Here is a 144,179-nt window from a genome sequence, read left to right as displayed (position 1 = left end):
GCAGCTGTGAAATGAAAATTAAAATAGGGTGGGAGAAGGAAGGGAAAAGCCAGTGTTCAAGTGCTGAATCTGGGAGAGTGAAGGAAGAGGAAGACCAGATGGGAATTGGGTCTGTCCTCCCCTCTCTGGATGGGAAACAACATCTCACAAATGCTGTATAGAAGGGCAGTGGTGTGGAAGGGCTTTTTGATTAAGAGTGGTGAGGCACTGAAGCAAACTGCTCAGGGAGGTGGTGGAATCACTGTTCCTGGAGGTGTTCAAGAGTGGACGTGAGACTGAGGAACATGGGTTAGTGGGTATGGTAGGATGGGTTGACAGTTGGACTTGATGGTCTTAGTGGTCTTTTCCAACCTTAATGATTCTATGATTCAAGGTCAGGCTGGATGGGCTCTGAGTACCTGATGGAGCCCTACTCATTGCAGGGGAGTTGGATCAGGTGACCTTTAAAGTTCTCTTCCAACTCGAAGGATTCTATGATTCTATAATTAGTGACAGTTAATCGGTCCATTAGTAATACAGGTCAGAATTGTCTAAGAGGGAAGATTTGTTCTTCTCTGAGAACTAAAACCCTTCCCCAGCTGCAGACCCACCACTAGCTGTGTGTGTGTGTTTGTGGGAGGAGGACAAAGAGGATATTTTGGTCCTGAATGCCAGATGTTGCGGCACCACAATGGTTCTGAGCGCCCGCATCCTCCTGGGTGCTGAGTTGGGTCCCTGGGAGATGGGGACTCAGGGCTCCACGGCATTTCCAGTGCAGATGTAATTAAAGCCTTCCCTGCCTGCCACGGAGCATATGGGACATGTTAGCAGAGTAATTAAATTTTGTGAAGTGAGTCTTTGCAGGAGAGCTGGAGGGTGGGTCTGTGAGAGGCAGCGGAGAGGCAATGTGTGCACCCGTCATTGGGAGGGAGCACTGCCCCTGGTCCTAACATCTCCTTCTGCTAAGAGCTGGGGAAATAATTAAGTGGCATCTCATTTGCATTATATATTGGGTTTGTACATCTGAAAAGATACTGAGGAAGTTGATCAGACTGCACAGGCATACTAGATGCAAAAGAACGGTATTTGTATGTGTGTAGGAACTTCATCTTCTATTTTTTCTCACTTAGAGTGAGAAAAGGCTTGATTTTTGGAAGAAGGTAAAAGTGTTAAATCAGTTCAAACAAAATTTCTTCCATAGTTGAATGAGTTATTTGCAGCTGTACCAGTTACAACGTCATCTTATTTTGTTTCTCCTCAAAACCAAGATTCTCCTCGAATCTCAACATACGGGTCATACTGTTTTGCCTCTCAATATCTCTTGTGTTCACCTATCACATCTTGTATTCCCCCAGCACTGTGTTTGTGTCTCTCTTACAAAAGAACTGATTCTCATAACCTCCTAGTTTCATGCAGTGAGGACTGCTGAGGTTATTAATATAGGTGATGGGTCTCTCTCTTCCTGAGGACGTATATCTACAATGACCCACTCTTTTCTCTGTTCAAGATGCTGTGGGAGCAAACTGCAGACTGGGAAGGCTGGAAAGCGATGACAGACCACCAACCTCTCTGAAATGGCTCTGAAATGGCTTTTATTTTGGGCAGTGGTGATGGAAGGGGGGTTTTCACCAACAGCTTCTGTGTTGTTGGGCCACGTTGTTTGCTATTCAGAGTGAGCACGTGGCAGCTTCCAAATAGTACAAGCAGCTGTGTTTGAAGAAGTGCTCTCTAATTACACTCTTGCTTGACGAACATGACAGCCCATTGTGTTGGCCCCAGCCAGCTGCTGGTATCCTGATGTCCCTTGCAATCCAAAATGGGCACTGGGGCACACGCTCCTTTGGCAACCCCTTCTGCTCCACAGGGCACTGACCACGTACATGCTCTTGGATGCCCAGAAGGAAACGTGCCACTCAAACAAGGGCTTATAAAACCTAGTGCTGAATGTGTCACTAATAGGCAGTTTTGCTTCTTTTTCAGATCGTAGACTCATAGAATCATTAAGACTGAAGAAGACCATTGAGGTCATCCCGTCCAACTGTCAACCCATTCCCACCATGCCCACTAACCATGTGCCTCATATCTCTGAGGTTCTTGAGCACCTCAATGGGTGGTGACTCTACCCCCACGCCCATGCAGCCTGTTCCAATGTATCACCACTCTTTTTGTTTAGGAGGAGCAAACACAGTTGGATACACAGAGGCTTTTCTGGATGAGGAAATCTGGAGCTCCCGCACCTTGCTTGTACAAAGCTGAGGTTCATCATTTCCCCTGGAGCCACTCTGAAGCCCTGCTTCTTCTGCAGAGTGTGAGTACTGGCATTTCTGTAAGTCCTGTGAGTTGTGAAACACAGCTGAGAAATGCAAGGGAAGGGAGAGCGAGTTGAGCTGGGACTTTGGGTTTGGAAGTCCTTTGGAAGTGCAGGCTCCTCAGAACTGCTGAGATGGGGAAAAATAGATCCAAGACAGGAATGTTTTCCTGGTGCAATAGAGTAAATGCTCTACCATGATGCCTACAGTACTCAGAATCACCGCAGCTAGGCCAGACAAATAAACTCGCAACATATTGGTAAATCCCTTCTTTTACCCTCTTCTGAAAATGCTGACAAGGGAGGAGCAGGGCTCCAAGTGCATGAGTGATGCTGAAAAATGGAGTCACAACCACTCCTTCCTAAAGAAACTCTGCTTGGCTTTCTATTTGGTTCGCATTTGCCTCTGCATCTGCACCACTCCTTTTCTGGAGATCACTCACTTTGGCCGGAGGGGCAGCTGTGACTGACAGCGAATCTCCTTGCAATCCCCCCCATTTCTCCCCCTGTCAAAACATTTTTTCATTGAGGATGAGAGATGCACATCTTAAAAATACTCCTGAGCAAAAAAAGCATTAGCAGTTTTTCGTGGTGGAAAGTTCAGGAGGTTTCAGTGTTCTTTTCCCTTCATTTCTAATTAGAAGTTATAGACTGGAGACTCCCCACAAGTCATTAAAGCTCCTACGTTTAGCATCAGTTCTTCCAAAATATGGTGCTTCCCAAACGGTTTGCTCATCTTTTGGAAATGTTTCCCTGGGTAGTTTCCCTTGCCTCTCCTGGCAGCTGCTCCTTTATCTAATTGCTCATCTTTTGCTCATCTCAGCTGGCTGAGTTATGGTTTGAGGTTGTCAGTTTTGTATGTATGCAGTGATGGTGGATGCTTTGGAGTTAGGAGCTGGAGCAGAGATCCAAATCTCAGGTGTTTTCCCAAACCTTCTGGTCCCCAGAGACTCTCTGGGTCAGCATGCATGTGTATCCTTGGCAATCCAGGGTACAAAAGAGGCCAGAAACCACACAACAACCACCTTGCCTGGCAGCCTGCTGGATTTTCCATGTCTGTGGTGGGAGCACAGTGTTTTTTCGGCCAGCTTGTGCCTTGTATGCCACACTCAGATGAGCTCTGGTAAATCCAGTTGTGTGTTGGGGACTGGGTTTTCAAGGAGGCTGTAAGTGCAGAAAGGAGCAGTGATTTGTGGTGGCTAGAATGTTGTTCTTGCTGCCTCTCTGCAATGAGTATACTTGGGAAAGAAGGTGAGGGCTCTTCATGAGGGAATGACACTGTCCCCTGCCTTCCCTGTGCCCAGCTCTGTCCGAATTTAGGACCTCAGAAGCACACAGTAGGTGATACATCTGTGCTTCTCAAGTTGGGGCTGAGATGGTGCTGCTCGAGGTGCCCATACCTACAGAGCTTCCCGTTTCCCTTTGCTCTGCTCATAAGGCAGAAACTTTATTTGCAGTTCGCTTTGCAGCATCTCAGCCTGGAAACTGCAGCAGTGACAGGGAGGAAGAGAAGAGAAGAAATATGTAACTAGGTCAGTCTGCTCCACATTACAGCTTCATCCTTTACCCGGGGAGGAGCTGTGGTCTTTGCCCGCCTCTCGCTGTTCCCATTCAGTCACTTGATGGGGTTTCTAGCTACTTTGAGCCTACAACCTTCAGATCAAGATTTTTCTTTTAAACTTGGCTCCCACGTTCGACTCTGCTTCTTTCAACCTGTGTTCAGAGGCTCACAGTGGAAGAAACCTTTTGCTGTATTTAATTGTAAAAGTTCCTTCCCTATAAAACTCCTGGCAAATGGGGCTGGCTCAGTGGTTAGTGCTTTGCTCTCCTCCTTGCAGGGGCAGAGTTCAGCTGCTCAGTGCCTGACTGCCTGTTCCTTTGCCCAAGAAGGAGTTTTTAATCACAGTAGGATGGGATGGTTTGGCTTATTCACAGCAAGGCTGCAAAGCCGATTGCTATTATGTCTCTTGTTCAAATATGGCCTGGATTGTTAATGAAGCTTTAACTGTTTTGTGGCTGGTGTGTGATGAGTTGTTGGGCCAGTGGCTGCACATATCTGTGCAGTCAGCATCAGCTGCTTTCCTGCTCCCTGTTTTGCACCACCTCTCTCCACGTTTATGCTGATGCTCAGACACCAAAGTGTGCATGGGGCATTGTCCCCTCTTCTTTTGCCTCTTCATTCTGAAGCTGGAGAGATAAAGCTGCTCAACAAGGCTGCCTTAATTGGCAGGTATTATTAATAACAGTATGAAAGGTGTGACATTTCTATCTACTAGTAAGCAGCGTGTGAACTACGGGGAGGTGCTGCACTACACACTCTGTGATCCTGCCCTCTGGCAAGGAGCACCAGGAGGGTGGGAGGTGAGGCCACACGCAAAGCTGCGTGCACTCAAACCTGCACAGAGAAGCCTTCTCTTTTACTGGGATTGAATCTAAGAGCAAAGGGAGGTGAAGACTGTCATAAGCTGCCAGGAATCATCTGCCCAAAGAAACTGTGGATGTCCCATCCCTGGAGGTGTTTGAGGCCAGGCTGGATGGGACCCTGGGCAGCCTGAGCTGGTACCTGATCTAGTGATTGCCAATGGCAACCTCCTGCCATGGCAGGAGAATTGGGACTAAATAATCTTTGAGGTCCCTTCCAACCCAAATAGTTACAAGAGGTAATGGTTTTAAGTTGTGCTAGGTGAGGTTCAGGTTGGTAATAGGAACAATTCCTTCTCAGAAAGAGGGGTGATGCATTGGCACAGGCTGCACAGGGAGTGATGGAGTCACCGTCCCTGGAGGTGTTCAAGAACTGCGGAGATGTGGCACTGATGTGGTTGTGGGCATGGTGGGGTGGGTTGGTGATTGGACTTTGTGATCTCAGAGGTCTTTTCCAACCTTAATGACTCTGTGATTCTGATATCTGGATGAGGGGTCTGCTTCTCGAGTATTAGTGAGCATTTTAGAACCAAAACTGATTTTATTTTTATTTTTTGGTTCTTAATGAATCTTGTACTACTCAGGCTCAGACAGTATTTGCAAACCATGGGGAGAAAAAGATTTAAAAACAACAACAACAGAAGAGCATTAGAGGAAAATAATCTCATCAGCCCCAACTCTCCAGCAGCGCTGGAGACAGGAAAATGATGCCTTTTTATTAGCCTTATTGTCTTTAATTAAAGCATTCAGCAGAACCCTCTGATAATGGACTGCAACTGAGGTCGGCAGCATTTGTAATAACACAATACAGGGTTCAATTAAGTTGTACTTTTGTAGCTTTTCATCTCCACTTTAAACAAGCTGGTGATATATGCAGAATGATTACCTTTCTGAGCTGGGTAAAAAGAGGGGGGGCAGAGGGGCTTGGGAGAACAAATCACTTGTTGCTGTATAACTGATGCTATACAAATAATCCGTTTCCCCACCTTGCTCTCATGCATTCAGCCTGCTTGTAGGGTACCCCATCACTGCCATCCAGCCAGGCTGGTTGTAATTTGGCTGCTATACTGCAGCCATTAGAAGAGGTTTTTGTATACCACATCTTTGTGTGATTATGGGGATCTGCAGCAGGTTTCCTAGATCTGAGCCTTTAAAAAAATGCGTTTCTGATGGTTGCAGTACCTAAAGAACTCCAAACAAACAGGGGGATCAGAGGCAGCGGAAGAAAAGATCAGAGGTCTGGATATAACCATTTGAGCTGAAAGACTGTGGATGATTGACATGCAGTTGATATTTGCTGCTCCTTCTTTTCCCTGCTCTTTTGAATTATTGGCCATAAAACACCCTGCAGTCTCACTCTTGCTGTGTCAGAGAGAGAGAGAGAGAGAGAAGCCAAGAAAGGACCCACATGGCTAACACTTAACTTTATCTTCTCCATTAAGTAATGCTAAATTAGAATGGAATCGCTCTGGTAATACAGGTGACAGCTATATGAAGACCAAATGAATTCCCTATGATCAGCACCATTAAAAAGAACACGTTGGCAGAATTCATGATGACGGGACACTTACTGTGTGTGTAACTCATGGATGTGTGGAGGAAACCCGTGGTAAATCCAGCCAGTGCTTTATGTCAGGCTTTAAAAAAAAAAAAAAAAAAAAGTGGCTTTTAGAGCTTCTGTTCAGATCCTCATCTCTCCAGCCCTGATGTAAATGGGCTTTCCTTGCAGGGCTGGTGGTAATCTCTCTGAATTTATGGCATGAGAAGGGGCTGTGGAGAAGGTAGAGCTGAGGTCCCCATCCTAGTGCTTGCTATCATGCTGTGGCACCCCACAATGGCACACACAAAGGCATCAGCCTCTGTGTACAGACAAAAATTGCAGTGAGGCAATTACCTTCTGCCTCCTCACAGCACGGTTTTACCTGAATACTGTTCATTCCATGTGTTTTTACTGTCTCTCGTGTAGTGCAGCTATGCACTGTCAAACAGCTGTTCAGCTCTACCCTAGAAAAATAGCTTCAATAAAGTGCATTTCCCATACAGGTCATATATTGGTTAATTCATCCTTTTGGGAGAACTTCCAGACAGGAAATGTGGAGGCAGAGAATGCTGTCCCAGCTGAGCACAACTTCTAAATTAAACCCAGTCCCAGCTCCCACTACCTGCCATTGTTACTTAGGTGGAAAGGGAAAGCAGAGGGCTGAGATTTGCTGTGGTTACGTCTGGCTGCTGTGTCACTGCTCCATCTCACAGGACAGCTTCATCCGAGGGTGAACTGAGGGCTGCACAGTACATTCCCACCTCTGTGATAGAACAACCAGATTTAGAATCACAGAATGGTTTGAGTTGGAAAGGACCTTTAAATGCCATCCAGTCCAACTCCCCTGCAATGCACAGGGCAGCTCCATCAGGTCCTCAGAGTCCATCCAGCCTGACCTTGGCTGTCTGCAGGGATGGGGCATCCAACCCATCTCTGGGCAGTCTGTGCCAGTGCCTTACTGCCCATATTGTAAAAAACTTTCTTCCTTATATCCTCTTTAGTTTGAAACCATTCCCTCCTGTTTTCCTTCGTTTGGCCACACCTATGGCACACAGTGCCACACCTATGCCATATTGTATCCAAGTATGTGGAGGGGTACTCTGATGCACTGGGCTCCCTTCATTCAAGACGTTAAAATGTTGGGAAGGAAAAGCGTGTTGAAGCTACCTACAAGCTGAACTGGCTCTGACAGGTTTAGTAGAGAGACAAGGCACAAAAGAGGCTGCCTCTGGTCATACCCCTCAGATCATGTACTCCACCAAATCAGTTTGGGTTTTTGGATGTCATTTGGTATGGTCGTTGCAGAAGCCACTTCTGTGAAGTCTCGGCTTACCCTGTGCTCCACATGGTGTTGCTATTATTGCACCCTGACTGCCTCTGAGACAATTTCTTGCCTATTAAAATGCAGTTATGGCCTAGAAAGTGATAGTGTAAGAATGGCTTATCAGTGCTCTGTAGCTATTTGCTCTAATCATCCGTACCAAAGGCCCGAGAATGCTCCCAGAGAAGCCAATAAGGCTTTTTCCATTGACTTCAAAGGCAGCAGAGAGCAATTTAGCTGCTGCCACCAGACAAAGCAGATTAGGCTACAGCTGGTACTTCCACAGCTAACTTGGCTCTGAAATCCTGACAATCTAAATGTATTTTTGCTACATGGAATACTTAAAAATAGACAAGATAAAGTAGTAGGGAAAACAGATTGCTGGGAATGTTTCTTTCCTGCTAGGAGAAATGGACTAGCTGAACCTAGCAGGGCTTTTCCATCTCAAGTGTGTGTGAGTCTATGATTTTTGTCAGCAAACTAAGCACTTCTGAGCCAGAGGCAGCACAGAAAGCCGTTAAAAGCAATTTAGAGGTGCTGGTATCGTAATTTTTCACTCCAAGAGGAACTTCTATTTTTGCATATGTTGTAGGGCTCAGAAAGATTCCCCTGAATCCGGTGAGATGCGGCGCCGTGCCTGCATGGAGACAATCCTTGGACACAAACAGTAAGTCATAATAATGCACGTGTTTTGATGGGGCTGTTCCTCCCATCTGCCTCCTGGGAGGAGGATATTGAGTGTGCGACGTTGGCGAAGATCAAAGAGGCTCCTATAGCTAATAAATCACCAATAATGGGTGACTTTGCCTGCCCACACATAAGGAGGGCAGCAATGTTTAGTGAATCAATGTCTCAATACTCTAAACTATCCTCGGAATAGTTCCTTCGAAGGCATGCAAGACAGGGGTCTTTTTCGATTTAGCCTTCAGTAACATGGAGAATGCGGTTCGAGATGAATGGCTTCCCACGCACCAGCAATCATAGTAAAACCCTGTCTGTCACCCTCACAGACTGCATCAGAACTTGGCCAGGAACTCTGATCTTTGGAAAGGAGAAGTTAAAGGAAATGGAAGAGTAATAAATGAGAGTTAAAGCCAAGCCCCTCAGACTATATATAAAGATAGTTTACTCATCCCAACTCCACTCCCAGAGGAAAGCAAGGGCTGTGTAAATGGTACAGGGGAGGGATGCACAAGCTGAATGAATAACTTTTGCTGAAATGGAGCCAGCACAGGGCAGCCTGCCTAAGAAGCAGATCCCTAGCGGGGCTGGGGCAGAGACAGATCTCTGCATAGAGAATGCCTTGCCTGGAACTTGGAGATAGCCCATAATTTCAGCAAGAAGTGCCTGGCTGGTGAGCCCAGCACCCAAGCTGGGACCTCTTTGGTCCTAGAGAAAGACCGAGCTCCCTGAAGCACTCAGCGTGGGCTCAGTACAAACCTGAGTGTCTCATTAGGCAGGTTTTCCACCCTGGAGGAGAAGCTCTGCCTGCGCTGACCTTAATGTGAAATTAAAGCCATTTAAGCAGGTAACAGCCAGACAGCTGGGTGCAACCATGCGATGGAGGCGTTTGTCTCTATTTGCAGACAAGCTGTGTATGTGCTTCCACTCTGCTCAACTTTTGCTGCTTGTTTATTTAGCTAATAAGAGCCAGCAATCTGCCTTGCACAGCCGTGCAGACAGCAGAGCAGAGCATGCCCGAAGACAGGCTTTTGTTAAACACTTGTTGGCCTTATGGCAATAGCTGTGGCTCACCTGCTGCAGGAGGGAGCTGCAGGGAAGGCAATTGCTTTTGCTCACTTGGGGCATGTCCTGTCCCTCTCCATCAGTCTGTGAACAGAACTGATGCACTCCCATTCCTGGGGTGGAATTACACCATTACCAAGAGTCTCTGTAGTGTGCCACCAGTTTCCTGCATCTCACGTCTATTTTGATACTGATGGCAGCTGGACCAGTGTTGTCATAAGGTCCGTGCCTCCGTCCCTCCAGAGACAGACAGGAGGAGGCAGCTAAGCGTCTCCGCCCATGTCAGTGCTTCAGAAAAGGAGACTGAATTTAATCACAGAAGAGTGCAGTGGGGACAGCTGCTGCAAAACTTCAGCTTCATCCATCTCTACAAGGGGACTAATGTTGCATTTCAGGAAAATGTGGTGCCACTGCCTCATCTTCTGCTTCTGCACCTGGCAGTCCTTCCTGAATTTTTAAGCATTAGTCTCAGTGCTTCCTGCTCTTACCAACCAGCCTTGGGTATCCCAGGTGCTACTTGGGAGGGAAACACAGCTGCTGCCTTCGTGAGTTATCCATCTTCTCCTTTTGTGATAAAGATGCTGATCTCTAGAAATGCCTGTCCTGCATTGCTTTGTGCTACAGGCATGGTGGTCATGGGGTTGATGGTTGGACTTGATGATCTTAGAGGTCTTTTCCAAACTTAATGATTCTATGAACTCATTTCAGGGGGCCATCAAACAGACAAGAGATGCTCACCTCTGATTCTGGACCCATATCACAGACAGAAGCTAGAGGACTCCAGCTGTACTTCCTCATCACACTGTAAGCCATTCTCATTGCAACGCCTCCATTGCCAACATCTTCCAGCATGAATGTTGAATGTGTGAATTGCTGTCCTGGATATATAATTCTTAGCACTCTCACAGTGATGAAAGACTTGCAGAAACAAGTTTTCTAAGGCTTCTGCCTTCTTTTTTCCCATTCCTTCAGCTTCTTGCCATGCTGCTTTGAGCACCTTCCCACAGTGTGAAGGGGTTTGGTGGCAAAGGAAAGAGCACAGAGAGGGAAGTTCCTTGGGAGCTCTCTGAAATTAAATGGGGAAGTCAGCAGTGAACATTTCCCCACGGGCCCTGACCTTGCTGGAGCTTGCTGGAGGCAGCAGAGGTCTACTTGAAAGTGTTATCTACAGCTTTTAGGTAAGGTCCCAGTTTCCTAAAGGATGCGTTAAGGACCACACACCCATTGTGCTAGGCGCTTTGTAAGCACAGAACAAGAACCATGCACCCACATACACACATTGCTGCTTGCATGGTTACACACTAAATGGGATGTTTTGGGGTCTTAAATTTAGCTGTCTATTATGCATTCACAGGTCTGCTGGAGCACAAAGGAGCAAATGCTTCCTCATTTATCCTACGCTTAGCTGCTAATTAGGAGCTTTTAGGACATACAGTTTGAGGTGTTACCAATTAGCTCAATTGTGGACCCAGTGTGGAGCTGTTATTTGTTTGTCACAGTCATTTAAAACCAAAAAGCAAATACCAGCGTCTCCTCTCTCCCCTGCGCTTTTGCATAGCTGTGCGATGAAATAATAATAATTTCATTGTCTACTTTTCAAAACTCTACTTTTAAAACAGGTTGTAAAAAGCCCCCACGTGGCTTATTTTGCCTAATTATTAAAAGTCAGGCTTTAAATTCGAGAAGAAAGGCTATATTAAAAAAAAAAAAAAAAAAAGGCACGAAAAGGAAAAATAACTAAAGAAAGCAGATGAATGAGTGGAATATGCTAGAGGTATTCTTCTATTGTTTACCATCCGGTGTTTTGAAGGGAGCTATGGGAGCTAAGTGCTTGAAGACCACATGACTTCAGAGGGGCTTCACACCATTTCACTGTGGCTCTGTTGAAGAATGAATGTCAAACAAAACAAAATAACCAACTAACATTAGATGCAGAGAAATAGAAGAAAATTGAAGAACTTTTTTTGAAAAAAAAAAAAAAGGACGAAAGGAAGAGAAAGGAAGGAAGGAAGGAAGGAAGAGAAAGGAAGAGAAAGGAAGAGAAAGGAAGGGAGGAAGGGAGGAAGGAAGGAAAAGTTCTACTTTGGGAGTTTGTTTTCTGTTTTCCCAGGAAGCTACCTACCTCACGGCATGAGAGACTTGCTTGTGCTGTACTCTCTTGTAGGAGCCAGCTCCACCTTGATGCAGCCTGGACCCACTGTGGACAGGAGATTGAAGGACTGCATGGACAGAAGCTGAGCTGGTGGACATGGGGAGAAGGAGGAAGAGCAAACTGTAGCATCTCAAGTGTGGGGCAGAGGACCTATGCTGGAACTGTGAAGCTGTCAACAACTAGAACAGTCTCTACAGGTTTGTCTTCCTCCTCACTCTTCTTCTCTTGAGATTTTGTCCTTTAACTTGGTAACATGAGATATAAAGGAAATAAATGAAGGCACAGATGCACGTGGTCCATGTGCCCTCCTGTCAGGTGGTGGTTAACCCACTGAGCAGGCGCGCTCAGCTTTCAACAGTTTCGTTCACATGTTACATCTAATTGGGAGAATCCTGGGTTTTGTCATTGATGATTTTAGCAAGATGGTCTTCTGAGACATCAAAGAAGTCCAGCTGGTAACCCATATGGAGAAATATATATATATATATATTCTATAAACATACTATCCCTAGAAAGCTCTTGTACACACTATGTGTGAGCTCACTCTGTACACCTACTCTTCACTATAGCCCGATTTTAGACATTGCATGACAGTCCCACTGATACCTGTCAGTATTTCTATTTGGAGTTGACTTGGAGTTTCCTGCAAGGTAGCTGGTGCTCTTGTGGAGAGGAAAACTTTTCCCTGATTGTTCCATAAGTCTTTTCACCCATAGCTGCTTCAGTGATTGCTGATTTTTGCTATGAGTGGAGGATCAGATTCACCCTTCTCTGTTTTCTTGTTGGAAAATGCAAATCAGGTACTTGGAGATTATTATTTCCATGGGCTTCCTTGGTCAGTGGCAATATTGGCAAATCCAAGATTCAGCGTTGCGTTGGTCGGAGATGCAGCTTTAACACAATTTAATTGCCAGCAAAGATACAGCACATACAGGTGAAAGGGGATAATTTATAAAAGCTTCAGATCCCCATTTTTTGGGGTACTTATATCCTCAGAAACACAGGGAAGTGGATCTCTCTTTTTTTTTTCCTTTCACTTCTGCTCTGATAGGCTCAGTGCTGGACACTGGGAAACATCTGATCCTCAGCTGAGGTGCAGCTACAGCTGTGGGCACGGGCATTTCAGCTCAACCAGGAGTGGTGAGAGGATGGCAAAACTGTATTTTAATCCTTCTTCAAGGTTGTTCATGCGGAGAGACATGTATGTGCAGATAGCACCATGTAACTGTGCATCTGGGTCTCAGACTGTGCTAATCCCAGGCATGTACTGATGTGCTCCAGGCTGAGATTGCTGCCATCTGAAGGCAGGTGCCCCCAGCCCATGAGAGATGCTGTTACAGTGCCAGCTGGGTACTCTCCTTGATAAAACTTCATCCCCTCACTTCCTACATTCATTCACTTGTCAAGAGCAGAGACTCGTTTTAACACTGTGGATTCTAAATTTTCTCTGATGCAATTATTGTTTGACACCGCAGCCCTTCCAAGAACCTTACATAAAGAAAGAGAAAGAATTAAATATGAGAAAAGTCTAAAAATAAAACTATTAAAAGGAGACAGAAGCTGTTTTGTGAGCAGCAGGAATGATGTGGTGCCTCTGGGAGAGGATGTGCTGAGCCAAAGGAGATGTTCTGCTTTCAGGCAGTGCCTTTCATTATATTTCAGTGAAGTTCTGTGCTTTTCTGAAGTTCTTAGGTGCAGCGCTTTTAGAAATGAGCCTGTTCTTCCTCTTTGCTCTTGCAAAAACCGCGACTTTCATACCATTTCCCAAGCCAATCTTCCTTTACAGATTGTGCAGCCAAAATTTCTCTTCTCTAATTAACCCAGAATGGTTTTTGAAGAAGTTTTAGCCACAGAGAACATCGAATTTAGCTCTTAGCCTGGAGCCAAGCTCTAGGCTAAAGAACACATGTCATTTTAGGAATTCATGCAGACACACCTTGACATCTGGGATGTGATAGGTTGCCTGCGCGCTTCCCTGCTGAGCCAGTGTGCAGTGGTGGGCAGCGCTGATGCTGCAGGTGAAGCATCAGGTGTTCTGCCATTCGTTCCAACGCCTTGTCCAAGCTAGACAAGTAATTGCAGCTGATTTCTCTGACACATGCAAGCCTCTTCTGCTGGTGTTTGTCTATGTGATAACTTAATTGCTTCATTTCTTTTTCGGGTTGCTTCTGTGCAGCATACTGTAGCGTTTTCTAAATATGTCCCATAAGAAAATCGCCTTCTCTGGTTTCCAATGGAATGTTCCTTTGTAGTGCTAAAAGACAGCCAAAAATACGGAACGCACAGCGTTTTCCAGCGTGATTTCAAAATGTCCGTAACGGAATGTGGTTCACAGGTATCTGGTGAAATTCAGGTATGGAGTTTTAAGGGATCTTCAGAGATCATCTGCCTTGAACTAGAACCAACCAGGCTTCCAATTCGTTAAAAGCCTCTGGTGCTGGTTGTTCAATCCGTTGTAAGGACCTCTCCCACAGGCAGATACAACAGCTCCTGAACCTTGTTACCTGCAAATAGGTGTCTAGCTTAAGCTAATCAAATGAACTTTGTTCCTTTGCTTCTGTTCCAGAAAGCATGATTTTCACCCTCTTTAGATGCCCTAGATGGGATGAAGCCCTCTTTGAATGTTTTTCTCTCTGCAATGGCTGTAGAAAAAGTCTGGCAGATGGCACTTGGCAAGACTAGATGAATATGCACTGAATGTCTCATTTGCATTGGGTCCCTTTTTGTCTTCATGGTTTGGGCACCCAACATCTGAGATACCAATTTCACATCCCTGTGATCCTCAGTGTGTTCTTGAGCTTTCTTTTCTGCACAGCTGTGACTCATTTCTCTGTGCTGTATTTGATGATGTTTGGAACAGTGACAGGGAGAGATGAGTCTGTGATGGTTTCTTTCTCAATATCTTGTCTGGGCTAAATAAAGGTAAAACCTTGATGAGCTACACAAGCATCCTGTCCAGAATACATATTGGAATGACAGTCTAGGAAGGTGATGGCTTTGAAATGCTAAACCATCAACATTTACAATGGAAGCCCATTCAGAACCAAAGAAGAAGCAATGATGTGAAGCTGAAGTGTTTTGAGTCCTCAAGATTAATTTATTTTAGAGATCCTATCTGTTGTCCAAAAGATATTTTTGGAAAATGCTGAGAGGGTAATTTAAAGTAACGATAGCTTGTGGAAAATAGCAAACAGGTGGAAGATCATTCCTGAACAGGAGAAAGTAATGCATTATTTGCTATCACTTACTGCCATGGAACTTAATCAACAAAGAAAATGTGCTTTCCCTCTGGGGTAAATATCCTTCACGAGGCCATTGGTTTTTAATCCTGCCTGTGTGCCCACAGAACCAGGTCTTTGCTTCTTCTGGCTAAATGCAGCTATATGCAAGGTTCATGGAAAAGCTTTCCTCTTGAGCTATAGAGCCATCAAGCAGTGGGGCATCATGTCACATTCTGCAGAGAACAAACTTCCACCTGTAAGCCTATAACGTGCATCTCTGAGTCCTTCTGAAGGAAAGCCAGCTGCATGTCAATTGAGGCGGCTTGGTTTCCTGAACTGCCTCTTCAGAGGCAGCAGAAATAGGATGAGTGAGCTTCTGTGCTTGCTTGCTTCTTTATTCTGAAAGCTACTGGGGACCAGCTGCACGGTAACATTAACCTGTTCCACTGTTCTTTTTGTCAGTGAGCTCCAGCTACTTTCCAAATGTGGTACAAGCTTGCAGTTATGTGTGACAGCGTCTTTAGATGCACTCTATTTTTAAAGTTCAGAGAGCTTCCTTATTAAGTGCTACGTGTACTCAGCATATGAGTGATAAGCAGCAAGCCTGTTGGGCAAGGAGAAGCCAAGCTGTTGCGTCTCACTCCATCTAAATGACCCTGGTGGGGCTGCTCTGAGCCAAACATGCCATCATTTTGTGCTCCTGATGGTTGATGCCTATGCACCAAACTGCTCTTATAGCAAGAGAGGGCACAGAAAAAACATGGAGGAGAACCTCGTCCTACTGCTTCTCTCTGCCAGCCAGTTTCTAAAGTGAGGATGCAGAGATCATTTTCACCCCCGCATTAGTAAAGCAGAGAAGTTTTGTCTTGAAATCTCTTACAAAGTGCCACTTTTAGCCTGCCTTGCTCATGACTGCATGGCTTTGGATTTTTGTCTTTTTCTTAACTACCTATCAGCCACCCTCCAGCTGCAGTAATAACGTGTGGGATGGCAGTTGCCTCCAGTGGCTGTTTAAATTAAACACAGATCTACTGAATAGACACTGAGTGTCAAGAGATCTCTTCTGGGAAGTGAGAGGAGGATCTGCTTCCCTGTTAGCATTGCCAATGTGTTTCTGAACCTAAGGACAACACCTTTCTGACTTCAGAATGTGTCCATAATCATCTTCCTTAAGCAGCCTGTGTGCCTGCTGTCTCCTGGCTGAGGGTTATAGGCTGTGATTATGCATTATATTTAGAATCTTCTAAAATTTTGATCAGCCTTGGAGACTCAGCTTCAGTTCTTAAATGAGTGCAACAGGGCTGTTAGGCAGGCACTGGGGGCTGCTTCAAGCCAGAGGCTACAGTGAGCTAGGGGAAGCAAAGGGGATGTGGCTAGGGGAGAGATATCCCTGGAGAAAGTGACCCTACTGCTTTATTCAGCGCTCAGGATGCCAGTTCAGGCAGCATTTCCCAGATGGACCCATGGGATTACAGTCAGTGTTAACTTCAAAGCTGGGTACTATGGGAATATGAGGAGTGCAGGTCATGGATGTCCTTGAGGGCAGCTCCTTTCTCCCCATGCTGTGAAGAGCAGATGTGGTATAAAAGCTTCCTCTAGGAGAGGGCATGATTAATCTTTGCTTCTTAGAGGATGACAAATATATTATATTCGCCGACATGCACACGCATTCTCTTCGTCTGACGGGTGACCCCTATCTTAATGCCAAGCGTGCGAGGTCCAGCTCTGTAAACGAAGAGGAGAGCTTTGCAAGCTCATTAATGCTTTGAAGTCGCTCATTAGGAGCAGATTCCTCTGGAGCTGGCAAGCGTAACACCCTTTGTGAGCACAACTTCATTTGATATTAATGCGGGTGCTGCAGCTGGAGGCGTACAGAGATGCTGAGCTGCCGTTCTGCACACATAGACCAGCGTAGTGGGCTGCTGTGGCTGTAATAGGAAGGGTAAAGGGAAGCAGGGAATGTTTCTGTCCTCTCTTGGCACCTCAAGAGGTGACATTTCCTCTTGGCAGGGTTTTTATGTGTGGTAGATTAACCCAGTCCTCTGCTGAGCTGCAGCATCCTGCATTGGGCCTTCCCAGTCCTTCCCATAGTGAAGGATGCTCCAGTATGTCTTCAGCAGAGGGGATGCTCTGATGAATAGGTTTCTCTGAGTGGGCATCATGGGAAGCACGGCAGTGCATGGAGGCCAGGCCATTTGGGGATCTTCTGGGAGGGGACAAGACTGGGAATGGGTTGCAGAATCCCAGTAAAGCAGTGGCAGCCCTGTGTAGAGATGCTGGCCTGGGAAGTGTGAGAGTGGCTGAAATAAGAGATGTAAAACATCAGGTTGCTGTGGCTTAAAGGCTAAAGACTTAGTGCATGTAGCTGTTTTGAGGCTGTGAGTTTGAATCTCATGTGAGTCAACAGAGAGCTTTTTTTTTTTTTCTTTTAAAACAAAACAAAAGCTAGACAAAATAGAAGCTGTACCTCACCCCAAAGGAGAAAGAAGGACTCATCTCCCCACTGTCTCTTCTGACCAAATGCCCCCAAAAATCTGAACTACAGAGGGAGTAAGGATCAGGACCCAAGGTGGAAGGATGGTGCTAGAACTGCTTGGCATCTGCAATGAGCGCTGGTGGGCTGGCAGAGCTGCTCGTGTGCCTCTGGGCACCAGCAGGGTCAGGATGACAACCTCCAAAGATACCTGTGCTCCTGGCACAATGGTCTGGCATAGCACGTGGGCTCCATTCTGTTCTCCATGGCCCGTGAGAACTGTTAACTCCTGGTTTGGCTGGGGTGGATAAATGGTCTGAGCAGATGCTATTTGGTGGTGGATCACCAGGATGTGAGGGAAAATCTGTGAAAGTTTGGAAAATGCATGAGATCAGAAAACGTTTTTTTGGTGTGGTATAAGTAAAGGGAGTCAGGCAGCTTTTCTTTCTGTGCCTTGCCAGATTTGCTGGAGACCTTAAAGGAAGTGGTGAGGAGAGGAAGATGTTGCTGATCCCGGGAAGAGCCTTGAGTTGGGACTTTGGTGGCTTGGTGAGGTGAGTGTCCTTGAGGAGAGGACCTGGCTGGCCAGGGGACAGCAGGCAGCCCACCAGGATGGCCGAGTGGTGAAGGCGTTGGACTTAAGATCCAATGGGCGCATGCCCGCGTGGGTTCGAACCCCACTTCTGGTAGGAGCCTCCTTTTTCTTTCAGGCCACAAACCCCATCCTGGCCTTTAGACCATCTGTTTGGAGCAGGGATGGGAGCTGTCAGCCAAGATATTGTGGGACCAACACTATTGGACACCCCAGTATGAACACTCTGGTGGGACTGAGGGACTTCATCATCCAGGCTGGATGTGGAGAGAGATGTGAAGCAGTCCCTCTAGCACACGGTTACGTCTCTTATCCTTTGTGCAGGGAGTGTTGGGATCGTCATGGGCTTGAATCCCACATGCCACCAGAATAGAGACTTGTTTTTTCCAAGACAGAAGTAGAAAAACCTGACTATCCTGTGGAAGATAAAAAAAGATGTTGAGCTTTACACAGTTCAGGCAAGTCACAAGTGGGAATATGTGCAAAGAAGTGGGTTTGGGTTTTGGGTTTCATGCTGGCTTCTCCTGCCAACTCTGCTCTGTGACCCCATGCTCGTGGCTTGGATCACTCCAAGCACCATTTGGCACTTTTTGGAGGGATCTAGCAGCGTCAGCAGTCCCTGGAGCAGGTCTAGAGGGCTCACAGTATGGCACAAGGATGTTCCTGGTTAAGTTGGGGAAATGCAGCAGAAACTGAGAGCTGCTCCTGTGCTAGCATGCCTTGGCACCCACAAACACGCATGAGATTTCTTCATTCCCTTCCTCTAGTGTATTGATGGGCAGAACACATTTCCCTTTGAAAAGATTTAGCCCACCGGACCCATGGAGATGCTGTCAGACTTTCATTTGGCTGCTTTGCTCTAACCCCGAGGCCAAACGGAAATGTCCTACTGCTGGGACATGATTTGAAGTGATGGTGTTAATTTGGTTAATTAGGATTCCTGGGTAGCGTGCGTGTCTTGTAAATCAGCTTACCATTGTAGTATCTCCGCAAAGAGTTATTTGCTGGTGCATGAGGTTATGTATGAATTTACGATTATGATGTAGGACCATTAATTTCATGTTTGTGGCAGATGATGCAGCTCAATTAAAAGTTGCATGTTAAGATCCTTGGCTCTCTCTGATATATAGGAATCGGCTGGTGGCCTGCAGGATTACAAGGCCTGTAACTGTGGCCATATAACAAATGGGGCAGGACCCAGAGGAGAGGACATGGGAGGAATTACTGCTCCTCTCCCACTTGATTAGTTCTGGGAGTGAAATGTTTTGTGTATCTGCCAGTTTGCGACTAACCTCGGTCATTAAGTGATGCAAAGAATGACAAATACATCTCTGGGAGCACACCATGGGGTCTGAGCAGCACTGTGGGTCTTTTGCCTCTGATGACTTGGAGTCAGACTCCTGTTTAGTCCATGTGTCAAAGGCATTTACTGCCCTTCACTGAGTTCAAAGCCCAAATCACCTCGTTTAAACTTCCCTGTTGATCCATATTCTTACAAATCTTGTGGTTTTTCTACTCTAAGGGTATGAGCTCTGCTCTGCTCTTGATCCACAGAGGGTATCTATCTACTTTGCAAAACTATTGGGCAGAAAAAGTGTTGTCTGCAGGCACCCAGATCTGAATTAATAGCCTTTGGATGGCACAGCTCTGCACACAGGACTGGGTGAACATCTGAGGCCACGTGTTGATTCAGCTCAGGACTGAGGTCAAATGGCAGAGCCATGTAAGAGAGCCGAGCAGGAGAATCTGAGCCTGGAGCAGCAAGGAGGACACAGCGATCAGGGCATGTTAGGGCTGTGGTGGACTGCTAAATAAGGAACATGGCTCATTGGGTATGGTGGTGTGGTGGGTTGATAATTGGACTGGATGAGCTTAGTGGTCTATTCCAACCTTTATGATTCTATAAGTAGCCTTTCACCAGGCCACAGCTTTCCTTCTTCTCATAAAGTCCTGTAACCTCCAAGTATGTGACAAAGTTAAAGGAGCAGCTTGTCCTTAATATTTATTAAGATGGTTACTGCTGATTAAATACCAATAGTTTATTGAAATACATTTATTATAGATTAACCGTGCAGTATGACATCTGTTATGTTGTGGTTAAAAGTAAACCTCAGTAAAAGGTTTTTAATAATGAATTTGTATTGAAGTAGTGTATAATAAGTATCTTTAGCAATCTCACTCTCTATTTCACAAGACAGTTTTATGTTCAATAAATACCTCGAGATTATTAAAAACATATTTATCAAAGATTAACAGTGTTAAAATAGATACAAATCTAAGCTGCTAAGCTCAATAAGTGTGCCTATAATAATCAATTCCCATATTAAAACACAATAATAGCCCTGTTTAAATGAAATGGGTTTTTGGGATCTTTGTAAGTGCCATCTTTTGCTGTGTGCTCCTGCTTGCAGATCTCAGATTAGATTATGGAACGTTTGTACTTAAAATAAATCAAAGTAAAAGCAAACCAGTCCAGGCAGTTTCAGGAACGAGGAACCAGAGCTTCAAAGAATGTAGGTCAGTGCCAGACCACAGGCATCACAGCAGCCTGTCTGGCTTGCCCCAGCTCTACATCCTGAAGAAATCCCCATACCCAGTCCAAATTACAGCCATGACACTTCCTGCAGCCCCACCACTTCCAGGATCGGGAGTGTGGAGCAGCAACTCTCAAAGTCTCCAACATCATAGATGCACCCACTCTGTTTTGGTGAAACAGACTGCCTGTCTTGTATCCTGTTATTATCTAGTGCTTGGAGGCAGAGTGCTAAAATGAGCTCACTATTTAGGGAGGTAAACAAAATGTTATTGTTTTACTGTTGTTATGCTACTGCTATAATTGCCGGCTGGTGGGTAACGAGAGCTTCAGCCTGTGCTGTGCTGCAGCTGCTGGGAGCAGCACCCCAGGTGCTCACTTTTTGTGTTGTGGGCGCCTCTTGGAGCATTTGGTGGTCGGTGTGGGTTTGTTACCTTTATACCTGTGATGTATTGGTGGGGAAATTTGCCTCTTGTGATGGTAGAATCTCAGAAAACAGCCCGACGGACAGACATCCCTCATTGCTACTCAGCAATTCTCAAATACTTGGTGCTTTACTGTCTCCCACTTGCCTGTTGACTCCCTCCTTTTTCAGTATGCGTTTGAATGATAGATTCAGACACTGTCTTACCTCTATGGAGTCAGCTTCTTTTCCCAAGTAACAGTAATAGAACAAAAGGTAATGGCCTCAAATTGGTCAGGGGAGTTTCAAGTTGGGTATGAAGAAAAAATTATTCTCAGAAAGGGTGATGATGTAGTGGTACAGGCTGCCCAAGGAGCAGTGGAGTCACTGTTCCTGGAGGTGTCTGAGAACCTTGGAGATGTAAGCACTGAAAGATGTGGTTAGTAGGCATGATGGGGGTGGGCTGGGGTTGGACTTGATGATCCTGGAGTCTTTTCCAACCTTAATTATTCTATGGTTCTGCAGTTTAGATGCTATCAAACAGTTCTAGAGGATAAGATGTGTGCACAGGCTGCCAAGGAAGACTTTCTAAGACAGGTCAGGGTCAGGACATGGTGAAGGTAGCTGAATGGCCTTGGGGAGATGGGAGAACACATTGGAGAGATGGTGACAGAGAAGAAGTAGGGAATTTCTGGCCTGAATTTGTCTCCCTGCTCGCGTGTTGAGTATATGTATCTCCTAGTATATGAATCCAACGAATCCTATCTTTGCTTGTATCTCCATTAGGTGTTGCAAATCTATGGCTTTGGGAGATGTCTTTGTCTCAGGACCTGGTCCATACAACAAAAAAGAGCTTTCCGTGCTTAGCTGGGTGAGGATAATTCCTCAGTGGTTTGCAGTGCTGGCTCTACTGGGTGCTGTGGAGATCTGTTGTATTTTATGTAGAATTTCCTCTTTATGTGATACCCATTTCCACGAGTCCCTGACTTCACTTTTCATCCCACCTCGGGAAGCATGACCTGCAGAACTTACAGGCTTTGTGGGTATCTAATGCTCCTCTGTGGACATTCCAGAAGTTATACTTGTTTATACCCTGAGTGAGTTTGTCTTCCATATGTGTGTCTCAGCCCATCCACCCTGAGGAGGATGCTTAGCTGGTAGAAGGGAGTTTTCCATCTTAGCACAGAGCTGCAATTACAGGGGTGACCAGAGAGAAAAGACAAATGGGCACGCACCACTGCCTTTAATAGAAGGCAGTGATTCTTCTGGGCTCCGGAGTAATACGGGAGATCTGGTTTTAATAAATTAACAGTCTACAAGTAACAATCTCAAGCAATTAAACTCTGGAATGAAGGCAAGTACCATGAAATGTATTCTGGAGCTGACAGAGAGTGGAAAAGACAATCTCCAAGCAGTGCAGAAGGCAAAACTAAAATAAAAATGCCCCAGAGAGAATGGGTGAGGTCTGCTCCTGTCTTGTTTCTATTGTGCATGTATTTGGGCATCTCATCTTGCTCCCCATCACCTCTCCTTCCTCGGCTGGACTCTGGGACATGATTTGGAGCCTCACTGGGGTCATCCTAGTCTCCAGATCTCCCTCATCTTCAAACTTGCAATTGTAGGCAAGGGAGTGCTCATGGTTAGGAGGGTATGGCTGATGGAAGAGATGGGAAGTGTCTGGGAGCTTGAGAATGGCTAAAAGATGAGGAGGGGAACAAATACAAAATAAAACAGCTAAGCCTCCCTGTCTTACATTAATAGGCTGTATGGAATCCGCTTTGCCATAGAATTCAATTTATTTCCATTTAAAGGCTGTTCTTCTCAATCAATGCAGCTAATAAATAGCTGCTGATGGCCATGACCCCCAGGCTGAGGGAAGAATTTATCTTCTGAGCCAATTAAAGGAATTGAACAATTCCTTTTAATAACGCTATGGGATTTTATATTAAAAAAAAATGGAGACAGAAAGAAATCCTCCTTCCAAGCCTTGCAGAAAAGAGTCAGGTGGGCTCTAGGAGAGTTTCATGCTTTAACTTGCCTTGTGAAGCTTGTAGGGGAACTATAGCATTCCTTGTGAATGCAAAGGAATGCATTTTTAAAAATGATATTAAAAAAAAAAAAATAAACAGCAAAAAAAAGTAAAGGCAAATTATGTTCCTTTCTTTCCAGGGCTGTAAAGAGTTTGGAGTGAACAGTGAAGTTCTGCAATGTGGTGGGTGATATAAATGTGTCAGGTCAGCCATGATGACTCTTGCATGGAAAATGAGGATTTATCTGCATGTTCTGTGGGTGTGAGGGCAGTGGGACCCAAAGCATCAGAGCCTTTGGCCTCCGGTGCATCCTCATTCTTGGGGGGAAGGTGAAACTAGGCTTTCCATTTCTTCTTTTCTGTGATTCACATGACTTTATTTTAGTGGTGAAAATCCAAATTGACCTCCTTTCTTGTGGAAGGATGGGAAGCATCCTATGGGCTTTGTGGGTTCCTAAATCTGGCACTGGAGCTACGGCGTGGTTGAGAGAGTGGATGTACCTCGGAAGACAGACAGGTGTAAATGAGGTGGTGAGGAAAGCTGAACAGATACCTAGTCAGTTTTTACAAAGCTACATAACCCCAAATGGCAGCAGGTCTTCTCCACTCCATCACTCTCCTGTCAGTGAAATCTCACGACTCCTGTTGGCATCAGGTGAGAACATCTGTCAAACACACAAGTCTCCTTCAAACACTGCTGCGCTTTAGGGAAGTCTCTTATCTCCATTTTACAGATGTCAAGCAGAGGCACAGAGAGGTTAATTGACTTGCCCGAAGTCAACACGGGAGGTCTAGAAGTGACACTAGATCCCTCAAATCCCTGTCTTCTGGCTTAATCATAAGACCATCCATCTATTCTCTTTTCTCTTAGGATTCTCAAGCACATGCACTTGAGTGGGCAAAGTGCAGGTAGAGCCTGGGCATTCCTGGTGATGGTTTCTCAACTCTGTTTCCCAAGTGTACATCAATTTCAACCTTGAAAGGTGAGAGTTTTTTGTTGCTTTTTGTTTGTTTATTTATTTATTTATTTTTGAAGTGAGACAAATTTGCCTGAGTGTGAGGATGAGCATTCACTCATGGGGAGGCATTTCAGAGTTATTGATGCCAAAGGACTTCTCTATGAGGTTTAGGTATAGATAAGACACTTTCTTTTGGGTTCTAATGAACCTCTCCTATCAAACTGAACTTGAACCCGCAGGTAAAAAACAAACAGCAACCTCTATTTTTAAATAGTCACCTGGTAATAGAACCACACAGGATATTTGAGATCTGTCCTTGACAACAGTTCCCCTATCTCTGCAAGCAAGTCTGTCTGTGAAAGGCCATTGAGATGTGTGGCAAGGTGTAACCATTTCCATCACAATGTCTCTTGTTTCAAAAGTGTGAATGGGAGAAGCTGAGTCCTGAGTGAGCTGCTGATGAACGTGGGAACAAGCACTGCTGTCCCCCTGAGACTGGGAAGGAAATCACAACTGTAAGTCTGCCTGTTACAATTTGCAGGCTTTCTGCAACATCTCTGTTCCTTCTTCTTGCTCTCTCTTTTTCATTTTTTATTAATTACCTGGTGACAATTTTCCCAGAGGATTGTTTCCCATTAATTATTAGGAAAGCTACAGGGGGAAAGTTGAACTGATGGAGATCTCCCTTTGAGAACATCGAGTGGCAGGATTTTCTGTTGCCTGCATGAGTATCTTTTTGACAGTCACCTTGCACAGGGGGCTAAATGATCTATCTGGGACGCAAAATAAGTTTTGTGTTGCAGTGAAACAAGCTGAGTAAGGAAACTAAGTGTTGGTTTGTTGGCTCTGAAGACTAAGACACTGCTTGGATAGAATTGATCAATGTGCTTTGTACATGATATATTATCATGTACCATGTGTAGGAGAAGTCACAGACAGAAAATAGTGTCAATAAGGACCATGCTGCATTTGCATCACTGTTTTCTGTTGCTGGAAATGTAGATGGCAAGAGAAGGAGTAATGCTGGCTGAAATCTCAGGTCCAGATGGTGACTGTCCCCAATACAGATGAATAATGAAGGTGGAGGAAGAGCATCTGCTCCTCCTCTCAGTCTGAAGCCATAGGTTTTATAATTGTGTCTTTTACAGTCCCCATAGCGTAGTAAGATTCCTGGGAATTCCTTGAAAGAAATTCAGGTGTTAACACTGACTGACTCCTTGGTCTAGCATGTCTGTTTGAACACTTTTGGCATTCAATTTCTATTTGAAAGAAAGTAAGTTGATATTTTGATGATACTGATCTGTAGACCTTCTTCTGAGGATTACTGTAAGTTACTGAACACCATTTCCTAGGATATATGGTACTTCAATACTTCTGTGTAATCAGAATGGTGTCTTCTATCCATGAACTTACTTTTGCAGTAAGCCAGGAAGAGCCAGGATTTCCATCAGAAAATCCTGGCTAGGTTTGCTGGGAAAGGAATGGGGTGAACATAGCCCCAGAGCTGAAAACAAGTATCTGAGCCTGAAGTTAAGGACCTTAAGTTGCATTAAAGAGTGGTAGCTGCCTTTCCACGCCAAGCCCTATTCTCCAGACAGGATGACTTTCTGCACAAGACAGCACTGCTCCAACCTGTTACAAGTGCATCCACAATTACCCCTGCTGAAGGGCTCTGTTCAGGTGTAGTGCTTTATTACACGTCAACTCCCATGCTGTTTTACAACATGGTTTCTATGGTTACCCACCACCCCCTGTAACCCACAGAGCCCATAAAGAGACAGGACTGCAATTCACAGTGGCAGGAGCTGTCATGTGCAGAGATGGGTGAGTACCAATGAAGACCCATGGTCAGGTCCTGGCTGTGAGATTTGCTGCCCTGGGAGCTGCTCTTTGTGTTGGGAAGCATTGGGGTCGCAGGTGGGTGACGGTGGGAGGCCTTGTCATACCTCAGGTAATTGTCATGCTGCTCCCAACTGCCCTACTTCTTAACCCCATGTCAACAACTGACACTTACCTGCCAACTCTTGGAGTTCATTGCATGGGTGGGACTGGGAGAAGTGACTAGGAACTGCTGGCTCAAAGTGAAAGCCAAATGTTTCCAGGAATTAAGATACAAACGTGGTGTCTTATTGGATTTGGCCCCAATAGCTTTTCCTTTCCAGGATAATAGGTTGGATGCATCTGTATTTCATGTTCTGGGGTGGCTTGTTTTCATGATAAGAGTATGTTCTGACAGATTTTTAAGGAAGGACCGTGGAGCTGATTTGGATAACATGACCACTATGGAAAATGAAATTTTATGGGCATAATTATTTAACAGAACACTTCCTGGTGCTTAGCTGTCTGTCTAGTTGGACCAGACCATTCCCACAAATCAGTTACTGTCATTTGATATTTGCTTGCTGTTAACCTGCCAAATAGTTGTATGTGCAGGGATGCTATCCAAAATAGTTAAGAGAGCCTGTAAAAATAAGAGATTTGGAAGGTTTCAAGGTGAAGCAGATTAAAACCTTATTTCCCTGAGGAGAAAATCGATGTCGGTTGTAAAAACAATTTTAAAAAATCAAGCTTCCTCCACCCAAAATAAGTCATCCTAAACCATAAACGTTGTGCTTTCAGGGAACACCCTTTCCCTCCAACTATATCAGAAATTAACTATTTTGACAAGTTATATTCCACCGGTTCCAGGTGAGGTGGATGAAGGGCCCTTGAGGTGTCAGTAGATAACAAACTGGAGATCGGTCTGAAATAGTATATTACTGCAAATAATGTCATCTGCCTCCATGGAGGCAAAATATTCCACGGGAAGGGAACAGTCCTTTCCTACGTGGTTTGAATTCATCCTCAGAACAAACCATGCGCTTGTTCCCAGCCACCAACGCACGACCAGCTAATGAGACCTGGGAGGAAGCTAAAAGGAGAGTGACCAGACCACCCTTTCTGCCTTCTGATCGCTAAATGATCAGATGTTTGGAAAAACTGATTTCTGTGGGAAGCCTCAGACGGCTAAACGAGGCTAGGAGATGACAACGCGTACTTCTGTGCGCGGAAAAAAGCCTAAAAATATCTGAAGGGTGTAAACATGAAGGAGAGAGCTGCAGTATCAAAGGGACAGCACACGGTACAGGGCTCAGAGCTGGCAGCTTTCACTGCTGTGTGGATCAGCGGATGGGGGATAACTGAGAGGCAGAGCTGCCTTATAATGGCTGTATTTCACTTAAGATTGTTGCTTTGTGTCTCGAGTTGTCATGCCCTGTTCCCTCCAAAGATGGGCATCGGGAGCTGTCCCACTGAAACACTGCAGACAAAACTAAGCTACAAAATATTTCCCCCATGCTTAATTGTGGTGACCTCCAAAACTGTGAGATGAATGGGAGCCCACTGAGAGCAAGGGGACTTTGCCCATGGGGCTGAACATCACCTGCCAAATGCCATTTGTCCTTGCAGTCGCTCCTGTCCTTCTCAAGTAATAAGATGCCATATGGATCATCATTACCTGACCCAAAGAAATTGTTATATATTTCCTATAGCTCTCTCTAGATATATGGTTGGATTCTCAGCTGATGGGAAGCAACGCTGATTCATAGCAGCTGAAGACAGAGCCCCTTGTGTTTTGTCTTGTCTTCTCATCTCATTGAACTTCCCAAGGATCTAAATGAATGTAGGGGAAATATGACCTTGGCTCACTGAATTGTTTTGGGGGCTAATGTGCTGAGAGATTTATGGGCAAAGAGATTTCTTTTTCTTTTTTTTTTTTTTCTCTTCCTTTTTCTTTAATAAAAAAATGCTTTCATTCAGCAGCTTTGATGGAAAGCCTGCGAGAACCCATGATAAGTATGTAACCGGAACAGACTCATATTAGATATCACTGTTACAAATCTATTAGTCCCACACATTAGAGCATGTGCTGGACCTGATGAGCTACACTAGTGGGAACATGAGTCATTTTCTGAAATAGATGTAGCTTGCAAATCTTTTAGACTGTTATCCAATTCCTTTTCTTTCAGTTTAATTAGGATATAAAACATGGCCTTAAGAGCTCACAAGAGTGGAAAAAACTCCATGTAAGAGATAGGGAGCCAGCTGTGAGTGTCTCCCAGCTGTTCCGCTGCTGATTCTGCTGGCTGCTGCCCACCAGGTGGTTTTGCTGTGCCCTCAAGGGCCAGGTCTCTTGAAACAATGCAAGACAGGACAGGGCTACTCTTGCTCGTGAGAGGGTAATGTGCACAAAGCTGGTTGGACTTGGGCTTCCTTTGCATTCTTGCTCAGCCGAACCTTCACTGGGAGATGCTGGGTTCCCTTCCTGGGCTGCATTGCTTTGCTGGGGCACTCAGCACCTGCAGGGACTTGGCCAGCACCCAGCATCACTCCTGACTTGGGGAGGGGTCTGCAGGGTAACACAGCAACAGCAGAGAGCAGCAACGAGACAAATCAGCGGTGGTTCTTTTCCAGCCACATATGCAAAGCACCTATAATGAGCGGAGATGAGCCCCTGAGATCTGTGATGCTGCTGATGAATTAATATAAAATCAAACTGTACACTTTAAAGACAAGAGCATCCAGCCCTTCTCATAATCAATGCAGGACATGTTTCATCCAGAGCAGATCTGCTATCATTGGAGCTCTTTCTGTTCTTGAATTCATCTGTTCTGTACGTTTGAGGACTGGTGCAATTAGCATTTGGCTTTGCACAATTCAGAACCTAATTCCTATGAATTTCCATGTCTCCCTTTTTTTTTGTTTTGATTCTTGTTTGTCCGTTTGGTAGTTTGTTTGGTAACATATTTCCTGATTGAAATAAAAATAGCAGAGATGGGCATTTACTTTCTTCCTGGACAGATTCCTTTGGATAAGGATTTATTTCTTTTTTAAAGAAGGACACCTGGTTTCCTCATAAATGAGTGTTGGCAGGTTGAGGGGGGAGCGGGGAGGGAGGGGAGAAATGCATCTGTTTAGGACAAATGCAACACCATAGGAAAGCTTGATAATATGATCCAAGATTGGCCCGATTGCCTGATGCTTTAAACATATGGCACGCTCCTATATATATTATGCATGGAAACTAGCTGCATGCACATAGCAGCCGTTCTGCAATGTTTTACATACAGCCTGCCAAACCCTTAACTTCCCTGTTCTTATTCAAACACAGCTCTCAGTGAAGACAATGAGCTTTTATCTAAGAGGCTCACAGCGTTATGCACGCTCCATCCCTTCTCTATTAATTTCATCTCATCCGGATCAGGATTTTGTCCTTATGCACTGAGCCCTGACCTTCCTGCTCCCGAGGGCTTCTGTAGATGGAAACGTGTGGCGCTGTGGCAATGGAGGAAGTGCTGCTGGGCAGGAAAATGAGCCTCATCTGCAGCAATGTCAGTGGCTCTGATGTAATGCTCATGTACATCCATGTGTTAGCTCTGGCTCTTGTTATGTACTCAGCATAGTCTAGGATTGCTACGAGAGTTTTCCAGATCCACAGGGGCAAGGTGAGCACTGGGATCTAGTATGGAATGTGCTAAGAGCTGAGGAGAAACTGCCCTACTTTCTACCTCGCCTTTGTCTGGCTGAGCTTTCTTTATTGTGAGGGAAAACTGCACTTCTGAGTGGAACTTTTTACATCATCTGTGCAAGGAGGACATGTACATTCATTAAGCATTCGGTATTTTTTGTGTGTGTCTGAGGAAGGGCAATGAAGCTGTGAGGGGTCTGGAGCAGAGCACAAGTCTTAAGGGGACTGGCTGAGTGAACTGGGGTGGTTCAGCCTGGAGAAGAGGATGCTCAGGAGAGACCTTGCTGCTTTCTACAGCTGCCTAAAAGGAGGTTGTGGAAGGCTAGAGGTTGGACTCTTTTCTCAGGCAACAGTGATAGGAGGAGAGGTAATGGATTTAAGTTGCCCCAGTGGGTGTTCAAGTTGGATAATTAGGAAACATTTATTCTCTATAAGAGTGGTAAGGCACTGGCACAGGCTGCCCAGTGAGGTGGTGGTGTCACCATCCTTGGAGGTTTTGAAGAACCATGTGAATGTGGCACTGAGGGATGTGGTGGATGGTGGGCACGGTGGAGGTGGGTTGACAGTTTGACTGAATTATCTTGGAATTTTTTCCAAGATTCTGTGATTCTATGATTTTTGTACGGCTGGCAAGAAATTGGGCTGGGGAGTGCTTTTGTGTGTATGCCTTGGTTGCCATTAGTGCTGTGCTTGGATTTCACAAGGGGATGCATTTTTGGAGAAGAGGGAAACATATCCTTTTTTTCTTGAATTTTCTTGAAGGGCTGAACCAGGTGTTAATGTTACCAAGTAGCACAGTGTCATCATGTGTTTCCTTACTATGCTGATGTTTTTGCCCTTTTCTGGGGTCTTTTTACAACTGATATTTCTAATGCCTCTTCAAGTGGTGACAATTTCAAAATGCAAAGAGCAGACTTTTTTGAATCAAGAAAAGAAGGTGCTTCAAATTGTTCGGTCCTGTAGTGATTCAGAGCTTCATTGCCAACCTAGATACCACCTGCCTGCCAAAAAGGCTTTGAGGCATCCAGAAACAATGTAGAGAGTTTTGCACAACTTCTTCTACCATTATTTCTGCAAAAGAAAATTTCCAGCAGTGTATCGGTTTTGACAGGCGTAATTATGCCTAACACAGTGTCAAAACTTCACAGTTTTGAAGAACTTACTGTCAGTCTGATCCCTGTCCACCCACATCTCCATTGAGAGGGTCTGAAACTGGTCAACGCTTCTTTTCAGTTGTCATTAGTTGGTAGCTAGCATGAATTCTAGGGATTTGATTAAAAAGAATATCCTCCTTCTTTTGTCATCTTGAACACTGAGTAAGGAAAAGTGTTTTTGCTGTCTTTGAATTTCATTTTCTCCTCTACATAAAATATTACCTAAATTTCCTGAGCTCTGTCAGATACTAGGGGAATTCCTGTCCTCTTCTTCCCTTAAATACACTCTGTGGCCTTGCAGCAGTAACACCAAAATCCTACACAATTAGACTCTAAAGGGTGATCCAAATTCAGGTTTAATCTTGGGCAAAAAGAAGCCTTTAGATCAAAAATCCCACTACTGTGCGAAGCAAAGGCTCTGAATACACTGCAATGCAATGATCATTAGAGAGGCAGAAGATCTAAAGTTTAACACTCACCCAGATGAGTGATGGATAAACATGGTTTCCCCCCCCCAAAAAAAAAAAAAGAAAAAAAGAAGCACTTTCTCATGCTCTTTAATCCATCCAGAATTAACAACTGGGTGCTGACTGAGACACAGCTTGATTGGGAAGAGATGAAGGGACAGAGTGGAAGCTTAACGCACAGCCAGCTCAAAATGAATGTGTTTAATGCTGCCTATCTCAGAAGCTTTGAAGAAAAAGGCTTCATGTCCTCAGTGACTCCCTGCAGCAACTTTTTGGCATTAAAGTTCGCGTAAGAGAATTATGAGTTCCCATTATCACGTATGGAGATGGGATCCATTGTGCTGATTCCAGCACTGTAGAGGTTTAACATTTGCCATGCTTCGTTCTGCACATACACTGTGATGTGTCCTTTTCAAGTCACAGCCGACTACATTGAAATCTTGACTGACGCTGCTTATCTGATAGGGGCCGCTTCTTTGCTGGCTGCTCTTTAGAGTGATAAATGTCAGGAGTTTGGGAGTTTGCTTGTATCTGAGCATTCCATCTGAAACTTTGGGCAGGTAATTATCCTGAGACCATGGGACTTTGTCATGAAATCCACTGCTGTGCTTGTATAAGGAACAAGTCAGCCAAGGGTCATGGATTCGCAGTATCCAGGAATCAGGAAGCCTCCACAAAGATAAGGAAAGAAGGATAAAATCTGAACAAAGATTTTCCCCTACTGAAAATGAAAGCAGACCTCTTCTGACATCGTGAAGTTGTCTACGCTGGTCACCTGGGAAGGCCATGAATTTGGACTGACCCAGTGGCCTCCAGATTTGAGACTTCAGTCAACCGAGCAAAGCAACTAACCCTTGCAGACCAGTGTCACAGCTGGAGCAATGTGATAAACCTCCTACGAGAGGGAACTGAGACATAGGGCAGCCAGTGGGTGCTCAGCAGAAAACTTTCTTTCCCCATAAACTCTTAACACTTTTTTTTTTTTTTTTTTTTGTCCTGTTGAAGTCTGCAATGAGTTGGAATTGGAGGTTTCTTCTGCTCCATTCCTTCCTGGTTCTTGCTTTTCTTTTCCAGGCTTACTTGGTTCTTTCCCTCCAGCATTTACCAGCTGAAAACTGAAAATAGGGTTCACTGAAATCCATCACATTTTGGCTAGAATCATTCTCAGTGCTGATGAGCTCTGACAAATTAGTGTTGACAGTGTGGGGAGGGAGAGGAGCAGGGATCGTCTTGACTCCCTTTTGCCCAGTATGGGGCTGTTCCCTCCAGTGTGTCCCACAGATTAAATAACTAAGGTCTCTGGCCGGAATTAATGTCAGTTTTCTTTTCTGGAAAAGCTGTCCAAGCCAATCTCAGTGAGTTTGTTGGCTTCCATACAACACAGGAGGAGGTCAGGAAAGTGCTTGCATTTTGGCCAGCTGTGACAGTGACCACAAGAGGCTGCCTGGATCCTGCTGATGCTGGTTGCAAAGTCTGGGGTAATAGGGCTGGGGTTGCTGTGGAGTGGCACTGAGAAGACAGAGAAGCTCTGGCAGCTTCCCCCACTGCCCTGGAGCTCACTGCAGTGCGCCATTTGGAGGCACAGGGTGAGGAAGGCTCTCTCTGTGTTCACGCGCCTGAGTCAGTTCATTTAGGAGCTGGAGGGTAACAATTGCTTTATCTGGTTGTCTTTTTGTTGTTGCTTGTGCCTTTGTTTGCTTCCCCCTCCTTTTCCCTTAACATACCCTTTGAGCTGTTCTTTAATTGAAGTAAACGGAGCAGCTGCTATGGTGTGTGTTGTTTTTCCCATTTTCCCCTGTGAGTCACACATTTCCTTCCTTAATGTCTCTATCTTCGTTGGTCTGTACTAATGAAGCTCCACATCTCAGCTGCTGAATGCTCAAGCTTGTCTGCCTGGAATTTTCTAACTCATTTCAATTCATTTCTCACTTTCTCCTTTCCCTCTTGCTGCCTTTCTCCCGCTCCCATTCCATAGTTCTTTCTCTCTCTCCCTGTCTTTTCCTCTTCCTCAATCCCTTCCTGCATGTGTGTCCCCAGCCACAGCTCCCCATCCCCTGCCACTACGTGCAGGGGCAGAACCGTGCAAGTGAGCTCTGCCCTTGTTGTGCCTCTTTCCCTGCAGCCCCCTCCTGCCTGCTGCCCTCTGTATTGCCCCTTTCACTCAGGTTCTTTTCTCCTGCACTGTTTTTCAGAGCAATCCACAAAGCACTTTCAAATCCATGGCCCCTCCTGACCCCATCTACTCCTGATCTCTGGCAGCAGCCTGTGCTTCAGAGGAAAGTGACTTTGTCCTCTGCTCCTGCCCCTGCACATCAGAGATGCTCATGTTCTGCACAAGACTCAACCCAGGGCTGAAACCAGAGGTGCACAGGCCATGGGAGTGCAGGCGCATAGGGTGCTGCACATCACTGAGTACAAATGATGCATGTGCTGGGAGATGCAGCATCATCACAGGTGCCATGGTGAGGAAAGGCTCCTACAGCTCTGGGCTGCAGAGGGGCTGGAGGAGCTCTTCCTGGAAGCTAGGAAACACCAGAAAAGTATGTTGTCCCTTTTGTCCCTCTCTGCTCCATAGGGAAAGGAAATAAGGCTGTATAGCCCCATGCCTGAGACTCAGTGGACAAAGCTATTTCTTGGTTGTGTGTTTTGCACAGGATTCAACCCGAAGTGCACAGTCAAGAGCAAGCAATGGGATAGACAAATTGCAACAACTCCTCTCTGCTTTGCTTTACTTATGAGGGTCGTTTTTTCTACAGCTCTACTTACTCCAAGAATAGTAACGTGGGCAGTGGGAAGCAGTGTGTGGTGTGAGCTGTATGCCATGGAGGGCTGAGGCACAGGGAGGAGAAGACGTGAACCAAAAGGCTCTGCCCTGAATAAAGTCAGGTATGTCCTAGAGCACCCCTCCTCAGTGCTTGCCTCTGCTGAAATGAACTGAATTGCAGGTCTGCTGATCAGGGGTTGCAGTGCTAGTCCTGCTCCTTTTTTCATTATTATTAATTTTTGGTGGTTATTAGTAGGCATTTCCTGCCTTCATTTTAGCTCTATGTCCTGCTGATCTCCGTTGCATTTATATCCTTGCTCAGACAGAATAGAGGGAATGTTGCTTCTTTTCTTAAAAAGTTGGGTAGCCGAGGAATAAAGAAGCAAGGATACAATCAGAAACTTGGAGTCAGAGCGTATCACATCACCTGTAATGTGTCAGCAACCCCTTAAATCCGTTATGGAGAAGAGCCTGTAACCAGTCAGCACTGCATTCTCAGTAGTGATCCTCAGCATCGTCAGGAAATCCAAAGAGACCTCTGAGAATTTCTGTTTTAGATAGAAGCCCTCACTAAAATCCCACTATCATAGCTAGATCAATGCCCTTCCCAGCTTTCCCTTTCTCTCTTCCAACCTTCAGCCATATTTTCACATAGGGATAAGCAGAACTGAGTCCTTGAGATTTGGTTGCAGGAATCTGATCCCAGACCTCGAGTTTTGCAAGTTAATTCCACCCTTATCAGTAGACATCTGCTTCCCCCAGGAAGAAAATCAGGGTTAAAATCATTTTGGAATCACCACTGAACAAAGAAATGCAAATATTTTCAAGGAAGGAAAATCACCTTGCTAGAGATCAGATGGTTTACATGCTCCTAGGCAAACCAGAGGAAGAAGTCAGAATACGAGCACTGGATGGCTGAAGGAATTTTGCTCTTGCTTTAAATTTTGTCATATTGCTTTCACTTGAAAATGCAGGTTCAAAGGAAAATAAATAACATAACGAAGCAAAACACACCAGTTCTTTCCTCTTTGGCTTCAGGGCCTCCTGTTGAGGTTTCTTCATCACCATAGAGATAATATTGCTTGTTAGACCAAAGACTAGTAGTTGGAATTCAAGTGGACAAAAAGACCTAAACAAACCCATTATAAATCCCCAATTACTTTCAAACTGTCAGGCTTATTAAAAAATGTAAATATCCTTCTCATTCTTGCAGAGAGTGTATAAAAATGCATGAGGCTAAAAGTCAGCTGAGCTGAAAGGAGCCGATTTGTGAAATAACTTTGCTGAGAAAATGGCAGTTGTTGTTCTTGGAGGGTAGAAGGAGGACAACATTCACCTGCTTGAGCCACCGATTGCACCCAATTCTTGGCACGCTGCTGGTGCTACCCTGTTCTACTGGCTTAATACATCTTTTAAGATAGTTTAATACATCTTTTTAGGCTGATGCTCAGCTCTTTGCAAGAGACAGGGAATTTCTACCAGAGGATAAGACTCATAGCCCAAATACAAGCCCTACACTTTTTGGTATTTGTTACTCACTTTGGTTGAACCTTTTTTTTTTTTTTTTGGTGCGTTTCTTCTGTTTTCTCCTCTCTTCACTCTTCTGTGAATAGAAAGGAGATTTCTTTTGATTTCAAATTTGGCCCTTCTCCATCCACAAAGGTTCTTCTCTTTAATGCAATACAGTAATACCTGTTTTCTCACCCTGACCTACTCCTGAGTTCAGTAATGACTTGCCCAGATGCTGAGATGTTCCACTCTCGAGCTGATGCTAGCCCAGTAAGAAGGTAAGGTCAGTTCTGGAGGGAAGTAGAGTATCCTCAGTTTTCATCAACATGAATTCTACTGAGGACCTTCTTCCCCATTCTGTCCCTTCTACAGCAACCAAGGAAGGGCAGTTAGGCACTAGAACAGGCTCCCCAGGGAAGTGATCATGGCACAGAGTTTGATGGAGTTCAAGAAGCATCTGGATAATGCTCTCAGACATATGATCTGAACTTTGTGTGGTCCTGTGTGGAGTTGGAAGTTGGGTTCAATGGTCTAAATTGGTTCCTTCCAACTTGGAATACCCTATGATTCTGTGGAGGACAGTCCACAGGAGGGAAAATTATCTCTAGAGCTTTCTTCTTTTGTTGCTAATTTTGTAGATATCAAGTCATGCACTTGAGATGACAGGGTGCTCAAGAACAAGCTCTGGCCTGCAAAGGGCTTATCAGCTAATAAAAAGTCAGAAAGAGCATGTGAGAGATATGGTGGTCCAACATATCAGCTGTCATGTCCAGATTTAGTTGGCATCATATTGAAGGAGAAAACAAGAAAAGATTTGTAGGTGGAATAATAAATTGGGCTGGTAGAGAGCTTCTCATGTGCAGAAGGTAGCAAAGAGAAAGCATGGATGTGTTTGTGTGGAAGAAGGATGCTGGAATGTGCTGGATCTTGGTATGTACTGCTGCATTGATGCAACACTGGTGGCCAGGGAAGGGGAAGGAAGGGTGGGCCTTCAAAGGAAGACAAGGAATTTAAATGTTCAATTACAGCATTGCTACGTGTATAGCAGCACATGACGTGGGATTGCTGTATTTTATCCAATTACCCATGTGTAACTCAGAGCTATTTACAAAAAGAGAGGAAACTGTTAGCTGTTTGACTAAGGAAGGAAAACTGAAGCAATAATCTAAAAAAAAAACATAGTTGCTGTTCATCTCAGTCATCAGCAAGGACTGCTTTAAAATTCTGCTATCTTAAAATCTTACTAGAAAATTCACAGAGACAGCTGAATTTGGCACTTCTGTTAGAAAAAGAAAACAAAACAGAGTAATCCTTTTTTTCCCATTTTGCAGATGCTTTGGCACTATTCATATTTCTGTCTGGATGCTTTCAAGAATGCAGTATTTTAGTTTTAGAACATCTGAAGGAACCCCCAGGGCCTTGGCAGCAGCACCTTCCCAGAACTCCTGGTTGAAGCATGAGCGTGGTGGAAGGCACAGAGGTGAAATGCAACCTTCATGTGAGCTTCTGCTCCACACCACCTTCACTTCCAGCAATCAGCCTGTGATGGAGGAACCTACAATACCCCAGTGATCGTCCTCCTGACTGGTAATCCTGCAGGGATTGCCATGGTCAGCATAGCTGGGATGTTCTCTGCCTTGAGATTTTAGATGATGGATTTTCAGAGTGAAAGGGCAAGAGCTGACTCCATATTAATGCCAAACTTTAAATGTTTTGACTATACAACTGAAACACCATTACCTATTCCCCACAGAGCTCCACTCTTTCTTTCTCTCTCCTCCACTTCTCCTCTCCACACTGTAGCCTTTTGTATGTCTCAGGCATTAATCCCTCGCTGCCGGGGTGTGTAAATTAAAGAATAATAGAGCTGCAGAGGCATAAGCTTGCAATGATGGGGAATGTGTTTGTCTGCTAAGAAGCGATTTCAGCGAAAATTAACTCAATTTCATCTGAAATAGTGAAGACCGGCATAAGCTGGCAGATCCCCGAGGATGGTAAAATTACTTCGTCAAAGCTCTGCTTGCTTAAATTAACCAAGCAAGCACTCCAGGTTATTGGCAAGATGCAGCTAGTAACTAGGTTTTAATAAACAAAAATAGCTTTCTGGATAAATAAGGAAAGTGCAAAGTGTCTTATGTATTCTGTTGATGTTTTCATCTGTATGACCTCGACAGCAAGACCTTCACATTCCTGCAGGCGCATTCTTTGATTCCCTGTGTCCAACTGGTCTCTCTTCTGAGTCTTAGCAAACAACCTGAAAGTGCTTCTGGAGACGATGTAAGATTAGCTTTTATTCCAGCATCTAACAGGCTGTTTGCAATACCTAGGTGAGAGAACAGCAACACCTTTTAGGGTTATTTCTGTGTTTTTCAAAGTTGGAAGATGACTATTCTTGATTTAAATTGCTTCACCTCAAAATATAATGCAGTGTCAGGACAAGAGTTAGTCTACACTGTCACTGATACAGCAGATTCCCCAGCTGAATACATTGCTGCCAATTGGCAAGTCAGGATGTGAGCTCCCTCCTCCTGCTAGGAGTAAAGGTCCAAGGGAAGTGAAAATTTCATTGTCAGAAAGATTGATTCAAGGAGCAGCTCAGAGAGCTTGTTAATCACTTGAGAATATGCTGTAAGTTCTTTTGGTGGTTGTACTGTCGTGTTTGGTTTTATTTTTTTGGTTTTCTTTTGTTTGTTTGTTTTGACTTGGTGTGGGTTTTTTTGCTATTAATAGCTTTTCTTAGGACTGTGTTTTACAGAAGCATTGTGCTGTTGGAGGTTATGATCACTAGGAGGGGTCTTCTGTAAAATGCATGTTGGGCTTATTGCTCTGTCTCTAGTCTACAAGCATCAGGACAGATTTTTTTTTTTTTCTTCTGGATTCCGTTCCTCTCGGTACAGTGATTTGGGTTTTGGGAATAGTATTCATCAGAATATCAGAAATATCCAACCCCCAAAGCAGGAGGGTTGGAACAGGATGATCTTTGAGGTCCTTTCCAACCCAAGCCATTCTGTGATTCCATATAATTCAATGATCCTATGATCATGTAATTGGTTAGGAGCGTAAAAGGCTTAAAAACCTATTTGTTGGAAAAGAGTATGAAAAATCTCCTCAGAACTGCAAAAATACATCACTGTTTTGACTTTCTTAGGCTCCTGCCCCTCCATCAATATTCCATAAGCACTTGATATTCGAAAGCTACCCTTTGTCTGAATATAGAATCATAGAATCAGAATGGCTAGTGTTGGAAGGTACCTCGAAGACCATCTAGTTCCAGCACCCCTGCCATGGGCAGGGTTACCACCCATTAGATCAGTCTGCCCAGGATAGATTGCTCTGTAATGTTCTAACCAATGGGTGATTATTGTCAGTGGGTGATATGTCTGTTCTTGGCCACAGGCTCCCATTGAATGGGATCATTAATGGTTGGTTGAAAGAAAGGAGAGCTGCAGAACTGTCAGACCAGCCAAACCAGAGGATGAGATGAGACCCAAGCATACCTGATTTATCCCCTCCCCACTACACTCCCCTGGCTACTTATTTCCCCCCTCCCTTTCTACCATAAATCTCAGTATCTGCAGAAGGGAAAGCAGCTGTCTACAAGATTTGCTGAGCCATCCACTCATTAAAATGTTCCACTGGCAAATAAATACTTTCTCTTACTGTTGCATATTTACAGTTTGGAGATTTCTTGTATAGAACAATCCGAGGTTATACTTTTTAGCTTTGCTAGTTACAAATGTTGGGAGAAGACATCTGGCTAATGACCTTGGTTACTGCCATGAACCATAGTGACCTGTTTTGGGAGACAGCTGGCAGCCCCTCAACAACAACAACAACAACAACAAAATAGCAAAACAAAGGATAAAAAATACAGGACCTGCTCCATGCAAAATCACCTCTCTTTGATAGGACTGATTGCAGAAGTGACAAGAAACTTGTCATTAAATCCAGCAAATGCATTTGGAGCAATGAATAAACTGCCTGGAGCAGAAGTGTCCCATGGGTACAAACGTGCCCTGCTGAGACATTTCATCACAGCCCTCCTCTATCGGGCCGTCAGTCACTTTTATTTCTTTTCACTGCTAGTGCAGTGGCCGTGGTCAGAAAGGTGCTGGCTTTAAAACAACAGTGTCAAAACTGGTGAGGAAAATAAGAGAAGCCCACACTATCACCAGCCAGGCTGGCCCCTTTGCAGAGCTGCTATCTGCTCCCTGCACACTGCACCTGCATTGTGTCTGCTCCATAGGCTGATAAGACCCCACTCATCTATTGTCAGCCCCACTGAGCCAATCTAGCTCCATTTGAGCGAGCTGGATTTTGTTCTGCATCGTGTATCAGTGACAACTTCCAGCTATGGCCTTGCTTTAAAAACCTCACTGGTGAGGGTGCATGGAGCTTGAGGAGTGAGGCGTATCTCTAAGCACAAATGGAATTCAAAGCAACTGGAAAACAGGCTTTGAAAATGGAGGGAATATGCTGTGGAGGCTGTTAGAAGGGACAGGATAAACGTGGGACATCAGGATCACTGCAGCTGACGCTGCTGTACAGGGCTGTACCTGGAGGAGGAGAGTCACTGGATACAAAACACAGTGGTACGCCTGCTATAAAAGCAGCAGAAAGGGTGATCTGTGGTTGTGGCACAGCAGTGACACTGAGTGGCTGGAGTGTAGTGTAAGCGATCTTGGCTTGGAGCTCCATTTCTGCTGGATTTCTCCAGGGCTCTTGGCTGGAGAGGAGATTTTGCAGGGGTGTATTGAAGGAAGCCAAGAGAGTGGGGAGGTTGGGGGACTCATGCTGAGCCCTTCTCAGCCCTTTGGAAAGTCTCCTGTGGTGTGGCAGTGTCTGAGGCAGGAAACAGAAGAGATTTCTGGTGGGATATTAAGAAAAACTTCTCTGAAGGAGTGGGTGGGCACTGGCACAGGCTGCCCAGGGAGGTGGTGGAATCATTCCTGGAAGTGTTCAAGAGCCATGCAAGATGTGGCACTGAGGGACGTGGTTAGTGGGCAATACTGATGGGAGGTGGACGGTTGCACTAGATGGTCTTAGTGGTCTTTTCTAACCTAGATGATTCTAAGACTTACCTCCTGAGTTTCAAATAGATGGTCTCTAACTAAGCAGAGCTGCAGGCCAGGCCTCGAAGAACTACAGTAATTTGGACAGTAAATAAGATGGAGCCTTCAACTACATTTTTATTAATGAGATGACACATTTTAAAATCAAATTACTTTGATACTCTTGGCTCAGGGAAGTCAAGATGCAGGGGAAAGCCAATCACATAATATGAAACAGCTCACACAGTAGTTTTTGTGTATTTCATCTTTAATGAACCTGCCATTTTATGAGTCAGCACTGATGGGAAATGTGATGGTCTCATTTCAGGAATTCTCCTTACGCTTCAGGTCTCTGCCTGCCAAGATGTCATCGCCTTGCTCTTTGCTCTCGGACTGCCATGGTTCCCTCCAGCCCTTTTAGGCTTTCCTGCTTGAAGATTAACCCTACAGTCTCATGCTGGACAACTTAATTCAGCTGAGGAGAAACAGCAGTACATGACAGATAAGAAAGTAATTGCACCCTGAGGAAGCATGAGGAGTGCCTGCGTCATATACACTTGCTTTACAAAACAGCAGCTACTTATTCAAAGGAAGTGGCCTTTGGAATCACAAGCAGAGTACATGGAAAAGACATAGTTGCAGGAACCTCATTAGATTTCTAACATGGCTAAGCAGGGCAGGTTCTATCCTCGTTTTCTGCCATTAGAGATGGTGGAAAAACAGATCGTGTATCTCTTTGTTTTCCCGTGCTAAATATTTTGTGGCCAGATCACAGGAGGAGGGCAGAGAGATGGAAAATTCATGGTGAGAAGCCTGAGAGGAAGAGACAGGAGAGTTGGGATTAGGCAGTTTAGGGTGAGGAGGAGATGGTAGTTCCAAGATGGGGATGAGACTCATCTAGATTTGTTTTTCCCAGAGATAGAAAGAAATCACACACTTTTTTTTCCTTTTCTTTTTTTTTTTTTTTTTTTTTTCTGAGGGTCTTAATGATGTTTAGCCTTCAAGCTTCACAAAATGTCACCCATCAGGTGCCCCAGAGATCAGAGGCACCCACCTAGCAGCTTGTGCTGCTGTCCCTCAGCTTTGCTGTGAGAGGGGCAAATGCATGGAAGGATTACGGACATCCAGAAAAGAAGAGCAGACAAAACCATGGAAAAAAAATCATCAAGATTTATTAACCAAGAGATCCCTCCCTTCAAGTGGGAAAATACCAGGCAGAGCACAGAGCACAGCAGCCTCCATTCCCTCACCCTTTTTGTGCCCTTTCCTTGCTGCTGTTACAACGGGACAGCAGGCTGGATGGATGCTTGACTTTGCTCACTGCAAATGTTCTTCTCCTCTTTGAACCTCAAAGGTAAAAATAGTTAGAGATCTCTGACTTGATTCAAGTGTCTTTCAGATGGGAAAAGCTTTCAATTGCTTCCAGCCTGGGGCCAGAGCAGTACCAGTGACCATGAAATGGAAGGCTCTGCATCCTGTATTAACCAGTCACAGCAGTCTTGTTCTCTCTTCTTTGCCTCGCCTTGCCTTTGCTTTTTTCATCCTCTAATGAAGCACAAGTATCCGGAAGGAATGCATGCTAGGGGTGACAGGGAAATGTCCTTCTGATCTCTCCTCTTGAAGGAAGATTTGGAACATTTTAATAAAGTGGATTAAGAACTTGGACACAAAAAATAACCTGTTTCCCCATGATGGGTGCTTTAATCTTCTCCCTGAGCTGCTGACAAAAGCTTTCCTTAAAGAAGCCTCCTGAGCACAAAAGGGAGAATAAAAGAATGGGAGAATAGACAAAGAGCTGCAAGATGTTTAAAGGCACCCCCAAAAAATGAAGCTGCTTGGGTGCTAATTGTATTCACTATTCCCAGAGCCTGTTTTCCTCTTACACTTCCGATTTTGGATCAATGCTAGAGACTGCAAAACTAACCCAAGGAAGGAAAAAGCCTTTGATTAGACAATCTGAGTGATAAAGAAACGTATTGAACAGAAAGCACTGTCAATGAGCTACTCAATGCAACAATTAGAAGGTGAAACTTTTTCTTTCCCTTTCTAAGCAAGACACACCGATGCTCTGCTGAAAGGAGGTGGGTGGGAGGAATTTTTCTTGTTTTGGTGCCCAATCCAATTGTCTCCTGGACCTTTTTCATTCACATCACCCAATGCAGACTATCTGACATTTGAAGGGACACTCCTGGTGTTTCCAGTAACAAGCTTTCTGTGACAATAAATGAATAAAGAGGTGAAGAAAAATGTTATCTGTGCAGCTGTCCCTGGAATGTTTCTGTTTGAAGAGTCTTTCCAACACTGATGGTCATACAGCTGAAGTTTTGCTCTGATGGGGAATCCCACTGTTCCATGAGCATGACGTGAGAATAAAACCTGAGTTGGTTGGTTCAAAGTGCCAATATGGTAAGTTCATTTATTTTTTTCCTGTCTTTGTGGCCAGATTACTATTATAAAACTGAATATTTTAAATAATAAAAATAATTTCTCCCTCCCCAGATAAGGTGTTTTCAAGCATGGGAGTATCTAAATCAGGCATTTGGTCTGATTTTTGACTGGTCCTGTGCGGAGCCAGGAGTTGGACTCATGACCCTTACTCTCTTCCAACTTGGGATATTTTATGATTATATGATAAATGTGGGGTGGTTCAATAGGTGACTCTGAGCTACTCCATGGGAACCAGTGGCCGGGGAAAAGAGAACACAGTTAACATCCCTTTGGAATGATTGTCAAATTACATCCTCTGTGAGTCTATGCAGACTCTTGACTGCCCCAGTCCTGCAGCACTGACAACAGCGTCAGTCTCTTGGACTTCATTTTGAGCTGATTTTCTTCAAGAACATGGTTTCTCTTTCAGCCTGGACTGTACCTACTCCAATCCAGGACAGACCCTGATCTGCTTTTGCTGTGGTTCTGCAGAGGCAAAAGATACCACCCTAGGCTCTCTTGAAACATAGGTAAGAAGGTAAGAGTGAACCAAATCTTATGCCCACCAGGCAGCCACAGATATCAAAACAGCATGAGTCCCAAGGGTAGCTTATTTATTCCTTGACTTAAGCTTGTCTTTGCTGCCTAGATCTCACAGTAAGAGAGGAACTGAAGAGTTTCTGCACCTCTCCCCCTTGCAGTTTCAGGTGTGTCTACAGCCATTTACAGCCAGAGGTCACAGTTGCTGGGTTCACATTTCATCTGTGTCTACTTTTGTAAGATGAACTCTCTCATTTTTGCCCCCTCACCTCTAAGAGGCTGAAGTCATCCTCTACAGTCCCCAAGAGCATTTTGTTTTCTGGTTCTCTCTGTAAGCATCAGTTGCCTGCAAAGAGCTGGGGCAAGTTCTTTGGGTTATGGTTAAGCTCCATTGCTCTCTCATGCCCTACCATGCAAAAATTCACACAGACTTGTCCATGCTGCTGCTTTCCTTCTTCTGCTGCATAAAAGGGGAAAGAAAACCAAACAAAGCGGAGATAAAACCCCAGCATGTTGTACAGATTAGAAGCAAAAGAAAAAATAGGGACATGGAGAAGAGGGCTGGTAGGGAGAGCCCTCAGCTGACCCTGCAAGGGGCTCCCTATTCACATCTTTCACTACATCTTCTTCCCTCCAATAAAAACTGCTAATCCTGAGCATCACCCAGTATCACTGCGCTTCATTCCTGTATGTTGCCCATAGTCTCCCTTTAGTCCATGAGTTCTCTATGGGGCAGCCAACCCACACCTTCCTCCCACAGCACCCTAGTTTGGTGCCCATAGCACATATTCACAAACTATTCATTATCTTTTTTTTAAAATACTATTTCCTCTTTTCTATACACCCTTGCTACTACCCTGCCTCTCCCCATCCTTCTTTCTGTGCACCATCTTGCCCAAGATTGTCCTTTTGGAGAGGGAGGGCCCTATTTTTTTTCTGATTTGTGGAAAAAGAATGAGTACAGGAGCTCTGTGAGTTTTGTTTTCAAGCACACATTTTGTTTTGATAAACTGCGTTGTTTTGTCTATAGAAAAGTATTAACTGCTTACATCTATTTTCTCAAAGACCGCACATGAATATTAAAAGGGATTTATTCCTACAATGGCTTCGGGCAGTTGAGTAATCCATTATAGGCTGTCATATCACACTGTGGTAATGTAAAAAGCTGGGAGTTCCTCCAATAATATTTATTAGCAATACAGGCACATTTTCACTTTACAGGTTTTTTTCTCCCTTCATGTGATAAGTTCACATATAAAAATATTCATTAGTTTCTTTAAGCTGTTGCTTGATTTTAATTATGACGGTGATAATGATGATTTAAAAGAGTAACTGAATTTCACGCAAGTGATAGTGACCTGGTTTATTACATTTATTTCAATATATACTGGGATGCTTAATTTAAGGCCCGCAGGCCACCTGGACAGTTCATTTGGCTTTTATTTCCCTCCCTCCCTCCTTGGTGTTTCATGTGGGTACAGCAGCACAGGAGCACTATGAATGTACTACTGCAGTGCCCACAGTCCTGCTTTGGGCACGGAGCAGAGGGGGTTAGGAAGGTGGGAAAAGGCTTATCTCCTTCACCAAACTCATAACCTCATCATGTGTCCCTTCAACACTTGTCCTTGCAAGTCAGCTGATATGTAGCCATTTTGGTTGCTTTTTGTTTGACTTTTTTCCACAGATTCTGACCTCTTTCGATGTTAGCTGGAGTTTTTGATTGCATGTAAGACTTCGAAGGTGTTGTCTGTTCTTCACATGGGGTTGGAGCTCAGCAGCCGTTTCTGTTCTCAGCTCCAAGACCCAGCAGAACCTCCCGCTGTGTTACTCACTTGATGAGTGAACTCCCATCAAGGTGCTAACCCTTGAGATGAGCTCTCTGAATAGCTTCATTATTTCCCTGTGGAGTCAGCCAGGAATCAAGCAAGGACACCAAGTGCAGTGACGCTGATGCTCATTCTACTGGGACCGAAGCCAAGAGCAGCTCCTTATTCCACAGAAGTTGTTGAGTTGAGTTGTTGAGTGTTGCTGAAGGATGACAAATAGTGGTCAACAGTGCACTGACCTTCCTCTGAAATCATGATCCCAAGGCAAAGAGCTCCATTTATCCAGAGCGCACTAGTGCCAGTTGGTTATTCTGCATCGCCTTCAATCAAATCTTGCTAGAAGAGCACCTCCTAGTGATTTTGCTGCCTTGGATGGATGCAGGCATGCAGAGAAAACACTTGCCTTTGTCTCACAAGATGTGAGCAGAGCCTGACCTGCTGATGAATACATCCTCAAGATAGAGTGTGTAAGAAGTCCACATTATTCTATTTGACAGGCTGTACAGGCTGTCATGACTTTGAAAGTACCCTATGGGATGAAAGGTTTTCTCCAGAAAATCTTGGCTGAGAGGTGTTAAAAGGCAGATGGGTAATCTAAAATAGCTTTGGCAAGTATAAGCAAGGTGATTGCATGTAGGGCTGGTTAGTCCCCATGGATCACCTAGGGCTTTGTAATTCCTGCAGAGTTCTGCAAGAAGAGAAGATTTTTACTGTGTGTGTGGAGTGAGGATGCAGAGGCCAAAGAATGGGGGAAAAGAAGTTTAGGAGCATCACTACTGTCCTCTACTTTACCCCCAATTGATTTCACCCGTTTCCTTCAATTCACAGCTTTCTTTTTCATTTACCTCCAGGTGTAAAACCTCTCCTCTCCCCTCTGTTGTCACTTCCCTGTTTTGTGGGTAAAAATCTGTGTTCTGAGGTGCTAGAACAAGTCAGCTTTTGTTTATGCATGGCCACATGCGGGATCAATATCTGCAGGTGTGTGAATTGTGCATGCATGTGGATGCAGGTGGTCCGTGATGTGCACGGATGGGAGCATGCACTAAAACAGCAGGGCTTGCCTCCATGCTCCCTTTGTAACTCATTCTTCAGCCAAAACTCCCTGACCTATACTTGTGACATAATGATAATCTCCACAAGAGCCTATTACGATTATATAAATAAACCCTTTCAACATTATTACACTGCACAGAGGAGAAACAGAAAGTGATGAACCATAGAGGACTAGGGGGAAGAAATAGTTGTGCAAACAGTCAAAGATATCTAACTGATCATAAAGGGAGTAATGATCCTAAATTGTCTGCAAACAAGCAGGATATTCTTTAAGATACCTTATTTGTTAATATTAATCAGGAAGATGATTTCCCAGCTAGTCTCTGGATAGAGTTCTCTTGACGAAGCATGTTATAGGCCAAATGGTAGTGTTCAGACTTGCAGATCACAGCCAGGCTTAACTTTTCTTACTAGGTGGATACCAAGAACTACTCAGAGCTGGTGGTCAAGGCATCGGTTTCCCTGCCTTTTAAAAAGTACTTATTTGCCAGAATGCCTTGGCTTTGGATTAACTGTTTTAACTCAGTATTGAAGTGTGACCAGCTTGCGTGGACTGGATGGTATGGAAAAGACTTTTTTCCACAGGTTGTCTTTGAAATCCATGCTCTGTTCTCTGGTTGAGGTCCTACAGTGGGGCCTATCTGTGGGCTTTTTGAAGATCAGGGCTGTGTAACACATCAGAGAGTGCTTGGGAGAGGCAGGAGAGAAGTGGACAGCTTCCATGTATCCTCTCTCTTCAAAGTGAAATGAAATTCTGCCTCCCAGAAGGAGTCTGTTACCAGCTCCCCTGATTCTGATGCCCTCCATGTGCTCTCTGTTATTTGCACTGGCCTCCAGTGCCTGCTGTGTGAAGCTCTGTGCCATGTTTTGCTGCTTTGTGGCCAGCAACAATGAGTGACCAAGGCCAGCCGGTCCTGCTTCCTGCCCCTGCCACTGAGCTGCTTCTGGAATCTAAGTGGAATCAGTATACAACAGCGCACAGCTTTATTAAACACATCTATTCTCTCTGGATGGCTGCAGAAGGCTTCATTCTCCCTCCCTATATGTAAGACTTGGCATGGATTTTTTTATTCTTTCCTCACCCCACTAATGTGGCACTCACTGTGGTTCTCCTGAAGTTCCAGACCGAGATATAAGGTGTTTGTTTGGTAACATGGTATAATCCTGACTTGAACTGGCCAAAACAGCAGCTCAGCTGCTTGCCCCACACCAGCACGCTTGTCCTCAGCAGCAGGCATTTTCCCCAGGACTAGTTGGAAAACCAAGACCTCGTGCCTGGATGCCATGGTAGATGCAAACCTGGAGGCATTAGGTTGCAAGAGAAGCAGCCGAGTGAGAAAGCTGTTCCCTGAGCCAGCCACAAAGGGCTCATTAGCCAGCAGCTATTTAGGCAGTGGCACTGCAGCAACTCTCTGCTGGAAAAAGCTGATTTGTGGCGGTTTCCTCTCCACACCAAGTGTGCACTGATCAGGAATATAAATACCGTTAATCCCCAGCGTTAATACCAGCAGCTTTGATCATCTTTCCCCATTATCACTCCCTTGCTGTTAATAAAAGTGATAACCATGGGGGAGAAGGGAATGGGGACTGGACTAATCAGTTTGCAGTTGGCGATGCTGTAAGTAAACTGTCAGGTCTGGAGATTAGGGATCTGAGGAAACCCTGGGGAGATGGTGTTAAATAAACACTTTTGTTCATGCAGGTTGGGAAAACGAGACACCCAAGGCAACCTGGCCTCAGTGACAGTGCCTCTGGACATCAAGGGGGAGCTCAGGAACAAATTTCTGCAAGGAACTTTCTACAACTTTCTAAGGTATGCTTTTCTTCCTGTTTTCCAACCAGTTACAGTGATTTACGGGCTCCTGCTCCTTCTTCGTCCTCCTTCTCTGGAAGAGGCTGACCAGGGAATTTCTGGATACCCCATCCCTGGAGGTGTTCAAGGCCAGGTAGCATGGAGACAACCTGATTTAGTGTCTGATTTAGAGATTGGCAACCCTGCCCATTGCAGGGGAGTTGGAACTAGATTATCTTTAATGTCCCTTTCAATCCAAGCCATTCTATGATTCTATGATTCTCTCACTAGTTACTTAGTGGCTGGCCTGATGTCTCACCTATGAAAATTATCCACAAGCTTTGGAAAGATTTTTCTTGGGTGAAGAGCAGAGAGAGTATATTTCCCTGCACAGTTCCTTGCTGATAGCTAAGACAAACTGGGCAGAACAGATCAAGATTGATAGTATTTGCTTGTGATGGTTTCCTGATGGCATTTTGTGGAAGAATGGAGGGATAACTAATTTGCTCACTAGAACCCTAGTTTACCTTCGAAAAACGTAATTGAGTCTATTGCCTTCATATTCAAAAGATAAATGTGCCTTGAGAATGGCCAATTGGGTCTGATTGTGTCTGCAGAGTCTGAGAATAAAGAAAAGCATGTGCATCACTAGCGCATAAGTTACAAACTCTCTTGATATGCACTTAGGTGGCCCCATTATTAACCAGCACTGCAGAACTTAAAGGGCAGGGATGCCCCTAACGTGAAAGCACAAAAGGATCTATTGGAAATAGCTGGTCTGGTCTGGAGGAGGGAATAACACACGTGGTAAATCTGGATATAGAATCATAGAATCATTAAGGTTGGAAAAGACTACTAAGATCATCCAGTGCAACCATCAACCAATTATCACTGTGCACAGAGCAGAACCTGGGGGGGTACCAACAACTTTTGTTTTGGGACTGATTGTTGTTGACAGCAAAGCTGGGAGAGGAAACCAGGAGCGCTTAAACTCTGTAAGAGGAGCAGAGTGGGGAGGCATAGCTCTTGCTTTTTGCACTGGCTGCTTGGGCTGATAACAGCCAGTGGAAGCAGGGCTGAGTACAAGACAGACAGTGGCTCTGTTCTGTAATTGCAGTGTGAGGCTGTGAATAAACAGTGTCCCACAAGTGGGGGAAGCCTTTCCTGTGCCCATCTATCAGAGCAACACCCACAGTTGGATCAAGGCACCAGCTGGAGCCCAGTGCTCCCATTCCTGTCTGCCACTTGCTCAGCCCCATCCACCAAGAGCCCTTCCCCACTGTATTATTTTCACAGTTTCTTATTTTGTAGTGGCATCCAGCCCAGAGCTTTCACAGGAAAGGGCAAATGGTCGGGGACTCATTTTAACAGCAAAAGGGAACTTGCAAGAGCTTCACAAACTTCTGGATGGGGCCAGAAGGTCTATTTTTCTGTGGCAGCTGGTCAGAGATAGCGAGAGCAAGATTCGCCTGAACCTTTGATAATTAAACTCTCAGCTGCCGAAGAGCTGGCTGCCTGGCTGCCAGATAAATGCTGTTTCCCTCGAATTAGTGTGGAGCCAAAGTGACATCCAATGGCTGGTTAGGCTCATCAAACTGGCTGTTCTCTACAGCTATCCCAAGGGATAGAGCCCAGGCGGCCATTTGCCAATGGAAAAAGGCAAGTACAAATGCCGGGCACGTATCATCCTGCTGAATTTATCACATCTGCAGTTCAGGTACTTTTAGACTTCCTGATGTCATAATACTCCTTTATACAAGAGCTTTCAGGGAAAGCTCCCAAATATGCATTAGACGGAGATGTAATAAGACAGGTCCTGTATATTAAACAGCTACTGCCAGCTCAAATTGAGTCCCAAATTTAGGGTTGAAATGAATGAACTATTACAAAGCCTGACAACATCAGAAATATTCTTGCGCTATTTATTTTTTGGACAGGAGTTGGAAGAAAAATGGTGGGGGTGTCATTTCTGTAGGGGAAGGGTAGTGCCACCTGCAGGGCCCTCAGACAGGGCTGGGAAGTGACAATCCGAGAGCCAAGCACTGATAAACTTGTGCCTAATGGTGAGCCTCATCCCCCAAGTAGAGAGAAATTGAAAATGCAAACAATGAGGTAGAAAGAGTGGAGAACAAATTGGATTTCAAAAATTCTTCCTGTTTCAGTCATCTCAGGTACTGCTGGATTTCAAATCCCAGAAGTGTGGTGGTGGTTTTTAAGCTGACAGTGTTCCCTGTGCTCCAGCTGAATGTGTCAGGACAGAGAATTATTATTACAAAGGCACAGAAGGAAAGGATGCAGTTTGTTAGGTGCCAAGCAGTGTCCCTGCCTGCTAAGAAACAGCAATGCTAAGACAGAATAAAGAGCAATGTTAAAACAAGGCTAAAGTGCTGCCTTGCCAAAGGTGACACTAGGAAACAGATATAAACACCAGCAGTGTACTGGGAGGGCAGCAGAGCTTTATTGTTCTTGGTTAGCCATTTTTTTTTTTAAATACATAATTTCCCTGAGCAAATGCAGGGTGACTGACTTCTTCCTTCTGTAGAATGTTTCCTTGCTCAATCCTAATCCTGTATATCTTGAAAGTCTCTGACATGGGTGAACAGGTGAGAATTGTGGTGAGAGCTAGGGAGCTGAGCTGTGTGTGGCTTGGCTCAGCTCTGCACTGGTGCTGAGCAATGAAGCAGGCTGGGTGGGCTGCCTGGAGATGGTTCCTCTCTGTAGTTATTGAACACCTACTCACCAGGGTTGAGTGATTACCTGGCATTTAATTATTAAGTATCAGTAAATCAGCTGGAAGTGTGCCTGCCTGATGCCTGGTGGATGTGAGTGGTGAGGGCTGTGCTCAGAGCCCACACACTGAGCAAGAAGGCTGTGCATTGGGCAGATTATAAAGGCTACTTGTGTTGACTTTGTGCTTGAGAAAGAGGAGATAAATGCCCTCAGTCCCAGCAATTCAGCACAAAAACATCTATTTCAGTGCAACCACCAAACACCTCAGCGCTGGGAACATATATTTTTCTGCAAATCAAAATGTGTTCTTTCAAAACCATATGTCACTGATGGATCAGCCTGATTAGCTGGGCTTTCTTTTGTGAAGGTCAAGCTGCAGGTAAGCGCTTTCATTTGTGTTTGTTGCTTTTGAAGCTGGGGAAGAGTTTCATTCCTAGCAGTTATCTGCTTGGCCACCAGCATGGAGCGTCACAGCTCATGGCAGCTCCATGAGAGGTTGAAGGTGTGATAACACCTTGGCTGATCTGCCTTAACATTTATGTTTAGTAGAGCCAGCTCTTTCCTTGCAGCAGGGAGAACTTGTTTGTCTGACCCTACCGGGGACTAGAATGTAACTAACGTTGAGTAAATCAAGTGACTCTTCTACACAGAAAGAGAGCCTCCTGAGATCCCACTAGCAGGACTCACAACTGCGGCCAACAAAGGTATAGGTTTTCACTAGTGAAAGTGTTTTTCCTAGTGAAGGACTTTGAAAGAGTTCCTAGTTGAAGTGCTGAGGGTAAGGTAATCTGGCAGGGTTCTTAGAGGAGAAAAATGCCATCTGCTGCCACTCTAACATACACCAGGATCTTAAAAATGGCTGTTTCTTGGTTCCTATACCTTGCTTAACTCAGGTAGGTTCTTGGGATAGCAAAGGCACTGCAAATCAAAGATATTACCAGTAGCATTGGCATAATAGTTGCTGTGTGCTGCTGTACCCACACTTGCCCACTTAGACAGCCCTCTCCTAGAGCAGTCAGCACCAAATACTGGAAAAACAGCACTTGGTTATTGATAACCACCATTGATTTCCAATGAACCCACTCATCGGATAACTACCTTCTGAACAGAGCGGAGGTCTGCCTTCCTCTGTGGCTGGGAAGATACCACATTGAGTAGTTAGCACATGAAGGGCAGCATCAGAATCTGAACTCTGTCTCTGGGAGATCCTGTGACAGCAAGAACTGCACCATATTCCATCACTCTGTAGTTGCCCTGGTATGGAAGAGCTTATGCTTACACCTATCACCCTTTATCACTCTTTCCTGGAGAGCTGAATTTTCTCTTGGTGAATGTACCAAAGCTCTGTGGAAATACAAGAACTCCAAGGGCTGTACTGATGTACTTCAGGCAAGTTGTAGACACAGTTTTCTATGTTGTGCTCTGGGGATATTTTTTGCTCTGTACCTCTACTGTGGCCTCCAAGCAAATTCAGTTTGGAACTCATCACTGCAGAGATCTGTTAGTTATATCCCTGGGTTGAAAGCTGCTGATGGTATCATTTTTGAGGGTAACTGCCCCAGAATGTGGCATGCAGGTGTGGGAAATCTGAGTGATGCCCTTCCTCTCTTTTCAGTCCTCTTCCAAGCGGATGATGGCTTTGCTTCTCCAGGATGCAAAGACACTGGCCTGATTGCTCTGGAAAAACTTTCAGCCAAGGTAAAGCACAAAATTCCCTGGAAGAGCCTGACTCAAGGGCTGTTCCCTTGGTAACCATCACCTTGTTGTTATGTTGTTATTCAAAGACAATTTCTAAACTTTAAGAGAATATAACAAGGAGCTGTTATGGGGCAGAAGGAGCCCCTGAACAGGGAAATGAGTTTCCTCTGCTCATGTGCAGAGCAAGGTTTCAGGCAGAGAGGTGCCAGGCAAGAGGCAGATTGCTATTCCCTTCCCTGGGGACTATGAGCTTGTTGTGGGGAGATATGAGAATGATAAAGTCCTTTCTCCCTTTCTTCCCAATCCCTTTCCTTCAGAGGCTGGTTGGAGGATAATGTCCAGGTTGGGCTGGCTCCCCAACACCTCTTGTTAAGCTCTCAGGGGAAGGTCACTTGTTCCCCTTTGAGTTCTTCAGTGAAACACTGTTCTCTGCCCTCCTTTGGCTTCACAGAATTGTAGAATCATGGGATCATAGGGGTTGGAAGGGATGTCTGGAGATCATCAAGTCCAGCTCCCCTTCTTATAGAGAATTGTTTCAATGTGGTGGTTTCCTGCTCTGCTCCCCACGCAGGGCAGCAGACGGAGACTATGCCTCACATGTGGATTGGTGTGGGCTCTCAGACATGGGGCTGTAGAGCAGTAGTATTTTTTTACTTTCCACTCTGTAGGCTTTGGCAATCAAGATTGACTTTGGAGACTGACTTTGCTTCTTGAACTGTTCTGGACCTGTTTCTTCCCAGCCTTTGATTGGATACACCATTTTTGTGATATACCACAGCAATCCAGCAGCAATTCCACGCTTACACATCTCCTCTAAGAAGACAATAATTCTCATGGAGGTAATTTCTTGTGTCATTTTGGGAATACATGGGAAGTTCCATCTTCCTTAGTTTTCTTGCGTCAACAGAGAGCAGAAAGCAGGCCAACAAAACTGAGTAAATTCATTTTCACAGAAAGATCCTATGGCCTCTAAACATGATCCCACCCAGTCAGAGTGTAGGATGGGTATCTCCCACATGTTGCAAAGAATGAGTGCAGTGGGAACTTTTTGTCTAGATGGCTGTCTGAAGTCTTCCAGTTGTCATTACAGTATAAATACAGCAACCTACAGTTGCCAGTTACTACTGCCTTGTATCCTACATGAATATTAAAAGCACATGCCTGCACAAACCTCTACCACTGCAGATATACAATACATATAAAATATATTCCTGTATTTATTCATAGTTACATGCTCATTTATCAAAGAGGCAATCTCTGTTGACGTCAATATAATAAAGGGTCTCTCACAGCAGTACTGCCAGGAGCCCTTTTCCTCCAGAGACTGTAATGCTGTCATGAATATGACAACGAGTCAACATGGGATAATGCTGCATCAGAGGGCAATAATTCTGGGGAGATGAAGGGCTCTGGAAGTGCAGGTTAAGGGACATAGGAAGTAATACAAGTGCAGTAACTTCCATTTCTATTTTTGGAGGAGGGTATGAGCCTTTGAATTGAGGAAAGTGGTAAATCAGTGCTCTGGTTGGTATCCTTCATGCATCACATGGAGTCGGTGTGACTGTGTGAGTTAACTGAGCACTAACTACTTCATGCATTTAAAGGAGATCCCTGCTTCATTGGGAGCCTTTCTTTGTTCTGAAGCCGTTGTAGTGCCATGGGTGATTTATGGTTTTGTGTGGAAAACACAGAGGATGCCTGCATTCCCGTGTCCGTGAGGAGGCCTGCCTCCATTCGTCACTGGAGCTCACCACTTGGAAGTCTGCTTGGATGATTATCTCCATCTGACAGTGAGGTATTGGCTGTGGTTTGGAATTACTTCTCTGTGTTTGTGCTGCAGTCATAATCATGAGGTCTTGACAATTTCTTTTTGATTCCTGTGATTTTGGCCAAGCGCTAGGTCTTTGTGAAAATGCTTACAGATCTTGATGCTTCATAAATATGAATGGGAATGACAACTTGGATCAGGGTTATAGAATGTACACTGTCCCTCTTGCTCTTCCCCAGAGCTGCTGTATGGGGCAGGAAACTGATCAGGTCTCCCTTTTCTCAACTCCGGCAGTGCTCATACTGCCTTGGTGGAACAAAACTATTTCTCAGAAGTTTTTGGTGGTTTTTGAAGCTGGAGGATGTGAGGACTTGGTCATGGGGGTTTTTAAACTCTCATACCTTTGTGAGATGGGACAGTGCTGCTTTATCCCCACATTTACAGAGGGAGAAGTGAGACCCAGTGATGCAACACATCAAAGGCTTCACAAGGCATGTGGGACAGAGAGCAGATTTTGACCTAGTTTTCTGTAGGTCATTACTTCTTGCTAGCTGGATGCTTGCAAGACCCAGTTTTGCTTTCCTGATTGCTTCATGACACAGAAAGTAATTTGGGTAACAGTTACTATGGTACCATCCTATGAGGCTGGCATGAATTATGGACTTCAGCTGACAGAAGACCATCTTGGAACTGCTGTCACCTGGCAAAGGCTAGGAAAGCCTGCTCACTGCAGGCATGCCCCAGAGATGGAAGGTGTTTTACCCCTTCCCCATCATGGTGATAAGTACATCACATCCTGGCAGGGCAGCAGCTTCCCAGGGAACATTGGCGCCAGACAGCCTTGCAGAGCAAACGGCACGTGGTCTCAGGGAATGCTTTCAAACAGCCGTCTGGCAGAAGAGGATTCATCCAGATGAGCCTGAGAATTTATATGCACAGCTGATATTGCTGGAAAGCAGAACTGGCATGGGAATAGCTTACGAAGTGGGAATGCAGGGGAATCTTCAGCAAAAGCTTTTATCTCCCAAACAATTCAAGCAGCTTGGGTGAAGCATAAAAGAGGTGCGTGCTCTGAAGCAGGGAAGGGAAATAGGACTGCTTCTGCATCTATTTATATACCTGAAAAGCTACCCTAATGATAAATAATTGCAAATAATAATCACAATATCAAAAACAGGAAGGGCAAAGAAAGAGCAGCTCCCTCCCTCCCCCTTCTCCAGTGCTGGTGTTTGAGATGTCATCCAGATATGAAATCTGAGCCTGTTTCTAGTGGAAGGAGAATGGCAGTCAGTGTATCTTTATCACAATCTCTTTCATGCTCCAATGAGCTCCTTACCCTGTGCAGCAGCAGCAGCACAGACAGAGATGCCAACCTGTCTCTGAGCAAACGGAGAGATTTGGGCTGAAGCCTCAGCTGACTCAAAAAAAGACCCCTGGGTGTTTTTCCAGAGTTGACTGAGGGTTGTTTTCCTTCTCTCTCCTGCCTTGTGCTAAGGTTTGAGATGGCCCATGACTTCCTCTGGCCTGAAGGTCACTTTTGTGCATGGAAGAGTTATCAGGTTCATCATCTCCTGCAGATTATAATGCACTTTATCCTATTTATTTTTTCATGCAATCTCAGCACTACAGCCTGAGCAGGGAAGGGAAGACTGAAAGCACAGTTTGCTTTTAACAGTGGAGAAACAGTGTCATGGTCTGGCAGGGCACTGCAGGGACGCTCTGGTTCAATAACGATTTTGGAAGATGCTGTGTTGACGTGCTGATCCACCTTACTCTGTTTCTCTGAGGCAAGGAAATATCCAGTCATTCTCCAGTAGCATTAAAACCTAATTCTGCCTACGTCACAGGAATATCACATTAGAAACCCTCAAGAAACCCTTGTTGAACCACTCTCAGAAGGGAGCTTTACACCTTGTGATCACGAGCTTCATTTGTCTTCTTTACATGGTTGAGACAAGAGACCTGGAGAAAGGCACTTAAATGAGTTGGGTTTTTAGATTGGTGCTCTGAGGCTCTGCACTGGTCTTGATGACGGAAAGCTCTTCTAGCACAGCAGTCCCCCTCACTTTGAGAGAGGATGAGTGAGATGCTTCAAGGGCAAAGAGCATTCAACCATGAGAAGCAATAAAATCTGAGAGAGAGCTGCAACCAGACCTTGATTCACCAAGGCACCAGAGACCAGGCTTCAACTCCCAAGAGGTCTCCAGCAACAACAAGCATCCAAAGGGCAGGCATCACTTGATCACATGAGCCTCACTTTCGCATCATAGTTGCTGTCTGCCTCAGCAGAAGAATTTTGTTTCATTTAATCAGTTTTAAACTCCTACTCTTTTTTTTTTTTTTTCTTCTTTTTTTCTTTGAGAAACTGGAATCAGTAAGAACTATGAAGAAGAAAACTTCAGAACTGATGGTAAATGTCATGGTCCCAGATAATGTGCTGTATGTCCTCCAGTGTGGAAAGATTCCCTGTGAGCACAGTGCTGAATGAGAGCTGGGATGCACGTGTATGACCCTGAGTCCTTTTGCTTGATCTTTCTATATTTTTCCACATCACTGATTAGTTAACAACTTGAGATATAGGATAGATTAATAATAAACTTTTGAGGATTCTTCATTAGGTTTTGTGCTGTCGTGTTCAAGAAACACATTGATGTGATACTTAGGGTGACATTGGTGGTAGGTGGACAGTTGGACTGGATGATGCTAGAGGTCTTTTCCAACCTTAATGATTCTATGATTCTTTCATTCTATGACTTTTGCCCCCAAATCTTTCCTGCAATCCCCATGTTCCAGGCTCTGAGCACAGTCTTATGGCTCCATGCAGGAGCTTTTCTGCACAGAATTTTCATTTTGGCTGACTCGATACAGAGGCAGAGCAGCAGGAAAGCAGCACTAAAGGAGAATTGGTTGACAAGGAGGAGGATGTGGAAGCAGATGAGGAGCACTTGGGACTTTGGATGAAAAGTAGTTCATCCCTTCTCAGCCCATTAATAAGTTAATAACTTATCAGAGATTAACTTAACACCTTGAGGCACAGAAGACATTGCCTTGTTCTCACATTAGACTGGCTCTATTGTAATTCCTTTATCTTACCTTTCTTTTTTCCCCCCTCAGCTATTGCATACTCATCTGGGGCCACACTAATATAACAGCATAAGATTCAATTACAAAAGACTACAATAAGAGTGCAAAATTCTCTTCCTGACATGCTGAATCACTGCTCAGAAGCATTAATTATTGAGTGGCTAGCGGAATATTTTTTTCAAGTTGCAGTAGAAAAAAGAGTGAACCCTATGGCACCTCCTATGCAGGGAGCAGCTCCTACTTAGGATGTTTCTGGCTTTGCTGATTCTTGAGGCCAGTCAGAAGGAATGGGGACAGGAGAAGGAAAGGGGGAGATGAGGGAAAGCAGCACCAAGCTGGCACAGTCCTCTCCTGGGGAAGGAGCAGACGGGATGTTTGGCTTCTTTTATTTCCCTTGGTCTATGCACAAGGGTTTTTATTACAAAGAAGAGGAGGGAGCCCATGTGGGGAAAAGATACAGGTCTAGCCACCGGGTCTCTACTCTGCTTGGGAAGGGGATATTCTTATCAGCCCGTTTGATGTCTTCCTGAGAGCCTCAGCATTGTGCCCAGCACTCAGCCATCCCGATCCCTATCACCAGAGCTGCCAGTACCTCGAGCTTATCTCCTTGTTACAGGAGTCTCATCTCTGGAGTACCCATGCACATTTTACATGGTATCAAGAGAAAGAACAAAGTAGCCTATCCTTTCATTGGCAGCTTCAGGGGATGTGGGGTTTGAGGGGACCATGGAAATGCAGCTTCTCTCTCTTATCTGGCAAGGTGCTTGCAGACTGGGGCTTTGAGTCAGAGCAATGGGAGACGCTTACGTTGCTGCTTTCTATTCTGTGAACCCAAGGATGTGTAAGGATCCAGATGGGTTAACATCCCTTCTTTTATCCACATTAAGTCATGGAATTTAACCTCCTCTAAATTCTCAGCTATAGATGGATTAGATAAACTGGAACTAATGAAATATATTTGCTGCACAGATCCAAATTCAGCTCCCAGCATCCTTGGAACAAATCTGAAGAAACAGCCATGCTCAGGGCACGGGCTTGCCCAGGATATCTCTGCAGACAGGAAGGGTTGGGCTGTTATTTCAGCTGGAGCCGCTCCTGGCTTGCAGATGCCACTATGGACTTACATGGAGATGACAAAGACCAGATGCTATTCCCTCATCTTTCTGTCATGCCTCTCTGTTTCTATATTTAAATGCATGTATTCTGAGGGGAGGAAGACTTGGCTTCAGGACTTGTGCACAATCCTCCTGCCCCACATGGTTTTGCTCTTGTGCTGACACACAGTGACAAAATAAACATCGTGTGAGTGAAGAGGATGACATCAGGATTACAAGCAGTGTTAAAGGAGACAGAGCTGCCTCTCACAGATGGTATTTGCATGTGTAACACAGGCTCCAAGGACTCCTATTGCCTCCCTCCTCAACTAGCATTGTCTGTTCAGCTCTGAATACATGACTCCATTTATCAGCTCTATGGACATGGTGAGGGTTTCCTGCAGTCCTCTAGGGATGAGGAAGTTTGACTGAGGCTGCAAAAAGAGCTGGAGATGGAATCAGACCAGTAAGCAACTGCAACGTGGTGCACAACTTCATCCTACCCTCAAATGTCACATCTGGCCATTTGTGGAGGTGGCATATGGGGTGGATCCAGTATCTGGTTCCACAGAACTGGGCTCAGAGCTGCAGGAGCCAAGGACATCCTTGGGGTTTAACCAGAGAGGATAATGCAGGTGTATTTGGTTGGTAATGGGGAAGGTCATAGAAGCTGAAGATCAGGGTAGAGCTGCTCTTTCACAGACACAGTGATATTATAATGGCTTTAATTGGGCTGTAACATGACATTGCATTAGAAAAGCAATATATGCTTTTCTGTGATCTAGAGAATTTGATTTAAAAATCATATAAACTGTGTGTTGGTGAGAGATGGTATGACATGCTCACTGCAGAGGCAGTGCAAAGAGAGCTTCACCCTCACCTGGATGAAATGATGAGGTTAGTAAAACCTTGTAACTTTATCTCTCCTACATACCTCTGCTGAGACATACATAACACAATGTCATTTTATTTTATTTTACTTTATTTATTTATCCTTCTCTACTTCATTTTCTTTCTTTTAGTCACTTTATTTTATTCTATTTATTTTATTTACTTTTGTTACATGCAGTCTGTAAGCTTACATTATGTAAGACCTAGCAAGTATCATTTGATGGTTGTTTCCCTTTGCTCCTTGGGAGACGAATGATGTTTTATCTGGTGATTGAAAATGAAAGGCACTGCATCTCATTTCTTATTCCTTGTGGCACTCATTTTGGCATTCTATGGAACTGTGGTTCTGAATGGAGATTGCTCTGATGTCCTTATCCATTCCCCCAGTATCAGACTCAGAAATCTGCAAGGTGTGACCATTAGTACAGCAAACCCACTGTCTCTCCAGGATAAACTCCAGGATAAACATTGCCTTCTCCCAGGACATGGGGAAATGGCCACAAGTTGTATCAGAGGAGGTTTAGATTAGACATGAGGAAGAGCTATTTCTCTCAGAGTGGTCAGGCACTGGAATGGCTGCCCAGGGAGGTGGTGGAGTCGCCGTCCCTGGCAGTGTTCAAGAGGTGTCTGGATGAAGTGCTGCGTGATGTGGTTTAGTGCTTGTGGTGGCAATGGTGATGAGGAGATGGCTGGACTAGATGATCTTATAGGTCATTTCCAACCTTGAATTCTGTGATTCTATGATTCTATAAAGTCACTCAAAGTACTGAAGTCCCTCAGCTCTTCTTTTCTCCTCCTTTTCTTCCTTCCCTTTCCAGTCTTGGTCTCTCTCCTCTGAATGATGTTGCAAGACTTTGTGTTTAATTAAGACACATTGTCCAACCAATTTGGAAGCAGAAAATAGCAGGATATGTTTTACAAATAGGAACAATTCTTGTTCATTATCCCTTAATTGAGGCAACAAAAAGGTGCTGGAAAACATCCATCAGATGCACATTCATATACATCATCAGAGAGGATTGGATTTAGGAACTCACAAAAGCAACATCGAATGTTCCAATCAAGAGTTATACAGACAACAGGAAAACAAAAAATTGGAGACACAAATACATCAGAATTAGCACAATCACAGATTACATGTTTCTGGAAAACACATTCCCTGGCTCTTCTCCAGGATTTTCTTATTTCATACTCCTTTTCTTTCGTTCCTATTTGTGGTACAGAAGTCACTGTTGCTGGCCTATCCTTTGCCAGTCCATGCAGCTTCTCATGAGGAGGAAGGTATCGTTCTGGGGGGCATTGCAGGAGTGGCTGGGACAACGTGATCGCCAAGTTGGAAGCTTTCACCCCAGTTTGAACACAGGGCACTCTAAGGATGACACATTGTTCGTCTTTTCCACCCTCATTCTTTCACACACTGAAGTTTGGTCTCTCTGCTAAATCACTCTTCTTGTGCAGAGGAGATAAATAACAGGAGAGAACCTGCTGAGGGAGACATTTTGAGCCTGGAAGGCCAGGAAATCTCTTTACCCACTTAACTATGCATTTTAAAGCTTGCTTGGCCTCTTCTGAGCTCATTTACACTCTAACACCGGGGCCCCCACAGAGTCAATCTTTATTCCCACTGGTCTGTTAGACTCACATTCTTTGGCTTGTCATTTTTAAAAGGTGCTTGAGTTTTAAATGAGGGACAGAATATGCCACAGACCTTTACGATACCTGCTGAAGTGTATGTGCACCTCTGTGCTTCCTGGAAGGGAGGACATCATCAGGAAAAATGGCATCACACCTCATCAGACTGTAGTAATAGACCAAAACATGATAGGATGCTGTTAAAAATTCTCATGATTGGTACCCACAGCTGTCGAGCTAATTATTCTTGCTGTCTTGTCATAGATAGTTATATGGTCTCCAGGGTACCTCAGCATTTCACAATCTCTAATAGAGTTCTCTTCACACACTCCTGAGAGACACCTCTCTGCTCTTACCTTCCCTCTCCTTCATTCCACTGGGATGACTGAGGCTCAGCAGCCTATTCCAATGCTGCACTCTGCAGTGCTTTCCCTTGAGCAGCACACGTGTCACCAGCTTTATCTAGCTCAGTGTCAGATGTGGAATTTAAGCTACCATCATTTATGGAAGGTGATGGGAAGCAGCAGAAGGGATGTCTGAAAGGTAGGGGACTCCCTGGAGGGGAATCTTGTGTGGTCTAAGTCCCCTGATGTCTAGAGGACATGAGTCCCATCAGAACTATCCCATGGGTCGTGCTCTGGGACTGCAGACTACAGTGAGAGCAACACGTCCCTATACTTCATGAAACCATGGATGGTTTGAAAGAACCTATTCTTGCAAGAACACACCTCTACTCTGTGCTGTGAGACCTCATCTGGAGTACTACATCCAGATGTGGAGTCCTCACTGCAGGAGAGACATGGACCTGCTGGAGTGTGTCCACAGGAGGGCCACACAAATGATCCAAGGGATGGAGTACCTCCCCTGCGAGGACAGTCTGAGAGAGTTGGGGCTGTTCAGCCTAGAGAAGAGAAGGCTCTGGAAACCTGTGAGCAGCCTTTCGATATCTAAAGGGGAGCTATTAAGAAAAAAGGGGACAGGCTCTTCAGTAAGGTCTGTTGTGATAGTACAGGGGGAAATGGTTTCAAGCTAAAAGAGAGATTTAGACTGGATATCAGGAAGGTTTTTACAGTAAGTGTGGTGAGGCATTGGTACAGGCTGCCCAGAGAAAAGTGGTGGTGCCCCATTCCTGGAGACACCTGAGGTCAGGCTGGACGGGCTCTGAGCATCTGATGGAGCTGTGGGTGCCCCTGTTCATTGCAGGGGAGTTGGATCAGATGGCCTTTAAGGGTCCTTCCCAACTCAAACCATTCTACGATTCTCTGATTTTTTTGAACCTGAACCCCAGCCTGAGGAAGTTTTGGAGACATTGCTTGAACTCGGGTGAGGTTTTCATAGAATTATAGAATCGCTAAGTTTGGAAAAGACCTCTAAGATCATATAAGTCCAACTGCCCCAGGGAGGTTGGGGCAGCAGACTGGCTCTGTGCCTTGTTTAGGCTGGGAGCTCCCCAGAGCAGCTCTGTCTTTGCCTTCAGTGAAAAATTCCCCCATGATTTTCCCTTGCACTTCCTCCAGCAGCTGCTGTGACTTTCCTCTGTTGTCCCCGCAAGCCCTCCCTGCCTTGTTTTGAAATCCCCACTGCCTACCATGGAAAGTGTTTGCATTGTAGCTGGCATTTGTTGATTTTCTTTAGGTGGCTTAGGGCTGCAGGCATTCCTCATTACTTTTTTATTAACCAATCTGAATACTCATTTAGCCTTACTAAGCGTGTGCTGGTTTTTAATTCTTCCTTCAGAAGCATCTGTGCAGATCTGTTCCTTGGTCCTCAGTAACAACATAGGATCCCATGCAGCAAGGAGGAGGCAAGAGATGACAGCTCACCACACAAGACCAATCTGGGTGACAAAGCAAAGTCCTCTCTTTGCCTTCCTGTGCAGCAGGACTGCCAGAAGTTACAGCAGTGCAATACTCAGCAGGATGATAAGGTATGTTGCGTCGGACAAACAACTTTCCAAAATACTTTCCAAAATTAATAATGCAAAGTGGCAAGACGATAGATAATAAAAATAGCTGAAATGGTCGAGGGAAGGCAGTTGATGAAGATTAAATTGTCATTCAACTATAAGGTTAACAGGAGGTAGGAAAAAGAATGATTATAACCATTATGCGTAAAAACCAAGAGACTGGCAGAGAAACGTTGTGTTCTGACATCCAACTCCCATGCACTGCCTTGGACCTATTTTTCAAGTGCGCTGAGTACCCAGAACTACTCAAGGCAGGATGTAATTTTTTCCCTTCTGGCTCAGATGCCAAGCTGAAGGAAGGAGGTAGGGACGCTGGGTGGGAAGAGATCTGGTTCTGTCATTTCTCAGGTTGCAAGGCCTGATGAAAAAGCCATATCCAAGGAATGGATAATTATCATAGAATCATAGAATGCCTGGATTTGGAAAGGACCTCAAAGATCCTTTAGTTCAACTCCCCTCGTGTGGACAGGGTCACCAACCACTAAATAAGGCACTACATCAGGTTGCCGAGGGTCCCCTCCAACCTGGTCTCAAGCACCTCCAATAGAACCAGCTGCTGGGCAGAGAGGGAAGCAGATGTCCTTCCATCCTCCCTGGGATGGTCTGGGAGCATTGCTGGGGTGATGAAGGAAGGAGCTCAAACACCACAGCTGCCTGAGCTGTGTCTACTGGATAAATATGAATACTTGGTCTCTAGGCCTATTAGTCCGGCAGTTTGCTCAAGCACTAAATCCACTCGCACTCAAAAAAGGTACATTCTGCTGCTTTTTCAAGTGTCTTGAATTCTATTGTGTACAAATTTACAAATTAACTGCTTGAGTGTTGACTAACGCTGCAGCCTGCCGTCAAGGTAAGAGCCCATTTATTTATAGGCTCTTCAAGGACAAGAAGATGCTGTGTTTGTACAATCTTCCAGTAGGTGCACTGTGCACAGCCTAACAAACAGTTCCCTACCTCATCCATGTTTTGGAAGAGGACAAGACGTAATATCATAGAATCCTTAAGATTGGAAAAGATCTTTAAGATCACCTAGTCCAATTGTCCACCTACCATCAATATTGCTCACTAAGCCACGTCCCTCAGTGCCACATCTCCATGGCTCTTGAGCACTTCCAGGGATGATGACTCCCCCACCTCTCTAGGCAACCTTGTACCAGTACCCCACCTCTCTTTTTGAGAAGAAATTCTTCCTAGTTTCCAAGCCATTATGAGACCCTCAAGGAAAACACACAGCTTAGTCAATGCCAGCTGGCAGGAAGGCCATGCTATGCCATCAACTTCTGATGATGGCAGAGCTGCAAATGTATAATGCTGTGTGTTTGCAGTCCATAGAATCGCAGAATCATTAATGTTGGAAAAGATCGCTAAGACTATCTAGTCCAACTGTCTGCTGGGACTGTGATCCCTGGATGGTAGGAACTCTCTTTTTCTATTTCCTGGTGATGTTTACTTCAAAGGTGCTTGACCATATGGATAGCCCTAGTAACAAGAGCCCCACAGAAGAATTAATGCGACTCTGATGTGTTTATCCTGAGATCTCGTGGTACCTGACAAAGGAAAGGCATCATCAATTCTTTTTTTTTTATATGGGGGCAAAAAGAGGCGAAATTATTTACTAATCCATGCTCCTGCAGTGAATCAGTGATAGAGCAAGGACCCAGACCTTTCCAGCTGTGCTTTGAGGCTACCTGAAATGCCCACTGGAGCAGTCCTAAAACACTGACCCTTTGAGAGTGTGTCCTGCCCTTGCTGCTTCATGCGGCAGATTTTAGCCTTGCAAAGAACAGCTCACCTTTGCCTTGACCAGGACTGGGGCAGGCAACAAGCAGAGAGATGATGCTTTAGAGAACACTAGTTTAAGTCTGTGGCCAGATGGGTAGAAGAGCACACAGAAAGGGCATGCATAAAATGGAAAGGAGAGACTATGAAATGTTTGGTGGATGTAGGCTTGATAGCCAGTTATTTAACTGGATGTAGAGGAGCATGTATCACCAATCCTTTGGCCACTGGAGCTGATCAGGGATATCTGGACTTGTGTGGGGTACAATACAAAGTCTTAAGGAGATGGGAAGTGTTTTGCATTGGCTGGCAAGGATGCACCTGCATGGGGACAGCAGTGTTGCAGGTGTTCCCTTCCCAGAGCTCTGCTGGGACCTCAGCAGCCCAGCGGCACTGTGTACCTGCATTACTTGCCCCAGATAGTCAGCCACTGCCAATATTTAATTATACAGGGGAAGATATCACTTAGGCTGAGATGTCTTGGCTTCATTAAGGAAGCTGCAGAACTCATCATGCTCTCCCCTCAGGCTCTGTGAAGGAAAATCCTGCTGATGGAGGCTGCCGAGTCTGGAGGGGCTGGGAAGCTGCTGAGCCCAGGTTAGCAGGGGATTTCAAGTCAGGTACACCGGCGTCTGGGCGTTAGAGCAGCAGTGTAACTGAGTTCCCTGGCTGTTTAGATAGTGCTGTGAGCTGATTGCAAAATGCCTTTTGTGCAATGCGAGGCCCTCACTCTGCACCTCCACATATTTCATTCGTGGGGATGAGATAGCAATGAGGTGGTCATTCATTAGCAGTAAATAATCTCTCCCTATCTGAGGTAAGGGTTGTCATGGAATTGCTCTTTCATTTTATAGGGTTCTCTGTGATAAATTTATCTTGTAAAAGGTGATTAAGACACTTTGTTACATTTTAATGTGTCTGTAAGTCTACCTCTAATATCAGCGCTCACTTTGGATCTCTCTGGAAATAGTTAACTATCCCATGTTGTGCAACAAGACAAAGTGTGAGCCACACTTTGCACCACAGTGAGCCAACCAGAAAGCTCCATCCTGTGCTGACAAACCCTGAAGATGGCTAATTCCTATTTTCTGTTTTGCTTAGTCCAGAACTTCTCTATCCAGTGACACACAGAAACAGAGGTGCCCTGGTTTGGGAAGGCAGGCAATTATTTCCTGCCTGAAGGGAAAAAGTTCATGCTACGCTGTGCTTTGTGTTTTCTGCAGAGCAGCTCTGATAGCTCCCAGGCTTTCTCAGCTGTTTGTCAGTCACAGGCTCTCTTCATGGACTATATAAGGAGCCCAAGTACCTCATTAAGAAGGTTTCAATAGCTCTCTGCAGCTACGTACATGGCAATACATAGTGTAAAACCTAAATTAGGTGCTGTTAAAGACTCACAGGAAGGTGTCCAGTGCTTAAGCATTCTGTCTACACAGGAGGGAATGTCTGATCCCAGAAAAGACTCCAGCCACATCACCTCATCTGCCTTTCTCTTCTTTCTTAGCCACTACCCAGAATCTGATTTTTTTTGTGTATGTGACTGGGCACTGGGATGTCACCAGGTAATGCAGACTATTACTTCCTTCCTTCCTCTCACCTAGCATTTCTATTACTTTAATTTGTACAGCTTCAGGCTCTTTTCACCTATTTTAGTCTTCAGAAGACATATTGGTAAAACTTTTTACATAGTTTATTGAGACATTGTGCATCTCTTCTATCCATTTCTGTTACTCTGTGGGTACACGGAGACTGAAAATGGTACCATGGATCGTAGAATCAAATAATCAGAGAATCATTAAGGTTGAAAAATATCACTAATATCACCCAGTCCAACCCCAACCCCCACCATGCCCCTAACCATGCCCCTCTGTGCCACGTCTCCACAGTTGTTGATTCCACTACTCCATGGGCAGCCTGTGCCAGTGCCTCACCACTCTTTCTGAGAAGGAGTTGTTCCTAATATCCAACCTGAACATCCCCTGGCATAATTTGAGACCATTCCCTCTCATCCTATTGCTGTTTACCCTGGATACTTTGAAAGTTGACTGCTTGGAGGGAAAGCCTCTCCCACCCTGCCACATACAGACCTAGATGAAAGTGGTGATCCCTAATAAAGGCAGATAAAATGTTGCCTGATGGTTTTTGGGTGAGAATTAAATGCTCGCTGGCCTGTGTGTCAGTCTCTGGGATGTGCACTTTGCTGCTCTCCAGGAAGAGCAGGGCATTTGGCACAATCCCAGAGAGTGCCCTTCTGCTCTGGTTACAGCCCGTAAGCATCAAATGCTCTCATTCATTTATCGGTGGGTGATAAACAGCCTGGGAAATGCTGCTTCAGTCAGGTCACATTCTTGCTCTTTTATGAATGTGACATCTCTAAAAGTGTATCTGCTAATGTCATGAGAGCCAGAGGAAATCCCAGCCTGGTCCCTTGGTGCTTTCCTGAAAACAGCTGGGTGCAGAATGCACACAGGTTGCTACTTACGTGGCTATTTCTGCAGAAGATGGATGATTTAAACATCAAGGAAAAATCCACCCAATCTAGGATTTCTGCCCTTTAAATATGAGTGTAATGCGTTTGTGATTGCAGCAATGGGATTTCTTGCCTTGAGTTTGTGATCACAGCCACAATGCTGGCTATGCTGCCATATATATCTGCCTTTGGGATGGGAAGGGGAGTCACACAGAAACAGAATGGGCAGAAATTAGCCTGATTCAGGTAAGCAAAATGCTTTTTCGCTTGATCTCCACACCCAGGCTGCCTCCCCTTCAAGGCCAACATCCCTCTAAAAGATCTTCCAATAAAGGAGAAACCTCCATGCCAGTGCTGCATTTAAGGCACTGTTTGCTCCTGGGTGACCTGAGCCTTTTTCTCACCTTGTTTTCAGGAACCTGCAGTCCGGAAGAGAAGCAGCCCTGACATCCCTGTGTTCCTGCTGCTCAGTGACGTGGTTGTGTATGGGATGCAATCAGTGCTGTGCAGCTGCTCCTACATTAGTGTGCATCGGAGGCACTCGATGGGTATGTGCATGATCAAATATGGAGTGATGAGAAGCCTGCTTGTCCCACCTGGGAGGGCACATGCTCCCTTGTGCAGGCTGACCTTGGGGAGGGCTGCTTTTGAGATTCCCATGCAGCTGCTGTTTTGCATTGCAAGCCATATGGCCGGCACCATAAATGCTGTCTCTAATTGTAGCTCTCAACCTGCCAACGTCCAAAGCAGGGAGAAGTGTTGGGACAGAGGGTGGGGGCGGGGGAAAAAAACAAGCATTTGCTTGAAAATGAACCAGGAATCAGGAAAGGGTGAGAAAGGAAGCCCTGGGAGACAGCAAGATTCATTACTTATGTGCAAATCGCCTTTTCTGACCTCAGGTGCCTGACTCAGCTTTTTCCACGTCAATATTTTACAATAGTAAAAGTGAGAATGTACCAGGTGTGGAAAATGAGGGCAAATTTGAGTCTAAAAAAGCAGGGACGTTCCTGCTAATGAAGTACTGTGGAGAATCTGTTCCTAATCAAACCACTAATAGTAACTTTGTTCCTATAATCTGCCTTTTTTTTCAGTAAAGTGGGGTTACATGTTACAGGGATTTGGGGGGATCTGGAGCAGGACTGGATAGGGATTTAAAACAGATTGCTTGGTTCTATTATAACATAATATGAGGAAAAAGGTGGTCCTGGCCCTATCCCTTCCTGCCTAGGTATTGTGTCCATCTATCCTCAGGCAAAGCTGATGCAAAATAACTACCAGGACAAAATGGAGATGCTTTTCACCAGTTCTGTATAGAATTTAATGGGCAAGATTCGAGGCAAAGCATTGCTATGCAGAGGTTATTTAGTCTGTCTTTCCCAAGGGGAAGAAGCATGTGAGCAGCTTCTCTAATCAAACGGAGGCATAAGGATGTCTGTGATAGATTTGGTGCTGCATTCAAAGCTCCGTAAGTGGGTGGTGCTCAGGGAGCAGCCAACTGTGTTCAGTTTTGGGCCCCTCACTACAGGGAAGAAACTGGGGCCCTGAAGTGTATTCAGAGAAGGGCAACAGAACTGCAAAGGGTCTGGAGCATAAGTCTTATGGGGACTGACTGAGGGAACTGGGATGTTCAGTCTGGAGGCTCAGAGAAGATTTATTGCTCTCCACAACAGCCTGAAAGGAGGTTGTGGTGAGGTGGGGGTCAGGCACTGCTCCCAGTTAACAGTGAGAGGATGAGAGGTGATGGCCTCAAGTTGTGCCAGGGGAGGTTCAAGTTGGATATTAGGAAAAAATTATTCTCTGAATGAGTGGTGAGACACTGGCACAGGCTGCCCAGGGAGATGGTAAAGTCACCCCTAGAGGTGTCTGAGAAATGTGGTGATTAGGGATGTGGACAGTGGGCATGGAGGGGATAGGCTGACTGCTGTACTAGATGATCTTAGAGGTGTTTTCCAACCATAATGACTCTGTGATTCTATGATTGAGGTTCTCTAGCAGCCTCTTTCTGTCAGAGGGACAGCTGAGCTTGAGCAGCAAAGGTTTTGGTTCAGCAAAGTCTGGGGAGCACACATCCACAGCCACTGCTGTGCTGCCCGCCTTCTCTAGAGTAACGTGAGGGCAGCATCTCCTTCTACCACTCCAAAAAGAAAGCTCAGAATAAAGCCAGGGTAACCTAAAAGGGGGTGGTTGAGAGACTGTCCTGGTACTCTTTCGTGAGTCACTCATCCCTTCCCAATACACCCAAAGAGAGGGTCTGTCCTGGTTATCAACTTTGCTCCCAGAACTCATTAGCTCAAAGGAAAAAACACGTTTCAGTTCCTTCTTAGAGAACTTTAATTAAAAATCATGGAGAAAAACCCATCAGGAAAGAGAGAAACAAGAAAATAGGTAGACATCTCCACCTCTAATTTATGTGAGTTTAAAACCAGTTCCAAGATTGGCTTAATTACCTGGGAACAATGTATTTCTGCAGGATTGCAGATCAGCTCGTTAGCGATACACTTTTTTTTTACTTCCAGTTGAAAATGATAATACATCCCTCACTCAAAACATTGTCTCCCAATCACCATGGTTACTGCCAGGTTTTCCACAAGGACCCAGCATATTCATCTGTCAAATATGCTAATGGAGAACGGACCCTGTCACACAAAGGAGCAGGCTATTCAAACATACACTTGGCAAATAATTGTACATGTCAAAAGAATGATGCTTGTTATTTGCCTAATATTATCCCCCAGAAGTGGGAAATAGTTCAGCTCTCAATGCAAAATGGCTTGCCCTTATCAAATAGGCAATTTGCTGATAATTTAGACTATTAGAGATCTTGGGGTGGGGAGACAAAAGGGGGGGGTGGGTGGTGAATGTAAGTGGTCTTTTATAATTGCACTGAAAGCAGAATGGGGCATTAAGTGCCCCGGAGGTGCAGTAACGAGGAGCGTCTCGGGAAGCACTGCCGGCCGAGCAGAGGGGCTGCTCACGGCCTCCCCTCTCACCTCCACCAGGTAGCTGCCGGCGGGTGGTTAATTATAATTTAGAATGAACACTTTTATCGACTGCAGGCTTTTTTTTTTTTTTTCCTTATTGCTGTTTATCTTCATGATGGGCCAGTTTCCAATTTGTCTATTTCAGTAATTAAGCCAAAGAAAAATGTTACTGTAGGATTCTTCCAAGTTTCTGAGCTCCTGATGTTAACAGCTGGAGTTGTCGAGATTGTGCAGAAATTTCTGTGGCTGAGGCAGCGGCCTTTTCTCTGCTTTGGGGCACATAAATGCTCATTCCTCATGCTCTTCTACACCTCCTTCCTCGCCTCCATCTGCTCACAGCCCTTCTTCCAGCTTTCTGCCTGTCCCCAACACAGCTTTACCCAAATCCTGTGTAAATCCAGAGTGTTCTTGTTTAGATTTGGCTGAGCCATACTTAAGACTTTTATCTACAATATCCCTGCTGTTCTTCCCCTCTTTGGCTGTGCCCAAGCCCCCAAGGTGATGACCCTGTGACTCTGGCCCCAAGTTCTCTTGCATGGATGGGTACTGAGCAGGGATGGGACCACAAACCTCACATCACTCGTGCTATACAGAGGAAGGAGGAACATCTTAGAGCCCTGTTCCCTCAAACTGAAGAACCAATTAATGTCTCTGGACATGTATGAGGCTTTCAGCCTAAGTTGTAAAAGTGGCAAATACACAGACATCTCTGTTTCTTTGAATAGGATGGACAAATCTTCTCTCAGCATCGTCTCAAGACTGCTGGGCCTTTGCTGTTTATTCCTCGCGTGGTTTTGTATGGAATCATAGAATCATTACCATTGGAAAAGACCATAAAGGTAATCTAATACAACCATCAACCCATCACCACCATACCACTAAACTGTGAAATAGGAACCATAGTATCAGGAGAGGACACAGAATGTATCTCCTTTTTTTCCAGCCTCACCTTTTTCCTTTCTCCCTACCAATTCTCAACATGAATGGGCCACCTAACATAGTTCTCAGCCAGGTTAGATCCCATCTCTTACAAGTAGAAGATCGCTTCTCTTAATGCTATGGTTCCCTCCAGCCTGCCTGGGTCTGCGAAGGCTGGGATGGTGCAGCACAGTCGTGCTCTCCTTATGTGCCATTATTTGCCAGATGTGACTGAGGTACAGTCTTCCTGGATCTTGATTTCTGTCTGCTGAGCCTCCTGGTGCTCTCAGCAATGCAGTTTATTTGCCTTGGGGTGGATGGGAAGGTCTCCCTTTGAGCTGTGAAATCATCTTCTGTTGGCCCTGGTGAAGTCAGACCCTGAAATACACATGGGGAAGGCAAGGAAATGGTAGTGTGGAAACTGAGCGTAGGGGGTGATTAGTAAATGTTGGGACAGGAACCAAGAGGGGTCACATTTTGCTACCCTATGTGCTTGTAGCACTAAACACTAATTTTATGATGAGCAGAAGGAAGAGAGGGGAAAAAAAAAAGACAACTAGCAAGTGACCTAATCAGCTATTAAAATATTTCCAAGCAGTGAAATTAATACAATTCCCAACTCATAACTTATTTGTCTCTGTACAAAATTAACATAGATAAATAAATTAAAAAAAATAACCTCACCCAAACTGCTTCATAATAAAATGTGATCATAGCAATAATAAGATGCTTCAGTGCATGAATTTAGTTGCATTAATTCACCCCCAGGTGTAATTGACAGCTCTCAGCCTTCAGCTTTCTGCTGAACAGCCTACTGCGGCTGAATTATTATACCTGGCACTTCAGACTCTTCCACATCTCATTGCCTAATTGTCTTCTCTTCTAGTAGGCGAGTGTTAAACTCAGACATTAAAGGATCTCTGCCAATTACCTGAAGCTCAACATTTGATCTGCCTGAAAATCTCAGCGGTCCAGGGGAGGCTGCTCCTCCGCCTGCATCCTGAGCACTGCTCTGTCCTTCTGAGGGTGGTGTAAAGCAAGAGTAACTCTACTTCTGGTTGTAAGGGCATAAACAGAGGGGAAAATTGAGGGAATTCGGGGAACAAATGTGTTCACTCTATCCTTTCAACATCAATGCTAGCACTGGTACAGTAGCGGCTGCTAATTACATAGGATTTATAGAAAAATGTATTGCACTCTTTGTTTTCTCTCTGCTGGATTTACAGATGCCATTTGACTGTTGCTTCTGTGCAATACTTTGTAAAAGCAGCAGCTTTTCTGGGATTACCTCCCCACTGTATTGCTTCTGGTGCCTGCAGCTCAGTGATGTGTTTCAATCTGCGGTCACTGCAAAGCCCACGTAGCACAGTGGTGCTTTGGAGACTCTTGTTTGCAAACCAATCAGTTAAATTAAGAAGCTTGATTCTCAGTACTGTGTGATGACATCTCCAATTTAGCTGGTGCCCCAGTGAGGAAGTAAACAAACAATAAAAGTGTCACTATTCCTTCTAGTTCCATTAGACAAACAAGAAGTTTATTCAGCATTTTGGCAAATGAAAATTTAAGCAAACTGTCAAGGGAGACATTTTCCACATCAAATGTTTTCTGAAAGGGGATTATAACAAGAAAGAGCTATCACCCACCATGTCATTATAAACAAAGGCTCCTGTGAACCCCTTTTATTAAAGATTAGCAGCACTGATTACAGACTTTCCAGGCTGAGCCAAAGGCAAATTAGAATATCTTTTGCTTTGGGATAACTTATGCTACCTTCTTGGGCACTGAGATGATTACAAACTCCCGAGAGCAGAATACCTTCACCTATGGCCATCCATTGTCTGCTGTTTAGAAGCAGCCTGGCGATCTGTCTGGACCTATTTGCTGCCTGAGATCAACGCTTCATTCTGCCTTCTGCCATACAGTTCCAGGTGAGATCAGTCAGTCATGCAATTGGGAATCCCAGATTTTGGGCATTTCTCATGGATAACCTTTAAGGCTACTTCAGAAAGCATTTCCAAGCCAAGCGTTAATGAGCTCTGTTCCAGCAGGGACAGAATGGGAAGCTAATGTGGTGCTTAGCTAGCCATGTAAATTCAGCCTTTAGTTCCATGTAGTACCTGTGGGCTTGGTGCAGACTTGGAGACCCAAGAGGCTGGTTGGAAAGGCTGGTAAACATCCAATTCCTACTCTCAACTGTAATTCCTATGACACCCTTGCAGTCCTGCTGGATTGAACGCGTACCCATCTCATCTGCTGACTCCTCCTGCCTCAGAGCCTATCAGACCTCCAGCTTTAGACCTATGCGCATTCCTACAAGCAGGTGGACGCTGCTGAGTTGGCCTCCAGTCCCCTGGATGCATCCCGATCCCAGGACACTGCACTAACAGGCCAGTACTTCTGTCCCACCTTGGTATGCAGGAAGCTGCTCTCCCAGACTTTTTTTTTCTTTTTTTTCTTTTAAGCTAAAAAAAGCTCATCAGGGAATGAGCCCCACCACTTGCACAGTCACAGCATCAGTCTTTGTTTATGTACTGAACTGATGAGCAATTAACTTGGAGAAGATACATTATATGCGGAGCACAAGCCTCTTAATGTGCTTTCTATTAAGGCTGCCTAACACTTCCTATTATTAGACCCCACTTTCTGTCACTTACAACTTTTCCAAATTCTAACCATTTAGGCTGAAATCTTCCCTCCCGAGTGTTGCCTCAGGCTGGCCTGATCATATTTTGTGAGGAAAGCTTATATATGCCTTAGGGAAATCCCCAGGATGGTTGTGCAATCTGTGCTAATGGCTCTGAATGACACTCAGTGAGAAGGGACATGGGTGAGGCCATAGACAAAACTAATGCAAACAAGGCCATGTAATTAGACGGAGATGGAGCTAAGCTAAAGGCAGAGAGGTCTTGTAGAGAGGCCTCTATGATTTCCCACTGCATGCTCTTTGTTCATAATAACTGGAAGAGTGATCCTTCATTGCCTGGTCATGCCTGGTTACATTTTCCTGGACGCAAATTACAATACAGCTTGTCTGACCTCGGTGTCATCATCCCCAGCAAATTGCAGCTGGTTCTCACGTTTTTATTATGGAACACACAGCCATCCAGGGGAGTTATTCTCCCTCTGCTTTTCATCACGTGCACTTTCTCCTGCTCCTGAAGTGGCTGAATGCTTTCATAGTTGTGTGACTGGGAAAAGTGCCATGGGTTAAAGCAACAAAAGGTGTGAGCCTTGTAGGAAAAGGGCAAAGGATGGGGCTGTGAATATCCATAAGGGCCATGGATAATGCTGAGCAGCAGAAATTTTGGTAGTGATTTTGTTCATACTTAGTGAGAGCGGCAGTGAGGCAAGAGGTTTTAGTGAGCTCCCAGCCACCACAGCTTGGATACTTGCTGCAAAATGTAGAGCAGAATGATCCCTGTTGAGCTGCTTTGTCTTCATGTCTTACCCTTCCAGAGATATGTGGAGGGAGGGACCTCTTCCTTCAGACAGCAGTCCTCCGGATAGCCGTCTCTGGGTTGTCTCTGATGGCTTAGTTTCATCAAGATTCCATTGTGCTCCAGCACAGGTGGTATGACAAGCTGCGACCCCATTCCCAGAGGTCTCCCCACAATCTTATTATCTGAGATCCCAGTCCTGAAAATGGACAAGCTTATAAAGCAGCAAATCCCAGGGCCTCTTTTGTCACTGTGGGAAGAGCTGCCTGCACAGAGGATGAGAGCAGGGAAAGCCATGTTGCTTTAAACAAATATGAAATCAGATGCACTGAGGAATAAAAAAAAAAAAAAAAAAAAAAAAAAAAAAAAAAGCTAAACTATGCCAGCAGAGAGTTGGTACAGCAGCATCTCTGTTCCCTATGTATGGCACAGCCTGTTAATGCCTCCCGTATTGGTCTCATCCCTCCCCCAAACTAGACAAGAAGCAAACCCATTATCTGAAGGGCATTTGTCTAAAACTCCTCTTTTGTGCCTTGGCTATCTAGGGCCTGCAGCTGTCACTTCCCATTCTTCCTGTAATTGCTCCCACTACAGCTAATAATGCATTTATCAAGAAGGCTTTATTTATTTATTTTTCATTCTCCCATTATTATTATTATTATTATTATTATTATTATTATTAAGGTATAAAATAGGTCTTTTCCCACTGCTCCAGCAGAAAAACTGGTGAAAAGCAGTGGCTGTCCTGCTCTCCTGCCTCAGAGTATTGGTTTCTCAATATATCGATCCCCCAGAGTAGCCTCTGCAGTGTCAGGTTTTCACCCCTGATAGCTCCTAAAGTGAAGCTCTCACAATTGGACAAAAAGCAATCCAAAAAGCAATTTGCTTTCCCAATAATTCGGTTTCTCCAAAGGCGTGTGGTAGAAGGTATTTGTGCATTGCAAGGAGTGAGGAGTCAGCCTTCCCCAGGGGTTTCCTGCAGTGGAGCTGGGGTCAGAGGGCTTTGAATCCCCAGCCCAGGGCTGCCATGGTGGCTGTAGGTTCAAGGTGTGTCTTCCCAGGACAAGAGGGATTTGGATATCTTAAAGAGAGCAGCTGTTGAGATGTAGCTCTGCAGGCTCAACTTGGATAACATTCATCATTCCTACTTCTCTTTCCTCTTCTATCTACCAGGCCTTTCTGGATGACAAGCTTTGGAAATACCTCTTTTTGGTGGTACACCAAGTCCATGTGCACCTTATGGAAGAGCTGTTGAGATTTTCACTTTATCAATCAAGCGTGCTGTTTTATTTAATTAGCTTCCTTCCTAGTCAATTTGTGGCTATCTTTTCCTGCTTGTTGTAGGAGTGATGGGAAAGAAGCTAAGTCAATCAGTGAACCTACGTGTTCTCCCAAGGCTCTGTTCATCTCCCTCATTTAAATCAACAGAACCTCTCCCCCAAAAGAAGAAACTTAGCTGTCTCCCATTTCTGTCTGCAGTCTGTCTCCTTTTAAACCATGGGGGTATTTCATATATTCCTCAGCTTTTGGCTGCTATTTGTGAATTAATGGGGTGAAGCGATTTCCCTGAACTTATCAGAAAATCCATGTAAGACAGCAGAGAAGAACAGGATCTGGTCCATCAGGTTTACAAATATGGAGTCATGGCTCTCTAGGACACTTCTGATCTCATGGTCAGGCACTGGCACAGGCTGCTCAGAAAGGTGGGGGAGTTACTATTCCTGGAGTTGTTCAAGAAATGTGGAGATGTGGTATGTAAGGGCATGGTTTAGTAGGAAATATTGGTAGTCAGTGCGTGGTTGGACTGGATGACCTTAGAGGTCTTTTCCAACCTTAATGTTTCTATGAACTCAGGTGCTGACTAGAACAAACAAGTGGTCCAGACCCTGGATGCTTTAATAGCCATCTCTTAAGAAAGAGATCTTCTCCCCACTGTCCCATGAATGCATTGATCATTGCTTAGAAATTCAGCCTTTCATTCTGGTGAGCCTCATCCACGTTGTTCAGCAGAGATGCCGCTTGTTTGTCCTACATTTGTGTAATGCAGCATCTTGTCTGTCCTAGGGGAAAGCAAAGAGCAGAGACAGAAGCTAAAGTTGTATGTTTGCTGTATGGCTAAATGGCTGTGGAGTGTACAAGTTGTAATGGCTGAAAGCATGTCTTTACTGATGTAACAGAGAGCACATGGCTCGCTAAAAGGGAAAGATGATGGTTTCCCTGTGCAGTGTTGTTTGATTATCTTCCCTCTCCCCAAGCATAGACAACGTTGTTGTACTTGTTGGTGTTGATTTAAGTCAGTTTAATTTATCTGCTCCCCCTGCAGCCACCACAGTCTTGTAAGGCTAGCTCTTGGATAATTTTTTAAAGAAAAATAATTTTTTTGGACTATTCTAAGTTTTGTAAAATCCCACTGGAAAGAGAAATTTAATGTGAAACTTATTCCCCTTTCATAGTAATAATCGAGGGTTTCACTGTAAGTATTTTCTGTTGAATTGCAGGAATGGATCAGCCAAATAATTTTACAGCTTTGTGCACGTTGATGAATGGGTTCAACTCTAAGATACCTGAAGAGTTTCCCTTAATGTAGAAAAAAATGACCTAAGTTTAGACATACATCCAGATCCTTTAGAGAGGAATAATAAGCTTCTCAAAATGTTTTGTTTCTGATTGAGTAGAACATTACATTTAAACCAGAATGAATTGTGGGTGGAATTCCAATAAATTTGAAGCAATGATTTGCCCTGACAGTCCTTGTTTTATGAAAACAACGGATGATATCTTTAATTTAGAGTCTGTGACTCTGAGACTCTTGAAAGGCAATAAGTTTACATATGTGAAGTGTTAAGCAAAGACTTTTGCCACACCCCACCGGCATTCCTGGTGCACAGTGATGCTTTATGTACCATAGACTGTGTGTTTAAAAAAGGAGTTTAATCCAAGTTCTCTCTGTGTGATACTGCTATCCTGAGGGACGGTCTGTAAGCAGAAACCATAGTTTAAGAAGACAAAAGGGAGGAAATCTTTATGCCCTGTTTTACTCTGATGCTTCTCACTCCCCATTGGAAAGGGAACCTGTCTGAGCACGATGAGCTCTGGAGGCTTCCATGGATATGCAACGCAGGCAGGATTTTGAGTCCCAGTACTCCAGTACTGAGTGGAGAGCAGTGAGAGAGGACGTGTTCAGAGTGGTTTGTGGAATGCTGAAGTTGACAGAACCATTGTGGGCCTGATGCTGAAGAACCTCCCCCATGAGGAGTTTGCAATCAGACAGCTCTCCGTCTCATCTTTATTCAGTTACTTTATTTTCAGGAGCACCAGTTTCACTCTGAAGTGTAACAAAGCAAAAGAAGTGCTTAATCAGAAGCCTTTTGTCACAGGCCATTTAGATCCTAAAAGACAGATTACAGGGAGAGCAATCCTTAAAACCAGAACAGAACAGAGATCTCTAATTGCCCAGGATCCATTTGTGCAGTTGGTGATGTGCTGCTGAGCTGCCTTTCTCAATCAGGATGGGTCTATTGCCTTCCTTTTTGCCTCATTTTCTACAGCTGTAAAGCAGATAATCTCTCACTTGCCTTTGCATCTACCCTAACTGGGGCTGTGTCTCTTTCACACACTGGGTGAAGTGTGATCACAGCTAAGCGATGGCCATTAAACCCTATCAAATTAGGATTAGCAAGGATGACTTCCCACATTAGATCAATTTAAGTTATTGGCTTGTAGAAGGAAAGTGTGATTCTTTCCTCTGTTAGCTGGAGCATGGTTTTCTTGTGACAGCATGGGGTATGATTGTAGTTCTCCCCTTAAAGTCATCAATTCTGCTTTGTACCTCTATTGCACCCGCTGCCTTCAAAACTGAGCTTTTCCTTTCAGCCTAGGCTGAGATAATCTAGCTGCAGTTAATGCACAGAAAGGCAGCAGGGAGGTCTTGGGGAAGGCAGTTCTTCATCAGAAAGTTGTACAAATAACAGAGCAGACTAAGGTACATTTTGCTGAGGAGTGTTATGGCAGCAGCCCAAAGGTTTTCTGCATTCATGTTTAGAGAGAACTGAGCACTGATGATGAGTTCCAGTGGTGTGTGGCTGAGCACAGGGAGAAGAATCACATCTCTCTTACATGCTGTTGCCCCTTTGGTCCTGGGAGAGCCTTCCTGCCCCTTCCACTCCTATTTTTCTTGGATTCACAGGATCCTCAAAGATAAATACCACCCCACAGGTGAACCTGTTCTGATCCAAAGCAAATCAGGTCCCCACCAAAGCTGGTGCAGACATCACATTCCAGGTTAGGCATTTAAACACCTCATGAAAAGTCAGCACCTTGCATCCTGGACTTGATCCTACCAGGTCTCCAGTTCCTCACATCAGCTTCAGTTTAGTACATTTAATAGGCTGTGGAAGGGGCAGCAGCACTGAATTTAACTCCAAATGGCACTAATGGTAGCTGTTCCAGCTGTTTCCAGGAAGAGGGTGGCATACAGCAGCCAATGCTGGAGAATGAGGTGTATTTTCTCGTCCATGGCTGCTGCTTAATACAAATCTAATTAAATACTAGTTGAATATTAAAAAAAAAAAAAAAAAAAAAAAGCACCAAAAAACAAGATACCTGTATAAGATTAAGAAGATACTCACTGAACTTTCCTAGCCAGACCACAGCTTCTACAAACCTATTACAAGGCTGTTAAACCTCACTAAATGTGTTTGCAATAACTACTTGCTGTTTCATTATGGAGCAATAACTCTCCTTATTGAGGCTAAATTAAATCCTTATTTGAGACACTTCATTTAAGGTGTTATTGGAAAACCCACCTTGGAAGAAGCAGAACCAACCTTTGCTTTATAGCTTACAAGATTATATTATACACATATGTATAAATGTCTAATTTCAGGGCATTACACCTCAATGGCTGCAGCTCACAGCTGTAGTCTCCAAAGTCAGACTTAAGGCATAGACTGAGGCTTTTCGTCATACTGAGACCTCCAGAACTTCTGTAGCTCTCTCCTTCCCCACTGACACCCCTTGTCTTTGCAGGTGTTACTGTGTGGGGAACCAGCATCCCTCTTAAACTTCCTTCTACAAAAGCATCCAGCCCTGAACTCTGGAGATCTCCCCAGGTGTGTTCAATTGCCGTGTTTAGGCTGAGGTGAGTTAATAATTTTCTGAAAGCTGGCATGAAATCAGTCCAAACACCTTGTTCCATTGTGAATAGGTAGAGAGAAAGCATAAAAGAGTTGATTTGCAGATTGGAGTATGATCATGCGGGACCCTTCTGGTAGCCCACGATGATGTGATTGGTTCAGCTAGGAGGCAAAAGACCAGCTATGTGCTTCATGACCAGTAGAAGTTACGGCGAAGGTCTTTGCTCAGGGAGCTATAGTGCCACCTCACATATGTCATGCACATATAAAAGTCAAGACCGTGATCCAGGATTTAAAAAATATCAATAATATTGATCAGCACTGACTGGGAGCATTTACTTGTAGAACTCAGAGAGCTTTCTAGAGTGGTAGCTCTCTCCCCCTTTACAACTGAGGCAATTGCAATGCCATTTCTAAGCTGTAATAGAGTGAGTGGTGGAGAGGTGATGATAGCTACCTCTGCTAAATCCTAGCTCAGTCCTCTTTGCTTGTTAAAGAAAAAGAGATACCTTGTAGTGAATGTTTTCAACAACAAACCTTTGAAAACTCAGCATCCAGCAATGAAACTGTGTATGTAGAAATCACAATGGAAGGGGATGGGCTGGCCCAAAAGATAACAGAATATTTTTAGATCCTTCTGCAGGTGATGGCCTAATGCCTTTCAGCTGCCCCTTGAAACAATGGTTCACTTCATCTATTACCATTGCCAAGGACACTACTTGCTCCCCTGGTGTAACTCCCTGGCTCTTTGAGGCGAAACAACTTGGGCTGAGGAACCACAGAAGCCAGTCTCTGTTCTGCCCTAGAAATGCTCTGGTGAAGAAATGTGAGAAAACCAACAGATCTGGGACTTCTGCAAGCTCATAATGCAGGGCACGTGCCTCTTGATAAGGAAATTATATTTCTAAAACAAAGCATTTCCAGAAGGAAGGGGTGAAAACTCTTCCATTCTCTGTCCCTTCCTCCCATTGAGGTAATCTATACTGCTAACAGACACGTAATAAACACAACCCATCTGGGTCCTTTAGAGCTGGAGACATTCACATCCTTGTCAGACTCTAGACTCAGCATCTTGGGTCTATTTCTAACACAAAGCAGAGAATTTTGCCTAAAAGCTATTGCTGGTTCTTGGAGAGGAAAGACATTTTGAATCTTGACAGTCCTGGGGCTGGGCTAACATCATTATACCAGTGTTTTCTCCTCCCAGAGTCCTTTCAAACTCAAGAGTCTGTGTTTATACAGTTCTTAGCCCAAAGGGGGCTCATTCTGTGTTGGCCCTTTGGCACTGCAACAATAAACAGGATTAATAACTGTAGTCAGCAGGGCTCAGTACCTGTTAGAATTTCCCATGGACTATCCAGAAGGTGCTGTTCTTACAAGCATCTTGGCAGTGAATTATTTATGGGCAGCATAAGGATCGCAGTGCTTGCCAGTTTATTAGATTTATAACTAGCTGTGTTAGGTCCATTGTGTGTGTGTCTGTGCATGTATGAGCATGTACTTGTTCAGCTGTTTCTCTTCAGTCCCCTGTTAGTTAGGGAAGATCTGCTCACATGCATTTCCAATATAAACACATCACTTTGTGACTCAGATGTGAGAAAATCCAGGAGAGGCATAGGATTGTTACACAAGAAGGAAAAGCTTCTTTAGGTGCCTTAACTACAGATGCAAACATTCATCCAAGCACAGGTTGAAAAACTGAGACCCAAGATTATTTGAAGAGTGAGAAAGTTTGGTTTTCTTCTGAGTTTCGCAGCTTCTTAGAGCTGTGCTTGTGTGGTTTTTATATGGAGACGTGAACTTGAACCTCCTTTTGTGGCAGATGTATTGTTTTGATGCCCAAGGAACTCCAGATGGGCAGTCTGCTGGTTGGGTACTGCGATGGATTTTAAACACAATTCTCTCTTCAAACCCATGGAGAGGAGCACTTGCCTTCCAGCTAATGTGTGCTATTCCAGTTCCAACAGAACTCTGAGTAGATGTTATTAACAGCTCATCTTTTCCTGTTCTCTCTGATACATCTGTGCTATGATGTTGCCAATAGAGTCATCACTGCATCTGAAGGTGCTGGATTAGAGCCATGAAACTCTACAACACCTCCTTCTGAAGAGGCACAGGTGACTGTATTGCTATCAACAGAGGTGACAGGAGCAAAGACCTTTCTTCATGCAAATGATCCAAGCAAGGAAGCAAAACCTCTTATAGCTGGAGAAGAACTGGCTGAAAGCAGAATGTTTTGCAAAGTTTTCTGAGAGTCCTCATCAACTCTGCTGTAGAGAGAACCTCTTTGAGCTGTTCAGTAAATTGGATGGTTTAAATAATATATGGACTGTCTTTCTGGATTCATGAGAACTGCTGTGAGAAGCATTGACTTGTTCAGACTGCAATAGTCTTCTTTCTTTTGCTTTAAAAAGTTAACTTCACTAGGCATCAAAATCTCACATCTGACTTTGGAATCTGTGTCTGGTGAGACCTGAGCTGGCTGGTGTGCATTTCACAGCTCTGTTTTTGTGTTGTCTTGCTTGAGTTCCCAAATGCACTTTTTCTAAAGGTTATTTAAAAAAATCTCAGAGCAGAAAAAGGAAAAAGGCATTCTCCTTATAAAAATGACCCGGTCCACCAATTTCTTATTCCTGACCAAGTTCAGATACCTACCTCCAGCCTCTGGACTCCTACGTTTATTGCTATTTGAACTCAGTTGTGTATAAAGTCTGAAGCTCAACAGCTCAGTGGACTGTATTCTTATGTATTCATTCCATGACTCCATCCATCTCTAAGTGCCGAAAGATGCTTTCAGAGAGTTGATCCATATTACCATGCTAAAGTCTAGTGGGATGTGAGCAAGACCAGGATAAAAATGTTATTAGGGGCAATGTCTTCATTTTTCACTCCCCAAGATTACCTCAGTGAGATCTATGCCTTTAAGCCCTATCTCCATAGTTGAACCAGGGGTGAATAACTACAGCATCAGAAACATCATGGAAGAAGAGCTGCCCATGCAAGGATTCAATAGGAGCCTTGAGCCAGTCAGCATTGCTTTCAGTGTCTAAAAACAGTTTACTCATGCTAGGATCCCTCTACAGTCAATGGGGAGAAGTATGCTCTTAGGATTGTGATTCGTGTGATCTACTTTAGGCATCTACTTTGAAATTGGATGAATTGCACCTCTGGTTCCATTGACTGTATATTGATGAGATGTCTGTCTACTGTAAGAAAGGAGCTTTGGGTGACTAGCTTTGACTTAGAGGCCTGAATTTAATCAGATTAATCCACCTTGTATCTCTATATGTACACAGTTCTCTCTTGTTACCAAATAGACATGACAGACATGCAGAGAAAGCTGTTTTGGGCTTTTTTTTTTTTTTTTTTCTCTTTGGGACTCTGCAAAAAAAATCAGAAAGTATTCAAAAAGAGCAGCAATGTTAGGTAGGGATAACTTTTATCTGAAGCTGGGTAGTGAATAGTATTTGATCCTCCTCAACAAATTTGCAGGAATCAAGGGCAGTAAGGGTGATTTTGTGCCTAAAAATAAATATATCTTGGTGAAGTGAGCTTTCCTGGAGTCTTCTGGCAATTTGTGACAGAAAGGAAAAAGGTCCTCCCTCCCCTACTGAGATATTCTTCCTTGAAAGCTTTGAACAATTACTGCATTTTGCCTTTTCCACCGCAGCATGGATGCTTTCTTCTTTTTAGCAGTTTGTCTATGAGCATTTTAGCTTCAGTTTAATAAGAGAGGATTGATGCTTACACTCTCTGTACAGGTTGTACAGGGCAATGTTTCTGCTTGTCATAGTAGGAACATTATTGAAAAAGACACTAAAGACATGTGGATGGGGGAATAATAATAAAAAGCAACATGTTTTCTTTCTCTACTACAAAACAAGACAAAACAAAAAAGAAACAATGATTCCCCATTCACCTCCCCCCCAAAAAACGAAAAGGCAACCCACATCCTAAAACCAAAAGCAGGTGCAAAGAGAGGTTAACAAATCTTGATGATGTAAAATTGTCACTATGAAAATGGAAATTTACCAAAACAAAATGATAACACATTCTGTACAACCCTCCCTTTGGGAGTAAAAAGAAAATCTCACCTATTTGCCTCACAGCTCTGGCAAAAGTGACCTGGCTTCAACCAAAATCTACAAAAAAGTGCCTTCATCCACTTCTTTATTTCAAGTACTCACCTCCCCAGAAGATGTTTTGAGAAGGGCTGTACAATGACCAAAAAATAAGGAAGTAAATTTCTAAGAATGCTGTCACAGAACTGTTTCTCTTATCATAAGATGTCTGCACTGCAAGTGCACACTAAGGACCACTCTGGGAGCCTGACATCAAGACAGCATTCCCTTACAGGACCATGGTTATGCCTTCCATACACCACGGGATTTCTTCCCAACAGTTTGAACTCACACTGATGCTTCTTTAGACCCATACTTCTACCTCCATCCTTTCAAATTGAACCTCTAATAGTGTCTCTCTTATTGTCCTCTATAGATGTCTTTATGTAGTGAAAGCTGGTATCAACAACCTGTCCATTCATTATGTATCAATGGTGGGAAATCCAGGAGAGAACATGTGAGTTTTTCTCCATTGAACGGATGGACTTGGGCTTGGCTTTGCTCCCTCAGAGGTCAGTAGAAATTATCATGCTATGGATGGAAAAAGCAATAGCTTCAGGCCATGTCAACACAGATAGCCTTTCTGGAACTCTGAACAGCATCCCAAGCCTCTTTATGTCAACACAGAAAAGCCTCAAAGCTGAAGATTGTTGATTATGTTCCTGGAAACTGGGATTCTTTACTCAGGAGTTGTTTCTCTTTCTAGTACTCTGAAGACAGAAAAGGTAGCCAGGTTCCATGTCAGGAACACAAAAATCCCTCAGTCATCCTTCTCTCATGCAGAAGTCAATTCTGGATGAAATCTACTTTTTTTGCTTCTCCCTGTCACTACATAGGTTCAATGGGTCTTCTCAGATTGGTCTCAGTGTGCCAGGCCATGAAAGGCTGGGAGTAAAAATGTGCTCAATAGCAGCTTTATACCAGCAGAATCCTATGTTGTGCTGCAAAAGCATAGGGCCTGCTTTTTAGTGACTTGCTTCTTTGCATCTATTTTTTGCATTTGATCTCTTCTACTTTGAAAAATACCAGCTGCAAAATATACCAGGTCTGACTGCGTAGTGAAATGAGTGGATGGCTGCAGAGATGGATTGCTAGTGCCAGAAAATTGCCTGATAAGATGGGTAACTACCAGATAAGATGGAAGGCTTGGACACAGATCTGTGGATCTCTGATGCAGAAGTTCAGCTCTTTCATTTCAAGGTATGCCTGTGTAGATGAACCCAGTCAAAAAGAGGTTGTATTTCCAAAAGGACCTTTGCGAGTGTGACTTCTTCTGCCTACATGAATTACTTTGCATCAGTCAGCTTTGATCTTCTAAACCACTCCTCAAGGCAATGGACAACTCCCTTCAAGGTTTTTCTGCAGATTATTAAATGTAATGTACCTATAATTTCAATATCACATCCTGCTCAGAACTCATTAGAGCTCAAAACTGGCATAAGTAGCAGTGAAATCCTTGTTCTCATCTTAAAACAGCCAGAAGAATTAAATGATGTAGATGTAAGCTTAGCTTCTAGCAAAGCAAAAGTAAACTGTGGAGAACAGGTTACTTGCAGGGGAAAGGGACCACAGAGATATGGAAGGGCACTCATCCATATTTGCTGAAGGACGAGTTGATGTCCAAGGACAGCCTCCCATGCTTGTTATTCCATTGCCAATCCTCAATGGCTCCATTGTCTTTGTGGCATTTTTCCTGATTGATACCTCTTGTCATTGACATGAGAATCTGCTCCCTTTACACTTTATGAGAAGCCAGGTAAAATAATTCCACCATGCCTTCCTTTTTATGAAAATGGAGCAAAGCATGGCACACAGACATTCAATCTCCCACCGGAGATAAAGCGCCTTCATTTACTAGCTCAGAAAATCAATACCTGTGATTTGATATGAGCATTTATTTTCACTTAACTCCTTTCTATCACTGAGCCATTGGGGGAGGGCAGGAGAGCTTCATTTATTGCAGCGGGATTTGCAGTGAATGCTACCCAGTCAATTGCATTTCACCGCGTTCACACATTCATCTGTCTTGCTGATATCCGTCTTATGTTTCTCTACCTTTCCCAGTGGGATCGAGGAAGGGTTGTGTCCAGAGACATTGAAAACTATGGTCCAGGGTCTAATAATTTGGATGGTGGCATTGCTGCCCTGCGGCTTTTTTATTGTAAGCCTATGTGCGTGACTAGAAGGCAGCTTTCTGAGCTGGTGAAGGGCAGGATAGCTCTTGGGAGCTAGAGGGTTGATTCTGGAGCTGAGGAGTGTGGTGTCCCCATGAGACACAAATATTTAACTTAAGGGGAAAGGCAGGAAATTCTACATGGGATCTGCACTGGAGAAAGGGAAAAGAAAGAGAAGAGAATCTGAATGAAACCACTTCCTTGCAAGGATAGGGTTGACTGTCAATGACGTGCTGGATGTGGCAGCACTTGGCTGAAGAGGGCTGTAGAAACTTCGTGCCCCGTGGGGACAGCCCCCTTCAAAATATTAATGGGACCAAGTGGTTTTGCAAGTTGTCTGGGGTCAACTTAGGTATTAAGAAAAATTTCTTCTCAGAAAGAGCAGTGACGCATTGGTACAGGCTGCACGGGGAAGTGGTGGAGTCACCATCCCTGGTGGTGTTGAAGAAGATGTCACACTGAGTGACATGGTGTATAGCAGTCACAGGCATGCAATGATGGTTGGACTCAACGATCTTATTTGTCTTTCCAACCTTAATGATTGTATGATTCTATCTTCAAATACTGGAAGAGTTCTCCCAGGGGTGTAGTCACATTGCTATGGGGGGATGATAACTAATGTTAGCTGCTGCTCCCAGTGATGGTGTGGAGGCCTGTGGGTGGGTGAAGAAATAAATAATAAACAAAAAGTCAGCTTGTCAGTGTGTGAGGATGGAAATGAAGAGCACTGACCAGTGATGACCTTTTGTTTACATTTCCCTTCGAAAGGGAGAAATAATTGCAGTTTCTATGTGATGTTGCCTTCAAATTACACCCTCTCTCCCTGCTGTATTCAAGACTAGCCAGTGATGACATTAGAGTCTTGAATCAAACTAAATGGTTACTATGGTGTCAGGCTGAAATTATGAATCTCAGAGCCCGCCAGCTTGGAGAGGCAGCAGTAGCGGACACATAATTAAAACTGGAGGAGAGAATAGAAGCCACATTGTATTTGAATAGCAGCAAGATTGCACTTCCGAGGAGCAGTTACAAAAAAAAAAAAAAAAAAAAAAAAAAAAAAGTGCTTAGCAATGCAGCTAAATGCATAATCAGGGACCAGGAACAATGCACTGTGCTGGTATTTCACTGCTGGTTTTCCTTTGGTACCTCCAGATCACAGCCCTCTCCAGCATCACCTTCACAGTGAAAAAGACACAAACCCAACGGCTCAACACTTGCAAGGCAGAGCAATGCTGCAGCCTCGTGTGCCCTTCGACTCACTCACTTTCCCTTGGCCAGGCCTCAAGCAGAGCAGTGATTGAAGAGAGGTGGAGGTAGGAGCGGGGTGCTGGGAAGCACGACGGATCTGGTAATTTCAGCGGTCATTAGTGGAGCTCATTGTGAGTTTGATAGATCTGTGCTGCTTTGTTACAGTTAAGTGGACTGATTGTGGAACACAGAAACGTTTTTAGTGACATGACAGCTAATTTAGTAAGGGGGGAGTGGTGGGAAAAGAACACGCATTATTCCATAATTATATCTTGCTCTGTTCCAGCCCCATGACTGACTCCCCTGAGAACATAACTCTGGTTTCTCTGACACCCCGAACAAGAGCGAGATGTCAGGATTCTTCCTTTGGGCTGCTGCGTGGTGAGTCCCAACCTGCCTGTGGTCTTTCATGTGCTACCCCACTCCTGTACCTGCTGAATGCCAGCACCAGTGCTGTTCAGCCAGCCATCACACTGCCTAAACAGCAGGAAGAAGAATCCTTCATACAGTGCAATAGATTTTGTTCTCACCTCTGTTGCATGTCAGACACTGCTCATTCTTCCACCCCTGGGGAGATGGGATTGTCCAAAGTGGGTTAGAGGAAGATTTGGGAGGGGAGAGAAATGAGCTATGTTATTTATACCTGGAGCATTCCTGCCAGACCTGTTTCCCTCCAGGAAACACTTTGAGTTGTTACCAAGTGGCAGAAATATATTTAATGGGTGATAAAAAGTCAGACTAGGTTATGTCATTAACTATAGACAGAAGTATCTCAGCACAAGTTGGTGCTGAAGGTTATCATCCATGTCATTTACCATGTACAGATGCTCTGAAGAAGATTTATGAACTCACTTTTTAGATAAAATGTGGGCCAAGCTGGGAGCCTTGTTTAGCAAAATGTTTACATATGTTCTTGGTACTTAGGTCCTATGGAAGTCAGGACATCAAGACCTTAATGGTGTTACAATAGAGAGGAGTAGAAAAAACGGGCAGAAATTATTATTTTTTTTAATCACGAGGCTCAAAATGCCTGAGCTGATTGCTGCTGTCAGGGATGGATCAGTGAAAGAACAGACAATGTTTCCACCCTCTCCCAGTCCTGGCTCCACCTATGCAGATAATTAAAGGCTAACAGAGCTGGATCCCAGTACTGTAGAAGAAAAATATCACATCTTTTTAATTGACCGCTTGTAATATAAAGAGATCTAGGCATGGTTGGTGGGCAGTACAAGAGTTGCCTTCCATCTTTCTTCTTTCAGATCTTGCAGTCTGCATTTCAGGAGAGAGAAGGAAAAATAATTGAAATGCAAAGCAGAAGGGTTGGGAGTTGGCAGGAAAGCCAGAGAGGCGGTCCTGTGAGCTCTGCATTGGGAAAAGTCCTCTAATGCAGCTGCTATAGTGGGCTATTTTTAATGTGCTCTGGCTGTATTTGCACTTTCAATTGCTGTCATTAGGAAAGAGATACCAACTCTTGTAATTATTACATCAACATGGTTCATTGGAGGTAGCCACCTCCCTGTTTTGAACACCTGCTGGATGCCTTGCCATGTTCTGGAAGTCAGGTGGATCTGCTCCAATGACTAGTCAGGTCGTGGTATTGGGACTTGTACATTCCTCCTGTATCTTCAGCTTTGGATGGAGATCTTTATGGCCCAAGGACCAAAGCAATTGAACAAGCCAGGCTGAAGCCTCTTCAGGCAGGAGCTGAGGGATGTTTCTTGATCACATGGAACTTCTCTTTGCAAATCTGACCTTCATGTCAGCCTGTACCTGGCACAGGTAATCTCTCCCAAGAGGAATGCTAAACTGAAGAAGATGGGCCTCTGTGTCCTGTGAGAGTCTCATAAAGAGGGAACTAAGAGAGCTCTGTCTCTGGAAATACACAGGGATCTGTGGTAAGAGTCCCCACTTTTGGGCACCCTTGGATAGAGACAGACTGTAGAATGCTGTTTGACCTTCCTTTTTTGATGGATGCAGATCTTCAGAAAGGAAATATCAAACTAGGGGTTGTCTAGATTTAACAGCCAACATGAAGACTCCTTGGCAAACTTAGGAGGTGCAATTTCTTGCAGTTATGGGTTTCACAAGAATTTTAGATTTTTAAAGAAAGGGAGAAAAACATCTCTCTAGAAAGACATAGGTTAATCCCAACTTGAAGTGGAGGGGATTTTAACAAGTTCTTTCCTATTTCTTCTTCAGATTAGAAAAAAAATTAATAAATTCTCTTCTTGTCAATGATAGCCTATTTTCATCTTCATGGGCAGATAAAAAGTTTTCAGGCCTCAGTTGCTTCCTTTTACAGCAAAGCATGAATTATATTATTAAGAAAAATACTCAGAAAATAGAAATATTTGGCCAACTTTGTTAAGCTTTAATTAAAATTAATATTACACCCTACTGGAGCCAGAAATCTGAAGCATCGCATGTAACTGAATATATTTAACCAATTAACTAAGTCAAACAAGGCTGTCTAAACTTAATCACAGATCTCTCCATTCCCCTATTACGTCAAGTGCTGCTAATGCTGTTATACTTTTGACAAGTGGCCCCTGGTCACTGAGCAAATCAATAATGTATTTGAGCTAGAGGAGAGAGGAGGAAGGAGCTGAGCACATTTGCATTCCTGTAGTGCCTTTAGTTGATGATCTCGAAGAGCTGTGTGAACTTCCAATCTGTTAAACTTCCAGCAGTGTGGGGAAACAGAACCGGGTAGTCAAATTCCTCACCTTTGCAGATGACCCAACAGGATGTAGGGAATAAGTTCTAGAACAGGGCTTCTGGCACAGGTCACAAGGCCCTCCTATGCAAGAACATTGGTTTATGGCAAACCTCTTGTTGCCTGTGCTCCCCATAAGACACACCTGTCCTATTTCCCACCTTACTTGTGACTCCCATGGGACACTGAGCTCCATTTCCTTCCACGGAGTTATGTTCTCTACAACTTCAGCACTGAAGTCTGTCTCCAAGGTTGCTTGGACCAAACTTTGTCTGCTTTGGATTCATCTACATGATCATCCTGTCATTGTCTTATAGTTCCATAGTTCTTTTGTACTTGTGACCCTCTCCCAAGCACTTTCCAAGCTCTCTGTTGTGTAGGATGTGTTATGATCCACTCAGGCTGACATAAAGGTGCAATACAACTTGGTTGTACTGGTCTCTCTTGGTAGAGAATAAAGCCTCCCAAAAATTTTGGGACTAGTGAAGTTTTAAATCTCTGAAAGAATTAACATTTAATTTTAGAGTGCTCTGCAATAACAGCTGATCTCTTTGCTGGTTGCCTACTATTGATATTCATCCTGAATTTTCTGATTATTAGAACAGAAGTGTAGGGATATATTTATAATATCCCTTGTACAATAAATAGAATAAGTATTTATACAGTGACAAGACTTGACTGTTTATCCTGAAATTTGAAAGACCTTTCCAAACACTAAAGCAATAACTCAGGTGTGCAGAGCAAACATTTTAGACCCACTGTAAAGGAGGAAATTGAGACCATGAAAAATCCATGTGTGATTTGCCTGATGTGACATACTGGATGTGGGGCTGAACTGAGCAAAAAGCTTGTGGGATTCTTTCTCTAAGTCCTAGATACTTTTCCTGTAAATTTAAAAAAAATTTTACTCCTCCTTCTCATGGGAGAAATACATCTACAAAATGGTTTTCCGATAATGGGCCATTTGGTTTCATCACACTCTGATTAACAGATCTTTGCATCTCCAGAGAGGAATGGACTGGTGACAGTGATGCTACATCACCTCTTCTGAATGCAGGAGCTCAGTTCCGTGTTTGGCAGCTCTAGGATGAACCAGTGGAGTTTCCTTGACCTCAACGGGGATCGATTCCATTTGGAGCTTGTAGCAACTGATGTCCAGGGGAGCCCAAGTCCCACCCATCACATGGCAACAGGAAGGTAAAGAGTGACAATTGTGCTCAAAGTGAACAGATAGTTAGAGGAATGAAAGGCAAAGATGACTCATCTCCCAGAAAGCAGTATAGTCAAAGGAAGAAAGTTACTATAATGGTAGATAAAACCGTTGTACATGAAAGGAAACTTTTGACTACGCTGATGCTGTGAAGTTGTGTTTAGAGGCTTGAAGGTATGGAAAGGGGGTAGAAATTACTAATAAGAAAAGAAAGATGAGGGGATTTCTGTTATTAAAAAGGAAAGAGGCTCTGAGTGGAGGTGGAAAGACTGGTGAAGGCAAGCACTCCATGAGTTCTTGAATTTTCAGGGTAGGGAGTTGGAGCAACTTTGTCACAGCGCCGAAAATCCCAGATTCCCTTGGGCAACACCTTTTGTGCTCTGCCTCTGCAGGGAGTTGGGTTTATGAGATAATGATGTTATTTCAGCACAAACTCTTTCATTCTTGCAGTGAATTAAAAGAAGAAAAAGAAAAAGGGGGAGGGGACAGGCTGTGGGGGAGAAACCGATGTTATTTACTCCTCTGCAACTGACATTAAAGGCTCCTTTAAGGGCCAGTGGGTTATTAACATCCTGTCGCCTGCCACAATGATATGCTGTGACATATTGTCACTGCATTCCAGCGAAGCCTTAAACATTAATTGGGAAGTAAGATGAGTGAAGCGGCTTTAATGAGATACCTTGTTGTAACTTCTAACTTTACACATTATTTACAGTGATTCCGCTAATGGTTCCATCCATCAGGGAGAGGGATTGGGGAGGAGAGCAGGGGAAGCAGGGGGTGAAGAAAAAAAAGATAGGTATCAGAAGTGGAATGAGAAAGGCTGAGAGCAAGGTGGGAGGTGTGGAACAGAGGGAGAAGCACCGTCCCTGGGGTGTTCATCCCCCAGCTTTACATTCCTTCTGTCATTTTTCATCATACAGCCATTTTTGCAGCATGAAGACAGGGAGGGAGGTTATTCCCGAGTACAGTCCCACCAATCAGCCTGGTTCTGAGCCCTCAGTGTTGCTATCTAAACCCATTACTAGTGCCAAAGCAACCTGTCACAGCCTCTTAAACTGCCCTAGGTTCCATCCCATGACATGGATATGCCAGGTGAGCCCAGACCAATGTGACATCCCACTGCCCCTTCACAGCAGAAATGAGCCACAAGAGGTTTGCAAAGCAGATACACTGGTCACCTGCCCAGGTGACAGGTAGAGCTACCACGCAGTAGGGATTGTGGCAAATACAGATTTAGAAGGGAAGATGTGAGTAGACTGCATTCTACCTGCAGGTTCTGCCTGGTGTGATATCCAAATTTGCAGTTAGTTGGTAGAACAGGAGTTCCATGGCAGCACAGCCCACCCCATCAGCTCTGCCCACCTCTGTAAGACCAGCATGGCCCTGAGATCAATTGGACAGCAGTGATTGCCACCGTCTGTGCTCTAAATTGTAGCCCTAAGCCTACAGCATGAAGAATGCTGCACTGGCACCCCCAGAGCTGCAGACCTCTGGGAAGGGCTGTGAGACCAGGTTAGATCCTATTACCGTGATGTTTGTCCTTCTCTCAGCACCAGGGTCAAAGCTGAGCAAATGAATCCAGTTTCCATGTTCCCTTTATCCCTTAAAAGAGTCAGCTGGGTTTGAGAATTGGCTGTGTAGAAGGGAGAAGGATTTGGCCCTGTTTGAATTAGGAGCAAAATAAAAAATCCTGGAGCAAGAGAAGATCATAATTATAATAATATGGCCTGGCAGAAAAGTGCCCAGAGCACCAGGCATGTCATTCCTAGCTGGAAGGCATTTGCCCTGGATTACAGACTACATGGCTTCAGGATGCTCTGTGTGCTGGCAGGTTTATGCTCCCTGTTCTGTTTTCCATTAAATCATTTCTATCCTTGTGAAACAGCAAAGCCCCACAGAAGCACATGCAATCACAGCTAATGGATTCCAGTTTTATTTCTAGATTTAAAGTATACTCCTTTTTGGGCTGAAATGGAGCAGGCAAAGAGACAATTAATTGCAAGTATGGGTGTATAAAAAGCACCTGGGGATAGATCAGCTGGGGGAAACACATGGAGCTCAACTGCACATGCGTGTGCTGACAGCCCCCTTTCCTATGAAAATTTGAAATTCTGAACTCCACTCCCTGCTACCTGTCAGGGTTGGCGTGCCTTTAATTATAATGTCTGCATGCTTCTTTAGGCACCATTTAATTCTCTCTGACAGCCGCCCATTTAAAAAGAAAGGCAAACACTCAGAACTTAGTGGCAGATCGGAGCCAGGCGAGGGATGTGCTAATTGCCAGATGTTGTTCATTTGACTCTGATCCATTACCAAAATTAAAGAAGAAAGAAATGGAAATAGGAAAAAGAAAAAAAAATCCCACCCCTCCTCCTTACATAGCTGTCTGTAGGTCGGAGTCACTGCTGTTAGCTAACTTTCTCTAACAGAGCACATTGGGGTGTTTCTGCGTTATCAGCCTCACAGGCCAAGTCACTTTATGCAATGGACTGCGGAGCATCTCTCCTGGGGTCCGGTGTTCAGCAGCTTCGAGGCTAGCAAGGAAATATTTCCCCACAGTGCAACCATCTGTAGTCTCTCTCTGACATTTCCAGTAGCTAATCTGCTTTATCAGAGATGAAAAATTTCCATAGCTGGTGGCTCAAGAGAACAGAAGTCAGAAACTCAGCCGAGATTTAAAGTAACTCTTGACTTGGATGGTTACTAACACCCGGGGCATCTCTTGCGCTACTTACTTGGGGAAAGAGGATTGCTTTGTGCCAAGGTAAGGGAAACAAGGTCAAGTATGAAGATCAGAAAGGTTGTGGATGCCCATCCCTGGGAGGTTGGATGGGCCCCTGGTCAACCTATCCGGTGCCTGATTTAGTAATTGACAACCTTCCCCAAAGCTACAGGGTTGGAACTTGGTGATCTTTGAGGCCCCTTCCAACCCAAGTGATTGTATGATTCTAAGACTGCTCCTAAGGCCCATCTGAAATGTATTTGAGCATCGCCTAGTAGGTTCCCTAATACATTTTGCCTCTGTTAATCCCAAGGGGAGTTTCATTTATTCACCAGTGATTCCTAGCGACCCAGAAATAAACCAGGAAGGGGTCCCTGCAGGATAGAATGTGGCCTACTGCAGGAAAGAATGCATGACTTTATTTTGAGCCACCTTCCTTGCCTCCAAGGCAAGGTTTTCCTGATACATTTGAAGAATTACATATGTGCCTAAAATATGCAATTAAGCTCATGGCTCACATATATTCATTGAGCCCAAAAGAGACCAGAGCATCTATAAATATTGAAGCTTTCTCTTTTTTTTTTTTTTTTTTTTTTTTTTTTTTTTTTGAATTACTCATTCCTTTATAACTAAAAAGTAGGACAGATGAGCTGTGAAGGAGGTAACAAGGCAAAATTAGTTTTCTGTCATTTGTGGCTGCTCTAATCCACATGAAAAAGGTTCTGAACAGCAGTGTTTAGGTCCTCCTCCCTCAGTGGGGTAAATGCTGGGAATCATTAAACAGGCAACCTGGCTGTGCCTAAATCCTTCATCTGTCACAGGGATTTGTTTTAGAAAGCTCTACTCTTGCATGAGATATATTTGGATTTGGAACACAAAGAGTATCTTCATTTAATAGCTCTCCATTCTTATCAAGTTGGCCTTCCTTGGGGCTGTACTTTTAGTTCTCTGGGAGTTTATTCTCATAACAGGCTCATCTATCCCTTTGTCAGATATTCTTTTAAAATGGCCCCTGTGTAATAAATTGGCTTAGTTCGGGAAAATTCCTTCCCTTAACTGGTCCGTATGGACAAGCAAAACCCACTATTAACTGCATAGCAATAATGTTTTACAAGGACATTTCTGGCTTTCTACCCGCTAAACATACAGTTTAATTTTGACAATATTTTTAAACAGGCTGTAGGGTGTCTCGTCCACACTTTGCTGAAGAGGTCAGCTACCTTGTACGTGGCTCCATTTGCAGCCCTCTCACATTTTTGATCTCCAAACACGATGCATGAACAACCTGAACGGCGGGGTCCCCATGGTGGGCAGTACCCTGATGACAAGAAATCATGCTGCCAGGCTGTACTGCCTACATGGGGTGGAGCTCACCACCGTGGCACCACTCTGCTTTGGGACCCAACAAATTGGAAGCATTTGGCTAGAGGACTTCAACTGCAGGGGCCCAAACGGAATTGCAGTGCTGTGTTGCAAATACTGCCTGGAGAAGCACTGCTTATACATGGGACAGGTGATAGCTTGTCACTTGCCTGGTGCAGAACTGACTCCAGTATGTTTGTTTCTTTAGCATCAAAGCATCAGTGGCAGGTCTCTCTCCACCATCTTGCTCTGCAGATGTGATACCACTTGTTTCCCTTTTCACCAAAAGTCTAGAGTTAACTTGAGGGCTCTCAACTTCAGGATGGGCATCATTTGGCAAACAGGCTGCAGTAGTCAGCCAAAATGTTCCCTACATGAGCTGTAGATGAAATGCAGCGTGAGCAGAAGGGAGAGGGGCAACTATATTATCTTTTCTCCCTAATAAGGAGCGATACAGGCAGAGAATACAGTATACAGTTCACTTAACTAATTTTCTAACCAGCAGTCACTGCAATGTTCTCTCTAGGATTAGAGAGGACAAGGGAAGAAGCAGAATAATAAATCCAGACTGGCTTTTTGCAAGCTGCAATCATATCATTATAGAAAGGAGTTTAAGGACATCCACTGTGGGGAGAAAAAATTAAGAACAGAGGCCATTTCAGCTCACCCTTGCCAGCACAATTAATTAAAATTAAATTCAAGGAAAAATAAGTTTAATATGCCATCTGAATAATATCTCCTATCTAAACAGTGTTCTCAGGCTATTTGCACGAGTTAGGTGATTTGGATGGGAAGATGCCTCATCTTGGGTTGTAATGGATCTATTTCCCACCTGCCACTGCTACCTGGACATCAGCCCTCTGCTGCAGCCCGCACCCTTCTCTTATCCCAATAGGAAATGTAATGGGTGGTGAAGAACAGGGGTGGAGGGGAGGCTGGCACAGCTGCACCCAAAATGGCTCTTGAGACAGCCGTTGGCTTTGGCCAGCTCTGCCTCTTTCTGCCCACAAAGGGTCACGAGCCCTTCTGAGGTGGGTCTGTGGTCACCAGGCATCACCCAACTCTTGGGAAACTGTGGATCACTGTTCAAAAGAAGGGAGTTTTAATTCATTTCTGTGCTTCTCATTCCAACAAGGCTCCCAAAGGAGAGCCCAAATGGACCAGCCTGCAATGTATCCTTATTAAATTAGATAGCACTTACTGCCCAGGCCACAGCCCTAAGGACAGAGAATTACATGAGTTTTCCATCTCTCCCATCTCGTTATAATCGATGGACAAAAAATAAAATGCCAATAGGGGAAGAAGGTTAAGTCCCTTGAGGCAAATCCCCATCTTGCAGCACTGGGTTGCCATTGGTTGCTTAGAGCAGCTCCAGCTTTTATCTCTCTCCCAGTCCCTGGCAGACAAGCGGTGTCAACTCTTTGAAAATAAACCTGAGTGAGTAAGTCTCTATCTCCCACAAATCAACATTACTCTGCTGACCATATCAGGTCCAGTTTTCCCTTGCTTCAGTTTTCAGGCATCTGAGAGGGCTTTGCTGCTGCAGTGCACAATAGGTGGGATTGCTGTTTTTAATCACCAGAACAGAGCTTTGCCACTCACATATCTCCCACCACCAGTTTACTGTGTAATTGCATAATTATTTAGCAATGTCAAAAGTGCATCTAGATTGCAGGAGACGAAGCTGTGAGTGTCTTTGAAGAGATGCTCAGGAAGGGCTTGCTATGATACAGATACACCTGCAGGCATGGAGAAGAGGAGATGGGGAAGCTTTTCTTTCAGACTGGGTCTCCAGAGGCTCTTTATAGCCAAGAAAATGCGGTGGCATTATTAAAAATGATAATTGTGTCATGCAAAATGAAATGGCAGGTGGTAAGCAGAGTTTGGGGTGGAACAGAAGAGATATGGATTGTTTTACTGCAGCTTATGGATATTACAGCAGCGCCTGCAGGGACTGATCCCAAAATTAGTTGGCATCTTCTCTATGATTCAGAGGAAGCTTGATCAGGCCTCTTAAAGTCAGGAAGATGCTGAGTTCACAGCACTGGGGCTGAACTCAATTTACAGTAATGTGTAGGAGATCAGCCTGAGATCTGCTGGGTGGGAGTGCCCAGACATGTCTGCCTGTATGATCCTTCTGGACACAGAAAACAAAACATTGGCATTAATGTTCCTCCATCTGTATTTGAGGTGATCAGATATACCTCTTGATTTTCAGCTTTGCATGATGCCTGGCAGTGCATCCCTCCAAAATGAAGTGGGAAGATTAAAGAAAGACTTTGAGGCCCTGGAATGTGCCCAGAGAGGGGCAACGAAGCTGTGAATAGTCTGGAGCACAAGTCTTGTGGAGAGTGGCAGAGGGAATTGGTGTCGTTCAGTCTGGAGAAGAAGAAGCTCAGGGGAGACCTTATTGCTCTCTACAATGCCCTGAAAGGAGGCTGTGGTGAGGTGAGTGTCAACCTCTTCTCCTGGCTAACAGTGACAGGATGAGAAGCGATGGCCTCAGATTGCACCAGAGGAGGTTCAGGTTGGGTATTAGGAAAAAGTTCTTCTCTGAAAGAGTGTTGATGCACTGGCACTGCTGCACAGGGAGTGGTGGAGTCACCATCCCTGGAGGTGTTCAGGAGCTGTGGAGATGTTGCACTGAGGGATGTGGTCAGCAGGCATGGTGGGGGTGGGTTGGGTTTGGGCTGGATGATCCTAGAGATCTTTTCCAGCCTTTATGATTCTGTGATTCTATGATCCCCAGCGCCTTCAGCTCCCCTCAAGCACTCTGGGTTGGGTTGTTGAGGTGCTGCGAGCAGCTCAACTGCTTTTAAAGCCACTTAATAAAGCTAAGCAGAAAATCTAAAATGAGTTAAAGGAAACTAATGTGAATCTCAATTTTTAAAATTCATAACATTTATCAGTGTCTGCATGAGGCAGCACAACAGAAGTAAACATCGACTCCCATTGACTCTGCTGGCACTGCTGACAGCAGAATCAGTCCCTCTCCCTGTCACTGAGCTGCTGTCTCTGGGCATGTTAGATGGATGTCTGTGCTACCTCAGCCAGGAGCTTTTCTCTTGTAAGGGGCAAAGATCCTCAGCAGTCTGAATGAGCAGGATGGAGGCACGTCCTGGTGCTCTGGGACGGAGCATTTGCTGGAGCTCTTTTACATGCTGTTCATCTCTGACATTCCCTGCTAGCTGCTAGAGTCCTGAACCTGCCAGAAGGAGAGGGATAATCACCTCTGTGCTGAGTCCTTCCTCCAAAGCAAAACGTTTCTAAAATCAGCAGTGTTAAGATGCCATTTCTGTCTGAGACGTGTTTCAGAACGGTGGTAAGGGTCAGAGAAATGATGCTGAAAATGACACCTTGTTATTGCTCTGCATTGTTTGAAGGAAAATTTCCCTCTGAGTTGTATCTGGTGGGATGTCTGACAAAAATACAGCAGCCCTAAGTGGTCAGCAGGCAAGGACCTGCCAGGAGCTCACGCTGGTGGGATGCCTTGTTGCTCGGTCCTGGACACCCAGCTGGGGTTCTTAGGCATCTGATCCCATGGGTAGGCTGCCAGAGGATGAGGGTGGGTTGGGAGATGTCTCAGCACGGGGATGGAGGGCCTGGCAAGAGGATCCCCCTTCCAACCTGCTGGCTTATTCCCAGGGGTGTGAAAAACAGTAACCTTTCAGTCTTGGGGAAGGACCCTTGTGCTTTGCCTCCGATCATCCCCTAAAAATACTCTGCTGAATATTTGTTTTCTGAGACCTTTTTCTCTGTAACATCCATCAGACTGCTGTCTTTTCATTCCTTCCTTCTCTTACAAAGTCTTCACTCCAATTCGCTCCTCCAGATGAGACCAAAAGCTGCTAGCATTTATCACTGTCACCACAGTATCCCTTTCTTCTGTTTGCTGACACTTCACCCACCGATCCCAATTACTGTCTGTCTTTCCTTCCATTCATACAAATCCCCCGTGTAACTTTGGATCATCAATTTCCAGCAAATGGGCTGTTTGCAAGTGCCGTCCCTGCTTCACCCCTGGCTGAATGGTTGCCTCTGATACACAGCACCCCAACTGCTCCCAGGGCAGATGAATGAAACTTTGTCAGAGAGCACTGAATGAAGAAGAAAGAGCTCATTTCCCTCCCCAGATTCCTCCTGAATTCACGGGAGCTGAACAAATAGTATCAGAAAGTGTATCAGGTGAGTCCCAGATCCAGCACAAATTAAGCGCTGTCTGTAAGTGTAGAGCACTCATAGTGAAGCCCAAATTGTCAGAGGAAATGTGAACCTTGAGAAGGGATGCATGACATACATTTATGTGACTAGGCTTATCAGGCTATCAACAGGCTGAAGAGAGTCTCCAGTGCAATCACCAAATCGTGGAATCATGGAATCATAGACCAGTAAGATCACCAAGTCCAACCATCAACCCATCACAGCCATGCCCACTAGCCATGTCCTTCACATCCTTCTTGAGCTTAAAGTCATGCTCTTATTTTACTACTTGGAGCCCCAGGGTGGTCTCTCCCCCCACCAGCTCTGCACCCCCAGCTTATGGGACTGATGAAAAGTGAGGAGGCAGAAATTTGGCTGGGATCCCCTCATTACAACCCTGACAGTAGGCACATTAGGATGCTACTAATAATCCGTCAGCTTCTTAGCATATGATAGCTGCCTCCTAAAATATTAATCAAATCATAACATGTGATCCTAAAAATAGGCTTTCCGATTCCACTCTGCTCTCTCCTTAAGGTTCCTTGGGTGGTTTGAAGTTGTGCTTTAACCTTTTCTGGCATTTCACTGATTGTAACAACTACTTTTCCAGAGAACTGCAAAACCTGGTGCCCTTTGCCAGCATGTACACACACACACACACACACACACACACACACACATGTACACCTACACACAGCACTTTGCTTTCTCATTGTTTTGGTGCAAGGATCTCTTTGCCAGTATGCAAATATATTAATCCACCCAAGGAGATCAGAGGAATTTATTCTAAAATGCAGTGCTGCATAATCCCAGCACCCTTTTAGCTCTTCCCACTGACTCGTCTTCTCCCGTGCCCTCCAGGACAAGAGAGAAGACAGAAGCACATAGGCAGATTTTGGGGAAGCTGATGAGCATCCGCTCCCATCGCAGGTCTGTGAGCACCCTGACTTCATTGCCTCCTTCTGCTGCCGCAATGCTAATGGATGAAGTTCTATAAATATTTGATTGACCTGTCACTGCCATGCTGCTCTCATTTATCACTTGCTCAAGTCGGATCTGAATTACTTTGGAATATTTTGTGCTGTCTTTACATAGTGTTCAATTCTTTCCCTGTCTCCCCCACCAGCCCCAGCCCAGGAGTGAGCAGCTCCCAGAAATGCTGAGGAAATGGAGCTGAAAGCCTGGGGCAATGGGGCAGAGAAGGTGAATCTAAGGAGATGCAGAAATGAGCCAGACAGGGCAGGGAAATGTACAGAGAACCCACCCAAGCCGGTATGTGAGGGAGTGCATACCACAGCATATGAGATCAACAGCCCCTTTCTGCAATTTCCATAGTGCTGAGTCCCAGAAGAGGGTTACAGATTTACAAGGAATTCAGGTAATTTGCTCGTCATGTTACCCATAGGAAGTGAGTAATTGTCCTGTGCTCACTGCTCTAATCAGAGCCTGGGTATTTTAGTAGCGAGGGCTCTGGAATATATTAGGAGATGCAGTCCATACAATCAAATTCTATTGTGTTCATTTTCACTCCTGTCTTCTCTAGATTTTTACATTCAGGATGAAATCAGCAAATTTTAGAGCTTGCCGAGATTGAAACGATGGTGTTTAGCGATGCAGCCACGAGCACGCAGAGCCCAGCACTGCTTTGCTCCCAGTAATGAGTCCCCCTGGGGGGTCACAGCCCCCACTGCATGGGGCTGCCCAAAGCCCTTTGCCTTGTGGTAAGTCTGCTAACCCCACTCCAATCCCTGCTGAAAACACCTCCAGCTGTCTCCATGGGCATTTGCACAGCCAGTCCAACCCCATCATCTTACCCATGAGTGCCACATAGCCTTTCACTGTACACCTATCCTGCAAAACCCCAGGCTGAACCAGCTCTTGTGGTGTCATTGGCATCCAAATCCCATGGGATGGACTGCCCTCTGCGCAGATAAATCCTTTTCTCAGTTCTCAAAAAACAAAGGCCTGGCACATCGAGCAATTTCTATCATTCCAACGACCCCTCTCATTAGCTCTCTCCTTCTGCCTCCTCCCTTCCTCATGTCAGCAATATGCCGATCCATCCTGCTTATACCAGCTCTTACCTATACTCCAATTACTTTTTCATCTCCCCCACCGGCTGTTTTCAATACTATTATCTGCTGCACTTGCTGGATCTGGCTTTCAGGCGTTTGACTGATGCCTGATTCCTGTAACCAGAACATGTCTGTTGATTGGACTGTCAATGGATTTCTTGGCAGAAAGGGCATTGGGCCTTGCAAATGTGAAACTGTATTTCAATCTCATTTAGAAGGAAAGAGAAAGGAGAAGGAAAAATATCCTAAAGCCACATTTTTTCCTTGCTCTCTTTGAACAAGTGCTTTAAGTAAACAAGTGTTTTTGCCTTTTTTAATAAGGTCATCCGTGACATCACTTTCTTATCAGAAAAGGAACATTTTGTGTCGTGTATTTCTAGCACTGGAATGCCCATCTTGACTTTACAGCAAACAGTTTCTACTGATTCATCTCTGGGGAGGAAAAGGAAGCGGGAAGGAGATGCACATCCATCCCTGTCTCCTGGCTGCCTGCAGTGACACCTTGCTGTAACAGAGAGCGCCAAGCCACCTCCTGACCAGCCCTCTGCATGCCTGCTCACAGCCAGAGCCTCTCTGCAAGAATGCACCTTTGACTTTCCTAAATAACAATGCAATTACCTTCAAAAGCTGGCAGCCAAAGTACGTGCTGAGAAATGGCTACCATTAAGAAGAAATTATCCGCTCTCAGGGAACGGCCGATTTGTTAACTTGTGAAGGAGGAGAACGAGCCCAGCTCCAGACTATGTAGGCGTTGAGGTTGAGAATGAGGTGGGAGAGCTGCTGTTTTCAACCAGCCTGGGCACAGAGCTGGAGAAAGCCCATGAGGTTTGAAAGAAGAGCCCTGGATGAATTGGATCAAATGTGTTTTGCTGCTATCTTGTACAGGTGCAGATCAACAGGTACATGCTAGGCAGTCCTCCTCCGTGGATGGGGCAGGTGTCTCAGGGTCATGCCCTCCATGATTCTTCAGGAGTTGGACACAATGACCCTTCTGGGTCCCCTCCAACTCGAGACATTCTATGATTCTACATGAAGGCATTTCATGGGGAACCTCCAAAGAAGTTCCATTATTGAGACCTGCACTCAAATGCATCCAACCTTGTCACTTGCCTGTGACTAAAAGAAGGTGCCGGTATTACTCGTATCTCCTGATCTTGCAAAAGCCCCTGAGGTCTGGGGCTGGGTTTGAAAAACAAAGTAAAAGCAGGGGAAGGCAATTTTTGAAACAGGAAGGAGTGAGGCATAAATAGATTATTTGAGGTTAGCTTCCATCAGTCTGTACATTTAGGGCTAGACAGGTGACTTCTCACACACTATATATATTTTCCTACTCAATTCTCAAGGGCCTTTCAATGCAGAAAGACAAGATAACTGTGATATATGCAGAAAGATTTAGATTCTCTTTAACATCAGAGGCAATCTTTGATATTGCACCAAGCTACAGAGTGAAGCATTCCTATCTGAATGCAACCCCCAGAAGCCCACCAGGGAGTTATCTTGGAACACAGCTGAAATCACTGGTGCTGACTTGACTATGTCTGAAAATATTAGCATGTTCAAACTCGGAGGCTTGCTTGAGACATTTCTGGAAGATAAAAACAACCCTCAATGACTTGGAAACAGATCTGGTGGGCTTGCAGTGCTAAATAAATAGCAACAGAACTGGGAAACTTTGAAGATGACAAGATTTTCTAGGTCACGTTGTCTATTTTCCCCCTTGGCCAATGCAGGGTGTTTTGTAGAGTGTAGCCTTGAGACCTCCTTCCAAACCAGCCTTAAATGTTACAAGCTATGCATTTTGACAACTGCTAAGCTGATATGCACAGGCATTGTCTTTGTAGGTGCTGAAGCTGTTAGTGCATAGCTGTTAATCTAAGCAAGTACATTTTGAATATTTATGACCTTTTAAAGAGGAATGAGCTTGGGAAAAAGGAGTCTGGAAGCAGATTGGGCAGAAAGCCCTACATGAAAAGGGACAGACAACTATTTTCTTCTCCCTGAGCAGCACTGATCGCACATTGCTGCTGTTCTTCTTTTCTTCTCATGTCTTCTGGATTATGGCTGAGTGACATGGGTTAAAGGGCATGTTGGTGATGGGTTAATAGTTGGAATTGATTTTATGGTCTTTTCCAGCCTTTATGATTCTATGTGGAAGATGGCACGGACATAGTGCCCCATCAATGCTTCCTGGGGGAAAAACTGGAAAAGCACTGGAAAAATGGGCCAAGCTGGGCTTTGCTGCCTGAAAACCAGAGCAGAACCAGGCCTGCTGAGGGAAATAGGGGAAGTAAAGTGTTGAAAATGGGAATCAGAACATGGTGATGGAATCTGTGGATAGTCATGGTCTTTTGTCCTTGTTCAGAGAATAAAGCTTGTTTCCTATCTCTCTCCAGATTCTTCCAGCAAAGAGACTGTACAATCACAGGCAGCTGCACTGAGGAAAATGTAGATGCAATAGTAAACACAGACTTGGAGGAGCATCTGTTGCCTCCTCCAGGTCAAGCAGTGGTCTTGAAAGATTACCCAGCACATAGAGAACTCAGAATGAGCAAGGTGAGCACATCTACCAGTGGAATGCCTGCTCCTATGGAGGCACACCAGTCAGGCGAGATGGTCTTTCAGCTCAAAATAATATTCTGGGCTCATTTTACAGATGTTTATATCCAAAGCCAGAACTGTATTTCCCATCCAAAGAGCTCCAGCTGCAGACATATCCAGGGGAACATCAGCCTTTTCTGCAGCAGTGATTGTTGGTACCACCTCACTGTGCTGCCGATGTCCACCATGCAATGTGCCACTGCATGGTGCCAGAGAGAAGCATGATTAAGGGAAGGCTGGCAGAAAGGAGAGAGAATGTATAGCATAGAAGCCTGGAAAGCAGCAGCATCAGCAGGCCAAGAGGAGGTTATTCCCATGATACATCCCTATTTCCCCCTCCCCATCATGTCAGCAGCCTCTTTAGCTTCACACAGAGGTTGTGAGGATTCATTAGTTAATGTTTGTAAAGCACTATATAGATGGAGAGAGCTATGTAAGTGCTAAGTATTATTATTATTGCAGAGAGTCGCTGTTAAGGCAATGGATATGCTCTTAAGTGTCATTTCGTATTTAATTAACGTGCAATAATTGTCTTCCAAAACCTGGAGGTAAATCTTTATTCTTGACACTTCTTTTAAAGAGACATTGCAGCAGAGCTGCCGGTAATGGGCCTTCTCTCTGGCATAGGAAGAACAGGATGAGCTGGGAGCTGGAAGGAGAGGAAAGGGAGGTCAATGAAGGACTTTTTTCTTCTTCACAATTCCACAAACATGCTATGGATCCATGGTGAGTTTGGGTTTTGACCACTGAGCTGCCCCAAGGGATGCTGACCTGATGAGGGGTCTGCAGCCTTCCGCTTGGGCTTTCCCTGTGCCAGGTATCGACTGAGCTCTGCCTGTCTCAGTAACTGAACCCAGCTGTAGCTGTACACCTTGCTTCTGTGAGTAGAATAAAAGAACTAAAAAAAGCAGGATGGAGAAGCATGATATCACAGTACTGGGAATTTCCCTGCTATTTTTCAGGAACATCTTTGCCAAGAAGTGGTATTCTCAGAGCTAGGTTGCGTATCTTCTACTGACAGAGGGAAGCAAGGAGAAATCAGCTGTGGGGCCATCTGCTCCTTGAGCAAATGGGAAGGGGAAGCCACCTCTCCCACCTCCTCACGATGTTTGCATTTCCGAGAGAGACCAGAGAAGTAAAAAAAGAAGCAGTCCATCATTAACTCAGAAATAGCCTGCCTACAGAAGCTGCAGAAGGATGCCGGGCCCTTTGTGCCTGTCTTTTTTTTACCCAAGCGTGTAATTTCTCACTGGTTTGTTGACAAATCAGTGCCCTCTATGGGCCCTTGGCTGGCATCTCTCTGAGGAGCCCAAAGGGTGGGGTTGGGAAGAGCAGGATGCTCCAAGGGAGCTGCAGTGGTGCCAGTCCCCTTGTCCTCACCATCTTACAGAGGCAGCCCCCCTACCCACATCACTCCCACACACTTGTGTGCCCTTCCTGCCCCTTTCTGATCACTGAGATGCTCCTCATCAGTGCTAAGTGCTCTGAAGGTCACAGGCTACGCAGCTCCCGACATCACTGAGGATCAGGCTTTGGCCTTGCTGCCACCCCCTGTTCCCCTCGAGACCCCTGAAGTGACAGAACCTTGCAGCTCGCTCCTCGCCTCCCCCTCCTGCCTCCCACTTCCTTCTCTCACTCATTTATTTCAATTTGCTATGCTTTCTTTCCTGGCTTTCAGCATTAACTGGGCAGGGGGAGAGGAGGGTGGAGGAATGGTTTCATGGTGGAGAGGTGGGGAAAACCTTGTATGATGGTGGGTGAGGGTCTGCAGGTCAGATTGGAGGTTACAGGGAAATCAGTCAACTTTTTAGGCTGATTTTGGGTGTAACTTCCCATGATTCAGAAATAATGGAGGTCAGTGAATTGGCAAAGTGCTGTCAGGACCTCAGGATGCCCTCATAGTAACTTGGGCTGCTCTATTTCAGAGCCTATTCATGGGAGCCAGGGCAGTGTGCGCTCAGGTAGAGGAGGCAGTGGGGTATGGGCTGCACTGCTGGGTGAACAGTATATCTGTGAAATTCATCCTGAGTGCAGACAGAGTGTTTCTGTGATTTGTGGCTAAAAGGGATGTGTGTCTGCTGCAGCACTGCTCAGCCTCTCTGCTTCTTCTGCCCTTATCCTTGTGGCCCCAAAATGCTCCGTTTGCCAGGAATGTCCCCCACTCACTGCAGCCATCTGAGCAAACACGGGATCTGCACTCATCACCTCCTGCTTCCCTCCCTTTGACTGTGCTGTCACACACTGCCACACAGAAGCTTTTGTTCCAGGTGCTACAGCACTGCACATAATCCAGGTGACTTACAGAGCGATTCAGCTCTCCGGTCTTTCACAAACCCACATCAGTGTACAAGCCCTACCCATTACAACTGAAATTCCCACACACGGCTCACGGTGTCTGTAGCACTCCCTTCCCTGAACCAGGCTGATGTGCCACGTTACTGCCATGTTAACCAAAAGCCCATGTCAGTGGCTTCTTGTCCTGTGTTCTCTGCAGATCCTCAGGGAGATGGTTTGCTGGGTCTGTTCTCTTTTATTCCCTACAAGTCCCTCTACAATGGCTGTAAGAAATTCCTAGGCTAGCCAATTCCTTTGTGGGTTTTGTTTGTTCTTTGTACTTATTCAAGCTGAAGTCTAGAGAGGAGAAGCGGAGCAGATGCACTTGAAGGGCAGAGCTAAAAAGAGGACATTCCATGTTAGCGTATAAAATCAAAATGTGAAACCATTAAAAAACATGGCAAACAGGTGACAAAAAATGTATATACTTACTGCCAACACGAGCTCCTATCTGACATGCTGAATTATAGCATGCATTTTTAATCCATCTTTGGAGCAGAGATTCTACCAACCTCTCTCTCTAGAAATACATCACATGCATTTTGGATACTGCTGCTGGTTGATATTATCAATACCCTCTTTTCCCCAAGAGCTTTCTTCAACAGTCATCACCCTGCATTGCAGGTTGTCCGACAGAAAATTGGAATGGTAATGAAGAATAAGAGGAGAGAAAGCAAAAAAGAATACTTCATACTCACATCATAACAAATCTCAAGAGAAGGGGATGGGAGATAATGTCACTGCCAGTTCAAAAGGTGGATATGAAAATATAATGAAGGTGCTTGTATTTCAACACATTGTCCAGAAAGTGCACTAGCATCTGAAAGTATAAAAATACTCAGAACAATCTAGCATTTTCAGGACGTGTGTTTCTACCTGTTAAAGGGAAAGGCAAGAGAGAGAATCCAGTTGCTATGGAAATCAGGCCATCTCCATGGGAATTCAGAAAGTAGAGTATCCTCTTGGCCAGTAAATCAGACACTGAGCAGCCATTTCTGGTCCATGGCACTGAGCAAATCTAAGCTGCTCACAGGACAGTTTATTTCCTCAGCAGTGCTGCCCTATTTCAGTATCAATGAAATTGGTGAAAAAAAGGGGTTATTGGTGAAATTAAGAATTTGTTCTGTGGAATGTAGAGAAGGTTCAGGGGAGAACTGATAGCAACCTTTCAGTATCTAAAGGGAGGGACTACAGTGAAGAAGGGGACAGATTCTTTAGGGTCTGTTGTGATAGGACAAGAGGATATGGGTTAATTTCCCCTAAATGGAAAGAGGGAAGATTTAGACTGGATATAAGGAAAAAAAATTTGTACATTATGGCCAGTGAGGCTCTGGCACGAGCTGCCCAGAGAGGTGGTGGTGCCCCATCCCTGGAGACAGCCAAGGTCAGGCTAAATGGGCTCTGAGCTGTGTGAGCTGATGGAGCTGTGGGTGTCCCTGTTCATTGCAGGGACAGCTGGACCAGATGGCTTTTAAAGGATCCTTCCAACTCAAACAATTCCATGATTGTCTGATTCTCCTGCATGTTTCTGTGGAGGTGTGCCATGTGTCTTTGCTTTAGCTACAGTTATTGGGATATAGATTTATGTGGCTGGAAAAAAAAAATGGAACTCCTGGTTTTGCTTCTCAAAAAAAAAAAAGTTTTTTTGTTCACATCAGTTGCTGTGGAATAAGAAAGGATCAGGTAAGTGTGTAAGCAGGAAGTAAAAGGAAACAAAGGCCACATTAAAGAATATAAAAAGGAGGAGCTGATGTACAAACCCACACCTCGTTCAGGACTCCTTTCTTTGAGCTAATGGACAAATATGCATGGTGCCACTGGGGGATCCAATTCCCTTGCCATAGACAGCAGCCTGTAGCTCTGCTGCTCCTGGGTACCAGTGAATGCTTAAATGTTGAGGCCCCACAGAGGCCCCCCAGCACAGCTCTTCCAGACAGTGCCCTATGGCTAGGTTCACTCTGCTGTCACCTGATGGATGAGATTGAGAAGCTTTGAGAGTTTTGAGATCTTTATGCTTTGCTACAGAGTTTTCTTCTGTTTCATCATTGCATTTAATCACTGGTGGGCAACTGGTCCCTAGAGCCCTGGAGGTTGGGTACTGCTGGAGTTGAAAGCTTTGGCATGAGCGCCAGTGTGCAGACGATGGAAAAGCAGGTGATGGATTTACAGTGCTGAAATCCTTGCTATGACTGCTATGCAAACACCATATATTATAGCTGTAAGTCCTGTATAAGCCAAGAAGATTAAAAAACACCTTGTAGAAGAGAGCCCCGGTCAGATATGCCTTTGTTCACGAGGACAGCTATGCAGTGCTACTAATGCATGGGTGTCATTTAGTGCAGGGGGAGTTAATGGGGCTTTATTTGAATATATCTCAGCCGTGTGAGTAAGGCTCACAGGCAGAAGTGTCTGTCTGGTGTACGTGTGTTGGAGGACACTGTCTGACATTGATGGAAAGCTGCTTGATAGAGTTTCATCTTTCAATTCATTTAGATTTTTAAAGCTCAGGTTAAGTTGCCCAACTTAATTTGCAATCATTTAAAGTAGGAGTTAAGTGAAGGTCACAGGCTGCTCTAAATTAGAGGGAAACCACTGTAGCACTTGCATGCTTTGACCTTTTTAGCGTTTTCTGACTCTGCTGACCAGCTAAGCTCTTTATAGCACTGTTAACCTGCGAGAAATGTGTGAAGTGGTCATTTCCCACAGTAAAGCAGGAAATTTTGAAAGGTTAAAGTAGCAGTGAATATTCCTGGCAAGAGCAAGTACGGAATCCCTTGGAACTGATGATTTGTGTGTACGTGTATCTTCCTGCTCTGCAGTGTTTTTGTTAGAAGGAAGGTGAAGAGGATGCAAAGCAGGGCTGTAGGCAGCCTACCCAAGATTTGCCTGTAGGTTATCCCAGAAATCAGCTTGGTGCAGAGGGTACTCCAGTACCCACAGGAATCTGTGCTGTCTCAGAGCTCTAAAAAAATAATACCACGAAAATGCCAGAAATAACATCATACTCAGGATGTGGGTCCTTCCTAGATCCCATATGCAGAACTTGGGGAAAAGAGATCTCAGTGTTCCCCCACCCCTAGAGGTGGTCAATGCCAGGTTGGATTGGCCCTGGGCAGCCTCATCTGATGGGTGGCAACTAGCCCATAGCACGGGGTTGGTCCTTTCCAATCTAAGCCATTCTATGATTCTGTGATGTACCTGGACTTAACACCAGTGAGCACAGATAGTGTAGTAGATGGGATGTGCTATCGCAGTGCTCAAAGAGCAAAATCCCCATGCATTTTCTTCCTTCTTGGTGTTTATGATCCAGCTGCACGTTCTGCAGCTCTCTCTTCTGCCTTTACTGAGGTAAAATGGAAAAGTCATAAAACCAGGCTGCCAGCAATGTAGCGTCCTGGGGCTGCCATAACAAGAGGTTTCTGGTCCTCACGATACAACATCTTGGTGGCAGTGTCTAGTCCGACTTTCTTTGTGCAAAGGGCCAACATAGGACAGCCCCTTTCCTCCATTTACTCCTCGTCACTGGGGTACAAGGCAGCTGTCAGATGCTCATTTGGATTTTGTGGATGTCACAGATACCCAAACAAAGGGCAAAGACAAAGGGCAAAGAAGGAAGCAGTTTGCTTGAGAAACAAAAGGAGCAACACACTCTAAATATACAGTAAGGGTCAAAAGTCTCTGCTGTTGCCTTAGGACTCCTGACTGCTGCAGGCTAAGCCACCAACTCTGAGATCTGTGTAAGAGGGCAGAAGGAAATAGCTCATCGTTAAACATTCAGTTTGTCTAATGCATTGGTCAGGGGCTGACAGTTTCCATTCTGGAGCTCTCAGAAAATAAAGCAGCTCCTGAGCATCCCTGCAAGGTGGTGTGGGTCACGCCAGCCTCCTCCATCCCCATGCAGCTTGGAAGAACACAGAAATGCCATTTGCTTTTCCAGACCACCTTCCAGCATGGCAGGGAAAGGGCTGGCGTTACACATGCTGATAGCAATAGTACATGATATTCAGTCAGCAGTTTGTTGCAATCAGAGCTTCTGCTGAGCACGTCGAAAGCCTGTCCCTTTCCTGTTAATTGAATGTAAGCCCTTTGGTACTTCTCTCCCTTTGATCTCTCTCGGAATGAGACGTAAGGCTATTAAGGCAGAGGAACCTGCGAGCACAATGCTGGCAGTAATCTGTATCAGGATGAAGGGATGTTACGCAAGAGAGCAGGAATGAGATGCAGTGTGATTTTTTTCTCTCCTTCCCCCCCCCCCCGGTTTTCTCATCTAACCCCAAGGGGTTCTTTGTAATATTCACCGGATGGCAGCTACAAACACTGGTGGACCCAAGGAGAAAAAAGTAATGCAACAAACATGTAAAAAAGCTTGTTTGCACTGAAACACTGCATCTCTCCAGGAAAACCTGCCTGCTTACAGGGGATACAAATGACTCTTTGAAGCAAATGCATGTTACTGTGTTCAGCATGCAGCATTACTGCAGGATTTAAACACGGCAAAGCAGAGGGAATTGCTGATCACATTGAAACCAAAATGAGAATAAATGCATAATAAGAAAAAATAGATTAGAAGATAATTACTTCAATTCATTTTGTACCTGGAGCAATTACTGTTTGGATTAGAGATGACTTGTAGGTGAAATAGTTAGGTCTGCAATAGAAACTGTAGACACAATGTTAATAGTTAAAATGTCAGCGCTAAGCTTCATTAAAGGAGAAACCCAGCTCTAAACTTGGTTCGGTATTTTCTTCCATGATTACCACAGTGAGCACTTATGTAACATGCTGCATATTTCGAAGCAAGTTATAAAATTAGCTAGGAAGTGCACGTAATGCCTCTTTGCAGAGCTGGAGGTGAGCATGCAGCACCTTTCAGTGGTGCTCAGAATACCATAGTATTCCTTGCTTCTGATTTAGGGATCTAAAATTACAAAGCCAAAGATTCTGATTCTGGGACCTACAAAAATGCCTATTTTTAACCTGAGAGGACACGCATAGGAGAGAGAGACAGAGGACACAATTATTTCATAGCTGAAGTTCATTGGGATTTTTCTGAACACTGTTCCTATGACCTTGGAAGGAGAAAAGCTGAAGGAGAAGAAAACCTGAAACACTTCAGCCTGCTTTTATTTTTTTGGTTAAAAATTAAAGGAAAAAGAAGTTATGTAGAGCAGTTGAAATAAACACCTGAATCTTAAAAGACTGAACAGGCTTTTGTAGACGCTGACCAGAGCTGAAGATACACAGAATAAAACTGGCAATTGATATGTGCTGCAAATCCTCATGCCAAGTAAAAACCTGACCTGTATTTCAGCAGCTGCAGGCACCTTTCTGATATCTTCCCAGCAGTGGGTATTCAGCCCAACAGCAAAGCCATGCACGCTGCAAGTCCCCAGCCTCCCTTTAGGGGACAGAGCTTCCTGATGGCTGCTTTGATTGTCTGTTTTCAAAATACAATCACATGTGGATATTAAAAATAGCATCACGCTGACTTGCTTCCTGTGAAAGCAGGTTCCAGTGCTAGGAAACTAAACACAATTTTAAACGCTATCGTCCAACTAATCGTCTCGCTATTCCATTTCAGTCCATATAATTTCTCTGGTATGAACCTGGGTCACTTTTGCATATGTCCAATCTATTTTATAGATATGTGTTCACTCTATTTGCACACTCAGATGGGAGACATATGCCTCTTCTCATTTGAGCAGGCCATAGCATTATTAAAATGGAAATGTGCAGGCTTTGGGATCCAACTGCAACATATGTTTAAAAAGTGAAAGATAATTCTTTAGTTGTAACTACCAGAAGAACTCAGAGCTTTTGACTCCATGTATAATTACCACGAGACCTTAACAGCTTAATTCACCAGGTAATTACATGGTTATTTTTTGTTCTATAAAAGGTAAAGAGGTAACATTTAATTTACAGGGTGCTGCATAATCCTGTAATTACTCAGTAATTTCTGTGTCGTCACACAATAAAGCAGGGGCCTTTCCATGGCCCAGATATGACATGATGGAAACTCAAATTCTATTCAGCACCGTCAGGAAAACAGAGGGATTTCTTTGCCTCCTTGAGATGTGAAGCCAAGGGAATGAGAAGTTAAGAAACTGAAGGATGTGGCCCAGTTTGCAAACAACAGATTTCCCCCCACGTCACGGCACCACTCGCTTCCAGCTCTTCAGAACAGCAGCCCCTGGGATCAGACCACAGTGCCTCTTTTTTGCTCCTTGCCATTGCAGCCCATGTGTTAGCGGTATTTTCCCCTCCCATGAGAAGGAAAACCACCTGCGATATGGTTTTGGTTTCTGGTATTGGATGATTATGACTTCCATTGCCCAAAGGTTCAGTTACACAGATAATTCCTCCAGGTCTCATCAGAGAGGAGCAGTAGTAAACTACAAAAGGATGGCAGCTCTTGTCAGAAGCAAACCCATTTACATTCACTTGTATAACTGTGGCTGGGCTGCCCATTGCTCACTGCTCCAATGTTCTGTCCTGGATGCAACCACGTTGCTAATGTCAGCCAGGACATTTCTGACCAATCTTGTGTCCTCCCTGCTGGTGGGTCTCTGTCCTTCTGCTCCTCTAGCACATCAGGACTCCTTTCACAGAGCCTCAGCACATTTTACTTCACCCACAGCTTTAAACGCCGCATTTTGTCCAACAAAGCTTTGCAAATATATGTAGGTAGCTCCAAAAGTACTGCCTCCTATTTATTTCCATAAAAATTACAACAGATAAAAAGAGCACAATAACACTATTTGGTAGAGCAAATTCTCAGCCACAAAATGCTATTTTTCAACATAGTCACCCCCATTATGTATTTTCACTGATGATGAATGAGATCTTGCATGCTGTGCTCAAAAAAATCTGCATGGCTGTCTGGAACATGACCCATCTTTCCACTGCTGAACTGCACCACTGTCTCAGTTTGCTCACATCCACTGTTTGGTCTTCATAAACTTTCAGTGTCAATAAATGTCAATGGGTGCCATTTTTTCCACACTGAAGAATGGAATGTCACACCTTTACTTCATATGTGCACTTCCACATCAGACTCCATTTTGTCAGACTATTCCTCTGCTGCCATTTGTCTCAAGGCAACAAAATGTAAGAGAATATTGGTGGGAAGGTTCAACGTCTGCTGCCATATCACCAACATCCACCTGTGATGTTATGGGCCAATATAATGAAATGAAATGAGAGCCTTTTGGAGCAGCCCTCATACATACTCTATGTACCAAGAAAAGACCTCTTGCACCCAGGCATCACTCCCCTGCAAATCATGCTGTGTTCAAAAAGGCCCTTTAAAATAGCAGGATCCAGCCCTCGAGCACCTGCAATTTCCATCATATTCAGAAGGACACGCATTCAAATGCGGCGTGACATTGGCTTTGGGCAGGAACAGCGTGAGAAAGTTCCTCTCCCCAGAATCCTATGGGAGGGCTCGTTCTGGGCTGAGCCCGCAGCCAAGAGAGCAGCGCACGTCTGTATAAATAAAAGCAGCACCTGCACTTCCTAACAATAAAATAAAGAGCCTATTAATCTTCAGGCTGCAGGGTATCAGGAAATAATCTCCCCCAGCCTGGGACAGCAATGCGCAACTGCCTCATTACAGCATGAGCTCTCTTCCTTTCCCCGGAGTGCTTTTCCAGACCCTTTTCCTCATTGGTGTCATTGTTTCCATGCTGGGAGCAGGTACGGCACAGAAGCAAATGGGACTTCTAAGGTTTAGCACACAGCTGTGCTATGTACACAGCTCTGATTAAGAAATATCTTTATTCTGCCCATATACTGCAGGCATCCACTCCTACCACTCTTGACACGATAACCCATAAAAGCTATGGACTAATGCATTAATAATCCACGAGTAAAGGTCCCAAAGTGCCCATTGACATTATAGCCATTAAGGTGCAGTGTGTCAATAACAATACATAGCACGAGAGCAGACACACTGCCTGCATGTACGCGAGTGCGCATACCCTCTGCTGTTTAATCCTACGCAGTCACATCAGCTCCTCTCTGATCTTAGGGGACTAACGTGACAAAAATCCCTTATGACTGCTACCGTGTGCGTTTAACGAGGAAGAACGAGCTGCTTCAGCCTGGGCAGGACAGAGAGGCTCTCAGTCTGATGCCTCTCACACGTGTGACCATTTATTGGGATGACACTGCCTGACCACACTGTTAATTTCAATGGCATTTTCTGTTAACAGTGCCCTGTTCTGGGGTGCCAGCAATGCACAGTCCTAGACATCTTCCTTGGAGGTGGAGATTTTCCACGTAGGCCTATAAAAGGGAAAATTAATTGTGTCTACACACCCACACACTTTCTTAAAATACCACTAATATTTTACATTCCTCCCAATGGCTTTTAACTGAGAAGTTTATAAAGCAGTTTGAAGCCCCAACATCGACCCTGCTCCTGAGTAGAGAGCCCTCCCTGCACTGCAAAGTCTGGCAGTGTATCAGAATGGGGGATAGGGTAAAGGATGGGTCTGGCCATCTCTTCACCAACAGCTGATGAGCAGCAGGTGGTTTAAAAGAGCTGATGCGAAGGATCAGCTCCTATCATGCGGCCTTTAAAAATGAAGTCATTGTGGAGAGGAGTAGCTCTCTAGCATTTTCAGTGCTTTGCAAGGGGGCTTTGCCCCATTATGTGCAAACATCATAGGGCAGCTGGGCTCCACACTGTGCCAGCAGCTCAGCAGCACATGCAGGGGCCTTGCCATGAGCCCTCAGGGCCATTACAGCATCAGGATGCCAAAATTCAGCAGCGTTGTTATTGCTCCTCTTGTTTTTCCTTCCCTTTAACATAACCTCTGCTTAAAACTGTGCTCACTGATTCTCCCAGTGGAGCGTACTGGCCCACATTTACCTGTAAGACAACAGGGGATCCTCCTGCATGGAGCATCCTCCCCAAGGATGGGTGAAGGCATGGGCTGGGTGAACAGGAATGGGGGAGAAAAGTCAGAACAGTTCTGTTATAGGGAAGAATTGGGAAGTCAGTAATGGGATTTCAGAGGGTATTTGGGCAGTAAGGGATGCTCCATCAGATATAGTCTTTAACTGGATTTTTCAGGGTACCTTACTGGGCTAGAAGCACTGGGAAATCTCTGGATGCAGTTTCCTACTCCATCACTTCAATGATTTCAAACTGAAAGAGTGGGGATTCAGATTGGATATAAGGAAGAAGTTTTTTTTACAATAACATCATTGAGGCTCTGGCACAGGTTGCTCTATGGTAACTTCTGAGTCATGGCCTGAACCACTGATTGAGCACCTGGGAAAGGACCCAGCCAGCCCCGGGGAGCACAGGTGAAAGCAATTCAGCTGTGTGACAGGAAGGGTGGAGCCTGGCTGCACCTCTCTTAGACCTCATTTAGGGGCTGATGGCCCCTGGGGAAGGATCTCTGGTTGGTGGTCCCTCCCTTGTGGAGTTCTCCTTGTAAGCCTAGATCTTCAGAGACAGGTGAGCACTTTTGCATTGTAATACCTTTCTATCATGCTGGTTCCCTTGTCATTATGTCTCCTGTAACACCGTTCCATTGCTTTGATCTTTCTGATTGTTGCAGTTGCTCAGTGAGGTGGTGGTGGCCCATCCCTGACGATAGCCAAGGTCAGGCTGGATGGGCTCAGAGCACCTGATGGAGTTGTGGGTGTCCTTGTTGACTGTAGGGAGGTGGGACCAGATACCCTTTAAGGGTTCCTTTCAGCTCCAATGATCATCAGCATGATTATTGCTGATCGTTGCATGATCATTGGATTTCAGATCCAGTGATCATCATGAGCAAGATGGAGGTGATACAGAAGGAAATATTGCTTTTTGCCCCTTCTAAGGGTGCACTTACAATCTGAGCTGACAAGCTACAGCCAGTGCAGAAATGCTCTGGATCTTGGTGACTGGCCTCCCCTGACTCACTATCAGACCAAAGGGAAAGTTGAGCCAACTTTCTGAAAGGGCCAAAGCAAAGTACATGTCTTCTGTGGTCTGAAGCTGTAAGGAAGGAGAAGCATATCTTGTGATAGAGAGATCTGTTTGGCTGTCCTGTGACAGTGAATTTTAAAAAAGAAAGATTGCTCGGTCCATCCAAGCGAGAAATCTTCTGCATTTTCCCAGAATATTTTTTTTCATGGCTTGGTTAGCCCTACAATTAACCCCAGGCCAAGCATCAGAAGCTCTGCTCACTAGAGGAGGAGGAATGTGGAATATTGCTTATTTGATTCTCAGAGAGAGAAAAGGCCGAGTGACAGATGTGCTGAGATGAACATCCTGCTTTTAGATTTAAGGGAATGATGGTGCAATGGGGTGGGCCAGAACCAGACCAACAGAAGTTGCAGGCAAGTTAGAGGAAAACCACAATGAAAAAAAGTTAGCAGAAAATGTTTTCATTCACAGAGGATGTCAGAAAGAGAAGAGGAAGACGAAGGGTAAGTTTTGAAGCAGAAGTAGTTCTGTGTTGGAAGCAGGAACTATCAGGCAGCTTGCAGCATCTGGTCCATGTCTGTACTTTAATTGCAGCCAATGGTATTTTAAGCAGGTTGATATAGATATAATCAAGACTGTGATCTGGCAGTGCGCATGTTTGCTGTATGGAAGGCAATCCAACTCTTGTGCTGGGTGTCAGGGGAATAACTGGCTCCATCAAGTAGAACATCCTCTAAGAATCATTGCTGCTTTGACCTTCATGGGTCATTGCTCATCACTTAGGACTTAGTAAGGTTTTAAGAACACAAGAACTTGAGATATCCTGCAGTAGCAGGAAAAAAAGCCAAAGATGTGCGATTCTCTCTACAGAGCTGGAAACGCAGATTTCAGCTGGGTCAGCCTCTGGCATGAGATGTGCTAAACAGGGCCAAGATGAAGAACGGGAAACCGGTCATGCTGTGTGGAAGGAAACACACAGTAGAAGCCATGTATACTGTATTTGCTTTTGAATATTTCTAGGTCATCTAAGGCATAAGTAGCAATCCAACCCAGTGCCGAGCTAAATGGTGCTTTATGGCTGTGGCATCCTTTCCAACACCAAGCAACCTCATCGCAATGCTTGCTGGGACTCGCTGCTGAGAGCTGTGTGAGATTTCTTGTTTACTCCTCACACAGATGCTAATGTCAGTACAGTGCTTACTTTGAGGTCTCAGCAGAGGGTAAATGTCTTAAGCCTTCTTATGTTATGCGTGGGGTTCTTTGGGGAGATGCTGGTCAAAATTCTTCAGAGCAGCACAGTTTGGAAAAAAAGATTTGGTGAAAACCTTATTTGACTCATCCCTTCCACCCTGTTTCTATGAATCAGCCTCATGTGAGCATTGAGTTAATTAAGCAGACACAGCTGGTCTGGCTCACAGTGCCACTGGTGGGTACTTCAAATGGCAGTAACTTCTATAAGGGAAAAAGGGATGCTGAATTTTGCTGAACATGCACCATTTCTGCCAGCCCACCTGATCCCAGCATCATCATCTCTAAGAAGCTTGTGCTAGAGGATTTGGCAAATGGACATTCAGTTGTATGCTGCACTAGAGGACAACCTGTGGTCACTGAAATCCTCCTCAGGGACAAATTCTCACTGCTTCAAGGTCTGTGGCTGCTTTAAAAGTGTTCACCCACAGAGAAGATGCAGTGGTTTCAGCTGCCCTGGATTACTGACACGCAAGGGGCACCGCTGTGGTTTGCTCCACATACTTCAAAGCCTGGCAAATGTTTCTCCTTCACCTGCTTTATAGATCCTGAGAAGAACGGGGAGATCTAAGCTGGGATGCATCTATGCTGTGTTAGGAAACCCAGGGGGTGTGCTTTGGTCTGAGATCTGAACGTCTGTTCAAATGCAGTTTGAGCTGAATGCTCTCCTTGCTGTCCATATTGCAGATGACAAAGGTTACATGTGCAACCCTGTCATCAGAAATGCACAGAAAAACATTGGAGGCAGAACCTTTGGATGCCTTAACCATCACCCTCGTGTTCCATCTCCTGATACGTGTGCTTGGTGTGAAGAGATTCTTTGTTGTCTTTGCCTCATCCCTCTACCTCCAGACATTCAGTTTTGGATGCAAATTGTGGATCAAAATTATAGACTTCTTAAGGTTGGAAAAGACCTTTAAGATCATCTAGTCCACCTACCACTATTACTGCCTACTAACCATGTCCCTGAATACACCACAACATGCCTTGAGCACCTGCAGGGACAGTGGCTCCACCATCTCCCTGGGCAGACTGTTCCAGTCCCCAAATACCACTCCAGCAACTATCTTTCACAGAGCAAAGATGGCAACACAGTTAACCACAGTACAAGCAAGCATGTGGGAGTATTGTAGCCTTAGGCATGAGGCTATCATCCTTAAAACTAATTGCCAACAAATTGAAATTGAAACAAAGAAGAAGGAAGGTAGCAGCTCAGCCAGCCCCGAGTAACTTGGCTTTTCCCATCTCATTTAAATGCTTTCCTATTATTTACTTTCATGTCAATTTTGCTGACTAACTACAAATGATGCAATCAAGGCTGCGTGCATTTACATCTGTTCTAATAACAGAAGTTGCTGGTCAGTCCCCTGACTCTGACCACCCATCCATATCTCTGACACCTAAGCTGATGCACTGCGATCATGCGTCTCTGCAGATCCAGCCAAGAGATGCAGCTCTCCTATCTCTCCCTGGAGTAATGCTTCAGGAAGGCACAAAGGACAGCAGAAGGAGCTGAGATGGGAGCATATCAAATGGAATTTTCCAAGCTCACAGTCCAGAAGAGGGAAGCCTTTCGTTGGAAAGTGTTCCCAGCCTCCAGGGATACTATTCACAAAGTCAAGCTGTAATGGCTGACTTCCCCATGAAGGAGAGCTGGCATAATGCTTACTGCAATGATTTGCTATTCTTTCTGGATGGCACAGGCCTGGTCACCTGGAAACACTTTACCTCTGTGGCTGCCTGACAGAATAGCAGAGTAAACTGAACAATCACCCAGCCAACAAAGCAGGAAAGAAAATACTTTCCAGAATGAATTGGAGAAACTCTGTGGGTATTTCTTTTTTTGTGTGAATACCAACAGGCCCCTTGATGTTCAGCAAACCAAACTGGGGGTATTGGCTGGCATTTGTGCTACTGCAGTCACCTGCACTCCGTGTGTTGAAAGGCTGAGTAGAGCTGGATGCATCCCTAGCTGCCTGGCCTGGTTGTGCACAATATGACTGTTGCTAACACATTTTGGCTAAATGCACTAATGTAGACACTGAGCTGCTTGGGTTTGCTATAAGACAGGGAGGGGAATGCTTGTATAGAGGATGACTTTGGGACAGATGCTCAAGTGTTCAGGAGCGCGTGGAAAATGAAGGAGGATGGCACACAGTGATGAAGAAGGTGATACAGAATCCCATCCTGCAGCTGGTGGCTGGGCTGTGGAGCTCAAGATGCCAGCAAACAGATTAGTGCAATAGGAAGGGAATTTTGTAGAAATCTGATTGGATCCAAACAGAGATTTATTTGTGAAGATCTGGAATTCAAAACAAAATGGAACAGCTTTTTCATTACCCATCTATCTCCCAGCAGTGACTCATAGCTCTACAGCTTGGAACTCTTTCATCAACCCCTGCGAATTAATGCAAACTGACAAAGGTCAGTGGCACACAAACCAGATGGCTTAATGCAGACGGGGAGCAGGAGACCTTAAACCTGAGCAGGGCTTAATCCTCTGACTGTGGAAAGGATGCTTTTGGTATAATAGTGGTAGGGATCCAGACAGAGTGCCCTCCAATTCAAAGACTGGTCATATCCAGAGACCAAGTCAGGCAGTCTCTGGGGTATTGGGGTTTGGCCGTGTTCTTCCTTAGGATTTTACTGGGTTTAGGGAATATGTCTTTGAGGTGCTCTGGCAAAAGAGTTGAAAAATATATACAAGTAGAAGATAACCTATGCTCTTATACTACTACTTCATGCTTACTTAAAAACAGCCAGCCCCTGAGCAAACAACACTGCTGAATATACAGTCTTGAGCACTAAGTCAGGCACTGGTCTAAGGTCAGATCACTACAGGTGTGGAGCTCAAGAGGCAGTGAGGGGTTTCTGCCCAGGCAGAACTTCTGCAGCAACTACAGCTTCTTCCCTGTCTCGATCCATACTCGTTCTCCAACAGGGCAACAGTGGGCACCTTTGATTGCTGCAGCAAGTTTGCTCAGTAAATAGGAGGCTGAGAAATCTTGTATTTTTTCAGCACGTCTCCACCTGCTAATATACACCCTTAGAGTGAATCAGATGGGGCTATACACTTTTTTTAAAAAAAAAAACAAAAAAACAGCAACCAACCGATGATTTGCTCTGAAGGGAAGGGCTGACAACTCTTTGCAAAGTTGCAAAGCAAAAGCATTCACTTTCCCCTTACTATAAGAGCACCCATCTTTGCACCTGCTTGTGTATTTTACAACCTCTCCTCTCTCCTCCAGCCATCTCCCAGCAGCCTCCAGGCCTGGACAATTGCATAAAAGTACAAACTGATGAATTGAACATGCACTCATGTCCGTATTAAAATGCATTAGCATTACCTAAGGAAGCAAGAAGGCTGTAAGCTTTGAGCAGGAATCCTGATAGAGAAGAAAGAGTGTGTCTCATTTGGCAAGGATGAAACTAAGTAGGTGTGGCCAGTCAATGAAAAGAGCTTAATTTTAAACAATCATTATCATCAGTAACAACACCAAACATCAGGATTTTCTTAGAAGAGAAATCATACAGCTCATTTGGTGTCAATAAATCCAGCTCCTGACTGAGAAAAAAAACAAAAAACAAAAAAACCCACCAACAACAAAAACAAAGTTTAAATATTTCAGCACTTAGGAACTGACTCATTCTGAGCTTGAAATTCTGAGGTTTGAAGCAAAAACTCTAGCTATGCTTGAGCTTAATGAAGAAGTACACAGACTGTATCCTTAGGAGCTAAATTGGCTTCTGCTGCCACTGGGTTGGATTTACAGTTTTGCCCCAAACTTTTCTTTCTCTGTTACAAAAAGGAAGTACTCCTCCTGATCTTGCATGTAGGCACCAACTTCTGACAACACAATGTCCTCTCAGAGAATTGCACACCCCAAAAGGAAGTGGATGCCTGTCTCTGACAGGCACACCCCACATGTAGGAAACACCTCTCCCAAAGAAACCTGGAAGTTTTCTCCTACAAAAATGTGACACAGCCAAGAGAACGCACAGCTCTGCCTTAATGACATCCTACTGCTCCCATAGGCTCACTCATGTCTTGCTAAAGCAAACTTTCCTTCCCTAAGGCAGAACTTTTGGGATGAGAGCAGATGCAAAAAGAGGGCAGGTTACACTGGCCCAGGTGGGAAAGGGGAAAGCAGGAGTCTAGGTAGGACACTGAGATTAAAACAAGATAAAGAAAAATTGATATGAATAATGATGGGAGTTGTGGAACTGGGCACCAGCACAGAGAGGTGGTGGTGTCCCATCCCTGGAGACAGCCAAGGTCAGGGTGGTTGGGCTCTGAGCACCTGATGGAGCTGTGGGTGTCCCTGTTCAGTGCTAAGATTATTCTATGAGTCTGTGAAAATGCATTTCCTCCTCATTTTTCCCCCTTCCTCTTTGAAGGATGGAGAAAGAATAAAAGATAGAGGAGAGGAAAAAAAAACTTTAGCCTTTGCAACAAGGATACAAAAAATGAAGTGAGAAAGGGAGCTTGCTGGAAAGCATTTCTTTCCTTTGGGCACTGAAGTGTTCTGACATCAAGCCTTCTGTCCTCATTAAGAAGCCCCAAGTCTAGCATTGTGACATCTTTATTCACATGCCCCAAGTCTTCAAAGCCTTCAGGAGATTTCCTTGGTGGATTTAACATAAAAAAATATCAGCAGATGAAACAGACCAAAAGGCAGCCCAGTGCATCCTTGTTTTAATTAGACCTTGGGTGGAGGAAGCAGGGGGGTGAGGAAGGAACAGAACTATTGCAAAGAACATTAAGGCATGAATGCAAACATGTGTATGCAATCCTGATCAACAGGACTCAGCTTTTCTTCTTTCATAAGCTTTTGGTGTAGCAGAAAGACCCCAAGTCTCACAGCAACAGCTATTTTTTTTTTCCCCAGTCTCAAAACAGATCCACATTCAGCTCTGGAATAAGAAATACTGCAGGTGAAATACATATTTCAGTTGCCTAAACAAAAAGCTTGAAGCTTAACTAAAAAGCAGCAAAAATAAAATAAATAAAAAAAAAAGCTAGATGCTACAGAGAAAAGCTGAGCATTCACCAGCAGAATCCAGGAAGAACCACTGCAGTCTGCTGCTCATTTTTTATTTATTTATTTATTTATTTTTTTTTTGTTAAAATTTTCTTGTGAATTTCCAAGCCATTTGTTTGACTTCTGAGTCACTTCTGCTGCTTGAAATGTGCAGTGTGACCCACTTGGATATGCAGGTGATGCAGCATATTGGATGGTCCCAGTGGGGTGACAGCAGTTCTTCCTGCTCTGAATCTGCTTGTAAATTAAGTGAATAACTTTTCTCTTTATTATTTTTGGCAAATATTCACTACACTTTTTTTTTTTTTAAATTGCCTTTTCTGTTTACCACCCCTTATACCAAAACACATTCACTTGAATGCTTGTGAGAAGCAAAACCACAAAGAACTGCAGTGAAATTAATTTGCAACAGTTTCAAATGAATATTTATGAGCCTTCTCCTCAGCTTCTAGCCAGGCCGAGGACAAAGTTAGCTTCTTCTTGCAGAGAGCAAATATCAAATAATAATTAAAAATTCAATTAAAGAAAACAGAACTTACACTCTATTCCTTTTAGGTGCTCTTGGGCCATCTCTGGTGATTTCCAAGGGAACTCCAAGCTGCTATCAGGTTTCCAGCTCTTAAAGCTCAAGTTTTAAAGGACAACATTAGCCAGTTAAAAGCAACATCGCTTCCAGCCCCCAGGAACAGGTGCACTGCTGGGGTTCCACGGACAAGAACCACAGAATCATAAGGGTTAGGAAAGATCACCTGGGCCATCACATCCAATCCCAGCCCACCCCCACCATGCCCATAGCTACATCCCTCAGTGCTACACCTCCACAGTTCTTGAACACCTCCAGGAATGGTGACTCCAGAACCACTGTCTGGGCAGCAGTGCCAATGCATTACCACTCTGAGAAGTTTTCCCTAATATCCAACCTGAGTTCGACATCTCCATAGAGGGCACACAGTTTCAGCATACGAGCAACATAACAGTCATCTGTAAAATCTAAGAAACATATTTAAATTGTCAACAGCAACAACAACAACAAAAAAAAAGAAATAAAAGCATTCCCCATTCCTGCCCATGTCAAGACATACTAATCTAGTCTTAATTAGAGCATTATTAACTAAATCTTACACCTGGCCCTACTCATTTACAGCTATTCGTGTTTACAATTGCACTGATTACTAACTACAGCAATGGACTGGGTTTTTCTTTCCAGCATCCACCACCCTCCTCCAATTTTCACTTTGCAACAGGCTCGCATTGGGGTAGGAGAAAAAGAAAGAGATCTATGCAGAAGCAAGAGGAGTGCTAGGAATACCAGCAGCACAGATGAGCTACCGCCCTCACAGAGGCAGATCCGCCCAGGGACAGGGCAATAAATCCCCCAGCAGGCTTAAATTCCACTTAATTACAGAACCAGCTGATACCTAATAGAAATGAAGTGGATCCACATGCCTGCTCTCAATTTGTAGCCTGTGGTTGTGAGCCAGTCAGAAAAGTGGGGGTATTGATTTGATTATCTTGTTTGTCCACCTAGACTTGCTAGTTGCATCTGTTTTTCCCAGTTCAAATGAAGTGTTTTCCACTGATTAATTTTAATTTGTTTTCTCTTCAAGTGCAAGATTTGTTTTTTATTGACAAGCAAGCATCCATGTTTGTAAGCACCTACAATTAAGCAGTGCCCCTGCACTGCTAAAAGCTAACACTCTCCCTATTTTGCTGGAAGTACTTCATGCATCGACTGAAACCTCCTCTTTTGCCTACATAGCTTCTAGAAAATACCAACCTGCATCACACAATTACTAGTCTCCTCATGGATACATGCAGCCTACAAGCTAGGAAGAGCCTGACCTCCCTCCAGCCACACGCTTCCAGATCCATCTCCCCACCACTCCACCCCCTCTGCCATCTCAAGGCAGTGCTGTACCCATTGAGCTGCTTTTATAAGAAGGCAAGGAGCACCAGCAAGCCCTTTTCCCAGCACCTTGCACCTCAAGCCCCTGGTTCCTGTAGGCATAAGCTGCCATGTTCTATTACACCCACATGCAGCTGTAGTGAAAGACAGCAGGAAGAGGTTAAAGGAAAAAAAGGCTCTTTTGAGAGTGCTGGAGATTTTACTCCTTTTTGAAAGCCAGACCTTGGGTGTATTTCAATTAGTGCCACAAATGCATTCATTTCAGCCTAGTTCATTAGCAAGTTGTGCTCCACTCAGTCATTAAGAGCAGAGAAATATGAGTAATAAAATGCCAGGCTATCTGTATTTTGCTTAATGCTCCTCAAACACATCAACAAGCCATAAATGCCAACAGGGCAAGAAAGTGCATAGTAGGAAGGGATTTATGCACTCACAAAACCCTCAGCTTCAAATTGCACCTCACCAGAGAAACACAGGGCTGCTCCTCCTGCTGCTGGTGCCAGCGCCTGCTCCTCTCAGGCTTCCTCTACAAAATGGAGGTAGAGAGCATCTGCAGAAACACAACAAGAGATGGCTTCCATCATGGACTCCCTGGCTGAGAAAAGCTTGAGGAATGAGGCAGAATGGAGAGTTTGCCTCTGGCCCTGTGACATTCCTGTCCCTGGTTGTTTTTGAGTGCAGCACAGGCAGAATACCTGCAACTTCAAAGAGATGCCACTTGTAGTGTGACCTACAGCTCTTTGGGACCAACAGCAAAACAGGTGGTGTCACCAGTGAATAATCAGTGCTCCCCCCATTATCTGGTTTGCAGATATCTGCAGTCATGCACATATCCTACCATCTGCTGCCCACTGCCACTCCTGCATTCAGGCTCCTTAGACAGCAGAAGAGAAAACAGAATAATTAAGGTTGGAAAAGTCCTCCAGATCACCAAGTCCAATTGTCTACCTGTAGCAGCACCAGCACAACGAGAAGATGTTACAAAAAGAAGAATGCTCACCTCTCTCTGAAGATCCAGGCTCACATTAAAACTCCACAGAAGAGCAGTCTCCAAAAAAGTTCCTTTCTCAGGGGCTGCCAGCCCTTAAATGAGGTCTAGGAGGAGTAGAGCCAGGCTCCACCCTTTCTGGTATCACAGGTGAATTACCTTCACCTGTGCTCCCAGGGCTGACTGGGTCTTTCCTCCAGGTGCTCAATCAGTGGTTCAGGCCCTGGCTTGGCAGTTCTGATACACTACCCATCTCCACCATGCTCATAACCATATTCCTTAGTGCCACATCTCCACAGTTCTTGAACACCTCCAGGGATGGTGACTCCTCCACTCCCTGCCAGTGCCTTTTTGCTTTCAGAGAAGAAATTTTTTCCTTATATCCAACCTGATCCTCCCCTGGCACAACAGCAGCAGCAGACACCACTGTGTTCCTGGCTGAAGGCACTGTGCTGCCCAAAACTTTTCAGAACCGTGCAAGTGATGAATTAGTTGCTTTCTGGAAGGGAACAGAGCCAAAAATAGCTCTCAGCTGGCCATGGATATCATCAGCTCCCATCACACTCAGGCTGGCCAGGTTTATCTCAGGATTATCGCTTTACCTGGGATCTTTAAATTGCCTCCAAACAGATACATAAGCACGTACAAGGTGCTCATCTCAGCTAGATGCCTTGTTGGAGGGATGGAGCATCTACTGCTGGCTGCAGTGCTGCCAGGTCTCAGATGATGTCTCATGGAATGGAGCCCCAGCCTTGGCCTGACCCCCCCAGCAAAAGGCTAATTTTGGTGGTGGGGGAAGATGAGCCAGCAAAAGGGAAAGGTAGAAGATGAGGTTGAACAGCAGGGTGCATGAAAAGACAGAAAGATTAATGGCAGGGACACAATCAAAAACAAAAGTTAAAATGGAAATGTTAATCATTTAAAAGAGGGTCTCAGTGGAATTACTTGCTTTATGGCTCAGAATAAAAAATAGAAGCGGAAAAGAAGGAGGAGAAGTCCCAGGAAGAATAATTTAGTGCTTTGTGTAATGAGCTGCCTTTCTTTTCGGTGGTTCAGTCTGGTGTCTTATCACTTACCCCGTGATTGACTGAGTCTTCTTTTTGCCTGCTCCTGCTAAATGGTGATTTGCCATCTGGTAGTCATAATTTCTTTTCTTTCTTTCCTTCTTTCTTTCTTTCTTTTTTTTCCTATATTCTTTTGTAATTAGAAAATAAATTACTTTTTTTTTTTTATTATTACTGAAAAAGGAAACATGTCTAGCATATTACTTACAGGTGAAGGCTGGTGTGCACAAGACAGCCAGGTAGATGGAAGGGACTTGACTTCTGCTCATTTGGACAGACCCTAGTCCATGTGCCACAAGATCCTTGGCTTCAGCAATGAGAAGGTGGGTGCTGGGGAAAGTTCTGGGTCAGGCACACAGCAGACAGTGAGTTTATTGAGATGTGTCAGTCTGTAGCTGAACAATGGCAAAGATGAAGGGCTGGTGGAGCATGATAGGAATGTGTGTCTGTGCATGTAGGATATTGGATGGAAACAAGTGGTCTGTGTATAAGGGCTATGAAGGCTACCAGCTTGCACTGAGCTTGGGATGGTGTACTGTGTTCAGTTTTGGGCCCCTCACTACAAGGAAGAAACTGTGGCCTTAGAGCATATCCAGAGAAGAGCAAGAGAGCTGTGAAGGATATGGAGCACAAATCTTATGGGGAGTGGCTGAGAGAACTGGAATGATTCTGTCTGGAGAAGAGGAGGCTCAGGGGAGACCTTATCGCTCTCTACAGCTCCCTGTAAGGAGGTGGTGATGAGGTGGGAGATTGGCCTCTTCTCCTAAGTGACAGTGATAGGATGAGAGGTAATGTCCTCAAGTTATGCCAGGGGAGGTTCAGGTTGGATATGAGGAAAAAACTAATCCTCAGAAATAGTGATGATACATTAGAACAGGCTGCCCGGGGAGGTCGTAGAGTCACCATCCTTGAAGGTGTTTAAGAACCGTGGAGATGCTGAGGGCCGTTGGTGGTGGGCATAGTGGGGATGGGTTGATGGCTTCCAAATTTTATGATTCTATGATTCTGTGTTTGTTGTCTGGCCCTCCAGGAGGTTGATGTCCCCATGCTGCTCACCCGTGAGGAACATTCAGCTCCAATGAGGACCAATATTGGACTCCAGCCCTGCTATATTTCTATCTCTACCAGCTATGGAGGGAGACTTGAACTTGCTGGATACTGAGTAGCCTACCCAAAACATGCCAAGGCTGATCTTGCTAATGCTCAATTGCAGCCCCACCTCTCTTCTGCTGGTCGCTGGCCCCATCTCTGCAGCCTGTGTACTTGCCTGGGCTGCCATGCTCTCATTATACCTTTGTACAGCTCCAGTCCTCTCCACTCTCATTTCAGCTGCCTCGTCAAGGTGCTCCAATAATTCAAGTGATAAATAATAACAATAATAATGCAGAAGTCGTTTGAATTGAGCTTGATTGCTCCGTGGCTGAATTTGGTCTTGATTGACTGAAAGCAGCGCATGCCCCTCGCTTGTTATCTTGAGAGCCTCATTTTCTCAGCGCGTTGTTGCTTCTCATAGCCTCAAACCGATCTGGCCTCGAGGCTGCTGCCAAAATGCAAACCTGTTGTTCCCAGAAAGACCCCACTCTGCAGCATGATGTGAATTTACACATGTAATGGAGGTAGAAAATGACAGAAAATATCCCACTTCAGTGTGGTGCCGAAAGAGCTGTGTGTTCCCCTGTTTTCTGGGCAGACTTACTGCTTTTGAGGGGGAAGATGCTAGGTGGAGGCCTTGGGAAAGGATTGATTGTTGCTGGTTAAACTGATTGCACGATACATTTCCAAATATTTGAAATGGGCGCTGGCTATAACACTTGTGTGATGGGTTATATTGCAAAGACAGACAAGCAGCCTCTAAATGAGCAAAAGATCTAGTGAATACCCTTTGAGCTGCTGGACATCAGCCTCTCCCCAGCTCTGCTCCTGTGCACTTGTGAGTGTTCCTACTGTTGGTCCATGCTGTGCTTCCAAGGGAGATGCCTATCTCAGCTATGAGTGGGGACATTTGGTGGCACCTTACAATCATAGAATCATTAAGGTTGGAAAGGTTTACTAAACTCATCCAGTCCAGCCATTCACCCATCACCACGATGGACACCAAAGCTTCTTTTGAGCCCAAGGAAGGAAAGGAGCAAATGATCTGTGAGAGGCAGAGGCTATGTTTCTCCTGGCTTAATGTGGATGAATGAAGAAAAAGGAGGGAAAGAAAACAACTCATTTTCACTCCTTCTCTAAGCAGCAGCCACAGTAGTGCTATAGCCAGGAGCATCTGAGAGAGACAGAAGGAATTCGAGTAACAAGAAAATGCTGCTGTACAGATCTAATTATAGCGATCGCACCTGTTAGAGAAAACAATAAGCAGCAAAATGAATAAACCTTCCTGGGACTCATTTTGTCAATGAAGCGTGACCACGTGGAAACTCCACAGAGAAAATCTACAAGGAAGGCTTCATTGTACTCAGACCTTCTTTTCAGGCTCCCGTCCTATAATCAGCAAAGTAACCAAAATAAATGGTGTATTTAGCCCTGGTTGTACGTGGCTGTATGAAAATGCAAATGGTCTGTTAACAGGATGTCTTCTCAATTTTGGTATTATCTCCCTGCGAGGCATATATATGTAGCTGCAAACTTCTGCTATTTAGGAGAGAGCTGTGCATGAGTCTTAAAAACCAAGCAAAACATGTCATTTATCCTAGGGATGGATTGAAGCAGGGGTAGCCTGTAATTCTCTCCAAAGGGAGAATCCTCCTCATGTCATGAATCTGCCACCAAATCATTCTATACCATGCAACATGGGGAATAAGTGCTCCTGCTCCACTGCCTTTACACCAGCCATGGTCCTGTAGACCTCAAGACATCCCGCCTTTGGGATGGGCGTTCTGATCCATGGGATTCCACCTCATCTATCCTTCTACTATAGCTATTTCCTGCTGCTGGCTGTCTTTGCTTCTGCTCCCCTGTACCTTTCTGAGCTCCCAATTATAGTTCTTCTGCACCGCAGAAGCACATCTAACACCAGGCTTTGCATGCTTCTGTGGTTAGAGCAGACAAAGAGGATTAGCCTTGTTAAAGAGTTAATGCTGTGGGTTTTTTTTTTTTTTTTCTTCTACTTTTTTCTCATATGCAGCTCCCTTCATCCAAAGATCTTAGAGCAGGGGAAGTATCATTAGCAGTGTCTTGTGGATGGGAAAATTGAAGCATGAGGAGATGAAATGAATTTGCTTATTGGATGATTATTCCTTTACTGGATTTGCCTCACATCTCATAGCCCACGTCCTGGGCCAAAGCCCTTTTATAGAACGTACTGCCCAGATAGAGGCAGAGCCAAAGAAACAAGGAACCCTATGATACTTAATCTCGTTTTGTATTTTCTTTTTCCAAGACCACCAGCATGTACAAAAGCACAAAGAAACATCCCAAGCTTTGCAACAAGTCTGACTGACAGCCCTAGAGGCTGCAGTCCCTGGGGCACTCACTGAATGCACTGAACAATGACGACTCCAAAATATTGACCCAACAGCATCTCGGTCGTGACTTGGGAAGGGAAAGATGAATGCACTGTTTGATGACTGTCACCATTGAAAATCATGCTGTGTTGGTGACAGCTGGAACAAGAGAGTTCGTAAGAGTCACTTGGTGATTCAAGCTTTGAGTTCCAGCTCCCAGGAGCTGCCATTAAATCACTGCTTGAGATAATGGTTTTCCACCACTTCCCAACCAAGTCTGACCTAGTAAGTAAAGGGCTCCGTAACTAATTAGTAATAACTGAAACCAAATCTAAAGGAAACTGGACAAATAATTCATAATGAATAATTTATTGGATGAATTTTGCCTCTTTTAATGTTTGTGAATTTTTTATGCTTGCAGTGTTGATTTCTCCAGCTAATTGGTTGTTTGAAATTCTTTGCTGATGCAAATACTCCTTGGTCTGCTCTTTTCTTCAGCAGAACTTCATTAATAGTATTGCCAATTCAAAGGGGGCTGACTAGTTTTAATTGGTCACAGAGGCCACATGGCATAAATAGATTACGTGGGATAAATATAGAGTGGTTTTTTTTTTAAATTCAGTATTTGAAAGTATCTTTTCAAAATGTTCTTTACATTCAAATAGGATGTTTCTGTAAGCATTATTTCTAGCAAATATTCCTATTGGTTATTCCCGCAAAGGAAACTCAGATTCCTGAAGTTGGTCAAGAGATATTGAAATAGAAAGAATGGGCAAAAGATGTTCAAATGGAAATGCAACAGGCACCCAAGTCACAGAGGCAAAAGCCCCCTCCTCACCATTTATCTGTCACACTTTGGGTAATCAAGGATATCAAACAACTTGTTTTTGTGGGACAATGTATGTATTTGTGTATAAAAAATGTTTAACTCTTTCTCTGTTCTTGCTAGCACTGCATCAGCACCTGTGGTTTTGGAAAACACAAGGTCTGGCGTGTGCTCCAGCCCATATATTGTTGCTTTATGGCCCAAGCATTTCAAAAAAGCTCTCCTGGAGAAGAGATGAACTCAAGGCCTCTTCCAGTAGCAAGGACATGAAACTTTACACTCCCTATATCTCAGCATCTGTAACATACTGCGAGCAGCAAGAAGGTCCAGACATGGAGGATAGAAAGTGAAAACAAGCCACCCAACCTGATAATGAAAAGCAGGCACGTGGCCTTGGTGTGGAGCATCTCAGATAAGTAGTTTAATTGCCAAGCTCTGATGCTGGAGGGAGGGAAATCTAAGCTAAATTAAAAGATTAAAAAGATATTTTTTCATCAAGTGGCAAAATGGAAGATGTGGACGAGTCTGCTCAGGAGAAAATGAGCAGAAAGGAGCTGTGAATGTTGTGAAAATATATCCATTAGACCTGCCTTATCGAAACGTGCTTTTGCCAAGCATCCAGCCCTGCATCGCCATGGCAACATGGCCTCATCAACAGAGAAGAAAGTGTTTTTGTCAGGATGGGCCCAAACACGTAAAAGCCATTTCGATTTGGGGGCAACACGATCTTCTTCAATCAATACAGCACACATAATAATGACTCCTGCCACTTTTTTCATAAATCTCCACTTTCTGCTTTCATTTCCTGTGGTTTGACATCACTGTGAACTGGAACCAGGTTTAAATTTCCTACAATTTTCAGCCCCCTCTGCCCTCATCTACAACACACCATGCCTCACGCAGCAGCTTTCTCCTTTGCACGGCACTCGACGTGCAATCTGCTTACAGGTGGAATTAGCCTGGCCTGAGCTGTGAGATAGGCTTTTGGGAATCCCCAGTGGCACCACTACAGATGTGAAGGCTGAAATTGTAGTCATGGCTGAGATGTGGGCTGGCCAAACATGGGATGGTGTATCCTTCTCTCAAAGAGTTAACTGTCCAAAACAACCCCAAAATCTTAACTCCCAAAGAAACTGCAGTGTCCTTTTTAGGACATGGGTGTTCTCCTTTTTTTTTTCCTGCATTTCCAGTTAGAGAACTCATGTTTCTTGACTGTCAGTTGGCAACGATGCTCTGATCTGTCCAAAAAAACAGCTCAGCAGTTCCACTACAGAAACCACCACGTGGCCAAAAGGATTTCTGTGTGCATGTGAGAACTACGCCTGTCTGTGCTGGGGAGAGATGGGAATATATAGGAGATTTAAATGCCTATCTCTATTTTTCATTTAAATTAGTGGGTATTAGGCATATAATCCAACATGTTGCTTTTAAAATCTCAGCAGTAGCCTGCTGAATGCTTTGCCATAAAGAAATGTAAAATATATTATTTTGTAATAACTGCAATCTAGCTAGATTTAAAGCAATGCCATCTTTGTTGTTCCATGTTCTATTTTGCCATTTGTTGAGAGATTTTGAAAGTATTTAATCTCCAAAGCACCATTGAGAAGTGCGATTCGGTGCACAGAGGCAAAAGAATTCTGCATTTGTGCTTTTCTGTGAATGCAGGCAGAGGAAAGCTACTTCTCCAGACAGACTGTTGCTGCTTTGGAACGTAGATGAGGGTCAGCAATTCGGATCCTGTTTGTTCCCTGGGGGCCTTTGGTTTGAGAATGGGAGAAGATGGCATTTGGACACTGGTGCTTTTGATTCCCAGATGAGTTTTGCAGCCTTTTAAACATACTGTGCATGTTAGTGTTGCACCATTCAACTTTGGTCAGAGCCTGGAGGAAGATAGGGAAGAGGGCTTAAATTATACTAATGCTAATAAATTAATGACTTGAATTTTGAAAGAGGCTTTTGTTGAGAAACCACACAGTGTTTGCAAATGAATTTACAAATCCTGGACTTGAGTCATACCCAACAAGACAGAACACTTCTCTACAAGGGGCTTGTCATCATTGTAACTATACACAATCTCTATCAGTGTATAACACAGTGAGACCTTGAATGAACTATAGTTGCTTCATCTAGCTGGCACAGAGCAGAAATCCCTCAGAAATGAATGATGATACCACACTGCAGGCAATGATACAGAGGATGGGATGTTAATAAGGCTCTGCATATTCTCATTTACATGTCTGTACACCAAACCTTCTCCTGGATTGTGTGTCTAATCGATCCTCATGGGGGCTTTGATTTAGGCTGAGTGGTTGTGTCAAATGGAAGATATCAGAGCCGGGAGAGTGCTTGGCAGGTTGTGTTCCAAGCAAGAAGACATTCAGAAAATGCAAAGATAGCTTGCTATTTTGGTGCCATCATTACTTACCAGAAACATTCAACATTTCATAATCTGGATGACCTTCATTATTGCTGACTGCAGAAATTGGTAGGAGGCCTGGGCAGTACTCAAGCAAAAGCACAGCTCTCCTGAGAAGCCATTGTGGATGCGCACACATCTTTCCAACCACTGACAAAACAGTCTAGGAAATGGACTGGAAATCTTGAGCTGATGGTATTTCTACAGTGGATTTCTCAGGATTTCTTAGGACTATCTTGCAATGTAAAGCTGTTCCTGCTCATCTGTAATACCTAACCAATAGTGATAGCAGGCAAAAAACCCATCACTTTTCTTCTTACCGTCTCTTTGAATAGGAAAGGTGAGGATGGAGGCACATTGCTTTTCCCACAGTTTATTTTCTACTCTTTCATCTTCTGGAGCAACATTTTTCATGTCCTTGAGTATGCCAGAGGGTTGAATGTGGGGATACTTGTATTTAGTCTAGTGAGAGTTCTTATTACAATAGCCACACAAGAAGAAGGAAAATGAGGATGAAAACATTAAATTGTGTTCCCTAGTTTAACTGACTTCATTCAGCCTGGCTTTAGGATCTTTTTGAGACTGGAGAGGCTGAATGAGACCAGGGCTATCACATTTTTACAGTTCAGTTTTAGTTCCTCAATCAAATCAAACTCTTAAGACTTGGTTTGATACATTGATCAGTTGCCTTGCTGAATGGAGCTGAATGTATATGCTGCTCCCCATCCCTAACTTTTTCATACGCTCTAGACGTTAGCCCCTTTCCACTGGATGGAGGGATGGGACTGGATTTTGACAATCAAAATGTTTTCTCACTGTGTGTTGATTGCTCAGCTCTCTCAGATAAAGAGACATATTGTCCTCTAAAGAAGGATGATTGTATTTGTCCTATGAGTTGGAAGTCAATAGAACGCAGAGACTCTGATGCAAGCTTGGTGCGGTGACTCTTGCACAAGCCACTGCTTGCAATGAGAAGAGATAATTGTGTCCTTTAGAGGTAGAAATCTCAGGGGAATTTGAGAAGATAAATGTCTTAAAGGTTTTAGATTAAAAAAAAAAATAAAAAAAATCAGAACTGGGCCCACTAGAATCATTAACCTCTCAATACTTTGAGTTGCTCCAAGCTTCCATGACTACAGAACAGGTAACACCTCCCATGTTTGACCATGTCCTGAGTTTCCCCCTAGAAGAGTAAGCCCTGTTGTATGTTATTCCTAAGCTAACTTTTACCTCAATGTTAACCTTCATCCTAGCTGTGCCTCCATCTTCAAAATGAGATCTGCTCCGGAGTGGTAGTGTAGTATTGCTTTTCTTTTTTCTTTTTGTAAATGAGAATTAATTAATGTCTAAAAAGCGCTTTGGGATCCTGGAATGAATGGCGAAAAACAAATGCAAAGTATTGTTTTATTATCACCCCCATAGACTAGAATGAAGGCACCTTGCCTCTCACATAATTACTTCCCTGCAGCTGCAGCCTCTTAAGAAGTAAATATATTCCACATCTCCACATCTAGGTACGGAGAAAGACCCAGGCCTTCCCATCCATCACATCTCCCATCCCCCTCCCACCCTTCCCTTTCCTTGCTCTCTGTTGCATTAGTAGCAGAGACGGCATTAAAGTAACTTTATCTCTTTGGTGCACACATACACAAACTCAATGGCGGGTGGTGTTATGAGGCTTATTGCCGAGTGCGTAATGACTGCTTCTTTTTTGGATGAATGAATTCACTGGGTGACAGGTATGTAATTCATGGCTTTGTAAAAAGCTTTGAGAGGAAGTGTATGAAATGTACTATATAAATGTCAATACACTGCACACTTTAAAGGCTGTGGGTTGAGTCATAGGGAGGGTAGATTTAAGGGGGGGATCATAAATAGCAGAAGAACAGCTGGTTTCTCTGGGTAATGATGACTGAAGATCTGAGCTGTGGCTGCTTAAACATACCCACTCTGCTGAGGTACTTACGTGGTCCTCTCTGACAGAGTGTCTGAGCACCTCATGGCCTGTGTCGCATTTATCTCCAAGCAGGGAGAAGAAATCTCAGCTTTGCAGTAGGAGAGTGGGCGCCCCTGGTCTGTGTGGGAAGGAAAGCTCAAAGACAGAGGGGCCCTGTTCCCCTGGGCATCCCAAGCCTATCACCCCCACACATCGGTGGGATCCTGCATCCCACGCTGGCATAACCAACCCCATGTGGTCCCCCTCTCCCCAGCACAATGAGCCTGAGCTCTTATGCGGAAAAAGCCCAGTCCTCAAGGGATGGGGACAATGGCCTCTGTCATGGGGACAGCAAGTGGGGATTGGCCTCCATGCATCAAGCCATGCTCATTTTTCTGCAGGTGCAATGGGCACCTTGGAACATAAGGGCTTACCGGGCAGCCTTTGGTGAATGTGAAGGATTTCCTTCAGGTGTGAAGGTCTAAGAAAAGCTTCATGCTGCTGAGGCTGTGAGCTTTCTGCAGCAGCCATTAATTGTTTCCTGGTGGTGTTTTTGTTATGTATATGGAGCCATATGTAAGGGAATTAGTTACAAGGGCCTTTGGGGCTCTTGGTTCCCATGCCTGGCATGGAAAACCCCAGCCCTAATATTTAACTCCATTAATATCTTCGCAAGGCTAGTACTTGCAAAGCGTTTTTTAAGAAGATGCATGATGAACAAGCAGAGTTTTATGCAGAAAGAGGATTGAAGTATATCAGAAAGATACAAGGAAAGGTAACAAGTTACCATACATCAGCCAATTCTGCATAAAAATACAAAGTATTTCACATTAGCATATTCCTTTTATTACCTCTCTCCCTGCGGGCTAATTACATCGGAACTGTGGGATAGCACACAAAAGAGAGACTGCAAGTGCCTTTCTCTACCTGCTGTGTGAGTAAAACCATGCAAAACCCCCAGCTTTGCTCAATAAGGTGTGCTTGTCCAGTTCAGTCCCATCCGGGAGACGTTCCCTCATCATGCTGATTGAACGGGTTAACCTCCACCTCTGCACTGTGCCTTGTGTCCTTCCTAAGCTGTTGGGTAACTGCGTCCCTATGGCTTCCTGCAGGGCCATTGTGATCTGCTGCGATTAAACCCAGAGAAACTGTGCCCTAGCTTTTGGGAATAGCTCCACTGGCAGCAAAGTGGAAGAGGGAAGAGAGACTTATTTATATTCTCGAGAAAGTGGGTGTGTTAGATGTTGTGACTTTTAAAAGCTCGCTGCAACTGTGGTGATAAACAATGTATGGTCATAGAAACTAACTAAACAGAAGTCTCTAAATCCCAGACAGAGGAGTGAAAACTCAGAACTGCTTATTGGCAAGTGCTTTTCCTTTGCTGCAATGCAAAGGGCGAAAAACTCAACTTACTCTACTGAAAACCCTGTTTTTCTTGCAAGACAGATTGCCTCAGGTGTGTATGAGAGGCAGCAGGGTGCAATCCCAAACCTGTGATGTGTATGTACTGTGCTGCATGGGGTTTGGTGCTTTGCACAGCTCAAAAAGCCAGTGCATGAGCTCAGCGACCACCCTGAGGACATCTCATAGCCACCAGTAGCTCAAGGAGGAGGACAGAGCCACCAATCTGGCCATGGCCCTGAAACATGCAGGGAAGATGAATTCCATCGTACTGCACTGAGGTGCTGGGGTGACGGAGCTCAGGAAGCACACTGGGAGCAGCTGCCAGCAGTTGGGTTAAAGGCAGCCTGTATGTACCACCTCCCCGTGGTCCTTACCCAGGCAGACTGAGCAGCTTATTACTGCTATCCATCTCTGTCATTAGCCCAAATGACAGAGGTCAATGTGTTGGATCGAAAGGCTTTCAGCATGCCAGTGACCCAAGATTGGGAGGGGGAGGCAAAATGGTGTTAAATGATGGAATTTCTGAGGTTTGCTATTTTTTTATTTTTATTTTTTAATGATGGAACTGCTATGTTCACAGCTATTTCAGAAGCACCATTAGCATGGCAGGAGCTGCTCCTCAAGCCCAGAGGTGTCTGTGCACTGCAACCACCTCCAACACTGTGCCCACGCACAGCATCGCATTGCCTGACCTCTTCTCCAAAGGAGCACCATCCCAGTTTGTTTCCTCTTGTGCTGTTTGTGGCCCAGTGCCTTATTTACTGCTCTCTCACTCCTACGCTTAATACCAGTTATAAATTTCCTCATGTGCTTTTTCCCTACAGTGCTCCTCACCTTGGTGTCTGAGTGCCTCTCAGAGATTAAATTATCCCCCTACATTTGTGTGCATCTTTAGTGGGGCTGCAGGGAGAGCCTCCAGCACAGGATCCATCTAGGGAGGGGTTGAGCACCATTTTCTTCCCCTGCTCTTGAGATGCTGAGTAATGCAGAGAATCAGATTTTGAGAAGCATTGTGTTTGCTGCTTTCACTGTGTTCAGCATCCTTCTTGGTTATGAATGAATATATAATTTGAGGGGAACAAATGAATGCAATCTTGCTCCATGGATCTTTATTCTGCCCTAATCTTTGTGAATCTTCATTCTGCTCTGCTTTCATTACCTTTTTTTTTTCTTTAATACAGATTTCTTTCTTTTCCTCCTGTCTTCTTTTTTCTACTTTCTTTTTTTTGTCTTTATCTTTCTTTTCTTCTGCTGCTCTCCCAGCTTTTCATTACTGTCATCTTTTTTCCCAGCCACTGAACCCTTGATGTTGTTCTAATTGACAGACGGGGTTTAAAAGCACATACGAAAGCGCCTGTCTTTTTAAATAGACTCCTGTCTCATCAAAAGATGTACAGCAACATTCCATTAGAGCACATCATTTGAAAATAGATTGGGCTTTTAGCAACCGCACTTATATTTTTATCGTTAGGCTGTTCTTCTGGGATCTTCCCTCCTCCTTGCTCCTGTTTTGGGGAGGGTATGGAGGAAAAGATACCTTAAAGAGAGATTAATGACTGTTTTGTTGTGTTTGGGTTTTCTGCAGTTCTCATGTGCTCGTTCAGTCTGCTCAATTCTCACAGCCACGGTTTTGGAGAAAGATTTGGAGTGAAAATGAGGACAGAAAATACATATATGCTGACAGGAGTCAGGACAGGGCAGAAAGGCAGCAAGGTAGCAGCTCCTGTTGCACCGCATTGTCAGTGTTTAATGAAAGAAGATCCAGACATGACTTTCCCTACATAATTTGTATAAGGAACATTTAGGTCCTGCTTGGCACCAAAGCAGACCAAAAAGACAGGAGATGGATTTGCCCCAAGCATGTCTAGGTGAGCCTCTAAAGCACCTCTCTTGTCCTTCCTGCCCACATGGCTACCAGCAAGGTTAGGGTTAGGGCTAGGGTCAGTCTTCCATATATTTCTGTCCTCTATATGCAGCTGCCTGTTCTGATGCAGCAAGCTGAAGTGAATACGAGGGCTCAACAGGACAATGCGGCCTTTCTTTATTTCTCCAACCTGCAAGTACTGCTGTTATAAGATGGAACACTGACAATGAGAGTCTTAACTTGTTTCTGGCACTTGGTGCAAGGGATGCTGATCACTGAAATTCTAGGTTGGTTGGGTCAAAGTAATCAGAAGATGTTTTGCTGTTGCGAGGCCAGTGTCCAAATGGGCCAGGCAAATCCCCCACAGGATGGGACAGAAACAGAGTGGGCGCCTCTCTCTGGAAGAAGTGCATTTTTAGCAAATATCTTGAAGCTCCAGTCTCTCAAAACCCCACTGAGGGAAAGATAATGGCCAATTCTCTCTTGCAGCTCAGATGGATACATAAGATATTTATTTACTCTTCCTTTCATGCCCCAAATATCTGCCCTCATACACTGTCCTTCCAGCCAGAAGCCAACCTGCTCGCAGCTCCTCCATATTTCACCCAGGTCTCTCAATGGAAAACATCACTCACCTTAAGAGCTGCGCTGTCTTCTCCTTCCTAAGCTTAGGGAAGCAAATTCATTCCTGTTCTAAACTTGGTATTGATGAGTAGTTGGGACTGAATCATCCCCAGTCTCCCCTCCTTGATTTATCGTCTCTTGCTATGCTACTATTAAGTCTAAGAGAGAAACAACAGGTACGCTTTCCAGCCCCCTCAAAGCAAGAGTTCAATGCTCTTTTTTGTTTTCCATGTTCCAGTTTCATGTGTAATAGCGATAATATCTGTCGCTTTGTTGGATCCTCACAATAAATAGCTTCTCAGATTGATTAAAACCTCTCTGCTCAGCTTGGGCTGTGCATTGATTTTAGCTGCTGCTTCTTGCTTTGTGTATGGCACATCACAGAAATCAGAGATGGAAAAAACCTATTAGGGATCAACTTGTTTCCCACCTCACCTTAGTTTCCTGGGGGCTGGCAGGAGATTGTTCATTGCAAAGTATTTATGGTAACTTTTCCCAGTTCCTTCTCAATTGGTTCTGGTATCCTACAAGACCCACTATGCCTAATTGTAACACTGGCATCAGCAACCAGTCCCTGGTTCCTGGCCTGTTGCTCCTCTCCACTTAGCATAGAATGTCTCTCTGAAGCACTCTAATTAAGGATGGTTCCCTGGGGCTCTCTCTTCTCAAAGGAAGATGCAAACAAGCCTGGCTTTGAAGTGAATGGGTGTTTCTCTCACACTCAGGAAGGATGCCTGGGTTCACATACAGAGTATCCCCACCCTCCCTTTCCTTTCACAGTAACCTTTGGAGGACCATTTTTCCTCCAGAGGTGAATGAGCGGTTTCAGAAGGATTCTCTTGTTGATGATAGGACTGTTGACACCAGTCCATCCTCTGAGCCTTGATTTCTCTTGAGCAGCTCCTCACTGGAGCTGTCTGATTGCAGGTATTTCTATTAGCCTAATTCTCAGAAGCTCAAACCTTTCTTTTAAGGCACTGGCTTGAAGGTTCTCCTATTGTCTGTCTTCCAGCCTGACTCTCAGCACTTGACAAACCTCTCAAAGGAGTCAAAAGGAAAACAGAGGCTAAAGAGAAAATAAGCACTGGCTGTGTCCACGTTGGGGTGGGAACACTGAGATCCTGCAGTGGGACCTACGTCCTTGGCTGTCCACTCTGGAGACCTACTGGAGGGAGGGGTGGCTCTGTGCTGCCTGGGACCCAGGTTCCTTCTTCAGGTCTGGCTCGGGATGTGGATTCAGGAGGAGGCATGGGCCCTGGAGACTGGGCCCGTGGAGAAGGGAAATAATTTCAGTGGAGTAACTGATTTGTACATGGAGCAGCAATTCCCCAGAGAGGCGAGGAGCTGTGGCTGGAGAGATAGCAGGCAAGCATTCTCCCAAGGCTATTTATTCATCTTATTTCCAGATTAATACTCAGACCTTCATGCTTGCTATGCTTGCTGCCTTTCTAAGTCGGCTCTGTTAAAACAGGCGTTTCTGTGTGTTGAAATAGGAAAGGGGAGGAGGACAGTCGTATTTCCAGGCTTGTTTGGTGAGCTTTGTGTTTCACCTGACACCACTGCCCTTCCTGCCACAAAGCTGCTCACCAAAATCCTTCTGTGCTGAGCTGCTCAAAGCTTTAAGCAGCATAACCAATTCCTCCAAAAAACTACACTGTAAAACCTGCTTCTACAAAGGTGGTAGATCTGAATGGACAGATGAATGTACGCCAGCAGAATGAATCTATCAGGGACATCTGCTGAACAAGGTCCAACCATTTTGGCAGTCTCTCTCCAGGTAGGAGAAGGGAAAGTTTGGTGCCTTTCCTTCCTTGTGTGGGTGAGCTGCACATGAAAGCAGAGTGGGTGCAGGAGGAATGTGGGTTTGGTAGAGGCTTTGGCAGTATTGCTCTTTTATACCAACATGAGAGTAAAACTTTATCTCACTGTGCTTACGTTAACATGTGTGAAACCACTGTGTTCAGGTGTGGCCTGTTATCTCTTAAAATGTTTGAAGAATGTGGTAGAATTCCCTCAAGTCTTTCTTTCAGGCCATGTCTGCATGGCTTATTTAGGTCTCATGCTCTTGGCTGGTAGCCTGCTTACCAATGATAGTTTCAAAAAATAACTGCAGATTTTACAATTATTCTTATCATTTCAGAAACACCCACCTCATTCTCCATTAAATACTTTCACTTCTGGCTACACAAAGTGTCGCTACAATGCTCAGCGCGATGGAAGGCAGTTAAATCAGCAGTGAGCAGAGAGAACTGAGCCAACCAAGATTTGCAAGGTGGAAATGAGAGAGACTTCGGGGCAGATGACCACTGGCAAAATGGGGGGGACACCTGTGGAAGGCACTGAGAATCAATTTTTTTCATAGTTCTCAATCGCTACAGCCTAAACTCACACGAGAAAATTAATAACTTAGACTGCATCTGGGAGGTAGGACACTTGGTAGCTCTGTCAGTCATTGGTTGGCTGTATGACTCCAGGCACTCAGCTGCCACGAGTTTCTCTTCTGCTTTCCTACAAGAAAGAAGGCAGTGGGAGGCTATAAAGCACATTGGGATCTTCAGATGAAAAACACTAGCAAATCAGAGCTGGACTTGGTCTCTCTGGTAATTTATCAAGAATAATTACACTTACATCAAAGGTTTTCAGCTGGTTTGCAGGCAATCTTAATTTTTGTTGGTTTTTTGTTTTTTTTTTTTTGGCATTTCTCCAAAATAAATTCCTTTTTGATAGGGATATTTCCTTCCAAGTAATTTTTCTAGCTTTTGTATTGTGTTTTCTTCAACAAGTTAAAAAGAAAAAAAAAAAAGTAATGTCATTGATACCTACCTGGATTGGAAAATTGGACATTTTAGATTCGCTGACATAACCCCTGCCCCAAAGCTATCATAGTTATTCATAGCTGTATGGTTACCATCTTTACTGGAAGCCTCTGATTTTACTTCTGTTTCAATTAAAGTTTCCTTAGGAAGCCTTAGGTTTCCCTTCTCATTCCAGTTTCTCAAGGGCTCTGGTCTCAATTTTCCATTTTCTCCATTTCTTGTCCTTCTTGCTCTTACAGTCTCAGGACCAAGAGGCTAAGCCATGCTCAGACCCATTTTTTAGATATTTTAACAACTGAGCTACAAGACATTCCCACCCAAGACTGGTGCACAGAGACTCTTAGATTTTTTTCCAGTTCTGTGTAGATTTATATCCACATGTACTTCCATCACCCTCCTGTCAAAATTTGAAACCTACCCACCAAAATCTTGAGGAATAAGAACTTGGGTTTGACCTTAGTTTTAGGTTTGCAACAAAATACACCTCAGGCCCTGGTTCTCCCTGTGTTAATGACATTTATCATGCTGTGATGGACACCAAGCAGATAAATCAACAAGACCCCTTCCTAGGACTGATCAGCATTAAACCTTTATGTCACTATGCAAACCTTAGGTGGATGGTGATATATGTGAAGTGAGAAGTCTTGCTCCAACAGAGCAAAGTCGAAGGTCTGTATTTGATCTTCAGTAATAATTACAGAGGAGGACTTTGCTCCTGGCTGGACCTAGAGCTACTTTCATGAAATTCAGTTCATCACAATTTGGACATGAAGACCTATCGGAAGATCAAATTTTGCATGTAATGCCCTAGTCTGTCAGTAACGTATTTGTCATAAACAAAAAAAGGTTAAGAAAAAGCTCTTTTTTCTAGGTAACTACACAGGCATAAAAAATAATAATTTAGTGGATTTGGACAGGATATTTTTTCCTTTTCATTCACTTGGCTCTAAAGCAGCCTCAGCTTAAGAAATTAAATTTGACAGGCGATTAGCCCATAATGTGGTGCAATCTCTTCTGGTATTTGAAGGAAAAATTGAAAACAGACTAGGTGTTTAACTTTGAAATGTCTGCCTCAGATGTGATGGGCAGGAACTTTAGTTTTTTGGCACCAAGATCTAGGTGACTCGTGGAACAAACTGATCTCATGCCCACTGGCAAGATAGGGTAGGTGAGGCCAGCTGTGAAAATACAGTGGTAACCAGCATGGGTTTGCTTTTACCCACTGGAAAGTTTATTGCTATTCCACTGTTCGGTAAGGAAACTCAATTTTATCAGTGAGACAAAGCGTAAGTCCGTTCCTTCCATTATTCTCAAGTAACTTCTTCTGCCCCAAATGCTTCTTTTCCAGCAGTCTGAGATAGGCACATGAGGGACTAGATTCTGAATTGTGGCTTTTATATGTACGTGCCTACACTGTTCCATTGCACCTTTGGAGTTTCCTCCCGAACTCTTATGCCTGTGAATTAAAAAGGAAAGCCATGCAGGTAGCTATGAAATGATGTCAGACTCACTTTCAAGGTCTCCCTGGGGTATGTCAGGAGCTAGAGGTATGTCAGCTATGCCTTGGGGAAGGATATCTCTGCTGGCTGTGCAATGCCCTTCCTCTGATGCACCACAAGCATTGGAGAGTCATCTCCAGCACGTCATAGTCTCTCTTTTTCCATCTGTTCCTCTTTCTCTTGACTTTTGATGGCCATAACTGACATAAGCCTCGACACCACAAGCATTTGTGACGATTTTCATGAAGCATGAGTTGGCCTGTTGAGAAAACCACCCAGTGCTCTCCACAACAGAATCTTCCTATGAAGAAATATGATGCTGTTTTCAGTGTAAAGTCATTCCTCAGCAGCACCCCTGGGGCAATCCGGGCTAGGGAAACATTAAATGATATCCACCACATGTGATACCCTTTGTCACATAGATGAAAACCATGAACTTGGAGAGAGCTCAACAGTAACAACGCCCTTCATCTATAAGCAGAGGAGAGCTTAGGTCTCTTATCTCTTCAGGCACTCAGGCCAAGTAAAAGCTGGAATGGATCTTCACCTCTTAGAGTTTTCGGTTTTTTCTCTTTTGGCTCAAAAACACCAAGGAAGGGAGAGAAGAGCTTTTCAATGTGCTGGGACCAACTCCAGGTGGGAGCAGTAAGGACTATTTCAATGCTTTCAGTTGATAACCCTCCCTCCCTGCTCTCCTCCGAGGAGCCTGCAGCCCCCATTGCCCTCTTGGAGCACTGCACTGCATTGCAAGGAATTCCATTTCTAGCATTAATTCCTGACTGCCAGCATTTGGCATTTGGTATAAACTGCTTGCGGTCAGCAAGAACCAAGCTGCTGCCAGAAGACTTTGCATTGCTTGAAAAGAGGGAAAGAGGAACCCACGCAACACCTGAGTCCTAACCACCTCAATGAGAAAGCATCAATTAACCTCATTTGCCAGCTGGACCTGTCCTAGGGTGCCCTTGTGGGGACACTGTGCCTTGAGCAGATTGATGCTCCTATTAGGCAGATGGGAAGTGAGGGGACAGTCTGATGAGCTCTTTAACTTTTACTGACTTCCCTATAC

The 144,179-nt window shown here is 44.6% G+C and overlaps 5 long non-coding RNA genes and 1 other non-coding gene across 7 annotated transcripts; 5 read left to right on the top strand and 1 right to left on the bottom strand.

Moving 5' to 3' along the window:
- The first annotated feature begins 17,767 nt into the window (after positions 1 to 17,767).
- TRNAL-UAA lies at positions 17,768 to 17,850 on the top strand. Its single transcript has one exon. It is a non-coding gene; the product is annotated as a tRNA-Leu (tRNA).
- Positions 17,851 to 41,462: 23,612 nt separating this feature from the next.
- Positions 41,463 to 47,781, top strand: LOC122185045. The gene is made up of 3 exons (XR_006180709.1): positions 41,463 to 42,534; positions 42,986 to 43,085; positions 47,677 to 47,781. It is a non-coding gene; the product is annotated as an uncharacterized LOC122185045 (long non-coding RNA).
- A 4,331-nt stretch (positions 47,782 to 52,112) lies between these two features.
- LOC122185044 lies at positions 52,113 to 71,223 on the top strand. The gene is made up of 5 exons (XR_006180708.1): positions 52,113 to 52,194; positions 52,863 to 53,033; positions 62,401 to 62,590; positions 67,291 to 67,423; positions 70,582 to 71,223. It is a non-coding gene; the product is annotated as an uncharacterized LOC122185044 (long non-coding RNA).
- An 8,020-nt stretch (positions 71,224 to 79,243) lies between these two features.
- Positions 79,244 to 97,344, top strand: LOC122185047. Its single transcript, XR_006180711.1, has 5 exons — positions 79,244 to 79,351; positions 86,794 to 86,954; positions 87,176 to 87,270; positions 90,613 to 90,802; positions 97,121 to 97,344. It is a non-coding gene; the product is annotated as an uncharacterized LOC122185047 (long non-coding RNA).
- Positions 97,345 to 98,925: 1,581 nt separating this feature from the next.
- On the top strand, positions 98,926 to 101,097 carry LOC122185046. The gene is made up of 3 exons (XR_006180710.1): positions 98,926 to 99,087; positions 99,964 to 100,032; positions 100,646 to 101,097. It is a non-coding gene; the product is annotated as an uncharacterized LOC122185046 (long non-coding RNA).
- A 21,072-nt stretch (positions 101,098 to 122,169) lies between these two features.
- Positions 122,170 to 125,284, bottom strand: LOC122185043. 2 transcript variants are annotated; one of them, XR_006180707.1, is made up of 6 exons: positions 125,234 to 125,284; positions 125,072 to 125,107; positions 124,697 to 124,783; positions 123,248 to 123,317; positions 122,867 to 122,952; positions 122,170 to 122,199 (listed from the first exon to the last, which is right to left on the bottom strand). It is a non-coding gene; the product is annotated as an uncharacterized LOC122185043 (long non-coding RNA). The 2 variants fall into 2 exon arrangements; XR_006180706.1 differs by lacking the exon at positions 125,072 to 125,107.
- Between the last annotated feature and the right edge of the window lie 18,895 nt (positions 125,285 to 144,179).

Source organism: Lagopus leucura, unplaced genomic scaffold (genome assembly GCF_019238085.1).
Source record: "Lagopus leucura isolate 7727_CA_CO unplaced genomic scaffold, USGS_WTPT01 Super-Scaffold_100026, whole genome shotgun sequence".
Lineage (NCBI taxonomy): Eukaryota > Metazoa > Chordata > Aves > Galliformes > Phasianidae > Lagopus > Lagopus leucura.
Note: the sequence above shows the minus strand (reverse complement) of the source record. Positions and strands in the feature narration are given on the sequence as shown.